Source organism: Dama dama, chromosome X (assembly GCF_033118175.1).
Source record: "Dama dama isolate Ldn47 chromosome X, ASM3311817v1, whole genome shotgun sequence".
Lineage (NCBI taxonomy): Eukaryota > Metazoa > Chordata > Mammalia > Artiodactyla > Cervidae > Dama > Dama dama.
The window spans coordinates 70,765,132-70,909,310 of NC_083714.1; the positions used below are offsets into that span (position 1 = coordinate 70,765,132).

The 144,179-nt window shown below is 36.8% G+C and overlaps 1 pseudogene; it reads left to right on the top strand.

The window, feature by feature from the left end:
* Positions 1–6,508: 6,508 nt before the first annotated feature.
* Positions 6,509–91,334, top strand: LOC133052710 (rho GTPase-activating protein 17-like; annotated as a pseudogene).
* Positions 91,335–144,179: the final 52,845 nt, after the last annotated feature.

Genomic DNA, 144,179 nt, shown 5'->3' on the forward strand with positions numbered 1-144,179 from the left:
CTCAACATAGTTTTGGGCCTCTTAGTGACAGTAATCAAAGAAGAAAAAGAAATAAAAGGAATCCAGATTGGAAAAGAAGAAGTAAAACTCACTGTTTCAGGTGACATGATTCTCTGCATAGAAAACCCTGAAGACACCATCAGAAAATTACTAGAACTAATTAATGAATACAGTCAAGTTTCTGGATACAAAATTAATACACAGAAATCCCTTGCATTCCTATATGCTAACAATGAGAAAACAGATATATTAAGGAAAGAATCCCATTCACCACTGTGATGAAAAGAAAAAAAAATACTTAGGAATAAATTTACCTAAAGAAACAAAAGACCTATATATAGATAGCTATAAAAAACTGATGAAAGAAATCAAAGATGACACAAATAGATGGAGAAATGTACCATTTTTATTGATTGGAAGAATCAATATAGTGAAAATGAGTATACTATCCAAAGCAATCTATAGATTCACTGCAATCCCTATCAAGCTGCCAATGGCATTTTTCACAGAACTAGAACAAATAATTTCACAATTTGTATGGAAACACACACACACACACAAACTCGAATAGCCACAGCAATGTTGAGAAAGAATGAAACTGGAGGAATCGACCTGCCTGACTTCAGATTATACTACAAAGCTACAGTCATCAAGAGAGTATAGTACTGGCACAAAGACAGAAATACAGATCACTGGAACAAAATAGAAAGCCCAGAGATGAATCCACGCACCTGTGGACACCTTATCTTGGACAAAGGAGGCAAAAATATACAATGGAGAAAAGACAATCTCTTTAACAAGTGGTGCTGGGAAAACTGGTCACCCACCTGTAAAAGAATGAAACTAGAACCCTTTCTAACACCATACACAAAAGTAAACTCAAAATGGATTAAAGATCTAAATGTAATACCAGAAACTTTAAAACTTTCAGAGGAAATCATAAACAGAACGGTCTCTAACATAAATTGCAGCAAGATCCTGTATGACCCACCTCCCAGAGTAATGGAAATAAAAATAAAAGTAAACAAATGGGATTTATGAATAACCCAATGAAAAAGTGGACCAAAGAACTAAACAGACATTTATCCAAAGAAGACATACAGACAGCTAACATGAAAAATGCTCAACACCACTCATTATCAGAGAAATGCAAATCAAAACCACAATGAGATATCATCTCACACTGGTCAGAATAGCCAGAATCAAAATGCCTACAAACAATAAATGTTGGAGAGAGTGTAGAGAAAAGGATACCCTCTTACACTGTTGGTGAGAATGCAAACTGGTACAGCCACTATGAAGAACAGTGTATAGAGTCCTTAAAAACCTGGAAATAGAACTACCACATGACCCAGCAATCCGACTGCTGGGCATATACACCTAATAAACTAGAATTGGAAGAAACACTTGCACCCAAATATTCACTGCAGAACTGTTTGCAACAGCTAGAATATAAAAGCAACCTAGATGTCCATCTGCAGACGAATGGATAAAGAAGTTGTGGTATTTAGTCATATGGAATATTACTCAGCTATTAAAAAGAATGTATTTGAGTACCTTCTAACGAGGTGGATGAAGCTGGAGCCTATTATACAGAGTGATGTAAATCAGAAAGAGAAACACCTATACAGTATATTAATGTGTATATATATATATATATATATATATATATATATATATATGGAATTTAGAAAGATGGTAATGACAATCCTATATGCAAGGCAGTAAAATAGACACAGATGTAAAGAACAGACTTTTTGACGCAGTGGGAAAAGGCGAGGGTGAAATTATATGAAAGAATAATATTGAAACATGTATATTACTATATGTAAAATAGATGAACAGCGCAAGTTCGATTATGATGCAGGTCTCTCAAAGCTGAAGCTCCCAGAAGGATGGGATGGGGAAGGAGGTAGGAGAGTGGTTCAGGATGGGGGGACACATGTGCACCAGTGGCTGATTTATGTCTATGTATAGCAAAAGCCACCAGAATGTTGTAAAGTAATTGTCCTCCCATTTTAATTAATTAATTGACTAAAAAATAAGTGATCTGTAAACTTTTTCTTGTCTAAGATTCAATAAAATGTACCATATTTATTCTCCCAAATGAAGGAACAACATCAACAATAACAACAAAATTCACCAAAAATATATTTTTAGTGCTTGCTTCCATCTGTCAGATTGAAAATACAGGGAAAATATTTGCAGGGAATTAGGTAGGCTCTTGTCTCAGTACTGGGAGTCAAGTAACTTGAGGCTAAGCACTGTTCTGGTCCTGCCTGGATACTAACAGGGAATAAGTCCAGGAAAATACTCAATACAACTGATCATCAGCAGAAGGCAAATTAAAGCCTTATGACTCAGAAATTCTTCTAGGTGTTTATCCAAGAAAACTGAAAATAAAAAATATATGCACATAAAATTATTTGTACAAGAATTTTTATAGCAGTATTAATTATAAGAGCTCCAAATAAAAAATAAAACAAATATCCATCAGCAGAGGAACAAATTGAAGAATTGTTGCTCATACATACAAAAAAATGCTCCTCAGCAATGAAAAGGAATACACATGCAAAACACAGGTGATTGAAGAGGCAGGCTGAATTAAAAAAAAAAAAAAACTGTACAAGGAAAAGTGTATACTATATGATTTCATTTATCTAAACCTTTAGAGCAGGAAAAAGTTATCTCTGGTCAAAAAAAAAAAATCAGAATGGTAGTTTTCTAGGAGTAGGACGGAAATTGAATGAGAAGGGGTAAAATGGGTCTTTATGATGGAAAATATTTGATAACTTGATTAGCATAATTATGAAATTATAAAATTCATCATACTTTGCCTGTAACATCTATCTTTTTCTCACATATATAAATTATTTATCAATTAAAAAAATACTTTAAAAATAATGACTTTAATGGTAGTCCAATGGTGAAGATTCCACACTTCCACTGCAGATGTCATGAGTTCAGTCCCTGGTCAGGAAACTAAGATCCCACTTATGCCATGGGCCTTGTCCAAAAATGCATCAATTCAGTTCAGTTGCCCAGTCGTGTCTGACTCTTTGTGACCCCATGGACTGTAGAACACCAGACTTCCCTGATCATCACCAACTGTTGGAGCTTACTCAAATTCATGTCCATCAAGTCAGTGATGCCATCCAACCATCTCATCCTCTGCCTTCCCCTTCTCCTCCCACCTTCAATCTTTCCCAACATCAGGATCTTTTCCAGTGAGTCAGTTCTTTGCACGAGGTGGCCAAAGTATTAGAGATTCAGCTTCAGCATCAGTCCTTCCAATGAACACCCAGGACTGATCTCCTTTAGGATGGACTGGGTGGATCTCCTTGCAGTCCAAGGGACTCTCAAGAGTCTTCTCCAACACCACAGTTCAAAAGCATCAATTGTGTAGTGCTCAACCTTTTTTATAGTCCAACTGTCACATCCATACACAACTACTGGAAAAGCCATAGCTTTAATTAGGCAGACCTCTGTTGGCAAATAATGTCTCTGCTTTTTAGTATGCTGTCTAGGTTGATCATAGTTTTTCTTCCAAGGGGTGAGTGTCTTTTAATTTCATGGCTGCAGTCACCATCTGCAGTGATTTTGGAGCCCCCCAAAATAAACTCTCTCACTGTTTCCACTATTTCCCCATCTATTTGCCATGAAAAGATGGGGACTGGATGCCATGATCTTAGTTTTCTGAATGTTGAGTTTTAAGCCAACCTTTTCACTCTCCTCTTTCGTTTTCATCAAGAGGCTTTTTAATTCTTCTTTACTTTCTGTCATAAGTGTGATGTCATTTGCATATCTGAGGTTATTAATACTTCTCCTGGCAAACTTGATTCCAGCTTGTGCTTCATCCAGCCATTTTGCATGATGTACTCTGCACATAAGTAAAATAAACAAGGTGACAATATACAACCTTGATGTACTTCCCCAGTGTGGAACCAGTCTGTTGTTCCATGATCAGTTCTAACTGTTGTTTCTTGACCTGCATACAGATTTCTCAGGAGGCAGGTCAGGTGGTCTGGTATTCCTATCTCTTTAAGAATTTCCCATATATTATATATACACTTTTTTTTCTAAAAATAATTGGTAAAATATCTTTCAGAAAAGTGATATTTGAAAAAAACGTCAGTGTGTCACAGAAATAGTCAGGAGTGAGAAATACAAGGTTGGGGTAGAGTATCAAATATCCCATCATCTTCAACACTGAATGCAACCTTTAGAATGTTAGCTCCACAAGGGCAGAATTTTTATCCTGTTTTTAAACCTTGGTTCCAGTCTTGATCTATGCTCACTGCTCAGTAAATATGTTGACTGAATGTCATAAACATTGAAGCAGATAAGACATGAGGAAAGATCACTGGATTTCTAAGAATGGTAACCAATGGATTTTTAAAGAACTTAAATAGAATAAAAGGACTTGAAATAATCTATTCCTTATTCAAAAGTATTCTATATTTAATCTACATGGAGAGGAAACATGCATAACAGGGGTTTCAAGTAACATTGTGAGAAATGTGACATATTTTACTAAGATGTTTAGTTGGAAAAACATATTAAACTCAAATGGTGTGTAAGAGAAGAATGAGTTTTGCCTCACATATGAAGGAGGCAAAATGAATGAAGAAAAGTATATGTTCATACATATAATCTCTATTGTAGGTAGTAGCTGCAGCTTGGAAAGCAATTATGACTGCTTTAAAACTATGGTTACAAAACTGGTCCCACTTCTGGGGATCTCAGTAGAGATTCTTTTGTTTAATGCTAAACTTATTCTGAAACAAGACTGCATGGTACCAAAGTTAGGGCCAGTCCTATTTGAATGCAGAGGCAGTTGTGAGTTATCCTGACTTTATAAACACAGAGAAAAAGTTATTTAAACAAAACTGTGTACCTGTTGGGCTTCCCAGGTGACTCAGTGGGTAAAGAATCTGCTTGGGATGTAGGAGACATAAGAGACACTGGTTTGATCCCTGGGTCAGAAAGATCTCCTGTGGGAGGGCATAGCAACCCAGTCCAATATTCTTGCCTGGAGAATACAATGGACAGAGGAGCCTGGTGGGCTACAGTCCACAGGGTTGCACAGAGTTGGACAAGACTGGGTGACTGAGCACAAATGCACACGTGTACTTTTTAAGATTTTACAATTCCAACTGTCTACTTATATGTAAAGTTTTTTTTTTTGTTTTTTTTTAAAGATGAAATATAAAAAAAAGGAGACGGTTAAACTGCTTCATGGTTGAGGATCTAAAAAAGTTTATTGGGAGAGATGGTTATTAATGAGTTATTAATAAATGTTTCTTTAAGAATGAATGAGTCAATCTCTGTACTCTATCACGGGGAGGTAGAAACAGAATTGGCTGTTGTTAAATGGGAAGAAATGTTCTTGTCACCATTGTTTTCCAGTATTCTCCACCCAATAAAAACAACAAAAAATGATAGCTTTGGGAAGTTATCTATGGTTTAAACTCTGCAGTATCTGTAAAGCTGATCATAAACTGTCAAACAGCACTCATTTGTCAAAATCTAAATTGCACTAAGAATGATGAAAGGGATGGTAAGGTGGTAAGGATTGAGCATGTTTTTTCTCAAGACAATTCCATTTTGTGGGCCTGAATGAAGAAATGATGAAAAAATAAATATTTGCATATTACCAGAAAGAAAAGGAGAATACAAATAGTATTATTATGAGTCTAGCACAGTACAATTTATTCACATTTTAAAGTGATATTGACAATGTTATTAAGATTAAATATATTAATTTCCTTTAGGAATAAGAATATGAATACAGTCTCCAAATTTTTTTTTAATATAAGAAAAAGGGTAAACTCTCTGCAAAAGACCTTTTTCTTGGTTAGAAAAATAATTTGCTTATTATCATTTGCATTTATTGAACCTTAGGCATAATAAGTAAGATAAGTGCTCTGTGTATACAGAAAGTTCTTGATATACCATTATTGTATGCTAGGACAGCGTTCATTCACACACACTAGAGATCCACTATAAAGGTTATTTCTGATGGGATAGGATGAAACTTGAAATAATTGCTTTCATTTCTTTCACAAATTGCTGGAAAATTCCAGGTTCATCTCACCATTTACTGTTTTGAAGAAGCGACAAGAAAAATGGTATGTTCTTGGAAAGAAATATGTCATCAGTGATAAACAATCCCAAACTCAGTCAAGCAAGTAATTCATTGCAGGTCAAAAACTACACCCCTGACAATACTGCACGTGCAGGTAATACATCACATGTCATATCTGAAGGGGAGAATGCTTTTTCTACTACTACATCTTCAAAAATTATTGGTACTTGCTGACATAGAGATGTGAAGGATTTGCAGAGATAAAAGAATGCATTTAAAAGGAATATGCAATATAGCACAACAAAGAAGGAATGCAATTAGAATTCCAAACTCATGAGGAATATTAGCCAAACAAAAATTCATGGTGGAATTTCATTATGAATATTAGTAAATGTTGACCATAAGTAAAGATTAGGTCCAATGAGCAGAAAAGACTCCAAATTTAATGTCAATAAAATTGCACTTGATATTCGTGAAAGGGTAAGGAGAAGAGATTCATCATTCTTGATTTAATCTCATTCTATTTCTCCTCTATCTACTCAACTATAGATGAATTAATCATGAATATAATAATATACTCCTACGCTCACTCCACTCAACTAATATAGCTGCAAAAACAGTGGGGAGGGTATTACCTTCAGTGTTTAATTAAGTATTTAAACAAATAGAGTCAAAATACTGAATAAAAATCTAGATATAAAGATTATCTATATCTATTCTCTTTCCAAGCAAAACTCATGGTATTTCACTGGCTAGATTGGTGAACAAGATGACTCTCTTACTATTATTATTATTATTTGTTTTTCCATACAAGAGCCAGGATTCAGCCATATGGAATAAATTCACAGATTTGGGGCATACCAGATATTTCTGCTAGTCTGTTCTGGCAGAAATGCCTTGTAAATCATTAGTCATATTTCTGCATTTTCAGAAGGCATATGATTGATATGTTTTGTCATCCAAAGTGAAAGTCACTCAGTCATGCTCGACTCTTTGTGATCCCATGGACTACACAGTCCATGGAATTCTTTAGGCCAGAATACTGGAGTGTGTAGCCTTTCCCTTCTCCAGGGGATCTTCCAAACTCAGGGATCGGATCCAGCTTTCCCACATTGCAGGCAAATTCTTTATCAGCTGAGCCCCAAGGGAAGCACAAAACCAAATATTAAATGAAAAGGATGCCTTGTGAAGAATTTATGGACTTTTCCTGCAGGAAATCCCTAAACCACTTGCAGGACAGAGAGCAGCTTTGAACTAAGAGTTAAATTATGCTTGCCTTTTATTGCTCAAAAAAGCAAAATGTAGATACAACAGGAAACCAGAACTTTTATAACTAACTCATACACAGATTTTGCTCTAAACCTAGTTTTAAATATGCAACATAACTATTAATAATTCCATCTTAAAATGGGGTTATGAAATAAATATGACTACCTCTAAGTTACAAATGAGGGATCTTGAGGATAAAGAAGTTAAATATCTTGTTCAAGGCCAAAAGTTCAGTTAATGACAAAGTTATTATTAGAAGACCAGAAAACCTGGTTCCAGCATCAGCATTCTTAACCATTATACTATAGTATTAGAAGTTAAAATACAGACAAATGACAGGAGAGAGCAACAGAAAAGGATTCAGGTGGCGCTAGTGGGAAAGAGCCTGCCTGCCGAGGTCGGAGACTTTAGAGACACAAATTCGAACCCTGGGTCAGGAAGATCCCCTGGAGGAGGGCATGGCAACCCACTCCAGTATTCTTGCCTGGAAAATACCATGGACAGAGAAGCCTGTGGGCTACAGTCCGTAGGGTCACATAAGCAACTTAGCACAGCACGGCACAACCACAGAAAATATCAGCAGAGACTGATTCATCAGTCTAAGAACAGTTAAATTTACATGCTATAAAAGTCACTGAAGGTTTCACTGCTATCTCTTGAAATAATGAGACAACAATGACAGTGGTTGGGCACTAGCTAAACTACAGAAGCTTTCATGATGCCATTCATTTCATGCTATCCTTACAACCCCACAAATGGGTTAAGATGTTGCTAATAAATGAAAGATATTAATTTAAATCTAGGATTGCCTGACATCAAAGGACACTATGACTTCTAACAGATAATGCTGACCAGTGAAATAAATACTTTTCACTGCTTTCACTGTCAGTGGATGGTCATGGGTGTTCAAAAGAAAATGAACTTGTTTACTGCATTAATGAAGACAGGATATGCATAAATACAGTTTATATACTGTTCTTCCTAAAACATTTAAAACCTGATTTAACCTAATTAAATTCAACAAACATCTGCTGATGTTCCATTTAATTAATGTACCAGATTAAATTATTCAGGGGAAACAAAAATGAGATAGCCTCTCCACAAAGCTTACAGTTTACTGAAGGAGTTTAGACAATTGTGCAAAAAAAATAATGTCTCATAAAAGAAAAGCAGAGACTTTTTTTTTTTTTTCTCAAAGAAGTACTAAACGTTATGTGGATACACCTGGATTTAAGATGACAGAAGGAACAGATTTCTACTTCTTAATTTTCTGATAATCACTCCAAAATAAGAAAAATAAGTGAGGGAATGAAAACATAAGCTCCATATTTGATGAAATCAAGATGTTGCTGTAACATCAAAACTTAGTATATGATGGTGGAAAGTAGATGAGGGATTATAATTGACACAGCTGTGCTAATAAAACTCCATATTCTTGTCTTCTGGGTGAAAAACAGATCCAGAGATGGGAAGAGAAAGGGAGAAGACTAGGAACTTTAGTTTGTACTTTTGCCTCTGGCCTTCAAATCCTAAAGGTGAAACTGGACTGAAGTGTGTAGAATATTACTGTATTTAGGCCATGTTAAAATGTATAGAAAGACAATAATATATACAAAGAAAACTAATCAAATGAATACTATAATATAGTATTTGAAGTAGTAAACATTTAGTCATAAAAACGTAAATGAGAGTTTTGTATTAGACTCAATTCATATATTTTGTGTTTTACTTCTGTGACTGGGCAGTAAAAGAAAAAAAAAAAAAAAAAGAAATTAACCAGAATGTACTTTAAAATATTATAAGTGAGCATATTTCACTATTTCACTACTGTACCCAATTTCTTTTTTTATAATCACTTTTTATGTATTTATGTGAGAGGAGCAACCCCACATCCAAGGAGCAGCAGCTGCACTGGCACAGGAGGGCCGAGAGGAGCTACTCCATGTTCAAGGTCAGGAGGGGCAGCCATGAGGAGATAACCCTCGACCAAGGTAAGGAGCAGCTGCTACCCTTTGCTGGAGCAGCCTTGAAGAGATACCCCACGTCCAAGGTAAGAGAAACCCAAGAAAGATGGTAGGTGTTACAAGAAGGCATCAGAGGGCAGACACACTAAAACCATAATCACAGAAAACTAGCCAATCTGATCACAGGACCACAGTCATGGCTAACTCAGTGAAACTAAGCCATACCATGTAGGGCCAACCAAGACAGTCGGCTCATGGTGGAGAGGTCTGACAGAATGTGGTGCACTGGAGAAGGGAATGGCAAACCAATTCAGTATTCTTGCCTTGAGAACCCCATGAACAGTATGAAAAGCAAAATGATAGGATACTGAAAGAGTAACTCCCCAGGTCGGTAGGTGCCCAATATGCTACTGGAGATCAGTGGAGAAATAACTCCAGAAAAAATGAAGGGATGGAGCCAAAGAAAAAAGAATACCCAGTTGTGGATGTGACTGATGATAGAAGCAAGGTCTGATGCTGTAAGAGCAATATTGCATAGGAACCTGGAATGTTAGGTCCATGAATCAAAGCAAATTGGAAGTGGTCAAACAGGAGATGGCAAGAGTGAACGTCAACATTCTAGGAATCAACAAACTAAAATGGACTGGAATGGGGGAATTTAACTCAGATGACCATTATGTCTACTACTGTGGGCAGGAATCCCTTAGAAGAAATGGAGTAGCCATCATGGTCAACAAGAGAGTCTGAAATGCAGTACTTGGGTGCAATCTCAAAAATGACAAATGATCTCTGTTCACTTCCAAGGCAAACCATTCAGTATCACGGCAATCCAAGCCTGTGCCCCACCAGTAACACTGAAGAAGCTGAAGATGAACGGTTCTAGGAAGACATACAAGACATTTTAAAGCACCCAAAAAAGATGTCCTTTTCATTATAGGGGACTGGAATGCAAAAGTAGGAAGTCAAGAAACACCTGGAGTAACAGGCGAATTTGGCCTTGGAGTCAAGAATGAAGCAAGGCAAAGGGTAATAGAGTTTTGCCAAGAGAACACACTGGTCATAGCAAACACCCTCTTCCAACAACACAAGAGAAGACTCTACACATGGACATCACCAGATGGTCAACACTGAAATCAGATTGATTATATTCTTTGCAGCCAAGGATGGAGAAGTTCTATACAGTCAGCAAAAACAAGACTGGGAGCTGACTGTGGCTCAGATCATGAACTCCTTATTGCCAAATTAAGACTTAAATTGAAGAAAGTGGTGAAAATCACTAGACCATTTAGGTATGACCTAAATCAAATGCCTTATGACTATACAGTGCAAGTCTGAAATAGATTTAAGAGACTAGATCTGATAGACACAGTGCCTGATGAACTATGGAGAGAGGATCGTGACATTGAACAGGAGACAGGGATCAAGGTCATACCCATGGAAAAGAAATGCAAAAAGGCAAAATGACTGTCTGAGGAGGCCTTATAAAATAGCTGTGAAAAGAAGAGAAGTGAAAAGCAAAGGACAAAAGGAAAGATATTCCCATTTGAATGCAGAGTTCCAAAGAATAGCAAGGAGAGATAAGAAAGCCTTCCTCAGCGATCAATGCAAAGAAATAGAGGAAAACAACAGAATGGGAAAGACTAGAGATCTCTTCGAGAAAATTAGAGATATCAAGGGAACATTTCATGCAAAGATGGGTTTGATAAAGGACAGAAATGGTATGGACCTAAGAGAAGCAGAAGATATTAAGAAGAGGTGGCAAGCATACACAGAAGAACTATACAAAAAAGATCTTCACGACCCAGATAATCATGATGGCATGATCACTCACCTAGAGCCAGACATCCTGGAATGTGAAGTCAGGTGGGCCTTAGAAAGCATCACTATGAAGAAAGCTAATGGATGTGATGGAATTCTAGTTGAGCTATTTAAAATCCTGAAAATGATACTGCAAAAGTCCTATACTCAATATGTCAGAAAATTTGGAAAACCCAGAAGTGGCCACAGGACTGGAAAATGTCAGTTTTCATTCCAATCCCAAAGAAAGACAATGCCAAAGAAAGCTCAAACTACCTCACAATTGCACTCATCTCACATGCTAGTAAAGTAATGCTCAAAATTCTCCAAGTCAGGCTCCAGTAATACATGAACCATAAACTTACAGATGTTCAAGCTGGTTTTAGAAAAGGCAGGGGAACCAGAGATCAAATTGCCAACATCCGCTGGGTCATCAAAAACCAAGAAAGTTCCAGAAATACATCTATTTCTGTTTTATTGACTATGCCAAAGCCATTGACTGTGTGGATCACAATAAACTGTGGAAAATTCTTCAAGAGATGGGAATACCAAACCACCTGACCTGCCTCTTGAGAAACCTATATACGGGTCAGGAAACAACAGTTAGAACTGTATGTGAAAGAATAGACTGGTTCCAAATAGGAAAAGGAGTACATCAAGGCTGCATATTGTCACCCTGTTTATTTAACTTATATGCAGAGTACATCAAGAGAAACGCTGGGCTGGAAGAAGCACAAGCTGGAATCAAGATTGCTGGGAGAGTATCAATAACCTCAGATATGCAGATGACACCACCCTTATGACAGAAAGTGAAGAGGAACTAAAAGGCCTCTTGATGAAAGTGAATGAGGAGAGTGAAAATGTTGGCTGAAAGCTCAACATTCGGAAAACTAAGATCATGGCATCTGGTCCCATCACTTCATGGCAAATAGATGGGGAAACAGTGGAAACAGTGTCAGACTTTATTTTTTGGACTCCAAAATCACTGCAGATTGTGACTCCAGCCATGGAATTAAAAGATGCTTACTTCTTGGAAGGAAAGTTATGACCAACCTAGATAGCATATTAAAAAGCAGAGACATTATTTTGCCAACAAAGGTCCATCTAGTCAAGGCTATGATTTTTCCAGTAGTCATGTATGGATGTGAGAGTTGGACTCTGAAAAAACCTGAGCACTGAAGAATTGATGCATTTGAACTATGGTGTCAGAGAAGACTCAAGAGAGTCCCTTGGACTGCAAGGAGTTCCACCCAGTCCATCCTAAAGGAGATCAGTCCTGGGTGTTCATTGGAAGGACTAATGCTGAAGCTGAAACTCCAATACTTTGGCCACCTCATGCGAAGAGTTGACACACTGGAAAAGACCCTGATGCTGGGAAAGACTGAGGGCAGGAGGAGAAGGGGAAAACAGAGGATGAGGTGGCTGGATGGCATCACTGACTCGATGGACATGAGTTTGAGTAAACTCCGGGAGTTTGTGATGGACAGGGAGGCCTGGCGTGCTGTGATTCATGGAGTCACAGAGTCGGACATGACTGAGCAACTGAACTGAACTGATGCATTTATGTGGAATATATAAACAACATAAATGACTTATTATCATACTCATTGTTTCTTAACAGATATTGAATATTTTCTCATATAATTAAATATCATTCTTATCTATTAAAGTGCAATTTTTATTAAAAAATGCATAACTGACATCTACATATTTCGGTGTAAATACCAACAACAACTGCTAGAGTACAGGTCCATGGACCCAGAAAGTTCCCTCCTGTCTCTTTGTATGTCACTTCATCTTCAACTGAGGAACCAATTTCGAATTTTTGTGACCATAGGTCAGTTATTCCTGTTCTTGCATTTCGTATAAATTGAATTGTACAAAGTTTACTCCTGTTTTTGGCATCCTTTATTCAGCATCATGTTTACAAGACTCACCTATATTGCTGTGTGTATCTGTAGTTTTTTTCCTTTTTGGTACTGAGTATTAGTCTTTTGTATGAATATACTCTGCTTGTTCAACCATATTTTTTTTTTTTTCATTTATTTTTATTAGTTGGAGGCTAATTACTTTACAATATTGTGGTGGGTATTGTCATACATTGACATGAATCAGCCATGGATTTACATGCATTCCCCATCCCTATCCCCCCTCCCATCTCCCTCTCTACCCAATCCCTCTGGGTCTTCCCAGTGCACCAGGCCTAAGCACTTGTCTCATGCATCCAACCTGGGTTGGGAATCTGTTTCACCATAGATAATATACATGTTTCGATGCTGTTCTCTCGAAACATCCCACCCTCGCCTTCTCTCACAGAGTCCAAAAGTCTGTTCTGTACATCTGTGTCTCTTTTTCTGTTTTGCATATAGGGTTATCATTACCACATTTCTAAATTCCACATATATGTGTTACTTTGCTGTAATGCTCTTTATCTTTCTGGCTTACTTCACTCTGTATAATGGGCTCCAGTTTCATCCATCTCATTAGAACTGATTCAAATGAATTCTTTTTAATGGCTGAGTAATATTCCATGGTGTATATGTACCACAGCTTCCTTATCCATTCTTCTGCTGTTGGGCATCTACGTTGCTTCCTTGTTTTGGCTATTATAAACAGTGCTGTGATGAACATTGGGGTGGATGTGTCTCTTTCAGATCTGGTTTCCTCGGTGTGTTTGCCCAGAAATGGCCTTGCTGAGTCATATGGCAGTTCTATTTCCAGTTTTTTAAAAAATATCCACACTGTTCTCCATAGCGGCTCTACTAGTTGGCATTCCACCAACAGTGTAAGAGGGTTCCCTTTTCTCCACACCCTCTCCAGCATTTATTGCTTGTAGACTTTTGGATAGCAGCCATCCTGACTGGCGTGTAATGGTACCTCATTGTGGTTTTGATTTGCATTTCTCTGATAATGAGTGATGTTGAGCATCTTTTCATGTGTTTGTTAGCCATCTGTATGTCTTCTTTGGAGAACTGTCCGTTTAGTTCTTTGGCCCATTTTTTGATTGGGTCATTTAATTTTTCTGGAATTGAGCTGCAGGAGTTGCTTGTATATTTTTGAGATTAATCCTTTGTCTGTTGCTTCATTTGCTATTATTTTCTCCCAATCTGAGGGCTGTCTTTTCACCTTTCTTATAGTTTCCTTTGTTGTGAAAAAGCTTTTAAGTTTCATTAGGTCCAATTTGTTTATTTTTGCTTTTATTTCCAATATTCTGGGAGGTGGGTCATAGAGGATCCTGCTGTGATTTATGTCAGAGGGTGTTTTGCCTATGTTCTCCTCTAGGAGTTTTATAGTTTCTGGTCTTACATTTAGATCTTTAATCCATTTTTAGTTTACTTTTGTGCATGGTGTTAGAAAGTGTTCTAGTTTCATTCTTTTACAAGTGGTTGACCAGTTTTCCCAGCACCACTTGTTAAAGAGGTTGTCTTTTTTCCATTTTATATCCTTGCCTCCTTTGTCGAAGATAAGGTGTCCATAGGTGTAAGGATTTATCTCTGGGCTTTCTATTCTGTTCCATTGATCTATATTTCTGTCTTTGTGCCAGTACCATACTGTCTTGATGACTGTGGCTTTGTAGTATAGCCTGAAGTCAGGCAGGTTGATTCCTCCAGTTCCATTCTTCTTTCTCAAGATTACTTTGGCTATTTGAGGTCTTTTGTATTTCCTTACAAATTGTGAAACTATTTGTTCTAGTTCTGTGAAAAATACCGTTGTTAGCTTGATAGGGATTGCATTGAATCTGTAGATTGGTTTGGGTAGTATAGCCATTTTGACAATATTGATTATTCCAATCCATGAACACGGTACGTTTCTCCATCTGTTTGTGTCCTCTTTGATTTCTTTTTTTCTGTGTTTTATAGGTTTCTATGTATATGTCTTTTGTTTCTTTATGTAGATATACTCTTAAGTATTCTATTATTTTTGTTACAATGGTGAATGGTATTGTTTCCTTAATTTCTCTTTCTGTTTTCTCATTGTTAGTGTATAGGAGTGCACGGGATTTCTGTGTGTTAATTTTATATCTTGCAACTTTACTATATTCGTTGAATAGCTCTAGTAATTTTCTGGTAGAGTTTTTAGGGTTTTCTATGTAGAGGATCATGTCACCTGCAAACAGCGAGCGTTTCACTTCTTCTTTTCCTATCTGGATTCCTTTCACTTCTTTTTCTGCTCTGATTGCTGTGGCCAAAACTTCCAAAACTATGTTGTTCAAACATATTTTTTGATATATACACACAATTATATTTTATACCTTATTTTTTTACCCTTCAAGGGCACAAAGAGTCAGCATTATTGTGTATCCTAGCACCTAAAACCTCATGGCTATGTTTTTCTTTTTCCTGAGTATGAAAATATTACTAATTAGGAAGTCTCTAAATTTGTTGCTAAAATGATGAAAATACAATCTGTGTTATTAATTCAGTCAAATCAACAAATAACACTTAGCTTCTGCTAGGAATAACTGTAAACCCAAATGTTCCATTATAGTCTTCTTTATTAAAGTGAATTGTGCTTGTTTGGAAACTAGACTAAAAGCTATACATGAAAATAATTGTGTGTGTGTATATATATATAAGAATATAGAAAAATATATATGTATTTTACTGTTTAAAGATATTTAAAGTTATCATATGTTGAAATTTGTCTGTTTTTTCTGCTTTAGTAAAGATTTCTATGAATTATGGTGATGTTGACTTCCTAGGTGGCTCAGTGGTAAATAATCTGCTTGACAGTGCATAAGACACAGGAGACCTGGGTTTGATCCCTGGGTCAGGAAGATCCTCTGGAGCAGGAAGTGACAACCCACTCCAATATTCTTGCCTGGAGAATCCCATGGACAGAGTCTGGCGGGTACAGTACATAGGTTCACAAGAGTCCGACATGACTGAGACTGAGCATCCATGCATGCATATGTTTATGAAACTGGCACCATGGTGAGAATATAGAACAATTCTTTCATCCTCAAAACCTGCCTCAAATAGCCCTACTCTTCCCCCACCTCTACCCATGAAAAGCAATAATCTGTTCATCTCTCTAATTTCATCACTTCACATATGTTATATATGTAGAATCATACAGTTTATAACCTTGGAAAAATGGCTTCTTACATTCAGTATAATGCTGTGGAGATTCATCCAAGTTTTTCTGTGTATTATTGATTTGTTTATTTGTATCAATGAGTTGTATTCCTGTGTATGAATATAACAAAGTTTACCCATTCATTGGTTGAAGGACTTTGGGGTCATTCATGTTTTTTGGCTATTTGAATAAAACTGATCAACATTATCCTCAATGGTGAAAAATTGAAAGCTTTTCCCCTAAAGTCAGGAACAAGACAAGATTGCTCACTATCACCACTATTATTCAACCTAGTTTTTGGAATTTTAGCCACAACAATCAGAGAAGAAAAAGAAATAAAAGGAATTGAGATTGGAAAAGAAGTAAAAACAGTGAAACTCTCACTGTTTGCAGATGGAAAGATCCTCTACATTGAAAACCCTAAAGATACCACCAGAAAATTACTAGAGCTAGTAAAGTTGCAGGATATAAAATTAATACACAGAAATCCCTTGCATTCCTATACACTAACAATGAGAAAACAGAAAGAGAAATTAAGGAAACAATCTCATTCACCATTGCAATGAAAAGAAAATACTTAGTAATAAATCTACCTAAAGAAACAAAATACTATATATTGAAAACTATAATACACTGACGAAAGAAATCAAAGATGACACAAATAGATGGAGAGATATACCATAGTCATGGATCAGAAGAATCAATAGAGTGAAAATGAGTATGCTACCCAAAGCAATTTATAGGTTCAACACAATGCCTATCAAGCTACCAATGGTATTTTTCACGGAACTAAAACAAATAATTTAACAATTTGTATGGAAATGCAAAAAGCTCAAATAGTCAAATCAATCTTGAGAAAGAAGAATGGAACTGGAGGAATCAACCTGTCAGACTTCAGACTATACTACAAATCTACAGTCATCAAGACAGTATGGTACTGGCACAAAGACAGATATATAGATCAATGGAACAAAATAGAAAGCCCAGAGATAAATCCTTGCACCTATGAACACCTCATCTTTGACAAAGGAGGTAAGAATATACAATGGAGAAAAGACAATCTCTTTAACAAGTGGTGCTCGGAAAACTGGTCAACCACCTAAAAAAGAAAGAAACTAGAACCCTTTCTAAGACCACAGACAAAAATAAACTCAAAATGGATTAAAGATTTAAATGTAAGACCAGAAACTATAAAACTCCTAGAGGAAAACATAGGCAAAACACATTCTGACATAAATCACAGCTAGATCCTCTGTGACCCACCTCCCAGAGTAATAGAAATAAAAGAAAAAGAAAAAAGAAAAAAAAAAAAAAGGACATGATTAAACTTAAAAGCGTTTGCACAATGAAGGAAATTATAAGCAAGGTGAAAAGACAGCCTTCACAATAGGAGAAAACAGTAACAAATGAAACAACCAACAAATAATTAATCTCCAAACTATACAAGCAGCTCATGCAGCTCAATACCAGAAAAATAAATGGACCAATCAAAAAATAGCCCAAAGACCTAAACAGACATTTCTCCAAATAAGACATACAGGTGGCTAACAAACACATGAAAAGATGCTCAAAGTCACTCATTATCAGAGTAATGCAAATCAAAACCACAATGAGGTACCATTTCACACAAGTCACAATAACCACCATCAAAAAGTTGATAAACAATAAATCCTGGAGACGGAGTGGAGAAAAGTGAACCCTCTTACATTGTTGGTGGGATTGCAAACTAGTACACTAGTTTGTTACTAGTGTACAAGTACACTAGTACACAAACTAGCCACTATGGAGAACAGTGTGAACATTCCTTTAAAAAAATGAAAATAGAACTGCCATGCAGTCCAGCAATCCCACTGCTGGGCATACACACCGAGGAAACCAGGAATGAAAGAGACTCGTGTATCCCAAGGTTCATTGCAGCACTGTTTACAATAGCTAGGACATGGAAGCAACCTAGATGTCCCTAGGCAGACGAATGGGTAAGAAAGCCATGGTACATATATATAACAGAATATTTCTCAGCTATTAAAAAGAACACATTTGAAGCAGTTCTAATGAGGTGGATGAAACTGGAACCTATTATACAGAGTGAAGTAAACCAGAAAGAAAAACGCCAATTTAATGCATGTATATGGAATTTAGAAAGATGGTAATGATAACCCTATATTTGAGACAGCAAAAGAGACACGGATATAATGAACAGACTGTTGGACTCTGTGGGAGAAGGAGAGGGTGGGATGATTTGAGAGAATAGCATTGAAACATGTATACTACCTTATTTGAAATAGATGACCAGTCCAAGTTTGATGCATGAAACAGGGCACTCAAAGCCGGTGCACTGGGAAAACCCAGAGGGATGGAATGGGGAGGGAGGTGGGAGGGGGATTTGGGATGGGGGACACATGTAAACCCATGGCTGATTAATGTCAATATATGGCAAAAACCACCACAATAGTGTAAAGTAATTAGCCTCTAATTAAAATAATTTTTAAAAATATGCTATGAACTTGAGACCTGTTCTTTATCTTGTATGAATCTGTTTCCTCATCTATAAAATTGAGATAATACTGGTAATCTCACAAGACTACTGAAAGAATAAAATTAGAATGTATATGAAACATATTATGGATTTAAAATAAATAATTATTAATATAATAAAAATATATAACAATGCAAAACTGAACTACATTCAGGTGCCCCCGTATCTTACTTTTGCAGCTGATTTTTTTAAATGATTATTGCAAAGCATTGCATGTATCCTTACTTATGTCATTTCATTAGTTTCTGCCTATTAGTAGAGAAATATCAGTTTTCTTATCCTGCAACACTAGTTAGTTATTCATAAGTTGAGAAATCTAAAAATTTTATAAAAATGTACATGAAATACTACATTCCAGAACCTGACTATTTTAAGGATACTTTTACATTATACAATTAAACTTTGGAATCTACATAAATATCAAATTGTCTTTATTTTACATTGAGGTGTTAAGGTGGTTATGGTCACATTCTATAATCACTATTACAAATGCTATTATTAATCTCATTAGAAACAACTTGTTTTCTACTTTTATCATTTGTATTGGGTTGTGCCAGTAATGTTCACTGTTGTTATTTCCAGATTCTGGATCAGTTTAAATATTCATCTACACTATAATATCAATCTATTATTCTGTGACACTTTTCCTTCCACCTGTTTTCCTTTCTGTCATCCATTGAGCAAATACTTATTAATTGCCTATTGTTATTATTTAGTCGCTAAGTCATGTCTGATCTTTTGTGACCCCATGGACTGTAGCCCGCCAGGCTCTTCTGTCCATGGAATTCTCCAGACAAGAATACTGGAGTGGGTTGCCATTCCTTTCTACAGGGGATCTTCCCAACCCAGGGATCGAATCTGCATTTCTTGCCTTGGCAAGTGAATTCTTTGCCAACCGAGCCACTAGGGAAGTATAGCAAACCCCATGCTAAATGAACACAACATGATTCTGCCTTCACTTATCTTAACATATAAGGAGATATAATGAATACACAGGTGGATATCACAAAATGTGATATTTGCAAGGTAGAAATAAACTCTGGATGGTTTGGGAACATAAGGAAGAAGCACTGAGATCAGCCTGGAAGGAGAGGTAGAGAATGCCACACTTCTGTGAACATCACCACCCTCAACAATGAGGGCAATTGCTCAAAAGCTAGTAGAATCAGTGTTTTCCCCATAGAATTTTCTGCAATCAGATCCATTTCCTTCCATAGCCCTCAACTCAATGCTTTCCCCAGTTTGCCTACTCTATTTAAAGCACCACTTAAATATGCTGCCCTTAAAGGACTGAGATCAGGAAACTGACAACTCACAAAGCAGTCTTCTGGCACCAAAGCTCAAAAGACTATCTAAAAGCAGAGGCTCCACTCCTTAGCCTAAACACAAGTTGCTATAATCCTTTTTGCCTTCTGTGCTTATGTAATACAAGCCTTCTATTACAAGGCACTTTAAGATCTCATCTTTTCCCATTACTTGTCTTGTACATAAAATGTACACAGATGTGAGTCTATTAGAATGTGTGAGAACTGCAGTTGATAATTTATAAACCAATACTTCCTAAGGTTTGAAATTTGTTAGGAGTCAGTGGCACTGAAAGAGAACCTGTTACTGTGAGATCGCTTCCTACTGACCACAAGGGTTTTATTAAAATCATACATCCTATTGAAATTCAGATATGGTATCATCAACTCATAATCCCCATTACGGCTCTTATTTGAGTTAAACTTTCTTGTACCACTCTTTCTTCCTCTCTTCATGAAGCAACAGAAACTTATTAACTGAGGAGTTTAGTTCAGGTGTTCACATTCACAATTCCTGTGGTTACCTTTTCCAGTCATAATATGAGCTTTGCCTAATCGTCAAACAACTGTAGAGAGGGAAAGGTATTTGGAGTCTTCATTCTGGATCATTACCCAGTAATCTAGTCTATATGAATTATTCTTAGAACACCTAAGTTTAAAGTAGATTAAATAAATGCTGTTTTAAATAGAACAGCGTTTTAAGATGCCCCCACTCAAAAGTTTCATGCTTATTCATTTGATAAAAATAGTTATATATTTTTCTATGCAATATTGACTTCCTATATTTACCTAAATAGGCAGTTAATTGAAAATAACCCGAGTCGAATATTTATCTTGACTGTAAAACAGTGTATACAAGGCAGTCAAAATAGAATACTATTTTATTTTTAATGTCTTAAGAATGTTGAATTAATTAAAAAAAAGGAAAACCTTATCAACATGATCATTGATTATTTGAAGCAGCTTTGCATCCATTTCACTTTATTTAGTGTTGATTAAGAGACTCACTGGGAAATTGAAAGAAGTTGGTGAGGAAGTAAGCTTTGGGAGATGAAGTGATTTTTCTAATAGATATCAATCTGATGGGATTTCCCAGGTGGCGCTAGTGGTAAAAGAACCTGGCTGCCAACGCAAGAGATGAGACTCAGGTTCTAATCCTGGGTGGGAGGAATACCCTGGAGGGAGAGCACAGAAAGCCACACCAGTATTCTTGCCTGGAGAATCCCATGGACAGAGGAGCCTGGTGGGCTACAGTCCACAGGGTCACAAAGAGTTGGACACGACTAAAGTGACTTGGCACAACACAGCACATAGAACTGAGGACAGGTTTCTTTGTTTTTCCTTTTTTTTTTTTTTTTTTTTAATTCAGGCTGAAACACTCACTGTACATAGGATTATATACTTTGTGCAAATTACCAAATGTTGTTTGCTATATTGTGTTTCATTAATTTTATATAGTATTTACATTAATCTGGTATGGCATTTTCAACTCAAACGCAAATATAGTTGTCTGATTTTTTATGTCAAGAGTGACACTATGAACAGAAAGTAGGTAGACAAAATGTTTTTCATTAAAAAATTCAACTGGATACCCATTTTGAATATAACAGTGTGTACATGTTGATCCCAACCAACAAAGACCTACTCTGTGCACATGGACTTACTCTGCTAAACGTTATGTGGCAGCCTGTATGGGAAGGGAGTTTGGGGGAGAATGGATATGTGTATGTATGTGTGTTTATGTATATGTATATGTATGGCTGAGTTCCTTCACTGCTCACCTGAAACTATCACAAAATTATTAATCAGCTATGTCCCAATACAAATAGAAAGTTTTAAAAAATAAAAAATAAATAAATTTTTGATAAATATACTTTTAGTACTTCCAATAATATGCTACACAAGGCACAAAATAACAGTACAGTATAAATGAATGAATAATGAGAGAAATTACAAATAATTAAAAAGACTCAAAAAGTGTTTGCATGTAAAGAGTAACAATCAAAAAGGAATAAAACGAGTCTTTGAGTCCAACCAACTGAAAACATGATTGTATCATTCATAGATACAGGATGGTAAGAAGTTAGAGGGGGGTAATTCACTTTTAGACATTAAATTCTAAGTGGTAAAATAAATTTGAAATCATATTTCTAAATATATCAACTAGAAAAATAGAATTTAGAGACAAATGAAAGATAAAAGTACATATTAGTGCTTAATCATATAAGGAAAAAAATGTCCTGGAGAGTGACATCAGCATCCTGGCAGCATAAGATGTCCTTCACCTTTATCACCCTTTAAAGAGATAAAATTTGGCATCATCCACAAACAAATGTGCCTCTTTGGGAGGTGGCACTAGTAGTAAAGAACCTGGCTGCTAATGCAGAAGACATAAGAGACGTGGGTTTGATCCCTGGGTTTTGAAGATACCCTGGAGGAGATAATGGCAACCACTTCAGTATTCTTGCCTGGAGAATCCCCATGAACAGAGGAGCCAGGTGGACTACAGTCCATAGGATTGCAAAGAGTCAGACATGACTGAAGTGACTGAGAACTTAGCACAAACAAAAGTGTGAGTTGTGGGATCCAGGACCATACTCCAAGAGACCCAGGAGGAGTCTCAACCACTTGTGTATCAGGTAACAGGCAGGTAACTTGTGTATCAAGTTCTGATACAGACTGTAGAACCAGCAGTGACCTGGGAGCAGATAAAGAATACTGATTTGGGCAGACACACATAAATGAGACTCTTTACAGTAGTACAATTTTTATGGAAGAGAAGTTCCACAACTCTATTGGAGTCAAAAAAGAAAAATACAAGTTTGTGTTCATTGGCGTGGGTAAGAAGAACTTTATCAGTATCATTCCTTCTCCCAAGGCAGCATAACTAAGAGCTATAAGAGGTCAGGGATCTTTCCCATGGGGGAATGGAAGATTAGTCAGTGTCCAGATTTCCCAGCAATTTGAGAAGCTGCTAAAGAAACGCATCTCTTTCTCAAAGTATTAAAGTAAAAGCTCCATGATTAGCAATGCAGGAAGAGATCAGGAAAGAGGCAGAAAAAATATCAGAAAGAATTTAAAGAATGGGGTTCCTACTGACTGCATCTGTATTTCAACAGGGAGTCTGCCTATGAGCCACTGGAAATATCTCACCTGAGGATCCCCTTTTTGGCCTAAAGTTACACCTGATACCCCAGTAACAAATAACACCTCCTGCAACTCTGTGGCTGGCTCCTTGTGCATCTCATGAGAGTGGTGGCAAGAGTGAGTTTGAGTAAACAGGGAATGTACACAGAAAACAGTCCAGAGTCTGTGGGCAAGGAAGAAATTTCAATCTTGAGCTGTAGCTTTACCTTTGAGAAGACAAAAGAGAGGTTCCAATAGTTGGCTGGGTGCACTGTAAGACCAGGAGAAAACATAAATATTATGCTTAAGGATTATGCTACAAGAAGAAACAAGAAGCATGGAGTAAGTGTACCCATATAAGGTCAAAGAAAGTTTACAATATAAGCATGAACAACAAAATTTATCTCCTACCTGAAAGCACCTAGCAAATATCAGAGGTTATTGCTACATCAAATGCAAAAACAGCAATGTAAAACTCCAAGTAACATGAGGAATCAAGGAGCCATGGCATCACCAAAAGATTACAATCATCTTCCAATAACCAAACCCAATGATACAGAGATCTGTTATTTACCCAATAAAAATTCAAAATAGGGGGAGGAGCCAAGATGGCGGAGGAGTAGGACGGGGAGACCACTTTCTCTCCTACAAATTCATCAAAAGAATAACTGAACACAGAGCAAACTTCGCAAAACAACTTCTGATCGCTAGCTGAGGTCATCAGGCGCCCAGAAAAGCAGCCCATTGTCTTCGAAAGGAGGTAGGACAAAATATAAAAGATAAAAAGTGAGACAAAAGAGCTAAGGACGGAGATCCGTCCCGGGAGCTCTTAGGCGGCATTGCTTGGGGTAGGGTCCGGGCCTGAGTGCCCTGAGGACAATCGGAGGGAGCTTCTGTGAGTTGCCAACATGAACTGTGGGAGACCAGAGGAGAGAGTAAATTAACCAGCCCGAACACACTGCCGGCCGTTCGCAGAACAAAGAGACCGAGAGGGTCCAGAGAGGAGCTCGCAAGCTGCGGACCGGCCCAGCCCCGCCGGAGGCAGGAGGCAGGGGGGAGGGGAAGGTCGCGGCGAGACACAGGGCGCAGGCACCCGACCGGCGCGGGCGGGGACTGGGGCTGGGGACGCGGAGGGCAGAAGGCGCGCGCACCCGACTGGCGCCAGCGGAAACTGAAACTGGGTCCACGGAGGGGAGTGGGCGCGCCACACCTGGGGAGAGTGCGCCCACCAAGCCCCTGGCTGCCTGGACCGCTCTGACGGGGAAGGCACTGAGAGTGGGCGCAGCTTTTCCTTCTGTGCTTATGTGGAACACCCGAGGGCTGGAACCTCGCGCAGAGCGGGGCGCGCTCCATATAGAACAGCCGGGAGCCTGAGCAGCGCAGAAGGAGAGAGCAGTGTCAGCCCCTCCTGGCAGCCCCAGCCCATCCCCGCGGCGCAAGCCCCTCCCCGCGGAGCGACGGAACTAGCTACCTGAATAAGAGTCCACCTCCGCCCGCCTGTGTCAGGGCGGAAATGAGGCTCTGAAGAGACCGGCAAACAGAAGCCAAATAAACAAAGGGAACCGCTTCAGAAGGGACTGGTGCAACAGATTAAAATCCCTCTAGGAAACATTGTCTACACCGGAGGAGCCTGTAGATATCGAGAAGCGTAAGCTGGAACGAGGAGCTATCTGAAACTGAGCCGAACCCACACTGACCGCAACAGCTCCAGAGAAACTCCTAGATATAATTTTACTTTTTTCTCTTTTTTTTATTTTTTTAACTTTTTTTTCCTTTTTTTCTTTTTTCTTTTTTATTTTTTCTCTTTTATTTTCCTTTAAAATCCCCTATTACTCCCCCATTACTCCTTAACTTTCATTTCCATAGACTTTTACGATTTTTTAATTAGGGGGAAAAAAAAAAATTTTTTTTTTTCCTTTTTTTTTTTTCTCCTTTTTTTTTTCTTTTTCTTTCTTTTTTTTCTTTCCTTTTTCTCTTCTATTTTCTATTTTTCTTTTTCTCTTATTTCTTTTAAAGTCCTCTAGTACTCCTCTACTACTCCTTAATTTTCATTTTCAATACACTATAACCTTACAAAAAAAAAAAAAAAAGAAGAGAAGCCCTATTTTTAAACCGAAGATTATTCTCTCCCAATCTTGACTCTCTGTTTTCTACCTCAGAACACCTCTATTTCCTCCTTTCCCCTTCTCTTCCCAATCCAATTCTGTGAATCTTTGTAGGTGACTGGGCTACGGAGAACACTCTGGGAACAGACAGCTGCGTAGATCTGTCTCTCTCCTCTTGAGTCCCCCTTTTTCTCCTCCTGTTCATCTCTATCTCCCTCCTTCCTCTCCTCTTCTTCATGTGACTCTGTGAACCTCTCTGGGTGTCCCTAACGGGGGAGAATCTTTTAGCCATTAACCTAGAAGTTTTCTTATCAGGGCTGCATAGTTGGAGAAGTCCTGAGACTACAGGAAGAATAAAACTGAAATCCAGAGGCAGGAGACTTAAGCCCAAAACCTGAGAACACCAGAAAACTCCTGACTACAAGGAACTTTAAGTAATAAGTGACTGTCCAAAAGCCTCCATACCTACACTGAAACCAACCACCACACAAGAGCCAATAAGTTTTAGAGCAAGACATACCACGCAAATTCTCCAGCAACGCAGGAACATAGCCCTGAACATCAACATACAGGCTGCCCAAGGTCACACCTAACACATAGACCCATCTCAAAACTCATTACTGGGCACTCCATTGCTCTCCAAAGAGTAGAAATCAAGTTCCACGCACCAGAACACTGACGCAAGCTTCCCTAACCAGGAAACCTTGACAAGCCAATCGTCTAACCCTACCCACTGGGTTAATCCTCCACAACAAAAAGGAACCACAGACCTCCAGAATACAGAAAGCCCACTCCAGATACAGCAATCTAAACAAGATGAAAAGGCAAAGAAATACCCAACAGGTAAAGGAACATGAAAAATGCCCACCAAGTCAAACAAAAGAGGAGGAGATAGGGAATCTATCTGAAAAAGAATTTAGAATAATGATAATAAAAATGATCCAAAATCTTGAGAACAAAATGGAGTTACAGATAAATAGCCTGGAAACAAAGATTGAAAAGATTCAAGAACTGTTTAATAAAGACCTAGAAGAAATAAAAAAGAGTCAATTACAAATGAATAATGCAATGAATGAGATCAAAAACACTTTGGAGGGAACCAAGACTAGAATAACGGAGGCAGAAGATAGGATAAGTGAGGTAGAAGATAAAATGGTGGAAATAAATGAAGCAGAGAGGAAAAAAGAAAAAAGGATCAAAAGAAATGAGGACAACCTCAGGGACCTCTGGGACACTGTGAAACGCCCCAACATTCGAATCATAGGAGTTCCAGAAGAAGAAGACAAAAAGAAAGGCCATGAGAAAATACTCGAGGAGATAATAGCTGAAAACTTCCCTAAAATGGGGAAGGAAATAGCCACCCAAGTCCAAGAAACCCAGAGAGTCCCAAACAGGATAAACCCAAGGCGAAACACCCCAAGACACATATTAATCAAATTAACAAAGATCAAACACAAAGAACAAATATTAAAAGCAGCAAGGGAAAAACAACAAATAACACACAAAGGGATTCCCATAAGGATAACAGCTGATCTATCAATAGAAACCCTCCAGGCCAGAAGGGAATGGCAGGACGTACTGAAAGTAATGAAAGAGAATAACCTACAACCTAGATTACTGTATCCAGCAAGGATCTCATTCAGATATGAAGGAGAATTTAAAAGCTTTACAGATAAGCAAAAGCTGAGAGAATTCAGCACCACCAAACCAGCTCTTCAACAAATGCTAAAGGATCTTCTCTAGACAGGAAATGCAGAAAGGTTTATAAATGTGAACCCAAAACAACAAAGTAAATGGCAACGGGACCACACCTATCAATAATTACCCTAAATGTAAATGGGTTGAATGCCCCAACCAAAAGACAAAGATTGGCTGAATGGATACAAAAACAAGACCCCTATATATGCTGTCTACAAGAGACCCACCTCAAAACAAGAGACACATACAGACTAAAAGTGAAGGGCTGGAAAAAAGTATTTCATGCAAACGGAGACCAAAAGAAAGCAGGAGTCGCAATACTCATATCAGATAAAATAGACTTTCAAATAAAGGAAGTGAAAAGAGACAAAGAAGGACACTACATAATGATCAAAGGATCAATCAAAGAAGAAGATATAACAATTATAAATATATATGCACCCAACATAGGAGCACCGCAATATGTACGGCAAACGCTAACAAGTATGAAAGAGGAAATTAATAGTAACACAATAATAGTGGGAGACTTTAATACCCCACTCACAACTATGGATAGATCAACTAAACAGAAAATTAACAAGGAAACACAAACCTTAAATGACACAATGGACCAGCTAGACCTAATTGATATCTATAGGACATTTCACCCCAAAACAATCAACTTCACCTTTTTCTCAAGTGCACACGGAACATTCTCCAGAATAGATCACATCCTGGGCCATAAATCTGGTCTTGGAAAATTCAAAAAAATTGAAATCATTCCAGTCATCTTTTCTGACCACAGTGCAGTAAGATTAGATCTCAATTACAGGGAAAAAATTGTTAAAACTTCAAACATATGGAGGCTAAATAACACGCTTCTGAATAACCAACAAATCATAGAAGAAATCAAAAAAGAAATCAAAATATGTATAGAAATGAATGAAAATGAAAACACAACAACCCAAAACCTATGGGACACTGTAAAAGCAGTGCTAAGGGGAAGGTTCATAGCATTACAGGCTTACATCAAGAAACAGGAAAAAAACCAATTAAATAACCTAACTCTACACCTAAAGCAATTAGAGAAGGAAGAAATGAAGAACCCCAGAGTTAGCAGAAGGAAAGAAATCTTAAAAATCAGGGCAGAAATAAATGCAAAAGAAACTAAAGAGAACATAGCAAAAATCAACAAAGCTAAAAGCTGGTTTTTTGAAAAAATAAACAAAATTGACAAACCATTAGCAAGACTCATTAAGAAACAAAGAGAGAAAAACCAAATTGACAAAATTAGAAATGAAAATGGAGAGATCACAACAGACAACACTGAAATACAAAGGATCATAAGAGACTACTACCAGCAGCTCTATGCCAATAAAATGGACAACTTGGATGAAATGGACAAATTCTTAGAAAAGTATAACTTTCCAAAACTGAACCAGGAAGAAATAGAAGATCTTAACAGACCCATCACAAGCAAGGAAATCGAAACTGTCATCAAAAATCTTCCAGCAAACAAAAGCCCAGGACCAGATGGCTTCACAGCTGAATTCTACCAAAAATTTAGAGAAGAGCTAACACCTATCTTACTCAAACTCTTCCAGAAAATTGCAGAAGAAGGTAAGCTTCCAAACTCATTCTATGAGGCCACCATCACCCTAATTCCAAAACCAGACAAAGATGCCACAAAAAAAGAAAACTACAGGCCAATATCACTGATGAACATAGATGCAAAAATCCTTAACAAAATTCTAGCAAACAGAATCCAACAACATATTAAAAAAATCATACACCATGACCAAGTGGGCTTTATCCCAGGAATGCAAGGATTCTTTAATATCCGCAAATCAATCAATGTAATACACCACATTAACAAATTGAAAGATAAAAACCATATGATTATCTCAATAGATGCAGAGAAAGCCTTTGACAAAATTCAACACTCATTTATGATTAAAACTCTCCAAAAAGCAGGAATAGAAGGAACATACCTCAACATAATAAAAGCTATATATGACAAACCCACAGCAAGCATCACCCTCAATGGTGAAAAATTGAAGGCATTTCCCCTGAAATCAGGAACAAGACAAGGGTGCCCACTCTCACCACTACTATTCAACATAGTGTTGGAAGTGCTGGCCACAGCAATCAGAGCAGAAAAAGAAGTAAAAGGAATCCAGATAGGAAAAGAAGAAGTAAAACTCTCACTGTTTGCAGATGACATGATCCTCTACATAGAAAACCCTAAAGACTCTACCAGAAAATTACTAGAGCTAATCAATGAATACAGTAAAGTTGCAGGATATAAAATTAACACACAGAAATCCCTTGCATTCCTATATACTAACAATGAAAAAACAGAAAGAGAAATTAAGGAAACAATACCATTCACCATTGCAACAAAAAGAATAAAATACTTAGGAGTATATCTACCTAAAGAAACAAAGGACCTATACATAGAAAACTATAAAACACTGATGAAAGAAATCAAAGAGGACACAAACAGATGGAGAAACATACCGTGTTCATGGATTGGAAGAATTAATATTGTCAAAATGGCTATTCTACCCAAAGCAGTCTATAGATTCAATGCAATCCCTATCAAGCTACCAACGGTATTTTTCACAGAACTAGACCAAAGAATTTCACAATTTGTATGGAAATACAAAAAACCTCGAATAGCCAAAGTAATCTTGAGAAAGAAGAATGGAACTGGAGGAATCAACCTGCCTGACTTCAGACTCTACTACAAAGCCACAGTCATCAAGACAGTATGGTACTGGCACAAAGACAGAAATATAGATCAATGGAACAGAATAGAAAGCCCAGAGATAAATCCACGAACCTATGGACACCTTATTTTTGACAAAGGAGGCAAGGATATACAATGGAAAAAAGACAACCTCTTTAACAAGTGGTGCTGGGAAAACTGGTCAACCACTTGTAAAAGAATGAAACTAGAACACTTTCTAACACCATACACAAAAATAAACTCAAAATGGATTAAAGATCTAAATGTAAGACCAGAAACTATAAAACTCCTAGAGGAGAACATAGGCAAAACACTCTCCGACATAAATCAAAGCAAGATCCTCTATGACCCACCTCCCAGAATATTGGAAATAAAAGCAAAACTAAACAAATGGGACCTAATGAAACTTAAAAGCTTTTGCACAACAAAGGAAACTATAAGTAAGGTGAAAAGACAGCCCTCAGATTGGGAGAAAATAATAGCAAATGAAGCAACAGACAAAGGATTAATCTCAAAAATATACAAGCAACTCCTGCAGCTCAATTCCAGAAAAATAAATGACCCAATCAAAAAATGGGCCAAAGAACTAAACAGACATTTCTCCAAAGAAGACATACAGATGGCTAACAAACACATGAAAAGATGCTCAACATCACTCATTATTAGAGAAATGCAAATCAAAACCACAATGAGGTACCATTACACGCCAGTCAGGATGGCTGCTATCCAAAAGTCTACAAGCAACAAATGCTGGAGAGGGTGTGGAGAAAAGGGAACCCTCTTACACTGTTGGTGGGAATGCAAACTAGTACAGCCGCTATGGAAAACAGTGTGGAGATTTCTTAAAAAACTGGAAATAGAACTGCCATATGACCCAGCAATCCCACTTCTGGGCATACACACTGAGGAAACCAGATCTGAAAGAGACACGTGCACCCCAATGTTCATCGCAGCACTGTTTATAATAGCCAGGACATGGAAGCAACCTAGATGCCCATCAGCAGATGAATGGATAAGAAAGCTGTGGTACATATACACCATGGAATATTACTCAGCCATTAAAAAGAATTCATTTGAACCAGTCCTAATGAGATGGATGAAGCTGGAGCCCATTATACAGAGTGAAGTAAGCCAGAAAGATAAAGAACATTACAGCATACTGACACATGTATATGGAATTTAGAAAGGTGATAACGATAACCCTATATGCAGAACAGAAAAACAGACACAGAAACACAGAACAGACTTTTGAACTTTGTGGGAGAATGTGAGGGTGGGATATTTGAAAAGAACAGCATGTATACTATCTATGGTGAAACAGATCACCAGCCCAGGTGGGATGCACGAGACAAGTGCTCGGGCCTGGTGCACTGGGAAGACCCAGAGGAATCGGGTGGAGAGGGAGGTGGGAGGGGGGATCGGGATTGGGAATACATGTAAATCCATGGCTGATTCATATCAATGTATGACAAAACCCACTGGGAAAAAAAATAATAATAATAAAAATTAAAAAAGAAAAAAAAAAAAAAAAAAGCAAGACCTATAAAAAAAAAAAAAAAAAAAAATTCAAAATAGCTATCATAGTGAAGCTAAGTTACCTACAAGAAAACAGAGAAAGACAATTCAACAAAATCAGGAAAGCAATACACAAAAAATTAGAAATACAGCAAAGAAATAAGAATTATTGAAAAGAACCAGACAGAAATTTTGGAGCTGAAGAATTTAATGAATGAAATAAAAATGAAATGAAAACCATCATTACCAGATTTGACCAAATAAAAAAATAGAATCAGTGAACTAGAGAATAGAAACTTAGAAATAACCCAGTTAAAGAACAAAGTAGAAAGAAAAAAATGGGAAAAAAAAAGATAGCCCATATGATCTAGAGGACACCATCCAAAGAACAAATATCAGGATCACTAGAGGAACAGAAGAAAAAGTGAAGGAGCAGGGGGTAGAAATTTTATTTAAAGAAATGGTAACTAAGAACATGCCAAACCTGGGGAGACACAGACATACAGACATCCAAGATCATAAAGCTTATAAATCACCCTATGAAAATCAAAACTATCTTCTCCAAGATACATATAGTAAAACTGCCAAAAAATCAAAGACAAAGGGAAAATCCCAAAAGCATCAAAAAATAAAGACTGTGACTAACAAGGCAACCCAATAAGTCTAACAGTGGATTTCTCTGACATATTACAGCCCAGAGGAGAGTGGAATGATATATTCAAAATGCTGAAAGGAAAAAAAAAATGCCAGCAAGCATATTCTACCTGGCAAAGTTATTCTACAGAAATGAAGGCGAACTAAAGATATTCCCAAACAAAAGCTGAGAGAATTCAATACCACTAGACTTCCATACAAGAAAAGTTGAAAGACATTCTTTAAGCTGAAATGAAAAGGCAGTAGTTAGTAACTGAAAACTACAGTAATATACAGCACACTAATACAGATAATACACTGTCAGATTAAAAATCTCTAACATGATGTTGTGTCAACCACTCAACTATGCTATAAAGGTTAAAGGAAAATAATATTTAAAATAGCTATGGTTAAGAAGACATACACATGGCTAACAAACACATGAAAAGATGCTCAACATCACTCATTATCAGAGAAATGCAAATCAAAACCACAATGAGGTACCATTACACGCCAGTCAGGATGGCTGCTATCCAAAAGTCTACAAGCAATAAATGCTGGAGAGGGTGTGGAGAAAAGGGAACCCTCTTACACTGTTGGTGGGAATGCAAACTAGTACAGCCGCTATGGAAAACAGTGTGGAGATTTCTTAAAAAACTGGAAATAGAACTGCCATATGACCCAGCAATCCCACTTCTGGGCATACACACTGAGGAAACCAGATCTGAAAGAGACACATCCACCCCAATGTTCATCGCAGCACTGTTTATAATAGCCAGGACATGGAAGCAACCTAGATGCCCATCAGCAGATGAATGGATAAGGAAGCTGTGGTACATATACACCATGGAATATTACTCAGCCATTAAAAAGAATTCATTTGAATCAGTCCTAATGAGATGGATGAAGCTGGAGCCCATTATACAGAGTGAAGTAAGCCAGAAAGATAAAGAACATTACAGCATACTAACACATATATATGGAATTTAGAAAGGTGATAACGATAACCCTATATGCAGAACAGAAAAAGAGACACAGAAATACAGAACAGACTTTTGAACTTTGTGGGAGAATGTGAGGGTGGGATATTTCAAAAGAACAGCATGTATATTATCTATGGTGAAACAGATCACCAGCCCAGGTTGGATGCATGAGACAAGTGCTCGGGCCTGGTGCACTGGGAAGACCCAGAGGAATCCGGTGGAGAGGGAGGTGGGAGGGGGGATCGGGATTGGGAATACATGTAAATCCATGGCTGATTCATATCAATGTATGACAAAACCCACTGGAAAAAAATAATAATAATAATTAAAATAAATAAATAAATTAAAATAAAATAAAATTAAAAGAAAAAGAAAAAAAGTATAGTAAGAAGCTATGAAAATGGATAAAATTATTAAAATTCATAAAGACTGCAAAACAACTCCTTAATATAACAGTGTCACCATTTTTAAACCTAGTAAATATTCTTTGGAATACTTTTTTTTTTTTTTAATGTAACTGCTTTTCCGCTCTGTTAAGGCTTTTATTTATTTATTTTAATTGGAGGATAATTACTTTACAATATTGTGATGGTTTTTGCCTACATCAACATGAATCAGCCTCATTTTGATGAAAGAGGCCTTCGAGCATACTTCCAACCAAGCTGGGAGTTTTCACCAAGTCATTTAGAGCTATTCAAATATAAAGCATTATTATTATCTCAGTTTAAATTCTCTCTCCTCTGTATTTCCATAGCTATCTATAAATTCTCCATTATAGCCTTTATGACATTATGTGATTATTTAGGTTCACCTGTCTTTCTTTTCCTATATGATGGGCTCTTTGAGGACAAAATGATGTTTTATTCCTCTTAACCTGTCTAGCTCTTATCATAGAAACATACCTGTCATATAATAGACATTGAATGAATATGGACTGAAAAAAGGAATAAATGAATAATGATCCTAAAAAAAAATAGCTATGGTTAATATTATTTATTAATGAACACAATATAAAAAGTGGTAAATTATCACATCAAAAATATCAACAGGCAGAATAAAAAGGTAAAGTTTTTGTATGTAATTGAAGCTAAGTTGCTATCAGCATAAAATGGACTATATTATTCATAAAATGTTTTATGCAAACCACATGGTAACCATAAAGTAAAAACGTATAACAGAATCACAAAATATAAAGAAGGAAATCAGAACTGACCACCACAGAAAACCACTAATTCCAGAAGGTAATCAGCAAGAAAGAGAGAGGAAATTTAAAAAGCCAAAAGCAATGGATAAGATGACATTCAGTCAGTCAGTTCAGTCACTCAGTCGTGTCCAACTCTTTGCAACCCCATGGACTGCAGCATGCCAGGCCTCACTGTCCATCACCAACTCCCAACTCAAACTCATGTCAACTGAGTCGGTGATGGCATCCAACCATCTCATCCTCTGTCATCCCCTTCTTCCCCTGCCTTCAATCTTTCCCAGCATCAGGGTCTATCCAATGAGTCAGTTCTTCATATCAGGTGGCCAAAGTATTGGAGTTTCAGCTTCAACATCAGTCCTTCCAATGGATATTCAGGACTGATTTCCTTTAGGATGACATTAGTAAGTTCTTAGGTATCAGTAATTATTCTAACTATAAGTTAATTTAATCCATCAATCAAAAGGAAGAATGGCTAAATGGATTAAAAAAATAAAAGATCCAACTACTTGCTGCCTACAAAAGACTCACTTCAGCTTTACATACACACATAAGCTCAAAGTGAGAGATGGAAAAATGATATCTTATGCAAGTGGAAAACAAAAGGAAGTGATGATGGTAGTTATATCAGACAAAATAGATTATAATTCAAGAATGGTAAGAAGAGACAAAGCAGGTCATTATATAATAATAAAGACATCAGCTCATTAAGAAGCTATAATAATCATGAATATATATGCACCTAGCATCAGAATACCTAAATATATTAAACAAATACTAACAAAACTGAAGGGAGAGAGAGGCAATAATACAATAATCACAGGGGACTTTAATACCCATTTTCAGTAATAGATAAGTCATCCAGACAGAAAATCAGTGTGGAAACATTAAACTTTAACCATACTTTTAGGCAAAATGGACCTAACAGCTATATACAGAACTTCCCATTCAAAAGCAGCAGAAAATACATTCTTCTTAATTTCACTGTTAGAGAGAATGTAAATTGGTGCAGTCACTGTGGTAAAGAGTATGGGAATTTTTCAAAAAGTTAAAAATAGAAATACCATATGATCTGGCAATCCCACTTCTGAGTATATATCCAAATAAATTAAAACAGGATATCAAAAATATATCTACACTCCTGTGTTTACTGCAGCATTATTCACACTACTCAAAATATGGAGACAACTGAAGTGTCCATCAATATATGAATGCATAAAGAAGATGTGATGTATATAGATAGATAGATATCATTCAGTCATAAAAAAAAAAAAAAGATAGCCTGCCTCTTGCAAGAACATAATAGACAATGAGGATACTAGGCTGAGACAAGTCAAAGATAAATATTGTATGATCTCACTTATATTTGGGATCTAAGCAAGCTGAATTCATATAAACAGAAGGTAGGATTGGGGAGATGTGGGTCAAAAGGCACAAACTTGCAGTTAGAAGACAAATTCTGAAGAGCTAATGTACAGCATTGTGATTATAATTAACAATACTGCAGTATATGCTACTAAGTTGTTAAGAGATTAGATTTTAGATGGGGTCTTCCCTGGTGGCTCAGACAGTAAAGAATCTGCCTGCAATGCTGGAGACCCGGGTTTGATCCCTGAGTCAGGAAGATCCTCTGGAGAAGGGAATGGCAACCCACTCCAGTATTCTTGCCTAGAGAATTCCATGGACAGAGGGGCCTTGCGGGCTACAGTCCATGAGGTTCCAAAGAGTCAGACTTGATTTTAAATGCTCTTGCCATAAAAAATAAGTGATAATTGTGTGCCATGATAGATGTTTAACTCAAATGGGTCCCCTATCAAATGAGTAGCTGGTGAGTCCATGTGACAATCTATAGATAAAGGATCTCAGGATTGTATGCACTCTCCATCTTGCCTCTAGCCCTTGTTGAATGGGGGCAAGATCAAAATTTATAAATATATGAAGAGACATAATTAAAGGACCTCACATATTTGGGCTTCCCAGGTGGTGCTAGTGGTGGGGAACCTGCCTGCCAATTCAGGAGACATAAGAGATGCCGGTTTGATCCCTGGGTCGGGAAGATCCTCTGCAGAAGGAAATGACAAGCCACTCCAGTAGTCTTGCCTGAAAAATCCTGTGGACAGAGGAGCCTCATGGGCTACAGTCCAAAGGGTCACAAAGAATCAGATATTACTGAAGCAACTTAGCATATGATGGTAATCATATTGCAATATATAAGTGTACCAAATCAACTCATTGTACACCTTAATCTTACACAATGTTACATAACAACTTTCTCTTAATTAAAAAAAAAGAAAAAAAAACAGGATCGAGTTACCAGATTTAGCAAATAAAATTCATGATGATCAATTAAATTAGAGAATCAAACAATGAAAATTTCTTCCAGTATGGGACATACATTTACTTATATTGTATGAGATATATTTATACTAAAAGTAATTCATTGCTTAAAAACTTCAAACATAACTTGGCAACTTGTATTTTAATCTGGAAACCCCTGAGTATTAAATTTATTGAGGTCTGAGTGTTTCCAGAAGATTAAGCAGTATCAGTGACAAGTCTAAGATGAATAAAAACGAGAAGAGAAACAGAGCAGAATAAAGGGTAAAGAATGAACAATGGATTTGAAATAAATAAATAAAGGAAAAACAGAGGATGAGGTAAATAAAATTATATATATATGATGGATATAAAGCATCATTAATCTGAGAGAGGCCATTATGGTATTCATTCAGCAAATGTTGTTTAGCAGCTTTAGGAGGGCTAATTTTTTTTGGATGGCTAGTTTTTGACTGGTTTTCTGGTATACTTCATGAGACTGAGATATTTGTTATGGAGAATTTTCAAGTTAGAGACTGAAGATACCAAATTAAATAAATATATACTGTATTTGCCTCTGTTTACCAACGGAGTAAATATATTGAATGATCAATATTAGAGATGAAGAAACTGAATAGCTGAGACATGTCCAAGCTCATATAGTGTTTTAGAAAGCTAACTAGAGCCTGAGTTTTCTCATTGTCACTTTTTAAACCCAGACTTGGAGAAGGAAATGGCAACCCACTCCGGTATTCTTGCCTGGAGAATCCCATGGATGGAGGAGCCTGGTGGGCTACAGTCCATGGGGTCACAAAGAGTTGGATACGACTGAGAGACTTCAATTTCACTTTGACAATGTATGGAGGGGAACAAAACAAAATAAAACAAAGAACAGAAGGGCAGAATTTATCTCCATTGTGTAGATGAGGTATAACATGATCCTCAGAGTTTAATTTTCAGTGGCAGGATATAAACAGCCTGAGAAAAACCACTGAGCCAGGATAATGACTAATTGATAAGCTTTGCCAAAATAGAAATCATGTTTCTATTCAACTGTTTTATCTCCAGAACTGAGTACATAACCTTGAATATACTAGGTGTTCAATACATAGCCACAAAAGAAAAACAAGATATTCCTTATTTATGTAGATGTTAAAGTTCCCATCAAATTAATTTGAAGTTTTGTAATGCTAACAACTAACTCAATAAAGACCACATAAAAGTTCTGAAAGATAAATTAAGATTAAAAATACATGCATATGCATGCGGTATGAAAGATTCAAGGTCCTCAGAACATGAGGCAGACTTTGCCAATTAAATAGGACTTCTGGAGCTATTTTAAGTAAATGTGTTATTTTGGAAATAAACCTGCTTAAAACATTCTTTAAAAATTTCAAATGCAAAAGAAGGTGCACAGGTTTCTGAGGCATCAGCACATACATTCTTTCTCAATCATTATCTCTTATTTCAGCCATGTGATACATAAGATTTATCAAAAAAACTTACGAGATATATAAATTTATCCAAAATTAGAGAGATAAAGAATGCTTTGCCCAAGGGTGACAGGCACATTTACAATAATGAACTGCTATTTGAAAATTTAAGTATGTCCTTATTATGTCTGAAGCCAAAGAAACACCTGGAGGCATTCTGAAACCTCATTTGTCATACTCTGGAGGTAATTCTATTAATGACTTCAAGTCAAGCTTTATGCAGCATGCTTCAAGTATATTTTAAGGATCAGTTTGTCAGATAATTTTCTAAGGACAGTGGAGGAAAAAATGGCTAAGTGCAACTGAAAATATTATTAATAATAAAATTCAGTTATCCTCAACTCTCTTTCACAGTGAATTTGGCAGTATCTTTTCCTGGTGGATTATTTTTTTATTTTTTTTGTGAGCATGGGCTGATCAAAGGCTATCTCAAGAAGCACTAGTCTTGCTTGGTTAGCACTGAATCATAGCCTACAAACAGATAGAAAAGCTAGTAGTAACAATTGGAAGATTTCTTGCTTACTGTTTTCATAATACAGCATTTGCTTTACTTCAGCTTCTAACCTGGAAAGGTTTCATTATGCAGGAAGTGCCAAGAAAACTTGGAAAATTTCTTACAGGCCAATAGCTATGGCAAAATCCTTGAAGAATCTTAAGCAAGAATACAGCAGATGTTGCTTTTGCAAAGATCCATAATATCCCATTTATATGAAAAACATGGTTCCAAAGATCAAATACTGCCTGTTTTACTTTACAGATGTATTATGTATATGGCATTGAAGACACAGTTGCATCTAGTTAATAAACTCTTTCCCATATTGCACATTGGAGAAAGAAATATGCATCTTTGGGAATACTCTTTGTTGCTAATGTTAATATGGGACAAGCTAGTCAAGAAATGACCATCAAGAAACTCCACTCCTAACAGACTACTGTGATAATTAATAGAGTGATGCTTCAGTACTGGGCAATGCCATTTTTTTAGAAACAGCTTATCAATATGGCATTTCTTGACAATACTACACTATGGACAGGCAATTTCACCAATTAGGGCTTCTTCACTGCCACACAAGAAAAATGAGGAGATTTAGAATGTAGCGTTTAAATGCATGTATCTGAGGACCGTCAGATTTCAAATCTCAGCCTTAATACTTAACAGCTACATAGTAATAAGTTTGGGCCTCTCATTGTCTCAATTCCTCCATTATAACTTGAAATAATACTAGAATCAATTTCACGGCTCCATAGTAAGATCTAAGTGAGATAATGCATGTGAAGTTCTCTGCACTGTGAGGTTCAATTCATGTAAACTTTAGTATTATTAGCAGTAGTAGTGATATTAAACACCTATGTGCTAAACATCATGCTAGTCATTTTACATTTCTCATTTTTATATTATATTGCCAGTACAATATTATTCATTGATTTGCCAAATAGTTGGTTCCTTTGCTGGCAACCTAAAAAAACAATTAACTTTGGTTAACACACACACCTGAATAAAGGATAGGAACCGGGATGATTCCAGTGATCATCATAGTAGTTATACCATACTGCTTCTGCTGGGGCAAATCACACTAAATCTTTTTTTTTTTTTTTTTTTCACTTTTTTATCTTTTTGACCAAGAGAGACTCCAAGTAGTTACTTTTGGATTTTTAACCATAATTTGCCTAAGGAAGGAGTGGACACCCATATCAATGTTCTCATGAAGACTAATCACAATGGGGAACAGGTAATCCTATAAAAGGAAGTCAACATTCTGTTACTTGAAGGAAACAAAGGATGATGGATAGCCAAAGACAGAAAATTTCTAGGAATTGTATCCTATAGTTAAAGGAGTTCTTCTTCTTCTTCTTCTTCTTTTTTTTTTTTTTTTTTTTTTTCACTTTTGTTTCTGTTCAGTTGCTAAGTCCTGTCCAGCTCTTTGCAACCCCATGGACTGTAGCACACTATAGGCTCCTCTGTCTTCCCCTGTCTCCCGAAGTTTGCTCAAATTCATGTCCATTGAGTCAGTGATGCTATCTAGCCATCTCATCTTCTGCTCCACCCTTCTCTTTTTCCTTCAAACTTTCCCAGCATCAGGGTCTTTTCGAATGAGTCAGCTCTTTGTATCAGGTGGCCAAAGTATTGGAGCTGCAGCATTTGTCCTTCCAATGAATATTCACTGTTGATTTCCTTTAGTATTGACTGGTTCGATCTCCTTGCAGTCTGAGGGACTCTCAAGAGTCTTCTCCAGCACCACAATTAGAAAGCATACATTTTTTAGCACTCAGCCTTCTTTATGGTTCAAATCTCACATCCCTACACGACTACTGGAAAAATCCTAGCTTCGACTATATGGACCATTCTCGGCAAAGTGATATCTCTGTTTTCTAAAACACTGGCTGGTTTTGTCATAGCTTTCCTTTCAAGGAGCAAGTGTCTTTTAATTTTGTTGTTACCCTCACTGTCCACAGGGATTTTGCAGCCCCCCAAAATAAAACTGTTTCCACTTTTTCCCCTTCTATTTGCCATGAAGTGATAGAATGATAGGCTATGATCTTAGTTTTTTGAATGTTGAGTTTCAAGTCAACTTTTCCATTCTTCTCCTTCACTCTCATCAAGAAGTTCTTTAAGCCACCATAATATTGTAAAGTAATTAGCCTCCAATTAAAATAAATACTTCAAAAACTAAAAAAAAAAAAAAGAAGAAGAAGAAGAAGCTCTTTAGTTCCTCTTCATTTTCTGCCGTTAGAGTGGTATCATCTGCATATCTAAGGTTGTTGATATGTCTCCCAGCAGTCTTGATTCCAGCTTGTAATTTATCCAGTTCAGCATTTCACATTATGTACTCTACATAGAAGTTAAATAAGCAAGGCGATAATATACAGGCTTGTCATACTCCTTTCCCAATTTGGAACCAGTCCATTGTTCCATGTCCAATTCTAACTGTTGCTTCCTGACCTGCATACAGATTTCTCAGGAGATAGGTAGGGTGATCTGATATTCTAATATTTGAAGAATTTTCCACAGTTTGTTGTGATCCACATGGTCAAAGACTTCAGCATAGTCAACAAACAGAAATAAATGTTGTTGTTGTTGTTGTTTTTTCCGGAATTCCTTTGCTTTCTCCATGATCCAGTGAATGCTGGCAATTTATTCTCTGGTTCCTACTCTGCCTTTTCTAAATCCAGCTTGTATGTTTGGAAGTTCTCAGTTCACTTACTGCTGAAACCTAGCTCAAAGGATTTTGAGCGTATCCTTGCTAGTATACGAAATGAGTCCAATTGTATGGTAGTTTGAGCATTCTTTGGCATAGCCTTTCTTTGGGATTGGAATGAAAACTGACCATTTCTAGTCCTGTGGCCACTGCTGAGTTTTCCAAATTTGCTGACATATTAAGTGCAGCACTTTAATGGCCTCATCTTCTTAGGATTTTAAATAACTCAGCTGGAATTCAACCAGCTCCACTAGCTTTGCTTGTAGCAATGCTTCCTAAGGCCCACTTGACTTCACACTCCAAGATGTCTGGTTCCAGGTGAGTGATCACACCATCATGGTTATTATCTGGATCATTAAGCCCTTTTTAGTATAGTTCCTCTGTGTACTCTTGCCACCTCTTCTTAATCTCTATTGCATGTGTTAGGTCCTTACTCTTTCTGTCCTTTATTGTGCCCATCCTTGCATGAATTGTTCCCTTGATATCTCCAATTTTCTTGAAGAGATATCTCACCTTTAAGAAGTGGGAAATGGTGTTGAATAAAGGAAGATGACCCAATAGATGGTGTGGTAGTCCAGGCTAGGCATAATGCTGGTGATGGGTGAGACTTCGTTCTGACAGTTTTTCTTGGAAATTTAGTTTCTGAAATCTTAATAAATTTATTTAATATTTGTTCTCAAGAATGAATGTGCTCACAAAGATTTTATATATTTGCCTTTAGGTTACATAAATAGAGGTGCATTGTTATAAGCTCCTCACAATATCTTAGAGCCTATGCAAACAAAAATACTGATAGGACCAATTTTTTATGGAGATTCTAGATAAGATTTCTTAACTTTTAAAACATTAATTTCCCTATCCTTCTCAAATGTAATTTAGTTTTTCCTGTAATTAATCATGAACCTAACAAAAAAGCTATCAAACTGTCATCAATTTCCCGAAATACCTTCCAAAACCAGTGGAAGATTTATAGTTGAAGTGATAGTAATAGAAATTGTCCAAATATACCAATACCTAATAAAAGTTTCTAAACCTCACTGAAGGTGTGATTAGTTGTTAAGTTGCGTCTGACTCTTTGTGAACTCACGGACTGTAGTCCACCAGGCTTCTCCGTCCATGGGATTCTCAAGGCAAGATTACTGGAGGACATTGTCATTTCCTCTTCCAGGGGATCTTCCCAACCCAAGAGTTGAACCTGGGTGTCCTGCATTGCAGACAGATTTTTTACCATCTGAGCCACCAGGGAAGCGCTTATGAAGGTATCCATTGGCAAATATCAAAATATTACATGGAAAATTATTTATGTGGGGAAGTGGAATGTAAAATACCTTTGGGGAAATTTTTTTCAGTTATTGTTTTGTTTTGTAGCAAGTAGAGATCAACTTATTGATCAATTATTGTCAGATTTAGTCAATTTGCTTGAAATACTGCCCACTCACTTTGAGAGCAGAAAGAGACTAGGCAACTGAACTATAAAACTTTCGTATATTAACCACAGCTTCAGAAGAACCTGGCTTTGAATCTTTTTTTTTTTCTTTTTTTCCCTATTGCTTTTTTTTTTCCTTCTTTTTCTGGGAAGATAAACTGAAGCAAATGTTCTTCCAAAACTATATTCTTTGGCTGTTGAAATATTCTGAAGTATCATTTTGATTTTTGATTTTGCTTCTTGCTTGGCATTTCATTCCTGCTTTTTAGAATGTGTTGTAGCACCCATTTTAACTTTATGGCACATCTAGCATTATTATGAAATCTTATGACAAAAATTACTTCCCTCAAACTTGAAGACTGCTGTAACTGTATCTTTTGCACCTGCTTGGAAGAAACGGAAGGTGTCTTTATTCAGCTCTGAGGAAGGGAGAAGTTCCTCTAAAGGAGAGTTTCATCTATTTCAATAGTACTTACTGTAAATAGTCATAAAGGAGAAATAATTTTACAGTTACATAAAATAGTATCACTTTAAGCCAGACACAGATGTTTCAAATTAAAGCAGAGCATTTATAGAAGCACAAAAACAAAGAAAGCTTTTAAATGGAAGGGTGACAGACTGGCTACTTATCAATGAGCCAGCTTCAGAAGCCCTAGGTACTCTCCCATTATAAAAGACAAAGCCTTTTACAATGTATACACATCATAATATTTCTAAAAATGTGGGGTTCAAAACTGCTGCCACTTAAGAATACTTGCTTATAGAAATAAAGCTTTGGTTGTGCAGTAAACATCCTCTGAGCACTATATTTCAGCTCTGAATATATTTAGGATTTAAAACCATCAAAATATGGCAAAAATCATGAAGTACTATCATTACCAGTACACTAAAATTCTCCAGTAAGGAAAGGTCCATTTATACTTGTATTAAATAAGGAGGTCAGAAAACCTCCATAGCCAATAATATTTATCAAACTGGCCCTGCCAGAAATTCCCACCTTCCAATTATTTGTGTTAAAGCATTATTACCCCTCCTCTACAAATTTCCAAAGACTTCCCCCTTCTGGAGGTTGTCTTCCAATTTCTTGATAATGTCCTTTGGTGCACAAAATATTTTTAATTTTGATAAAGTTTTTGGTGTCATGTCTAACAATTTATTGCCAAATCCGAGGTCACAAAGAGCACAAAACCCTCAATTTTATTCTATAAGTATTAGAGTTTCAGCTCTTATATTTAGGTCTTTAATGAATTTTGAGTTAATTTTTGTTTATGATGAGGGATACCACTCCAGTGTTTCCTGGCAGCTCAGATGGTAAAGAATCTACCTGTAATGTGGGAGTCCCAGGTTCAATCCTTGGGTTGGGAAGATTCCCTTGAGAAGGAAATGGCAATGCACTCCAGTATTCTTGCTTGGAGAATTCCATGGACAGAGGAGCCTGGAGGGTTATAGTCCATGGGTTCACAAAGAGTCAGACACGACTGGGCAAATGACACTTTCACTTTCACACCACTCCAGCTTCATTCTTTTCCATGTGAATATCAAGTTGTCTGAGTACCATTTGTTGAAGAGACTATACTTTCTTCATTGAATGATCTTGGCATCCTTGTTGAAAATCAATTTACCAGGAATATATGTGATTATTTATGACTTCTAGACCCTATTCTATTGGTCTCTATGTCTATCTTTATGTCAGTATCACACTGCTTTTATTACTGTGGCTTTGTAGTAAGTTTTGAAATCAGGAAGTGTGGGTTCTCCAACTTTGTTCTTCTTTTTCATGACTTATTTATTTATTTATTCTATTTGAGATCTTTTACTTCCATATGAATTTGAGGATTGGCTTTTCCATTTCTGGTAAAAAGGGTTTTAGGACATTGATAGGGACTATATTGAATCTTCAGATCATCTTGGGTAGTATTGCCATCTAAACGTCATTAAATCTTATAACCTATAAACATGGGATGTTTTTTACACTTATTTTTGTCTTGTTTAATTTCTTAAAGCAATATTTTGGAATTTTCCATGCTTAAGTCTTTCAACTCATTAGTTGAATTTATTCTGAGGTATTTTAATTTTTTGGATAGTATTACAAATAAAATTATTTTCTTAATTTATTCGTCAGACTGTTCATTCCTTGTTGTTGTATAAAAGCACAAATGATTTTTCCATGCTGACCTTGTGTCCAGTAACTTTGCTGAATTCATTATTAGCTCTAGTATTTTTTTGTGTGTGAATCTAATAAGATTTTAATTATAGCATCACATTATCTGTAAATCTGTTAAGTTTTTATATTTAGAGGAGTCTGAAGAAGCAAAACAGGGAAAAAAAAAACACTCACAAAATCGGGGTAAAGAAAATGTTAGTCTTATGTAGGATGCTACAATTAGAGCAGAAGAAGGGGATAAAGAAAGCAAAAATAAAATATTAGTCTCCTTAAAAGTACACATGAAACAAGAACGTAAACAAAATGAACAATAGACTAAAGGAATTTGAAAGGTCAGGTTTTCATACTTCACAAATCATCCAGTATCCAGCTTTAATCACAGCAGAAGGGAAATATCTTGTTTAATCAAAATCATTATAGTAAGGATAATACCTAGAGACATGTTCTTATTGTAACAAAGATTTGAATTTCTGGAGATCGACTAGGTCAAATTCTTATATTTGGTCTGTATATATATTTTATAGTCTTAGACATACAGATTAATATGCCTTATTTTGATTGTTACTGTCATTCTGTCTTTCCAAGTTGCCTCATGGAAAGCAATACAGAGTTTGAAGGGACTTGCTAAAATATGTCTGCATTTTGAAGAATTTTGTAGTAGATAGTATTTTAAAATCTTCCTACCTACTTCAATACAATTTCAACAGTTTCAACAGTTTTATTTTGATATTTAAGGACAGAAATTCAAGGCTAGAATCCTGTTTCACAGGTGCCTTTATTTTTTAGTCATGTTTGAAAAATGATGAGCAGGAAATGATCCAAGTGCAGGTCATTCTAATCCACTACTCAATTTCAACCTCATCATAAAAGAATGTCAGTCAGTAAATGAAATAAATTGCCATTTTGATCATTTGATTTTTGCTTGCCAAATTGATTAAATTGGTATTCCTTTTTAACCCTATTTTTAAATGTGCTTATTTGGCACATCAAGTAACTGCTTGAACCAGAAACCTAGTCTTTCTGGACACCAGTCTCTCCTTAATCCACACCTATTCTATCAGCAAGTCCTGCAACTTCTATTGCTACTTCCAAAATATATCTCACATGTCAATTTCTCTCCCTCTCTACTGCCGCCAGCCTAGTACAGGCCATTCTTATCTCTTGGCTAGATTTTTAAGTAGCCTCAAATTTTGGTCCCCTGCATCCAAACTCCCTTCCCTCCTAATTCCATTCTCCACACAGCACATAATCTTTTAAAATGTAAATCAGGTGACTCCAGTCTCCTGTTTAATCCTCCAGTGCCTTTTCCCTTCACACTTAGAAATTTACATCCAAACTCCTTACTACAACCTAGAAGACTCTGCATGAACTGAACCTCTACTCATTCTCTCATGTTTTCTCTGACTACTTCCTCTCTCACACTAAATGCTCCAGCCCCACTGATTTCCTTTCTGATCCTCAACATCCCAAACTCATTCTCTTTTCAGAGCTTTTTCCCTTCTTATTTTTCTACTTGAGATGCTTTCCTGCTAGGTATATTCTGTTCAACCCATTCATTAAAGTCTTAGCTCTAAAGAAACTTCCTAAAGCAGAACTTCCTTGACAACCTGATCTAAACTGGTCTCCTTATCCATCTCTCCCCCATGTTATTCTTTTTTCAACAGCCTCCTGTTCTTTTCCATAGATGTCTTATGACAATATTCATTTATTTACTCATCTCCTACTAGATTGAATGCTCCTCAAGACAAACCCCTACATTTGTTAATCATTACTCTATATGTGCATAGGTATATTAAAAAAAAATCCACTGTTTAAATAGCTTTTATTTTGTTAATGAAAAGGGAAATGTCATCTTAACTTTATTTCCTCCCACTTATTTTATTACTTCCTTCCATAAATGCTATACTTTCTCTCGGTGTTTAATTATCTTATTTCCCCTCTGTCATGTACAGGCTCAGGTTCTGTTGAACAACACAAAATTTAAACCTTACCCCTTCTTGTCAAGAGATACTTTTGTTTCTCAGCTTCTGCTTTGCTTGCTGTTCCCAGATACATACTTCTGATTTGCAAGCTTGATATCAATGGCCTTAGCTCAGTTTCTGGTGATATGAATAGTAATAGTTAAGGGCTTCCCCGGTGGCTCAGTGATAAAGAATCTGCCTGAAATGAAGGATCCACAGGACAAAGGAATTCAATCCTTCATTTGGGAAGAACTTCTGGAGGAAGGAATGGCAACCCACTCCGGTATTCTTGCTTGGAGAATTTCATGGACAGAGGAGACTAGCAGGCTACAGTCCATAGGGCTGCAAAGAGATGAAGATGATGGAAACAACTTGGCACACACACTTGCATAGCTATGTATAAATGTGTTGCTTTCCCCCAATCCATGTTGTACTGCCAAACAACCTAAAATCTGGCTCACTGATGGATACCCACAGACTCATGGATTTCCCTGAAATCACAGTTATACTATCCATACCCAAGTTACTTCATTCAATAGAACTGTGTTTCCGTCTCGATCCATGTTTGTTAATTCTCACAGATGACTTTTTTTTTTTTTTCTTTCTTTCTTTCTTTTTCTTTTCTGTAAAATTCCTATTCGAGTACTGGGGTTCTGCCACATCTTAACTCACTGACTATTCTCCCTGCTGTTTCCACTTACTTGTACCCTACCTTTACTAGAACTAGAACCGTTTGCTCAGGGTGAGGCCCAGAGAATGAGAATTCTGTCCTTTTATTTTCATGGAAAATGTCCAGGATAAGGGCTGATCACTCCTTAAATGTCCTACAGTTGAGATATCTTTGTTTGAGTGATTTCCTCAGGAACAGTTGTTTCAAAAATCATTATTGAGATTTCAGTTGGTAGTACAATTAACTTCACCACCAGCTCACTAATCCTGTTCTCATAAAGTCCAGCCTGTCTCTAGCTTCTTGTTCACATAAATTTCTCTAAAATAGTATGCAACCATTCTCTCTATTTTGGCACCATCAGTCCACCCAAATTCTTTGTAATCTGTTTCCTTTCTTTACCTCAGTACTGAAACTATTCTCTGGAATGATCCCCAAATGATAAAACCAATACCTTAGCTCTCGTTAAAATTGATTTCCCTGCAGTAGTTCACTAACCAACCTGCTTTTTATTGAAATGCTCTTAATTTTATTTGTAACCATTCATTACTGTTTTTTCCTCTCACCTTTTCAACTGGGCTTTTTGTTGTTTTTCTAATAACAACTTTTTTCTCCTGCTCCTTAAATATAAGGTGGTATCCTTGTTTTTATTTCACTTGTTCCTTAGAGAATTAATTAATTTCAATATCTTATTTGTCACATCTAAGTGAAGTTTATGTACTTGGTTAAAAACCTCTTGGGGAGAACAAGATGGTGGAAGAGTAGGTGAACATGGAGTACATCTCTCTCCTTGGATATATCAGGAATACACCTTCAGAAACAGAAGGACATGCAGAACACCAGGTGAGAGGAGACAGGACTATCTGACAAGTGGAAAAGAATATATAGACCCACACAAAACTTGGTAGGACGAAGGAACTAGGGGAAAAAGACAGGAGCATTAGTAGGACTGGACCTGCCCTTGGTGGGTGGGGGAACTGAAGCAGGGGTCCGATCCCCATATCAAGGCAACTGTCTGAGTCAGAGGAGAAACATTTCAGGCTGAGAGGGAAACAGCTGATCTGTGGCAGCCTAAATGGAATGAGAATCAAACAGTCTTTGCTGCAGCCATACATAGCCCGGACAGGGAGGTAGACCCCTTGGAAGGTGCAGAGGCTGGGAGCTGGAGTGTAGTGGTTGTGGAGCAATCCCAGGGCGAAGGCTGCTGTTGACTGTGAAGAGACAGATTGAGGGGATGTGAGGGAGGAGATTGTGGTGGGAATTGCCTGTAGAGGAAAGCCGGGCAGCCATGGAAGCAAGGCAATTCTGCTGAGTCACACGTAGGGGGAGGAGGCATCACCATAGCCTCTCTCCCCTGACATGCCAGCATTGGAAGTTGAACAATAGAGAAGCTGGCCCATCAAGCACCTGATGCACTGAACTACAGAGTAGGACCCCACCCAGGGTGCCCCTTTAAGTGTCTAACATGCCGATCTACAGAGTAGGACCCCAGCCAGGGGGACCCCTCTATGTAAATGACATGCTGAACAACAGAGAAAGACCCCAGGGAAGAGAGTCCTCTAAGTGCCTGAACTGGCAGAGCTATGGAAAAAGACTGGTCAAAGATTGCCAGCTACGAGAGACTCGAAAAAAGACACTGATAAGGCCATAACTCCTGCAGCAGAGGCAGTCCGTGTTCCTGCACACTTGGCACCACCAGGGTCCCCACAAGCCAAGCAGCTGCATCACCTGCATACTCAACTCTCACTGGGGCAGAGCTGCCACAGTCTTGTATCTATGTGCGCAGGACCACTTAGGTAGTGTCCGACTCTTTGCAACCTTGTAAACTGGCCTGCCAGACTTCTCCGTCGGGGTTGGGGGAGGTTCTCCAGGCAAGAATACTGGAGAGTATTGGCCAATACTGGTTGCCATACCCTTCTAGAACACTGTAGTCCTGCTGCCCTAGCCACCAACTCCCCTGAGTACATGGTGCCACCAGAACCCCTGCAACACTAGCAGCTGCACCACCTCCACACCTGACCCTCACAGGGGCAAACCCAAGTCCCCCAGGGCAGCCTCAGGAGCAAACCCCAGTGGACGGCTCACATGCAGAGATGAAGATAAAGCCACAATTGAAACCCAGGGGCAGTGTGACTAAGGAAGAAGACCCAAAACCTTCCCACCAGCTGTACAAGCTGCAGATTAAATCCGTATGATCAACTAGGAAGACTTTGTGTCTATGAACTATATAAAAGGTCATAGTCAGAACTCCTACAAAAGAAAGCACACTAGTTCTGATAGCTGTGGACATTGGAGGCTAGAGTACAGAAGAGTAGGACAAGATTAGAATCTGAGCTGCCCCCACAACAGGTCCAGAGATCTGCACAGTGTTGTAAGGCATCCTAGAGAGGTGAGGTGGACAATGACTCCCAGTGATGGAAAGGACTCTGACAGCAGTGACTCAGGGAAAACATTTATTATTCTTATGTTTTGAGTTATTCTGTAGATTCTTTTGGATTTTCTTTTTTCTTTTTCCTCCCCCCAACCCCCGCCCTGTTGTAGTTCTTGTATTGGCATTATAAAATTTAACTATGAGACTGAACATTTCTCCAAAGAAGACATACAGATGGCTAACAAACACATGAAAAGATGCTCAACATCACTCATTATCAGAGAAATGCAAATCAAAACCACAATGAGGTACCATTACACGCCAGTCAGGATGGCTGCTATCCAAAAGTCTACAAGCAATAAATGCTGGAGAGGGTGTGGAGAAAAGGGAACCCTCTTACACTGTTGGTGCGAATGCAAACTAGTGCAGCCGCTATGGAAAACAATGGGGAGATTGCTTTAAAAACTGGAAATAGAACTGCCATATGACCCAGCAATCCCACTTCTGGGCATACACACAGAGAAAATCAGATCTGAAAGAGACACGTGCACCCCAATGTTCATCGCAGCACTGTTTATAATAGCCAGGACATACACACAGAGAAAATCAGATCTGAAAGAGACACGTGCACCCCAATGTTCATCGAAGCACTGTTTATAATAGCCAGGACATGGAAGCAACCTAGATGCCCATCAGCAGAAGAATGGATAAGGAAGCTGTGGTACATATACATCATGGAATATTACACAGCCATTAAAAATAATTCATTTGAATCAGTTCTAATGAGATGGATGAAACTGGAGCCCATTATACAGAGTGAAGTAAGCCAGAAAGATAAAGACCATTACAGTATACTAACACATATATATGGAATTTAGAAAGATGGTAATGATAACCCTATATGCAAAACAGAAAAAGAGACACAGATGTACAGAACAGACTTTTGGACTCTGTGGGAGAAGGAGAGGGTGGGATGTTTTGAGAGAACAGCATCGAAACATGTCTATTATCTAGGGTGAAACAGATCACCAGCCCAGGTGGGATGCATGAGACAAGTGATCAGGCCTGGTGCACTGGGAAGACCCAGGGGGAGCGGGTGGAGAGGGAGGTGGGAGGGGGGATCGGGATGGGGAATACCTGTAAATCCATGGCTGATTCATGTCAATGTGTGACAAAAACCACTACAATATTGTAAAGTAATTAGCCTCCAACTAATAAAAAAAAATAAATGAAAAAAAAAATCTAAACTCTTGAGCTTTTTTTTTTTTTTTTCCCTCAGTTATATTTGTTTTATTGTTGTTAAAACCTCTGCCTCTATGTTTGGCTTTTGTAATTCCGGGGAGTTTTCCTTTTCTCTCTCTCTCTCTTTTTTTTTTCTTTTATTTTTAGTTTTTTAATCTGATTATTATTTTTTTCTACATTTATTCCTTTGTTTGCTTTTCCTTCTGTTCTTTTCCCCTTGCAGTTAATCTTTAATGTATATAAACCTTCTTTATCTACCTCTATTTAGCTTTGCACTTCTATTCTTTCTTTTCTCTCAACATATTTGTTAGTTTCATTTACATTGTTTTATTCTCCAATTGGCACCTTGTTTTAATTTTGTTTTCCTGCTTGTGCTTTAGTTAGTTTTGTTCTGGTAGACATAATTTTTTATTTCCTTTGTTCTCTGAGTCAGTCTATTGTACTTTATTTTTGTTGAACTGTTTTGATTTTCCTTATGGGTGTATATGTATATGTGTATATTAAGTCACACTTTTTATTGTTATAAACCTCTGTTTCTATGTTGGGCTTTTGCAGTTCTGTGGAGTGTTCCTTTTTTATTTGTTTTTTCTTTTTTGTTTCTTTTTCTCTTTTTTTATAATTTTAACTTTTATATATTTTTTAAACCTATTATGTTTTTTGTACACTTATTCCTTCATTTGCCTTTCCTACTTTTCTTTTTCCCTTGCGGCTAATCTCAAATGTATATAAATCTTCTTTATCTCCCTCTATTTAACTTTGCATAACTATACTTTCTTTTCCTATCAACATATTTGTTAGTTTTTTTTTTTTTTATTGCTTTATTCCCTACCTAACATTTTGCTTTAGGCTTGTTTTCCACTTTTTGCTTTAGTTAGTTTTGTTCTTAATGATAAATACAATTTTTGATTTACTTTGTTCTCCAAGTCAATCTACTGTACTTTATTTTTGTTGCATTGTATTGAATTTGTTCATGGGTGTATAGGTAGTTGTGTATATTCCAATATTTTAATTACTATTTGCTTGGTTTTCTAACTGCCATTTGTCTGGAGTTCATCTTTGGTTTCTCGTTTTTGGATATTTGTTTTAATCTCACGTAATGCCATAACAAACCACTTGTGGAATCTTTGTTCCTAACCATAGATCAAGCCCTGAGCCTTTGGAGTGGGAGCACTGACTCCAAGACTGTAGACTACCAAGAGATAACCCTAGGGAGTATCAAATAGTGAGAATGCACACAAAGGAAACAACTTCAGTACAAGACCCGGCATCAACCAAACACCAGTAGCACTCTGTGCAGGATGCCTCATCTAAAAAACAAACAAACCAAGAATACAAACCAAATCATCAGCAACAAGATTACCACCTCACTCAGCCTTGCCCATCAGAGGAAAAACAAACAAAAACTCAGCAAACATCTCACCCTATATGAAACTTACACAAACCACTGGACCAAACTTAAGAGGGCAGAAATCAAAAGGAAGAAAGAATTAAACCTTGATGCCTGGGAAAAGGAGACATCAAACACACTAAATTAAAGAAAAAAACAGTAATGAAAAGGGAGAGAAATGCTACACAAATGAAGGAACAAACTAGAAACACAGAACTCTAAATAAATGAAGAGGAAATAGACAAACTTCCTGAAAAAGAATTCAGAATAGTGATAGTAAGTATGATAAAAATCCTTGAAAACAAAATGGAGAAAATGTAAGAATCCATTAACAAAGACCTAGAAGAATTAAAGAATAAACATACAGAGACAAACAACACAATTACTGAAATTAAAAATACTCTAGAAGGAATCAATAGCAAAATATCTGAGGCAGAAGAATGGATAAGTGAGCTGGAAGATAAAATGGTGGAAATAACTGCTAAAGAGCAGAATAAAATAAAAAGAATGAAAAGAATGGAGGATGGTGTCAGAGACCTCTGGGGAAATATTAAACTCACCAACATTTGAATTATAGGGGTCCCAGATGAAGAGGAGGAAAAGAAGGGGTATGAGAAAATTTTTGAAGAGATTATGATTAAACATTTCTCCAACATGCAAAAGGAAATAACCAATCAAATCCAAGAGGATTTTGAATCCAAAGAGTCCCATACAGGATAAACCCAAGGAGAAACACACCAAGACACATACTAATCGAAACTAACAAAGACTAAACACAAAGAATATTAAAAGCAATAAGTATTATACAAGGGAAACCTGATACACTTAACAGCTGATCTTTCAGCAGAAACTCTGCAGGAGAGAGGGAATGGCAGGATATATTTAAAGTACTGAAAGGGAAAAATCTACAACTAAGATATTGTACCTGGCAAAGATCTCATTCAAAATTGATGGAGAAATCAAAAGCTTTTCAGACAAGCAGAAGTTAAGAGAATTCAGTATCACCAAACCAGCATTACAACAAATGTTAACGGGACTTATATAGTCAAGAAATACAAGAGAAGAAAAAGGATCTACAAAATAAATTCCAAACAATTAAAAAAATGACAATAGGAACATATATGTCAATAATTAATTTAAATGCAAATGGATTAAATGCTCCAACCAAAAAACACAGACTGGGTGAATGAATACAAAAACAAGACCCATATATATGCTGTCTACAAGAAACCTACTTCAGACCTAAAGACACGTATAAACCGAAAGTGAATGGATAGAAAAATATATTCAATGCAAATGGGAAACAAAAGAAAGCTGGAATCTAGAAATCTGCATATCAAACAAAATAGACCTTAAAATAAAGATTACAAGAGATAAGGAAGGATAAGACATAATGATCAAAGATCAGTCCAAGAGGAAGACATAACAATTTTAGATACTTATACACCCAACATAAGAGCACCTCAGTACATAAGCCAAACACTAAAAGACATAAAATGAGAAACTGACAGTAACACAATAATAGTAGGAGATTTTTAACACCCCACTCACACCAAAGGACAGATCATCAAAACAGAAAATTAATGAGGAACATAAGGCTTAAATGATATATTAGATGAGACGGATCTCATTGACATCTTCAGGACACTCCATCCAAATGCAGAAGAATACACCTTCTCAAGTGCACATGGAACATTCTCCAGGATAGACCATATCTCGGGTCATAAATTAAAACTCAGTAAATTTAAGAAAATTGAAATCATATCAAGCATCTTCTCTGATGGCAACACTATGAGACTAGATACCAGTTAAAAGAAAAAAAAATAAACTGTAAGAAACAGAAACACATGGAGATTAAACAACACATTATTAAATAACCAACAGGTTACTAAATAAATCAAAAGGTCAAACAAAAAATTTCTAGAAACAAATGACAATGAAAACACGACCACTCAAATCCTATGTGGTGCAGCAAAAGCAGTTCTAAGAGGGAATTTTATAGCAATACAATCCTACACCTGTGGCAGATTCATGTCAATGTATGGCAAAACCACTACAATATTGTAAAGCAATTAGCCTCCAATTAAAACAAATAAATTTATATTAAATAAAAAAGAAATGAGAAAAAATCGAATAGACAACCTAACTTTACATCTAAAACAAGTGGAAAAAGAAAAACAACATCAAAAAACAAAAACAAAAACAAGATTAGTAGAAGGAAAAAAATCATAAAGATGTGAGCAGAAATAAATGAAAAAGAAATGAAAGACAGAATAGTAAAGATTAATAAAACTAAAAGCTGGTTCTTTGAGAAAATAAGCAAAATTGACAGACCTTAGCCTGACATATCAAGAAAAAAAAGAGAGAAGAGTCAATCAACAAAATTAGAAAGGAAAAAGGGGAGGTTACAACAGACAATGCAGAAATACAAAGGATTATAAGAGACTATTATGAATAATTCTATGGCAATAAAATGGATAACCTGGAGGAAATGGACAGCTTCTTAGGAAATCTCAATCTTCCAAGAGTGAACCAGAAGAAATAGAAATTAGGAACAACCGAATTACAAGCACTGAAAATGAAGCTGTGATAAAAAAAATCTCCCAAAAAACAAAAGCCCAGGACCAGATGGCTTCACAGGATAATTTTATCAAACATTTAGAGAAGAGCTAATGCCTATCCTTCTAAAATTTTTTTGAACACTTCCAAACTCATTCTACAAGGCCACCATTACCCTGACACCAAAACAGACAAAGACAACACACACACACAAAGAAAACTACATGCCAATATCACTGATGAGAATAGATGCAAAAATCCTCAACAGAATTTTAGCTACAGAATTCAGCAACGCATCAAAAAGCTCATGCACCATGATCAAGTTGGGTTTATTCCAGGAATGCAAGGATTCTTCAATATACACAAATCAATCAATGTGATACACCATTATTAACAAATTGAAAGGTAAAAATCATGTGATAATCTCAATAGATGCAGAAAAAGCCTCTAACAAAATTCAACACTCATTTATGATTAATACTCTCCAAAAAAATGGACATAGAACTGACCTACCTCAACATAGTAAAGGCTATATGCGATAAGCCTACAGCAAACATTATTCTTAATGGTGAAAAACTGAAAGCATTCCCCCTAAGATCAGGCACAAGACAAGAGTGTCCACTTTCACCACTATTATTGAACACATTTCCGGAAGTTGTAACTTCAGCAATCAGAGAAGAAAAAGAAATAAAAGGAAGCCAGAATCAAAACCAAGAAGTAAAGCTCTCACTGTGTGCACATATGATACTATAAATAGGCATCCCTACAAAAAGTATCAAAAAATTACTAGAGCAAATCAGTGAATTTAGCAAAGTTGCAGGATAAAATATCAATACACAAAAATCACTTGCATTTCTATATACTAACAATGAAAAATCAGAAAGAGAAATTAAAGAATCCATCCTATTCACCATTGCAACAAAAAGAATTAAATATCTAGGAATAAACTTACCTAAGGAGACAAAAGAACTGTACACAGAAAATTATGAGACACTAATGAAAGAAATCAAAGATGACATATAAACAGATGGAGAGATATTCCATGTTCTTGGGTAGGAAGAATAAATATTGTGAAAGGGACTAAACTACCAAATGCAATCTACAGGTTGAATGTGAACACTATCAAATTATCAATTAAAATACCAATGACATTTTTCACAAAACTAGAAGAATAAAAATTACAATTTATATGGAAAAACAAAAGACCCTGAATAGCCAAAGCAGTCTTGAGAAAGAAGAATGGAGCTGGAGGAATCAACCTTCCCGACTTCATATTATACTACAAAGCTACAATCATCAAGACAGTATGGTAGTGGCACAAAAACAGAAATATAGACCAATGGAACAAGATAGAAAGCCCAGAAATAAACCCATGCACCTATGGGTACCTTATTTTTGACAAAGGAGGCAAGAATATACAATGGGGCAAAGACAGACTCTTCAATAAATGATGCTGGGAAAACTGGACAGCTACTTGTAAAAGAATGAAATTAGAACACCACCTCACCTAACACCACACACAAAGATAAACTCAAAATGGATTAAAGACTTAAATGTAAGACCAGAAACTATAAAAACATAGGCAGAACATTTGATGACATAAATCAAAGCAAGATCCTCTATGACTCACCTCTTAGATAACAGAAGTAAAAACAAAAGTAAGCAAGTGGGGCCTGATTAAACTTAAAAGCTTTGCACAGCAAAGTAAAATATAAGCAAGATGAAAAGACAACCCTCAGCATGGAAGAAAATAATAGCAAATGAAACAACTGACAAAAGATTCATTTCCAAAATATACAAGCAGCTCATGCAACTCAATGCCAGAAAAGGAAACAGTCCAATCAAAAAGTGGGAAAAAGTCCTAAACAAACATTTCTCCAAAGAAGACATACAGATGGCTAGCGAACACATGAAAAGATGCTCAACATTGCTCATTATTAGAGAAATGCAAATCAAAACCACAATGAGATAACACCTCACACCTGTCAGAATGGCTATCATCAAAATGTCTACAAACAATAAATGTTGGAGAGGGTGTGGAGAATAGGGAATGCTCTTGCACTGTTGGTTGGAATGTAAATTGATACAGCCAATATGGAAGATGATATGGAGATTCCTTTAAATACTAGGAATAAAACCATCATATGACCCAGCAATCACACTCCTAGGCATATACTCAGAAGAAACCAAAATTGAAAAAGACACATGTATCCCATTGTTCATTGTAGCACTATTTACAATAGTTAGAACATGGAAGCAACCTAAATATCCATGAACAGATGAATGATAAAGAAGTGTGGTACATATACACAATGGAATATTACTCAGTCATAAAAAAGAACACATTTGTGTTAGTTCTGAAGAGGTGGATGAACCTAGACCCTATTATACAGAGTGAAGTGAATGAGAAAGAGAAAAATAAATATCATATTTTAATGCATGTGTATGGAATCTAGGGAAATGGTATTGAAGAATTTATTTACAGGGCAGCAACATGAACTGAACTGAACTGAATGGAGAAACAGACATAGAGAATAGACTTATGGACACAGGGATAGGAGAGGAAAGGGTGAGATAAATGGAAACAGTAACGTGGAAACTTACATTACTGTATGTAAAATAGATAGCCAAGGCAAATTTTCTATATGGCTCAGTAAACTCAAAGGGGTTCTGTATCAACCTAGAGGGGTGGGATGGGGAGGGAGAAAGGAGGGAGGTTCAAAAGGTAAGGGATATATGTATACCTGTGGCTGATTTCATGTTGAGGTTTGACAGAAAACAGCAAAATTCTGTAAAGCAATTATCCTTCAATAAAAAAAAAAAAAAACTAAAAAAAAAAAAAACATAAAGGGAAAAATATACTCTCTGGGATATTCTTCTCATATTTCTTTTTGATAGCTGACTGTTCATATTTTGATGCTCCACCAAATCCTCATTCTCAAAATGTCAAAAATCCAAGACCATAATCAAAGCCACAAACCTGATTTCTTTTGATATTGGGTTGACCAAAATGGTCATTTGGATTTTATGAACTTTTGACCAGCCCAGTAATTACTGTTCTTATTTTCAGTGTTGAAACTTCAGAATTATTTTTATGTCTTTCTACATCACTCCCTACATTGAATGATTCAATAAGTATTATCAATTTTTCCATTAAAATGTTTCTCACATAGGACTCTATATCCAGAATACATTCCAGAAACCTAGTTCAATCTTTCATGACACATTCATGAACTATAAAAGTATCTCCTTAATTGTTTCCTTCATTTCAAGTAATACTTATTCTATGCTAGTCATTTCTATATAGAAACAAAATAACTCTAAAGTACTCAAAGTACTCAAAATGGTCCTCTAGATTTCAAGATAGAAACTCATAGATTTGTTTTACATTGATTTGATGTCTTAAAAATCAGAAAGAAGCTTGTTTTTCACCAATATTTAACATACATGTTGATGCTGGCCTACAACTCAATTTATAAGTATATGTTTATTTGACAATAGTGTGATGTCACGGTCTTTGTAGACTGGGACCTGGGGACTGGAGTCGATGAAAAGAAGGACACAGGGGACCCAAGACTCGAGTGAAACAAGGGTACTTTATTTGCAGAAATGCATACTTATATATCTTCAATAAAATGATTACTCAGCCATTAAAAAGAATGAAATTCCACCAGTTGCAACAAAATGAATAGTCCATTAAGTAAAAGGTCACTGAAGAGAGTCACTGAAGGAAGTCACTGAAGGGAATCCAAGCAGGTGCTCTTTCCCATGATCTCAGTCCTGAGAACTGCGTGCAGCTCTGCTCGTTCCTGTTTTACAGGAACTGATAAGGAACAGAGAGTCCTTGAGAAATGGCACACAAGGGAGGAAAACAACATATTGGATCCCTTAAAGTTGAATGTACCCTGACAGTGGGAGACATGTTATCTTGAAGAAAGAGAGGGGGGCCATAATATGGAGGATTTCGAGCCTTCACTCTTCATTTTTCTTCAGCTTGCATTAGATATTGTGGTTTATTCATTCCAGTTCAGTGAATTTAAAGACTATATTTTCTGTTTTTAAGGAAATGAATGATCAGCATTGACCAAAGTCCCTAAAATATGTTAGATGTTGAGTTAAAAATATTCACAGTCTAAAAGTTTAGAGTTGTGTTTTATTCAGTAAGAAATTTTAGGACTTCAAGTCCGGGAGACAGCACCTCAAGTAACCCTGAAAGAATTGCTCTGAGGAGGCAGGGGGAAGAGGCAGGTTATATAGAAATTTTTCATCAAAGAGTAGCTAGTCTGAATGTCAAAATTTTTCTGTAAACTAAAGAAAACCAGATATCCCAAGTTAATCTATGTATGGGGACATGTAAGAATCTGGGCTTACTTAAATCATTCTCTTAATATGCACCTCAGCTATCCTGGGCCAGTATCCTCTTCATATCCTGAGTTCCTCAGAACTTAGAGTAGGGAGTGATTGTAGTCTGATTACTGCTAGATAGAAGATATTCTCCTTCTTGAGTTCACTTAGGGCTCACCTGGTCATATTGGAGGGCTGCAATTGCTGATGACTGTGACATCCTTGTTTACTGATATGGCAGGAAATATTCCATTTCTCATGGGGATGAAATTAAAGATGGAAAATTTCATTAATATTGTAAATACAAATGGATTTTATGAAAATTCAACACACACTCCTCAAAGTAGCACTTCTTCACTCATTACAAGATAAAAACAACATTAGATCAGATATAAGAAATTTTCCAAATGTTGCTAATATTAGCAAAAATATTTGAATACATATTTGTATCCACTACTATTAATGATGATGTATATGTGCTTTGAGATAGTGGCTAGTGCTAATGCAAAGTATCACAATAAGAAATACATTGTAAAATAATATTTATATCATTTAAATTTTGTCCTTCTTAAATTTTTATTTTTGAATATACTTTATAATATGCATATATAGCACAACAGGAAATGTATATACTTTCAACCAAGTAATTATCTGTATATTAGAAAGTATGTAATTAAATAGTTTTTATTTATGAGTGTATGATCAAAAAGAGACCATTGTTCTAGTACATCTTTTGTATCACATTGATTATTCTTTATGAAATACTATATGTCTTGCCACTTCCATGTTAAAAGTCTCCATAACTTTCCCATTGTTACTGAATAAAGTATAACACTTTAGCAAGGCTTCTAGTGTGTAGTTGCAGCGAATATTTCCACATTATTTTTTTTTTTTTTGGCCATTTTCCATCAATTGGTTGCATGTTGGAAATCACCAATTATTAAGCTAGTTCTGCCTGCAAAGACTTTGATAATGTGATAATGATAATGTGCAAGCTATTAACTGCAAAGGATTATTTAAAATTATTTATCCCATTTCCAAAAAGTCATATTTCTCAGAAACATCTGAATTTTTGGTTTGTTTTAAATATCAAAAGATGTGCAAACACTGGGCTTTTACTTTTGAATGGCAACAGGAAGATAGAGCTGAATAACAGATATTCCTTCTGAACTAAATGTGTATTCTCCAGGTCATCAAATTTTCAACCTCTCTCTTTTGTCTCTGTAATTCTAAGGCCAAGTGTTAATTGATATTTCTCACCAGTTTTGGCCGTGGTAAAACAAAATGCACAAGGATTGTAATGTGTTTTAAGAGAAATGGAAAAGCATGCATATGTATATGGAAGAGAAGCATTTCCTTTCATCTAGGCTTTTGTATCTCTTAACACCTACTTCAGGAGAACTTGCATAACTTAGAATTACATGAAGCACATTTAGACTTATTCTTGTGGTTTTATTCACGATGTTTTCTCTACTTGAGAAACTTCTTCTTTATCCTTAATAACTAAAAAAGTCATGTAACACCTCTATTTTTTATTATAGATACTTAGATTCTTCAAGTAACCATTCAGTCCTATAACAACTAAAATTTTAAAAGATATTAGTTATGAGACATTGAAGGTCTCACAAAAGGTACAGAAAGGTCTGAAGTAGTCTTCACCTTTAAAAAAAATGGAAAAAGGAGATCAGTTAAGAAAGAAACAATAAAAACTGTGGTCCAGATAAATACAAAACCAAAAAAGAATGTGGACGGGTCATACATGCCAGAGGTAGAGTTACTATCTGAAAATTGATCTCTAGGCTGCATGGTAAAGGTAAATTTGGCCTTAAGCTCTGAAGTGAGACTCTATAGGGAATGCTTACTGATTCTAGCTCAATGGTCTAGATAACTGCTAAAAAAATGGAAGAAGTAAATCATTTTTGCAAGAATTGTTTCCCATCTATTTAAAACTCCAAACAATTAACAGGTAGTAAAGTTCTATTCAACAAAGTTCATAAAATTAAAAAAAAAATCTGTTATTATAGAAAGTAATAGTTTTGGCAATTTGAACCAGAGATCAAATTGTTTGCATCTGTTGGATGATTGAAAAAGGAATAGAGTTCCAGAAAAGCATCTAGTTCTGTTTTATTGATTACGCTGAAGACTTTGACTGTGGGCATCACAAAAACTGTGGAAAATTCTTCAAGAGATGGGAATAACAGACCACCTGACCTGCCTCCTGAGAAATCTGTATGCAGGTCAAGAAGCATCAGTTAGTACTGGACATGGAACAATAGGCTGGTTCCAAATCATGAAAGGAGTACATCAAGGCTACATACTGTCACCCTGCTTATTTAACTTATGTGTAGAGTACATCATGAGAAATACTGTGCTGGATGAAGCACAAGCTAGAATCAAGAATACTGGGAGAAATATCAATAACCTCAGATATGCAGATGACACCACCCTTATGGCAGAAAGCAAAGAAGAACTAAAGAGACTCTTGATGAAAGTGAAAGAGGAGAGTGGAAAAGTTAGCTTAAATCTCAGCATTCAGAAAACTAAGATCATGGCATCTGGTCCCATCAGTTCATGGCAAATAGATGGGGAAAGAAAGGAAACAGTGAGAGACTTTTTTGGGGGTTTCCAAAATCACTGCACATGGTGAATGCAGCCATGAAATTAAAAGACACTTGCTCCTTGGAAGAAAAGCTGTGACCAACCTAGTTCAGTTCAGTTCAGTCGCTCAGTCATGTCCGACTCTTTGAGACCCCATGAACTGCAGCACGCCAGGCCTCCCTATCCATCACCAACTCCCGGAGTCCACCCAAACCCATGTCCATTGTGTTGGTGATGCCATCCAACCATCTCATCCTTTGTCAAGCCCTTCTCCTCCTGCCCTCAATCTTTCCCAGCATCAGGGTCTTTTCAAACGAGTCAGCTCTCTGCATTAGGTGACTGCAGCCGTGAAATTAAAAGATACTTGCTCCTTGGAAGAAAAGCTATGACCAACCTAGACAGCATATTAAAGCAGAGACATTACTTTGCCAACAAAATTTTGTCTAGTCAAACTATGGTTTTTCAGTAGTCATGTATGGACATGAGAGTTGGACTATAAAGAAGGCTGAGCACTAAAGAATTGATGCTTTTGAACCTTGGTGTTGGAGAAGACTCTTGAGAGTCCTTTGGATTGCTATGAGCTATAACAAGTTAATCCTAAAGGAAATTAGCCCTGAATATTCATTAGAAGGGCTGATTCTTAGGCTGAAGCTCCAATACTTTGGCCACCTGATGTGAAGAATTGACTCATTCTTCACATCCGATGTGAAGAAAAGACCATGATGGTGGGAAAAATTGGAGGCGGGAGGAGAAGCGGGTGACAGAGGGTGAGATGGTTGGATGGCATCACTGACTGGATGGACATGAGTTTGAGTAAGCTGTAGGAGTTGGTGATGGACAGGGAAGCCTGGCATGCTGCAGTCCATTGGGGTTGCAAAGAATCAGACATGACTGAATGACTGAACTGAACTGAACTGAACTAAACTGAATTGCAGAAAGGAAGTAGAGGGGGACAAAAGATAATAGAATTAGAGCTCTGAGGGCTTCAGTTATTGTATTACTCAGATATAGAATATAGAGCAGCTATGCATATAATGGTTAAAAAATAAAGGAAATCATCACAAAAGTCATCCATCAAGTCTAGCATATTGGAAATTGACATACAACTTCAAAACACAAGTGGAACTTCTAAATATGAAAAATAATACAATTACTCAAACACATGCATACACACACACACACACACATATAAGAGGAAAAATAGCAGGATAGATAACTAAAAGTCGAATTAATGAAGTGGAAGATACACCAGTAGAAATTACTAAAATAGAAGCTCAGAAATGTAAAGATATGGAAATTAAAATAATAATAATAATTTGAAAATATATGGAGATTTGAATTTAAATGTCTTGCTTAAGTCTAAGAAAAATCACAAAAGAAAATAAAGGTAATTTAAGGAGAGGCCATTTTCAAGGAGATAATGACTGAAATTTTTTCCAGAACTCTTAAAAATAAGAATGTACAGGTGAATAAACCATATCCAAGCATCCAGAAAGAAGGCCAAATCATGTTAAAAGAAACAATAATTATAATTACAGCACAGTGTATAATTACAGTGAAACCATGTCTTCAAAGTTCTGAGACAAAATAATCTAGATTACCATATGATGTTAGATTTTCAGTAACTGTTCTAAATAAGTTTTTTTTTTCTTTTTTTAACCATGTTCTTATATAGTCCTCTCCCACATTACAAATGTTCTTGTGCTTTGATTAATATGATATTATCAAATTTGAAGCTTAAAAGCCCTTGGGAGTTAAAGCATAGCTTCCTGCTTCTGGGAACTCAACCTCTATAATATGAGGAAGTCTAGGATAGCTCACTGAAAGGTGGAAGCATGTGAACTCATTCCAAGTGAGATCCTCCCAGATCAACTGTGGCAAAATAGTACCCTTACAACCCTACAAAAGATGTCCACATCCTAATCTATGGAATATGTGGGTATATTACCTTACTAAGCAAAAGCGACTTTGCATTCAGATGTGATTAAATTAAAGGCCTTGAAACGAAGATGTTATCCTGGATTATTTGAGTAACCCTAATGTCATCACAGGATCTTTAAAAGAGTCAAAGCAAGTCTAGTTCATTTCAGTCGCTCAGTAGTGTATGACTCTTTGCGACTCCATGGACTGCAGCATGATAGGCCTCCCTGTCCATTGCCAATTCCCAAAGTTTACTCAAACTCATATCCATTGAGTCAATGATGCCATCCAACCATCACATCCTGTGTCATCCCCTTCTCCCCCTGTCTTCAATCTTTCCCACCATTAGGGTCTTTTCCAATGAGTCAGTTCTTCACATCAGGTGGCCAAATATTGGAGCTTCAGCTTCAGCATCAGTCCTTCCAATGAATATTCAGGACTGAGTTCCTTTAGGATGGACTGATTGGATCTGCTTGCAGTCCAAGGGACTCTCAGGAGTCTTCTCCAACACCACAGTTCAAAAGCATCAATTCTTCAGCACTCAGCTTTCTTTATAGTCCAACTCTCACACCTACATATGACTACTGAAAAACCACAGCTTTGACTAGACAGAATTTTGTTGGCAAAATAACATCTCTGCTTTTAATATGCTGTCTAGGTTGCTCATAGCTTTTCTTCCAAGGAGCAAGCATCTTTTAATTTCATGGCTGCAGTCACCATCTGCAGTGATTTTGGAGCCCCAAAAAGTAAAGTCTGTCACTGTTTCAACTGTTTCCCCATCTATTTGCCATGAAGTGATGGGACCAGATGCCATGATCTTAGTTTTCTGAATGTTGAGTTTTAACCCAATTTTTTCACTCTCCTCTTTCACTTTCATCAAGAAGCTCTTTAGTTCTTCTTTGCTTTCTGCCATAAGGGTGGTGTCATCTGCATATCTGAGGTTATTGATATTTCTCCCAGCAATCTTGATTCCAGCTTGTGCTTCATCCAGCCCAGTGCTTCTCATGATGTACTCAGCATATAGGTTAAATAAACAGGGTGACAATATACAGCCTTGACATACTCCTTTCCCTATTTGGAACCAGTCTATTGTCCCATGATCAGTTCTAACTGTTGCTTCTTGACCTGCATACAGATTTCTCAGGAGGCAGGTCAGATGGTCTGGTATTCCCATATCTTTAAAAATTCTTCACAGTGTGTTGTGATCCACACAGTCAAAGGCTTTGTCATAGCCGATAAATCAGAAATTGAGATGTTATCTGGATTATCTGAGTGAGCCTAATGTCATCACAGGATCTTTGAAAGAGTCAAAGCAAGAGATGACAACAAAAGCAGAAACGAGAGAGAGAGACACAAACGGGGTGAGGAGAAGAGAGATTTGAAGATACTACACTGCCATATTGCTGGCTTTGAAGAGAGGAAAGAACCACAAGCCAAGGAATGCATTCAACATCTAGAAGCTGGAAAATGTAAAGAAATAGATTCTTCCCTAGAGCCTCCAGAAGGATTTCATCTCTACTAACACATTGATTTTGTGTAATACATTCACTTTGGAGTTATTATGAGATAACAAATTGGAGTTATTTACAATTACTGCTTGTATTGTTTTTTTCAGCTACAATGGAAAACTAATACATAAGTGTTTCTCAACCAGAGAGAGACAATTTTGCTTCCCAGGGGATATCTATCTGGAGATATTTTTGCTTGTCACAGTTTTGGGTGTTCTGATGTCATTGAAAAGATAGAAACAATGGATACTGCAAAATATCTTATAACACATAGAAAAGCCCCATGAAACATAATATTGTTGAGGTTTATTAACCCTAACCTAGACCAACAAGCTCATGTTGATCCACAAATTGAATGAACCCCAAATAAGACCAGCAGAAGTGCCATCCAACTGAACACAGACTGAATTGAAGACTCAAAATCAACACCTAATGAAATAAATTGCATTTTGCGATATAGCAATAGACAACTGATACACACAGCCAGAAAAATCAATGTATGAAAAATTAGACTGGAAAAAAGACACTTTCAGATGAATCAGTTAGTTCAGTTCAGTCTCTCAGTTGCGTCTGACTCTTTGTGATGCTATCTGATCCTCAAAGGTCTGCATTCTGATTCACATGCTACCTTTGTTTATGATTTTATTTCTGTGTTCTATCTCCACACATTATATGTTATTTTTATTCATTTATAAAGAAATCTATAGAAATATATACCTCTTTAAATTTTAATATTTTGCTTACTATTATGTATCTCAGACTCTTCTTTTGACATCATGAGTTCATTATTAAGAAGTTAATTTGGCATAGGTCTCATTGGTAATCTCACTTTTTATTCATCTGAAATTAAAAGACACTTGCTCCTTGAAAGAAAAGCTATGACAAACCTACACAGTGTATTGAAAAGCAGAGACATTATTTTGCCAACAAAAGTCTATCTAGTCAAAGCTATGTTTTTTCTAGTAGTCATGTATGGATGGATGTGAGTGTAGGATCATAAAGAAAGCTGAGCACCGAAGAAATTATGCTTTTGAACTATGATGTTGGAGAAGGTTCTTGAGGGTCCCTTGGACTGCAAGGAAATCAAACCAGTCAGTCCTAAAAGAAATCAATCCTGAATATTCATTAGAAGGATTGATGTTGAAGCTGAAGCTGCAATACTTTGGTCACCTGATGCGAAGAACTGGCTCATTGGAAGAGACCCTGATGATGATGGGAAAGATTAAAGACAGGAGGAGAAGAGGATGACAGAGGATGTGATGGTTGGATGGCATCACTGACTCAATGTATATGAGTGTGAGTAAGCTCCGGGAGATGGTAAATGAGAGAAAAGCTTGGTGTGCTGCAGTTCATGGAGTCACAAAGAATCGGACATGACTGAGCAACTGAACAGCAATACAAAAATAATGATTAAATATTTTATATATTATATTCAATTTAAAGTTATTAAAAAACAAGGGCTCTACTTCCCTGTATTGTATGATATATTCTTGTTGCTTATCTATTTTATGCACGGTAGTTCGTATCTCTTAATCCCTCTATTCTATCTTGCCTCTCTCCCCTTCTCTCTCCCCACTGGTAACCACTAGTTTGTTCTCTATATACGTGAGTCTGTGTATGTTTTGTTACATACATTTATTTGATTTATTTTTTTACATCCCACATGTAAGTGATAACAGAGTATTTGTCTCTCTCCATCTTGTTTATTTCTGTAATCATAATACTCTTGGGGTGGTCATGTTGTTGCAAAAGGCATAATTTCATTCTGTTAAATGACTGAGTGTATATATATCACATTTTTTTTATCCATCCATATGTTGATGGACACTTAAGTTGCTTACATATATTGGCTATTGTAAATAATGCTGTTATGAACATTGGAGTGTGTGTACCTTTTCAAATTCTGTTTTCATTTTCTTTGAATATTTACCCAAGAATGGAATTGCAGGATATTATGTAGTTCTATTTTTAGTTTTAAAAAGATCTTCCATACTGTTTTCCATAGTTGCTGTACTAATTTACATTCCCTTCAAAAGTGTACAAAGGTCCCCTTTTCTTCATATCCTCACCAATGTTTGTTATTTATAGACTTCTGATGAAAGTCATTCTGATAGTTGTGAGTTGATATCTCATTGTGGTTTTGAGTTGAATTTGTCTAATGGTTAGAGGTGCTGAGTGTCTCTTCATGTTCCTGTTATCCATCTGTTTACCTTCTTTGGGAAAATATCTATCAGGTCTTCTGCCCATTTTCAAATTGGATTGTTTGCTTTTGTATGTTGAGTTGAATGACCTGTTCATATATTTTTAGATATTAAGTCCTTATCAGTCAAATCATTTGCAAATATTTTCTTCCATTTTGTAGGTTTTTCCTTTAATTTCGTCAATGATTTCCTTTGCTATGCAAAAGTTTTTGTGTTTAATTAAGTCCCATTTGTCTATTTCTGCATTAATTTCTTTTGTTTAGGAGACATACCCAAAATATTACTATGAATTGTAACAAAGAGTGCTCTGTCTAAGTTCTTTTCTAGGAATTTTATGGTGTCAGGTTTTACATTTAAGTCTTCAATCCATTTTGATTTTATTTTTGTATGACTTGAGGAAATGTTCCAGTCTCATGTTTAACTTGTAACTGTCTTGTTTTCTCACCATCAATTATTGAAAGACTGTTTTTTCTCCATTGTATATTCTTGCCTTCTTTTGTCAAAGTTTAATTGACCATGGGTGGCTGGGTTTATCTCTAGGATCTCTATTTTTTGCCATTGATCTAAGATTTGTGCCACCTTCTGTTTCCAATATTGTTTGATAATTTTCTGCTAGTATCTAGTGCTCTTTTGTTGTTGTGTGTCTCTGACCATGTTCTACTGGGTCAGAAAACTGCTCCTTGAATTGGATCTTGCTACCTAAAAGTCCTGGCACACACCAGTCCATAATTTACCAGTTGTTTCATGTTGTTCTGAAGAATGGATCCAGTAAGGCCAATGTGAACATTACATTTTAAAAATTTTATAAATTTTATTACTCTGTCGTTTGGATTCTTCATTCCATGAGCTTTACCTACAGTGAAAACTGACTATTCCAAACTGCTATGTTCATCCAGACACAAGCACAGTGTTTCATAAGTTGTTACATCAATTTCCTTATTAAGTCTTTATTAAGGATTCCCCTAGTGGCTCAGATGGTAAAGAATTTGCCTGCAATGCAGGAGAACCAGGTTCGATCCCTGGGTCAGAAAGATCTCATGGAGAAGGGAATGGCAAATTCTTGCCTGGAGAATTCCATGGACAGAGGAGCCTGGCAAGCTAATGCCCATGGAATCGCAAAGAGTCAGATACGACTGAGAGACTAACACACACATGCATCAGTTTCACATTTCCTTTGCTACACATGAATCAATTCATTTATTGCCATGTAAAATAGTGGCTCTGAAATATCTCATGTCCAATTCATTCTTCCAGTTTTAGAGGACAGAAAGAGGAGTAACTATTAAGATTTTTTTTTTTTTTTTGCTATAGAGGAAAGGGGGGTTATTTTTCATACTTCAAAGTAAAACCTCTGACATTTTATTCTCAATACCTTCATACCTTCGTGAATTCTTTTTCTTTTTTTTCCCATTTATTTTTATTAGTTGGAGGCTAATTATTTACAATATTATATGCCCATCAACAGACGAATGGATAAGGAAGCTGTGGGACATATACACCATGAAATATTACTCAGCTATTAAAAAGAATTCATTTGAATCAGTTCTAATGAGATGGATGGAACTGGAGCCCATTATATAGAGTGAAGTAAGCCAGAAAGATAAACACCAATACAGTATACTAACACATATATATGGAATTTAAAAAGATGGTAACGAATTCTCTTTTTCTGTGAAACAACTTTCAAAAATGAAAAAGCCTGCACTCTTTTTCCAAAATCTACATCATCTAAAATAATACTCTCTCTTCCTTGAATGAAGTGTCCATAGATAAGCTGAGCTGAGCCACCAGGGAAGCCCTCTTTCCCTTTGGTAATCTGTCAAATACCGAAATCAGATTGATTATATTCTTTGCAGCCATAGATGGAGAAGCTACATACAGTCAATGAAAACAAGATGTGGAACTGACTGTGGCTCAGATCATCAGCTCCTTATTGCAAAATTGAGGCTTAAATTGAGGAAAGTAAGGAAAATCAATGGACCATTCAAGTTTGACCTAAACTGCATCCCTTATGGCTATTAAGTGGAGGTGATGAATAGATTCAAGGGGTGCAATCTGGTAGACAGAGTGCCTGAAGAATTATAAACAAAAGTTGGTAATGTTGTACAGGAGGCAGTGACTAAAACCATCCCCGAGGTTGGGGGCGGGGGGTGGGGGGGCGGTGGGAATGCAAGAAAGCAAAATGGTTGTCTGAAAAGACCTTACAAATTGCTGAGAAAAGAAGATAAGTGATAGGCAAAGGAGAAAGGAAAAGATATACCCAACTGAATGCAGATTTCCAAATAATAGCAAGTAGAGATAAGAAAGCCTTCTTAACTAAACAATGCAAAGACCTAGAGGAAAACGATAGAATGGGAACGACTAGCGATCTCCTCAAAACAATTAGAGATAGTAAGGGAACATTACATGTAAAGATGGGCACAATAAAGGACAGAAACTCTAAGGACCTAACAGAAGAGGTTGCAAGAATATACAGGACTGCACAAAAGAGGTCTTAATGACCTGGATAACCGCAATGGTGTAATCACTCACCTTGAGCCAGACATACTAGAGGGTGAAGTCAAGTAGGTCTTAGGAAGTATTGCTGTATCCATAGGTTCGTGGATTTATCTCTGGGCTTTCTATTCTGTTCCATTGATCTATATTTCTGTCTTTGTGCCAGTACCATACTGTCTTGATGACTGTGGCTTTGTAGTAGAGTCTGAAGTCAGGCAGGTTGATTCCTCCAGTTCCATTCTTCTTTCTCAAGATTACTTTGGCTATTCGAGGTTTTTTGTATTTCCATACAAATTGTGAAATTCTTTGGTCTAGTTCTGTGAAAAATACCGTTGGTAGCATGATAGGGATTGCATTGAATCTATAGATTGCTTTGGGTAGAATAGCCATTTTGACAATATTGATTCTTCCAATCCATGAACACGGTATGTTTCTCCATCTGTTTGTGTCCTCTTTGATTTCTTTCATCAGTGTTTTATAGTTTTCTATGTATAGGTCTTTTGTTTCTTTAGGTAGATATACTCCTAAGTATTTTATTCTTTTTGTTGCAATGGTGAATGGTATTGTATCCTTAATTTCTGTTTCTGTTTTTTCATTGTTAGTATATAGGAATGCAAGGGATTTCTGTGTGTTAATTTTATATCCTGCAACTTTACTATATTCAGTGATTAGCTCTAGTAATTTTCTGGTAGAGTCTTTAGGGTTTTCTATGTAGAGGATCATGTCATCTGCAAACAGTGAGAGTTTCACTTCTTCTTTTCCTATCTGGATTCCTTTTACTTCTTTTTCTGCTCTGATTGCTGTGGCCAAAACTTCCAACACTATGTTGAATAGTAGTGGTGAGAGTGGACACCCTTGTCTTGTTCCTGATTTCAGGGGCAATGCTTTCAATTTTTCACCATTGAGGGTGATGCTTGCTGTGGGTTTGTCATATATAGCTTTTATTATGTTGAGGTATGTTCCTTCTATTCCTGCTTTTTGGAGAGTTTTAATCATAAATGAGTGTTGAATTTTGTCAAAGGCTTTCTCTGCATCTATTGAGATAATCATATGGTTTTTATCTTTCAGTTTGTTAATGTGGTGTATTATATTGATTGATTTGTGGATATTAAAGAATCCTTGCATTCCTGGGATAAAGCCCAGGAGGCAAGGATATACAATGGAAAAAAGACAACGTCTTTAACAAGTGGTGCTGGGAAAACTGGTCAACCACTTGTAAAAGAATGAAACTAGAACACTTTCTAACACCATACACAAAAATAAACTCAAAATGGATTAAAGATCTAAATGTAAGACCAGAAACTATAAAACTCCTAGAGGAGAACATAGGCAAAACACTCTCCGACAAAAATCACAGCAAGATCCTCTATGACCCACCTCCTAGAATATTGGAAATAAAAGCAAAACTAAACAAATGGGACCTAATGAAACTTAAAAGCTTTTGCACTACAAAGGAAACTATAAGTAAGGTGAAAAGACAGCCCTCAGATTGGGAGAAACTAATAGCAAATGAAGAAACAGACAAAGGATTAATCTCAAAAATATACAAGCAACTCCTGCAGCTCAATTCCAGAAAAATAAATGACCCAATAAAAAAATGGGCCAAAGAACTAAACAGACATTTCTCCAGAGAAGACATACAGATGGCTAACAAACACATGAAAAGATGCTCAACATCACTCATTATCAGAGAAATGCAAATCAAAACCACAATGAGGTACCATTACACGCCAGTCAGGATGGCTGCTATCCAAAAGTCTACAAGCAATAAATGCTGGAGAGGGTGTGGAGAAAAGGGAACCCTCTTACACTGTTGGTGGGAATGCAAACTAGTACAGCCGCTATGGAAAACAGTGTGGAGATTTCTTTAAAAAACTGGAAATAGAACTGCCATATGACCCAGCAATCCCACTTCTGGGCATACACACTGAGGAAACCAGATCTGAAAGAGACACGTGCACCCCAATGTTCATCGCAGCACAGTTTATAATAGCCAGGACATGGAAGCAACCTAGATGCCCAACAGCAGATGAATGGATAAGGATGCTGTGGTACATATACACCATGGAATATTACTCAGCCGTTAAAAAGAATTCATTTGAATCAGTCCTAATGAGATGGATGAAACTGGAGCCCATTATACAGAGTGAAGTAAGCCAGAACGATAAAGAACATTACAGCATACTAACACATATATATGGAATTTAGAAAGATGGTAACGATAACCCTATATGCAAAACAGAAAAAGAGACACAGAAATACAGAACAGACTTTTGAACTATGTGGGAGAAGGTGAGGGTGGGATGTTGCGAAAGAACAGCATGTATATTATCTATGGTGAAACAGATCACCAGCCCAGGTGGGATGCATGAGACAAGTGCTCGGGCCTGGTGCACTGGGAAGACCCAGAGGAATCGGGTGGAGAGGGAGGTGGGAGGGGGGATCGGGATGGGGAATACGTGTAAATCTATGGCTGATTCATATCATTGTATGACAAAACCCACTGGAAAAAAAAAAAAAAAAAAGGAAGTATTGCTGTAAACAAAACCAGCGGAGGTGATGGGATTTCAGCTGAGCTATTTCAAATCCTAAAAGATGATGCTTTAAAGTGCTACACTCAATAGGTCAATGAATCTGGAAAACTCAGCAGTGGCCACAGGACTGGAGAAAGTCAGTTTTAATTCCAATCCCAAAGAAAGGTACTGCCAAAGAATGTGCAAACTACCATACAATTGCACTCACTTCACATGCTAGCAAGGTTATAATCAAAATCCTTCAAGCTAGGTTTCAACAGTACATGAATTGAGAACTTCCAGATATACAGGCTGGATTTAGAAATGGTAGAGGAACCAGAGATCAAATTGCCAACATACACTGGATCATAGAAAAAGCAAGGAAATTCCAGAATATATATATATATATAAATCTATTTTGCTTCATTGACTATGCTAAAGCCTTTGGCTGTGTGGATCACAACAAACTATGGGAAACTCTTAAAGAGATGGGAATACCAGATGACCTCACTTGTTTTCTGAGAAACCTGTATGTAGGTAAAGAAGCAACAGTTAGGTCTGAACATGGAACAATGGATTGGTTCAAAATTGTGACAGGAGTATGTCAAAGCTCTATATTGTCACCCTGCTTATTTAACTTATGTGCAGAATATATCATGTGAAATGCTAAGCTGGATGAATCCCAAGCTGGAATCAAGATTTCTGGGATAAATATCAATAATCTCAGAAATGCAGATGATATCATTAATGGAATAAAGCAAAGAAGAACCAAAGAATCTGTTAATGAGGGTGAAAAATTTGAAACTCAACATTCAGAAAACTAAGATTGTGATATCAAGCCCCATCACTTCATGGCGAATAGAATGGGAAAAAGTGGAAGCAGTGACAGATTTCATGTTCTTGGGCTCCAAAATCACTGCAGATCGTGACTGCAGCCATGAAATTAAAAGATGTTTGCACCTTGGAAGGAAAATTATGACAAACCTAGACAGCATATTAAAAATCAGAGACATCATTCTGCCAACAAAGGTCTGTACAGTCAATGCTATGTTTTTTTTTTTTTTCAGTAGTCATGTATGGATGTGAGAATTGGATCATAAAGAAGGCTGAGCACCAAAGAACTGATACTTTGAAGTTGTGGTGCTGGATAAAACTCTGGAGAGTCCTTTAGAGAGCAAAGAGATCAAATCAGTCAATTTTAAAGAAAATCATCCCTTAATAATAATTGGAAGCCCTGAGTTTGGACCTGAAGCTCCAATACTTTGGCTACCTGATGCGAAGAACTGAATCATCATAAAAGTCCCTGATGCTGGGAAAGATTGAGGGCAGGAGGAGAAGAGGGTGACAGAGGAAGAGATGGTTGGATGACATCACCTGGTCAATGGATATGAGTTTGATCAAATTACAAGAGATAGTGAAAGACAGGGAAGTCTGGCATGCTGCAGTCCACGGGTTCATAAAGAGTCAGACACAATGTAGTGCCCAAATAACAAGAACAAATACCTATTAATAGTATAAGAAATTGAGTCTCAATCTTCAGATAAGTGAAAAGCAACAACAGGTGATGGAAATTTTCAGTCTAGGATAAGATTTCTCCAAATTTTTATCATCAAATATAATATTCCTGAAGCAATCTTTAACAGGTTTTGCTTCTTGAAGTCTTAAAATGTACTTTCTTGAAAATTTGAATACAAGACAATGCAAGTAATTTCCCATTTTCATCCACAGTAATAGTTTTTATGATTGTTTCAGCAAAGCTTCTCATTATCTGGAGAAGAGGTAAGATATATTTCTCCTGGATGTCTTGTGTTTTCCAGTGGTTTCCACACCTGGTTTCTGGGTAGAAGGATCCATCTGGCCAAGTGGAGGGGTCTGGCATCTTGGTTGACTTTACCACCAGATAGGGCCAAGAGATGACAAGGAGTAGGCTGAGGGGAGGATGGCAGCCAACATCATTTCTTGCTGCCTTCCATACATCACTCCACATCCCTGTCAGTCAGTCACCACATGACACAGGGGGCAAAGAGGGGGCCCAAAGACATGCAGGGAGAAGGGATGGTGACTTCTGAGACAGTCATAGAGCCAGAGGATGCTGTGGAAACTTGCCAGGCAGTGCTCACCTAGTCCTCTTTAGCACAAGTCAACCCCCTAGTCTCCCTTTCAGTGTTGGGCCTCCTTCTACAACACACAGCAATTTCCAATTCTAAATGTTAGAATTCACCAGTGAAGGCGTTGACCCTGGCCTTTTTCTAGAAGGCTTTTAATTACTGATTCAATTTATTTACTGGTAATTTGTCTGTTCATATTTTCTATTTCTTCATGTTTCAATCTTTTTATGTTTTATGTTTCTAAGAATTTATTCATTTCTTTCAGATTGTATAATTTGTTGGCAGATAATTATTCAAAGAGGGCTGTTACAATCCTTTGTATTTATGCAATATCAGCTGTAATGTCTCCTCTTTCATTTATAATTTTTATTTATTTGAGCCTTCTCTTTTTTCTTGGCAATATAGCTAACAGTTTGTCTATTTGTTTTCAAAAATTAACTTTTAGTATCATTGATCTTTTCTATTCTCCTTTTAGTCTCTAATTTATTTCCATTCTGATATTTATTTTCTTCCTTCTGTTAATTTTAGCCTTAGTTTGTTCTTTATCTGGTTCCCTGATGTGTAAAATTAGATTTATTTGAACTCTTTTTTTAATGCAGGCCTTTATCACAATGAGCTTCCCTCATAACTTCTCTCACAGCACCCCATAAATTTTGGTATATGGTTATTCATTTTCATTTGTCTCAAGATATTTTATTTATTATTTTTATTATTTTATTATTATTATTTCATTTATTTTTATTAGTTGGAAGCTAATTACTTTACAATATTGTAGTGGTTTTTGCCATACGTTGACATGAATCAGCCATGGATTTACATGTATTCCCCATCCTGAACCCCCCCTCCCACTTCCCTCCCCATCACATCCCTCTGGGTTATCCCAGTGCACCAGCCCTGAGCACTTGTCTCATGCATCCAACCTGGACTGGCATATTTTAGATTTAAATTTTGATTTGTTATTTGACACATTTGTTGTTTAAGAGCATGTTGTTTAATATACACCTGTCTGTGAATTCTCCAGTTTTTCCTATATATCTGGCTGTCTGTTTCTGACCCCAAGTTTGGAAGTTTTAGCTATTATTTCTTTGACTGAGCTTTCTGCCCCTTTATCTCTCTCTTCTCTTTTTGTGACTCCTACACTGCATATATTGGCTGCTTTCATGAAACCTATAATTCCCTTAAGCTAAATTCACTATTTTTATCTGTTTCTTTACTTCATTTTTTTCCCTCTTATTTCTTCCCCTATTCAAATGGATTCCACTGCCTGTCTTCAGTTTCACTGATTTTCCTCTGCTTGATCTAGTCTGATGTTTAACCTCTCCATTGAATTTTTCAATTCAGTGATTTCTGTTTGGTACTTTTTAACATTTTCTACCTCTTTGTTGAAAATATCATTCTGTTCATGAATCATTCTCTTGATCTTGGTTAACAACTTTATGACCTTTATTTTGAACTTTCTATCAAGTAAATCAATTATCATTTTCACTGAGGTCTTTTTCTGGAGTTTTATCTTTTCTTTTATTTGGAACATATTATTTTATTTCTTCATTTTATTTTTACTATGTTGGTTTTTGTGCATTAGATAAAAACAATCACCTCACTCAATCTTGACTGGTCTCCTGTAGGAGATTGACTCCATCAGTCAGCCTACCAAGCTCCTGATTGTCTCTCAAACCTTTGATTTTTCAAGCCAGTTTATTTTTAATGGCCACCAGTAGTTGAGAGTGTGCCAAGGCCTGCTAGTGCTCCAAAGAGGAGGGTCACAGTTTACACCTAGATACACACTCATAGGAGGTTGTATCATCATGCAATAGATAGGAAAGGATGTGGCTAAGCTCCTTCCAGGAAGAAACTGAGAAACTGTGAGATGGGCGTCTTTGCTTATTCTTTGTATGCTGGTCTTGGAAATAAAGCCATGGGGCAGGTGCTTCTGCACCCATTAAGAGATGCTTCCTTTTTGCTACAGTCCTATGGGGATCAGGAGTCCAAGCTCCATTGTCTATTAGAGCCAAGTGATTCAGAGGCCAGTCCCTCATGCAGCAGCCACAAAAATTGGGCGACCATGTGTATAAGTTCCTGCCAGGGAGATACTAGCAATTCAGGGGGGGCTGGAGGGAGATGGTGAAAGAAATGTCCACCAGCTTCTGCCTCTGGGGAGGATCAATACCAGCCTCTAGATGTGTGCTAAATTAGAAGCTTGAACCTCAGGCAACAGTTTTTAGAGTATGTATGTATGCCCCTTTTAGGAAAAGACTTGGGAGATGGTCATTTTTGCCTGCTCCCTCGGTGCTGACCTCAGAGGAGATAGCTGGTTAAGAGTTCCTTTGTTTGCTATATTCTTGTGGGACTCATAAATGGAAGCCTTGTTGGCTAACAGAGCCAGCCAATCAAAGGATTTGTCCTAAGGCAGCAGAACAAAAGCAGGGTACAGACATGCATACAAGTTCCTTTCAGGAAGATACTGATGACATGGAGTCAGCTATGTAAGAGATGGCATGGTGACTGCCAATTTCCCTGGTCTTTGGGGAGGACTGCAATTAGTCCTTAGATGTGTGCTAAATTAGGAATCTGACTTTCAGGCAGCAATTTTCAAAGTAAGCAGATGGACACTTTTTAAGGAAAGATTGGCAGGAGGAACTTTCTAGTTGCTCCTTCTGCACTAAGCCCTGGGGATACAGCCATGGTGAGTGCTTGTCACCCAGTAACACCCCTCCTTTGTTTCCTGCATACAAGCATCACTGGCTTTCAGAGCTAGGTGTTTTGGGGGATCCATTCTTCGTGTGGGAGTCTTACAAGTTGGGACACTAGATATGGGGTACAAACCCTCTGCTCCTCAAGAAAAATCTAGGAGTTAGAGTTCCCTCTGGATTGTATGGCATCATGCTAAGAGTGGTATTTATGGTGAGAGTGTTTCAGCTTTTCTTACCCATTTTGATGAGGGTTTTTCTGATTTGTTTATTGTGTAGTAGTTGCTCAGCTCACTTCAGGATACCTTTCAAAGATAATCGTCTTGTGTGTAGCTGTATATTCACTGAGGCAATGGGAGGAGGGGAGTTCAGGAGCCTCCTATGTTGCCATCTTGGTCTATTCCCATCCTGTAGCCTTTTAATTTAAATTCCATTTTGTTTAATATTTGTTTAGCCCTCCATTCTCCTTTTCTTACTATTTGCATGGAATATCTTTTTCCCATAATTTCACTTTCAATCTATTTGTGTCTTTGGAGCTAGAGCCGTTTGTAGATGACATAGAGTTGGTTCACTTTTTTTTTTTTTAATCCATTTTGTCAATCTCCATCTTTTGACTGGAAAGTTTAGTCTGTTTACCTACAAAGTATTTACCAATATGGAGCAACTTCTGTAATTTTGTTGTTTCTTTTGTATGTACCTTTTAACTTTTTTGGTCCCTCATTTTCTGCATCATTGCCTTTTGTTGTTAGTTGATTTTTTTTTTTTTTTTGTAGCAAAACATATAAATTTCCTTCCCAATTCATTTTGTGTATTCTATAGCTGTTTTTTTTTACTGATGACCACGGGGATAACATCATGTAACATCTTTTTTTTTTTTTTCATTTATTTTTATTAGTTGGAGGCTAATTACTTTACAATATTGTAGTGGTTTTTGCCATACATTGACATGAATCAGCCATGGATTTACATGTATTCCTCATCACGATCCCCCCTCCCACCTCCCTTTCCACCCAACCCCTCTGGGTCTTCCCAGTGCACCAGCTCTGGGCACTTGTCTCATGCATCCAACCTGGGCTGGTGATCTGTTTCACCCTTGATAATATACATGTTTCGATGCTGTTCTCTCTAAACATCCCACCCTCACCTTCTCCCACAGAGTCCAAAAGTCTGTTCTGTACATCTGTGTCTCTTTTTCTGTTTTGCATATAGGGATATAGTTACCATCTTTCTAAATTCCATATATATGTGTTAGTATAATTTTAGTAATAAAACTGAACTTAATTTTTTAGCAGCCTAACTTTAGTAACATACAAAAACACTGTCCCTGACTATATATCTTCATTTCTACTTCCTTTCAGGTACTAATGACACAAAATTATGGCTTCATATATTGTCCAAGATGTAGACTAGTAATTATTTTTATTTGTTAATCTCTTAAATCAAGTAAAAAGCAAAAAGCAGAAGTTTCAAATCAAAGTACAATTATAGCTTTTATAATTTTCTATGTATTTACCTTTACCACATTTCTTAATATCTTCATGAGGCAGAAATTGCTAGACAGTATGGGACTTTGAGACTTCGATTCATTTTTTTTTAATTCAATTTTTTTTTTTTCCTCAAGTAAGTATATTACCCTTTGTTCCAATTTCCAAGCATTCATAGGAGTGCCTCCCTGGTCTGGTAAGTCATAAAACAGGCAGACCCAGGACAAGACAATCATTAACTGCTGTCCAGTTTATCAAGAAAAATCGAAAAAAAAATCCAGGTACACAGTTAGCTCCTAAACATATATCTAGCTCCTGAATAATGGTCTGCAGTCTTGAGAAAGTGTCAAGGGATGTCTTTGCAACGTCTGAAAAAACTGAGAGATCAAAGAAAGTCATAAAAATGACAAACTGGACATTGAAACGTTTAAATTAATTGGTCAAAAATGGCATATATTAAAGTCACAAGCTAACAAAAAATATACAGATCAATACAAGTAAAGATATAAAACTGCTGTAATCCACACCTTTTGGGGACTCTTCATGCCCTCTCATTGTCTATGCTGAGGACTTTGTATGTCTGTCTTTTAAAATAAACTTTGCCTGTGTGAGTGGTTGTGAGTTTGTGGAGTTCCTTGGCTCCTGGAACAGAACAGAACTTGGTTTCCTGTTTCATTTATATGTGTGTCTCCTGTTATTTCAACCTGAAGAACATTCTTTAGCATTTCTTGCAAGGTAGGTCCAGTGATAATAAACTCCCTCAGCTTTTGTTTATCTGAATTGTTGCCTTGTTTTCCAAGGACAATAAAAGACTCTTGGTTGACAACTTTATCTCTTCAGTTATTATATGTTTGAGTTCTAAAATTATTATTTGGTTCTTCTTTTTAACTCCACTTCTCTCCTGAGACTTTCAGCTTTTATTTGAACATATTTGTAATTGCTTGTTGATGCATTTTTTTTGATAGCTGTTTTAAAATATTTGTCAGATAATTCTAACTTGTGTTTCATTTCAGTGCCCATATGTTTTGTTTCCTTTTCCTTTTAAGGTGAGGTTTTTTTGGTTCGTGTTATACTGTGTGATTTTCAAATTAAGTCTGAATATTTGGGGTAATATGTTATGAGATTTGGGATCTTATTTTAACTGTTTTCACTAGGATTTCATGCACTGCTCCAACTGAAGAATAACAGAGGAGCTAGCTCTTGAAAATAGAAGTCCAGTTTCCTTATTTGATCTCCACTGACAGCCAAGAGGGGAAGAGTCTCCCTGTTATAGTTGGGCAGGGGTTGATATTCTGGTTACTCAGATAGGCTCCACTAATATATCTCCCCATGTGAAAGGCAGAAGAGCTTTTTTACTGCTTCCCACATGGAGCAGTAATTTCTATTGATACTATAGGTGAGGGGACGGACTTGTTAACTTTGAGCCAATGCCAATGCAATGTCTTGACTCTCTAATAAGAGTGCCTTTTTTTCCCCCTGCATCCACTGACATTTCTGAGTTCCACACTTCTTAAACTCCAAATCTTGAATATAAGAGGCAAAAATACATCCAAGGACTGACCACCATGTCTTTTTTAGGGTTTTAAGATCTCCAGCTGGTCTTTCTTCTTTTCTCTATTAAAAAAAAAAATTCCTTATATTATATTGTATATAATATCTGTGATATATTTGCACTTACTGAAAGGGGCTAAGGAAAAGTATGTCTAGTCTATCTTTCTAGAAGGATTTTTTTTAAAATCTATTGATATTTTTATATGTTATTTGTCCTTTAATTCTATTAATCTGGTAAAGGACCTTCATTGGTTATTTTAAATGTTAAGCTAGCTGGCATTATGAATAAACTCTATGTGGCTTTATATTAGTATCATTTTAATATATTTTGTATTCAATATCCTAACATTTTATTATAGATGTTTTAATCACTCTTCTTAGCAGAGATTGGCATAAACTTCTTGTTTTTTGAAATTTTCTTTTTTTTTTTTTCATTTATTTTTATTAGTTGGAGGCTAATTAGCTTACAATATTGTAGTGGTTTTTGTAGTGGTTTTTGACATACATTGACATGAATCAGCCATGGATTTACAAGTATTCCCCATCCTGGTCCTCCCTCCCACCTCGCTCTCTACCCAATCCTTCTGGGTCTTCCCAATGCACCAGGCCCAAGCACTTGTCTCATGCATCCAACCTGGGCTGGTGATCTGTTTCACCATAGATAATATACATGTTTCGATGCTGTTCTCTCGAAACATCCCACCCTCGCCTTCTCTCACAGAGTCCAAAAGTCTGTTCTGTACATCTGTGTCTCTTTTTCTGTTTTGCATATAGGGTTATCATTACCGTCTTTCTAAATTCCATATATATGTGTTAGTAGGCTGTAATGTTCTTTATCTTTCTGGCTTAATTCACTCTGTATAATGGGCTCCAGTTTCATCCATCTCATTAGAACTGGTTCAAATGAATTCTTTTTAATGGCTGAGTAATATTCCATGATGTATATGTACCACAGCTTCCTTATCCATTCTTCTGCTGATGGGCATCTAGGTTGCTTCCATGTCCTGGCTATTATAAACAGTGCTGTGATGAACATTGGGGTGCATGTGTCTCTTTCAGATCTGGTTTCCTCGGTGTGTATGCCCAGAAGTGGGATTGCTGGGTCATATGGCAGTTCTATTTCCAGTTTTTTAAGAAATCTCCACACTGTTTTCCATAGCGGCTGTACTAGTTTGCATTCCCACCAACAGTGTAAGAGGGTTCCCTTTTCTCCACACCCTCTCCAGCATTTATTGCTTGTAGACTTTTGGATAGCAGCCATCCTGACTGGTGTGCAATGGTACCTCATTGTGGTTCTGATTTGCATTTCTCTGATGATGAGTGACGTTGAGCATCTTTTCATGTATTTGTTAGCCATCTGTATGTCTTCTTTGGAGACAGAAATATAGATCAATGGAACAGACTAGAAAGCCCAGAAATAAATCCACTAACCTATGGACACCTTATCTTAGACAAAGGAGGCAAGGATATACAATGGAAAAAAGACAACCTCTTTAACAAGTGGTGCTGGGAAAACTGGTCAACCACTTGTAAAAGAATGAAACTAGAACACTTTCTAACACCATACACAAAAATAAACTCAAAATGGATTAAAGATCTAAATGTAAGACCAGAAACTATAAAACTCCTAGAGGAGAACATAGGCAAAACACTCTCCGACATAAATCACAGTAGGATCCTCTATGACCCACCTCCCAGAATATTGGAAATAAAAGCAAAAATACACAAATGGGACCTAATGAAACTTAAAAGCTTTTGCACAACAAAGGAAACTGTAAGCAAGGTGAAAAGACAGCCCTCAGATTGGGAGAAAATAATAACAAATGAAGCAACAGACAAAGGATTAATCTCAAAAATATACAAGCAACTCCTGCAGCTCAATTCCAGAAAAATAAATGACCCAATCAAAAAATGGGCCAAAAAACTAAACAAATATTTCTCCAAAGAAAATCTTCTTGATATGTTTTGATATATGGGTTATTTTGACTTCTTAAAAATTGGTAAAAGAATGCTGCCTCATTTTTACCATTTCATGGAATAATTTATGTCTATACTGTAACTTTGCTCTTAAAAATTGATAACACTTTTACAAAAAAAAATGATAACACTTTTACAATGTAATTTATAGCAGAGCTTGAAAGTAAAAGTCACTAATCATAACTGACTCTTTGAGACCCCATGAACTATACAGTCCATGGAATTCTTCAGGCCATATTACTGGAGTGGGTAGCCATTCCCTTCTCCAGGGTATCTTCCCAACCCAGGAACTGAACCCAGGTCTCCCACATTGTGGGCAGATTCTTTACCAACTGAGCCACAATGCAAAGATCCGACTCATTTGAAAAGACCCTGATGCTGGGAAAGATTGAGGGCAGGAGGAGAAGGGGATGACAGAGGATGAGATGGTTGGATGGCATCACCAACTCAATGGACATGAGTTTGGGTAGGCTCTGGGAGTTGGTGTTGGACAGGGAGGCCTGGCGTGCTGCGGTTCATGGGGTCGCAAAGAGTCGGACACGAATAAGCGTCTAAACTGAACTTACAATTTAATGATCTGGACCTGAAATTTACTGTGCAAGAAAGTTTTAATATTGGAAATAATTACTTTTAGTAAATATGGGGCTTCTGAGATTTTCTATATGTTTATCAGTTTCAGCAAGTTTTGTTTTATAAAACTGTTCACATCTTATTGAATTTGTAGGATCTGTAGTTATGCCTCACTTCATTTATTATATTTTCAGTTTTTAACTGTTTTAAGGAATATTTATGACTATCAATTTTACAAGCATTGTTTATTGTTGTTTTGCTGTCTGTTAGGTACTGAATGCTTGAATCCCTGCCGTACATGCATATGTTGAAGTATTATTCAACAATGTTTCTGTATCTGGAGACAGGGCTTCTAAGGAAATATTTAAGATTAAATGAAGTCATAAAAATGTGGCACAAGTACAATAGAATTGTTGTTGTTGTCATTTAGTCACTAAGTCATGTCGAAATCTTAGCAGCCTCGTGGACTGCAAAACACCAGGCTTTCCTGTCTTTCACTATCTCTCAGAGTTTGATCAAACTCATGTCCATTGAGAAGGTGATGCCATCTAACCATCTCATACTCTGTCACCTCAATCTTTCCCAGCATCAGGGTATTTTCCAATAAGTCAGTTCATGTAGCTTTAGTTTCAACATCAGCCTCCCAATGAATATTCAGGGTTGATTTCCTTTTGGATTGACTGGTTTGATCTCCTTACAGTCCAAGGGACTCTCAAGAGTGTTCTCCAGCACCACAATTTGAAGTCATCAATGCTTTGGCACTCAGCCTTCTTTATGGTCCAATTCTCACATCCATACATGACTATGGGAAAAAACATAGCTTTGACTATGCAGACTTTGTCAGTAAAGTGATGTTTCTGCTTTAATGTGCCATCTAAGTTTGTCATAACTTTCCTTCCAAAAGCAAGTATCTTTTAATCCCATGGCTGCAGTCACTGTCTGTGGTGATTTTAAAGCCCAAGAAAACAAAATCTATCACTGCTTCCACTTTTTCCCCATCTATTGCCATGAAGTGATGGGACCAGATGCCATTATCTTAGTTTTTTTAATGTTGAGTTTTAAGCAAGCTTTTTCACTCTCCTCTTTCAACCTCATCAAGAAGCTCTTTAATTCCTGTTTGCTTTCTGCCATTAGAGTGGTATCATCTGCATATCTGAAGTTGATATTTCTTGTGGCAATTGTGATTCCACATTGTGATTCATCCAGGCTGGCATTTCACATGATGTACTTAGCATATAAGTTAAATAGGTAGGGTGACAATATACAACCTTGACATACTTCTTTCCCAGTTTTGAACCAGTTTGTTGTTCCATGTCCAGTTCTAACTATTGCTTCTTTTCCTGCATACAGGTTTCTCAGGGGACAAGTAAAGTAGCCTGATATTCTCATCTTAGAAGAATTTTCCACAGTTTATTGTGCTCCATACTGTCTAAGGCTTTAGCATAGTCAATGAAGCAGAAGCAGATGTTTTTGTGGAATTGCTTTGCTTTCTTTATGATCCAATGGATGTTGGCAATTTGATCTCTGGTTCCTCTGCCTTTTCTAAACACAACTTGTACATCTGCAAATTCTTGGTTCATGTACTGCTGAAATCTAGCTTGAAGAACTTTTTATCATAACCTTGCTAGCATGTGAAATAAGTGCAATTGTATGGTAGCTTCAACATTCTTTGGCATTGTCTTTCTTTGGGATTGGGATGAAAACTGACATTTTCCAGTCCTGTGGCCACTGCCAAGACTTCCAAGTTTGCTGACATATTTTGTGTAGCACTTTAACAGCATCATCTTTTAGGGTTTTAAATAGCTCAGCTGGAATTTTGTCACCTCCTCTAGCTTTGTTCATAGTAATGTTTCCTACGGATCTTTTGAGTTCACACTCCAGGATGTCTGGCTCTAGGTGAGTGACCACACCATCATTGTTATCCAGATCATCGAGCCTTTTTTTTTTTTTTTGTACAGTTCTGTGTATTTCTGCCACCTCTTCTTAATCTCTTCTGCTTATTTTAAGTCCTTACTGTTTCTGTCGTTTATTGCACACATCCTTGAATGAAAAGTTTTCCTGATATTTCCATTTTTCTTGAAGAGATCTCTAGTATTTCCTATTCTATTTTTTTCCTCTAGTTCTTTGATTGTTCACTTAGGAAGGCTTTCTTACCTCCCCCTGCTATTCTCTGGAAACTTGCATTCATTGGTTATCAGTTCAGTTCAGTCACTCAGTCGTGTCCGACTCTTTGCAACCCCATGAATCGCAGCACGCTAGGCCTCCCTGTCCATCACCAACTCCCGGAGTTTACGCAAATTCATGTCCATCGAGTCGGTGATGCCATCCAGCCATCTTATCCTCTGTCGTCCCCTTTCTCCTCCTGCCCCCAGTCCTTTCCAGAATTCTTCCCTTTTTCATTTGCCTTTGGCTCCTCTTCTTTTCTCAGCTATTTGTAAAACTTCCACAGACAGCCACTTTGCCTTCTTGCATTTATTTTTCTTTGAGATGGTTTTGGTCACTGTCTCCTGTATAATGTTACAAATCTCTGTCCATAGTTCTTCAGGCACTGTGCCTACTAGATCTAATTCCTTGAATTTATTCATCACTTCCACAATGATTTTGGTAATAACTGAATGGTCTAGTGTTTCTCCCTACTTTCTTTTTAAACTTGGATTTTGCAATAAGGAGTTGATGATCCTAGCCAGTCAGCTCCAGATGTTGTTTTTGCTGCCTGTATGGAGCCTCTTCATCTTTGGATGCAAAGAATAAGTCTATCTGATTTTGGTATTGACCATCTGGTGATGTCCATGTGTAGAGCTGTCTCTTGTGTTGTTGTAATAAGATTAGTGACTTTGTAAATAGAGGCACCAGAGAGCTTTCTTTCTTTCTCACAAGCACAAAGAAGTCATATGAACACAGTGAGAAGGCAGCTTAGAAGACAGAAAGAGCCCTCACAAGAAACTAAACAGTACTGGACCTTGACCTTGGACTTTCTAGCCTTCAGAACTGTGAGAAAATTAATTTCTGCTGTTTAAGCCATGAAGACTGTGATTTTTTTTTTTTTAATAACAGCCTCGATAGGCTAAGAAACTGCCACAAAATTACTACAAACATAGCACCTTAAAAACACAGAAATTTATTTCCGATCATTTTAGATCACAATTCTGTGTGGCTTTTATTTATTTATTTATTTATTTTTGCTGTTATTTTTGGTGGTGGTGGTGGTTTTTTTGTTTTGTTTTGTTTTGTTTTTCATGGTCTTATGGCTAAAATCAGAGATAGAGGATCCCTGGTTTATACCAGTAGTAATAAGAAACAAATACATATCTTGGTATCAAAAGGGCATTATATTATAAAAAAATAAATATGTGAGATCAGCTTTGTAATTAGGATTTGAGCAGAGGCTAGATGATTTTTAAGACTATATTAGAAAATGTCTAAATTTCTTTGAGCAAATCGCCTTTGAGACTGTTTTCCAAGTTGATTCTACTATTATACATTCCTACTAGAAATATATGAGAATTTTAATTGGCCCCCTATGGTGTTCATGATGTATTTAAAATATGGGTCTGTAATTTCTAACTTCTGCTGAATCTCACTGGCTCTTTCACTTTGAGGCTTTGCGTTACAAGGGAGTGGCAAGTATTCTTGCCTGAAAAATTCCATGGACAGTGGAGCCTGGCAGGCTACAGTCCATAGGGTCACAAAGAGTTGGGCACAACTGAGCGCACATTCACAACATAGCTTACAAGGGAGATTTTGTTGGTTAGTTTTGATAGTTCATGGAGGATATGACCCTCCTGCACCATCTTCTAACTGTAGTCTCTTTGCAGTCGCTTCTAAATTCCCTATGTAATTAAGTTTCTATGCATGTGAAAAAGTAAAGCAAGCAAACAAACAAACAAAAATCACCAAAAATTTAAAAACAAACATTAAAAAAAACAAACTTGCAGATACTAATCAGTTATTGATACTATATAAGGGAACTAAGTTATGTTTCTGATATGTAATGAGTGAGTGAGTGACAGTTGCTCAGTCATGTCCAACTCTTTGTGACTCCATGAACTGTAGCCTGCCAGGCTCCTCTGTCCATGGAATTCTCCAGGTAAGAATACTGGAGTGGGTTGCCATTTCCTTCTCTAGGCTAAATATAAAGACAGGTCAATTTAAAAAGTATCAGCATATACATGCTTGATTTTATCTTATAATCTATAGATAATGCATTAGAAATTGCAATGAATCTATACACTTTTTACAAAGGAATACCCAAGACAGAAGAAACAATAAAATTTTAAATGACAATCACCAATCAGATGAAATAATTTAGATGAAGCTTATCTCTCTTGAAGAGATGGGGACTGGGCAAGTGGCCAGATATGTAATAATTGGGCATTACAGAAAGACCAAAGAGTGCACCACCAGGGGCCTGGTTCTCCTAGCCAGTCCCAACCTGCCAACCCCAAGGGCAGAGCTGCTGGAACTAAAACAGCTAGGGTGGGGCCATGGCCTAGAAAGCAGTGAGGAGGGATGTAGGCATGACCATGAAGAAGCAGTTGAAATGTGTTCCTCTTTATGGCTGAGTACTATTTCATTGTATATTTGTACTGCAGCTTCTTTATCCATTTATCTGTCCATTGACATCTAGGTTGCTTCCATGCCCTAACTATTGTAAATGAGTGAACTGCATTGAACTGCAATGAACATTGGGGTACATGTTTCTTTTTCAATTTGGGTTTCCTCAGGGTCTATGCCTAGGAGTGGGTTTGCTGGGTCATATGGTGGTTTTATTCCTAGTTTTTTTTAAAGGAATCTCCATACTGTCTTCCATAGTGGCTGTGTCAATTTACATTCCCACCAGCAATGCAAGAGGGTTCCCTTTTCTCCACCCCCTCTCCAGCATTTATTGTTTGTAAACTTTTTGCTGATGGCCATTCTGACTGGTGTGAAGTGGTATCCCATTGTAGTTTTCATTTGCATTTCTCTAATAATGAGTGACATTGAACACCTTTTCATGGGTTTGTTAGCCATCTGTATGTCTTCTTTGGAGAAATGTCTGTTTAGGTCTTTTTCCCACTTTTTGATTGGGTTTTTCTGGTATTCAGTTGTATGAGCTGCTTGCATGTTTCATTTACTATTTTTTTTTTTTCCATTCTGAGGGTTGTCTTTTCACCTTTTTTGTAGTTTTCTTTGCTGTGCAAAAACTCTGAAGTTTAATTAGGTCCCACTTATTTTTATTTCCATTACTCTAGGAGGTGGTTAATAGAAGATCTTGCTTTATGTCTTTGAGTGTTCTGCCTATGTTTTCCTCTAGGGGTTTTATAGTTTCTGGTCTTACATTTAGGTCTTTAATCCACTTTGACTTTATCTGTGTGTATGGCGTTAGGAAGTGTTCTAATTTCATTCTTTTGCATGTAGCTGTGGACGAACCTAGAGCCTATTATAACTGCGTGAAGTAAGTCAGAAAGAGAAATATAATTATTGTATACTGACACGTATATATGAAATCTAGAAAGATGATACTGATTAATTTATTTTCAGGGAAGCAAGGGATAAACAGACACAGAGAACAGACCTGTGGCCATGGGGGGAGGGGAGGAGAGAGAAGGTGAGATACATGGATAGAGTAACATGGAAATTTATAATACCATATATTAAATAGATAGCCAATGGGAATTTTCTGTATGACTCAGGGAACTCCATCAGGGGCTCTTTGACAATCTAGAGGGGTGGGATGGGGAGGGAAATGGGAGGGAGGTTCAGGAGGGAGGGGACATGGCATGGGTCTACCTATGGCTGATTCTGGTTGATGTATGACAGAAAACCACAAATATCTGTAAAGCAATTATCCTTCAATTAACAAAATAAAGTAGCAAAAAAAGAAGAAGAAAAAGAAGCAATTCAACCATGTGAAGCAGCTGGTCAACCAGACTGTGGGCAGAGAAGAGAAAACAGAAGACCTCAGTAAAGATCTGTTACAGATCTAGTGATGCCTAGATATGGTGCACTCCATGTGTCACCATTTCCAGAAGTACCTCATGGCCTGCTTCCAGCCAAGAAGAGAAGCAAAAAACTCCCTCTGAGAACTCTAACTCAGAATATGCAGGAAGCATCAACTCAGCTAGAAGACTCTCTCCTGGGGAAGATTCTGGAGAGGTGTGGATATGCTGAGAATCAGCTGGCTCTAGAACTTTCTCAGCATGAAGTCTTTGTCAAGAAGGAGATTGTGGACCCCCTGCACAGCATAGCAGAGATGGAGATTCCCGAAATCCAGAAACAGAGGAAGCAGCTAGCCAAACAGGTGTTAGACTGGGACTTGGTCAGAACCAGGTAGCACCAGGCTCACAAATTTTCAGGAACCAACTTGCAGGGGCTTCCACCAAAAATAGATGACCTAAAGGAAGAAATGAATGAAGTTGGAAATAAAGTAGAAGAGTACAAGGATCAGCTTGCAGTGGACATGTACAACTTTATAGTCAAAGAAGGGGAGTACAGCAAATTCTTTGTTACCTTATTAGAAGCTCAAGCAGATTACCATAGAAAAGCATTAGCAGTCTTAGAAAAGGTCCTTCACGAGTTGCAAGCCCATCAAGATAAGTGGGTGGAGAAGTCCACCTTTGGGACGTCTTTCAAGAACACCTGAAGCAGGGCAGTGGTGAGATGCACTGCACCTTGAGGGTTGCCTGATGCTATTGCTGCAGACAGGAGAGAAAGAGGAGGAAACTTTCCTGAACTGGGGTTGGGGCCTCAAAGTTAAGGAAACTGAAAGCTGCTCTAGACTGTTCTACTTCTCACCTGGATGAATTCGACTCCGCAACCCCCCCCCCCCCCGTCCCCCGCAACACTGCAGCAGGTATTTTAAAGTTCTACTTACAGGAACTGCCTGAACCTTTGATGACTTTTAATCTGTATGAAGAATGGACGCAAATTGCAAGTGTACAGGATCAAGACAAAAACTTCAGGATTTGTGGAGAACATGTCAGAAGTTGCCACCACAAAATTTTGTTAACTTTAGGTATTTAAACAAGTTCCTTGCAAAACTTGTTCAGACCAGTGACATTAATAAAATGACTCTCAGCAGCCTTGCAATCGAGTTAGGCACTAACTTCTTATGGGCCAAAAATGAAGGAACGCTTGCCGAGATGGCAGCAGCCACATCCATCCATGTGGTTGTGGTCATCAGACCCAACATTCAATGTGTCACCTGGTTATTCCCCAAAGAGGTGGAATTTAACGTGTCAGAAGCGTTTGTACCTCTCACCACCCCAAATTCCAGTCACTCATCCCACACTGGAAATAACCCTGTCGACTCAGGGACCCTGGAAAGGAAGCGGCCTGCCAGCATGGTGGTGATGGAGGGGGACCTGGTGAAGAAGGAGAGCTTTGGTGTGAAGCTTATGGACTTCCAGGCCCACTGGCGGGGTGGAACTCTAAATAGAAAGTGTTCATTCCCTTCTTTTCAGCTGCTACTCTGGACTACAGATGGCAGCACTTTGGCTCCAGTGGGCCCAAAGCCTCCTCCCCAGGGCTCTAGGGCCTAAAGCAGCACAGGGGGTGGGACTGGCCCCTCCTCTGAGGGCATACTGGGGCAGGGGCCCAGCCCGGGCGACAGCAGTCCTGCAAAGCCCAAGGACTCTGCCGATACACCTGCACCAGGGAGAAACAGCAGTCAGACTCCATTCACCCCCAACCCCCACCCCGGGCCCAGTCAGTTGCCGGCTCCCATCAGCTCTCTGTGCCTCCTCTCCCCCCGCACACAAATTCCACCAGCCTGAGCCCACACAGTGTGAGCCACACTGTTATTAAAAACAAACAAACAACAACAACAACAAACACCTGCTCCTGAAACCAGGAAACCGGCCTCCCAGCCATCCTGGGGGCTAGAGTTTTCCAGAAACATCTCAGCATCCACCCAGCCAGTCACCAAAGCAGTCTACCTGAAGCCCTTCTCCCCCTACTCAGCCCCCAGGCCAGGCCCAAGGCCAGATCTGTGCCACCTCGCAGCTCTTTGCACCTCCGAGGTACTTCAGCAGCCTGTCTCTGATCCAAGCCCCCAACCACCCGCCACCACACCGCCGGCCGCGCTCACCAAACTCCGCAGCAGCAGGGCCCACCCACCCCCAGGGCGCCCAGTGAACCTGACTCCAGCAGTTGTCCTACACCCCTTCCCAGACACCGACACCCCCCAGCACCCCGCCCCTCGGAAAACAGAATCTGAGCCAGGCCGTGAGTAACTCCGAGACCGCACAGCAACACGCTGGAACCTTACCGTGACCTAAACCGGTTCCAAAGCCAGGGAACTGGCCCAACGTCCCCAGCCCCGCCCCCTAATCCTCCTGCCGCCCATCCCATCGGGGATGGCAACCTCATCATCGCAGTTCTCACCACCTCCAAAAATAATCACAGATGTATGACCTGCCATATTCAGTAAGAACTGAAATTAGAATATTTAATGATGCCAATTCTAGGTTTTCAGAACCGTTTCGCAGTGTCTTTCCTGAAATGTATTCAGACTCAGCCAGCAGAGACCTGCTGGGCCGCATTCTGTGGGATATGGACAATGATACAGAAAGCACAGCTCTGTGAAGAAAGCCACGCCCCACCCTTGACACCTTCCACCCTGGCGAGTGTAGCAGGGACAGGCAGACGTTAATCTTTCCAGACCAAACAGTGAGAAGCTTTCAGTGAAGGGGAAAAAAAGGCCTCATAAGGCGAGACTTGGCTTTTCACAGCTCTAGGAGAGAGCAGAGGCTGACGCTTAAAGCTGGGTGATCTGTCTTGAAGAAGCTGGCTTTCTTTACATGGGAAAGAATCATGTCCCCTCCCCCCTCCCCATTTTTTTAAGAGGTACTTACAGCAGAAAGAGTATCATTGCCAAGATGTGCTTTTGTCACTGCTGTTCATGCAGGTGGCACCACTGGCAACTTGGAATGAAGGAAGAGCAGTGAAGAAGAAAGAAGACTATTTAACAAAGTACATCCATTACACTCTACTTCCTGCTACCTGGACTTTCATTCTCCTGTATCACAAGGGAGTTTTGTCTCCTTCAGACATTTTGTATGAAGCATGGTCTGTGTCTCCCCAACCCCTCAGAACCACAAACATTGGGGGTGAACACTGGATCCATCACCTCAGCAAACTGGATTGCCTTATGCTTTGCTGGATTGCCAGAATGTAGACAGAAATGTACTGTTCTTTAAAAAAAAATGTAATTGCTAATTGACAAGGACTGAACGTTATTCTAGTTTCATGTTTAATTTGAATTAAATATATTCTGTGGTTTATATGAAAACAAAAAATGACCAAAGAAACATACATTAAACTATACATTGGAAAAAAAAATGTTTTATTATCTTTGTGACAGTAAACAGGCAACTTTATGCTACTTTTTTAAAAATAGGAAAATCCTTTATTCATTACATTTTAATAAAGTATAAGTCACCTTGTTAAATCATCATGTGAACATGAGATGACGTTTTTCAAGGCTTTGTCTTTTGATATAGAACAATACATTTGCTTAAGCATCTTTGGAACAATCTTTATTTGATATTAACTAACCCTATAACAAAATTAAAATTTGTGATATAGACACTTTAAAGTAACACACAAAAGAGAAAAAGAGAATATTCACCAAGATTTCAGAACACTTACCTTCAATTTGTTAAAATATTAATAAATGTGTAACGAGCTCTATAACAGTGAGGTAGAGAATGCGTCTTTTTCCATTTGGAAACTTTTATTTAGAAGGATTTAGAGGCATACAATGTTAGTTTGGTTGTAGAAGCAGTTAAGAATTTTATCATAGACATGACTTTCTATCATCAGCTACATACATATTCCAAATAATCAGGATCTAACTTTTCCATAAGATCACTCAAAATTAGAAGACAGTTCTTCTTTAATCTTATAAATAATAATTGTTATAGGTTATCCCAGACCCATTATTTAAACATACAACAATATGTGGCTATCATTAAAATTATTCAGCAGAAAATGAATGTTATCAGCCACTTTTGATTCCTGGAAATAAGGAAAACACTACTGGTTGGATTTTTTTTATTTTCCAAAACTTTTGATGTGTTCCAAAACTCTGTAAGTCCAGGAGCAGAGAATAGTATAGAATGTGGTGATTCTTTTCAATGTAAATCAATTATTTTATTACATTGGAGAATGGTGTTTCAAAATTGGGACACTGTCTGAAATTAATACCTAACATTTGCTGTATCATATGTATCATATTTCTCTCCCAAAATTAAAACGAGAGCAAGAACCATGTTTTTTTACTTGCCTTCCCTAATTATCACTGGGAAAAACATGAAGTTTATTAGTTTCCCCCCAAAACTAAAAGCATTGCAATTGTTATATACTAAAGGAAAGGAAATCACTTTGTGATCCATAAAAAGCATACTCTGACATGCAAGCATAATCACATGTGTCTAAAAGATGCAGTAAAACTGTTGAAATGATTAAAAACTGTCTCCATATTATATAGGTATGATGATAATTTAAATCTGAGAATTAAATCTAAAAAGATATACCTCTTGTATGCCAATAATAGTGATGAATTAACATTTACTACTGCCAGACAAAATGATAAGCATTTTCAGATATTCACTGTTGTTGTTTAGTTGCTAAGTCATGCCTGACTCTTTTGCGACCCCATGGACTGTAGGCCACAGGCTCTTCTGTCCATGGGATTTCCCAGGTAACTGGAGTGGGTTGCTGTTTCCTTCTCCAGGGGATCTTCCCAACCCAGGGATGGAACCCACATCTCCTACATTGACAGCCAGATTCTTTACACTGAGCCACCAGGGAAGTCCCATATTTTGTTTAACCCCCCCCTTGAATATTTATGAGGCAAATATAATTATCCTTATTTTACAAATTAAAAAAAAAATTGAGGCATAGAGGTTATGTAACTTTTACATATCTTTCAGTTAGAAAGTAGTAGAAATAGACTTCAAAGTGTATGCTTTTAATCTCTATACTGCATTGCCTTTTTATCTGTGTAATACACTGGATGAGAAGAACTTAGGTCATACTATTGGACTGATTATAAAGAACTGATGTTTTGCACAATAGCACAATAACCTGATTCCTCAAGCACCAAATCTACTCAATATTTTGTCACAATATAGCAGAAGAATCTTATTATATAGTTCTCTATCAAATAGTGACAGTAATTTCTTATGGTACTAAAATAACACTAACATTAGAGTCTTACTAAAATAGTATCTTTTTCAATAGAAAAAAGGAATGCAGTTTTTCAAAACTCTATGGTCCAAGGATCAACTTTAAACTTAAGAAAACATATCTCAATAATATCCTTTGCTAGTTTCAGTTGTCTGTGTGCAACTTTGCCACATTCATTTCATTCTTACTTGAGAGTTCATCTGTAGAAACCTGACTTCTGTTTCCCTGTTGCCACAAAGTAAATGTATCCACGTGTTCATATAAGCAGTTTGCAGCAGGGAATAAATGATCATAGTGAGCACAAGCTACAATTGAAGCAGTGACATCTGTAAGAATATGTGATACAAAAATTAACTCTCTGATTTCCTAGTAGAATTTGACAATTTTATTGCTATCATTTATTTTCAAATATTTCATATAGATTAACTTTAAATATAATCTTGACAAATCATTGCTGATACTGACAAATAAGCTCCAAAGAACATGAGAATGATTTAAAATTTAATGCATTAAAACATAGTTTTCACAGTAAATTGAGGACTAAGTAAATGTCAATAAAATGCACTGTTCAAAGAGCTAGCTAGGCTTGTCCTTTGGTTTAAGTCATATATCAACTGCATGCTTATCTTATATCTATATTTATTCCACAGACTATTTCATTTGATGAAAGCAGGAAGTGTAGGATTCACAAATGGCACCAATACCAGTAGTAGACTCTTAAAATTCAGCTAACAAAATAAAAAAATGGAAAATAAAGATATGAAACTTAAAAGGGACAATCTGAATTCTCTTAAATATGTTTAGGAATTATCTTAAATATGTCTAGGTAGATTCCATATGACATGTATTACTGTGAAGTAAAACTATTCACCAGAAGATTCAGGATTAAGTAAGCACTGAAGGACATTGGGAGAAAAAGCCTGTTAGGGAGGGGATCAAGGTGACAGTGGTGTATAAACCAGAGAAAACATCAGGAATTTTGATATCACCTTTGAGGGTTGCTATTTAGAACCATTATAAGAATAAGTATTATATAAGTCCACTGATATATAGAACAGTTTAGACAAGACTTGAAAGAAATCACATTCTGGGACAGATTTCTTAAATATCATGACATCCAACAATAGTGCTACTCTTCTTTAAACTATGATTCTACACTGACAGATATGCCATTACTATAACATTGACTAGAAAGTTAGGAAAAGTTTATTAAAATTATAAAAGCTGGTTGATACTTCCTCAAATGTTGTTATTGGTTAGGCACAAATGCTGGAGAAGGCAACAGCACCCCACTCCAGTACTCTTGCCTGGAAAATCCCATAGACGGAGGAGCCTGATAGGCTGCAGTCCATGGAATCGCTACGAGTGGGACACGACTGAGCGACTTCACTTTCACTTTTCACGTTCATGCATCGAAGAAAATGGCAACCTACTCCAGCGTTCTTGCCTGGAGAATCCCAGGGACGGGGGAGCCTGGTGGGCTGCCGTCTGTGGGGTCGCACAGAGTCGGACACAACTGAAGCGACTTTGCAGCAGCAACAGCAGCAGCAGCAGGCACAAATGCAAGGATACTTTATTGGACAGATGGAATAACAAAAATTTGAGGTTGCTTAGCCCGCAAAGTCTTACAAATCATATTAAGTATGATAATCTAAAATGTTTTAATTATATGAACAATCCCACAGTCATGGAGTCATCAGATTCTTCAACTATATTAGAATATTCACAGTGACGGGTGAGCAGAGAGGAATCTTCTGTGGGCACTGAAAGCTGGGTGGTGCTGAGGCTGAATGATATAGAGCAGGAGAAGAAAGTGAATGGGGAGAAGATATGACAAGAAGAAAATCATGAATGATAGGGATGATAAGAGATATGGGGATATCATCATGATAGTAAAATTTTGAATAGAATAAACAGTATAGAGAGGAAAATCTGTGGCATGAGGTGTAAAACTCCTATAAGAACTCTTAGAGTAAGATCATATTTTCCAAGGTTGTTGGACAGAGGCATTTATAAGTTTTTATATAAAGTAGAAGAAGCTTGAAAGAGTTGACCCATTGGAAAAGACCCTAATGCTGGGAAAAGTTTGAAGGCAAAAGGAGAAAGGGACAACAGAGAATGAGATGGTTGGATGGTACACTGACTCAGTGGACATGTGTTTGAGCAAACTCTGGGAGATGGTGAGGGACAGGGAAGCCTGGTGTGCTGCAGTCCATGGGGCCACACAGAATCAGACATGACTTTGTGATTGAATAACAACAGGAAACTTGGAAGTAGGGTCAAGTGGATGAATAGAGCCTGTTGTATTGGTCAGTGGCAGAGAGCACACACTTAAAAAAAAAAATACCCCTCCTTGACTACTTCCACATTTACATCATGTCTTGCAATGGTGTTTTACCTAATGGTTTTTCAGCAAAATCTTAGGAACCACTTAACATATCTTAAGATTGTTAAAATTTCTAGATAATTTACCCAGTGGGAGGAAATATATCGCTCTTCCTCCTAGCTTATACATATGCTGCCACTGTTCTACAAGTTCTAGCTATCCACAGCCCAGAATTGTCCTCTTAGACAATTAAACCATGCAAAAATGAACAGTTGGGACTGTCACCTGGATGGACTTGAACCTTAAAGCTGGAACTCCAGAACTCTGTATTATTTGAACAATGTACACAAGTAATTTGCAGTGATGTGATCCTAAAATCTTAGGTGACTAAATATTTTGAGTTTCGTATAACATCACTGTAGAAAGTTTTTGCTAAATTATTACATCTCTATCCTCAAACCCCCCCCCCCCAACACACACACACATACATACTGGGTAATCAGATAAGAGATTTTGTACGTGCTTAACCTCTATGCTGAGAGTGACAAAAATCAAATGCAGAATTACATTCTTTGAATGTCTGAATTACAACACAAGTTGAACTCCCAGCCTCACAGAGTATCTGCTGTTAAAGGGAAGGAATAGGATCCTAAAAGTTGGAAGGGGATGTGCGTAAAGGTCTTGATGAAACTGGAGACATTGGGCCCCTAAATTCTGATGAGTCTTTGCCAATTGAATCACCCTCTGAACCCCTAATGAAAGAGGCCTCTCTACCCATAGTGTAAGCACTTTTTCCACCTCCAGTGGAAACAGCTTTCCCAAAATTGTCTAAGGGAATTGACCACGCATTTCCTGAGGAAGCTATAATAGTCTCACCTGCAGCAGCTGCCATGCAAAACATTGCTGATTCTCCTTAGAATCCACCATCACTGCCACCACCACCACCATTCTGCTTCGAGATTCAAACTCCAGCAGACCCATAAATGTGAGGTACAAAGTGTGACCCATGAAGAATACTCCAAAGTAACTACTTGAGTTTTATAATTTATACAGACATAAAACCTGGGAGGTTATATGGAAATAGATATTAAGAGTATGACATAATTGTGAAAGGAACACAATGTTATATCAGACTAAATTTATGGATATGGATTCGCTAGGCAGAGATACAACATTTAATATTGTAGTTTGGGGAGTTAGAATGGGCTCTAATAGTTTGGTTGTTTGGCTAAAACATGGACCAAAAACCGGCACACAGTGAGTTGGAAATGCTGCTGCTGCTGCTGCTGCTAAGTTGCTTCAGTCATGTCCAACTCTATGCGACCCCATAGACGGCAGCCCACCAGGCTCCCCTGTCCCTGGGATTCTCCAGGCAAGAACACTGGAGTGGGTTACCATTTCCTTCTCCAATGCATGAATGTGAAAAGTGAAAGTGAAGTCACTCAGTCGTGTCCGACTCGTAGTGACCCCATGGACTGCAGCCTACCTTGTTCCTCTGTCCATGGGATTTTCCAGGCGAGAGTACTGGAGTGGGGTGCCATCGCCTTCTCCTGAGTTGGAAATGTTACTTCCCTTAATTTAATGTAGAGGGAGGAGTTCAGATACTTAGGGAGATTGGAATGTTAGAGTGGATTTCTCATTTTAAATCTATTCACCCCTCTGGGAAAGTCCAGAAGACATATAATTCATGACCACCACTGTGAAAAATAAAATTGTGTCAGGAGCTCTGGAACCCTTGATGAGCTTCACAATCATTCTTCTCTGAAGGTCAGAACTTACAGAGAGAATTATGGTCACTTAATTGAGAAAACTAAATGCAATGGGAGTAATAAAATTTTGGGTTGGCAGAGGCTAAGTGGAAGCACTCAACTGCTAAAGTCAAGGTGGACATGGTTACCATAGTGGACAGCAGAGTCAAAGCAGCAACTGGAATAGTCCTATTCATGTAGACATGGTGTTGGCTAATTGGTAATGGTGTCTTGGAAGTTAAATAGATAGGAAGCCTGGTAAACTCTTACTTGACCTGTATAAACAGAAAAATTCTAGATCAAGTGAACAAAAGACTAACAAATCACAGAAAGAGAGTCATGGCTCATCAGTTAATTCTCAGGCTTGAGTTACTTTACACACTTATAACCCCTTGAATGAAGTGGAGATCAGGTCCCATTGGGGAAGGACCTAGGTACATTGTCAACAGTGTTAATCTTTCTCTCAGCCTTTCCTCAGGGTACTGCATGTTGGGGAAAAATAATCAGACCTTTCAGAGCCTACTAAAGGCTGACTCTGAACCGACACTAATTCTAGGAAGTCAACATCATTGTGGTTCACCAGTTAGGGTAGGGGTTTATGGAGATAATAAATGTAGTCTTAGCTCAGGCCCATCCCACTGTGGGCCCAATGGACCCCTGCATCAGTCTTGTGATTATTTCGTCAGTTCCAGAATCCATAATTGGAATGGACTTGACAATTTGCAGAATCCCCACAATGGCTCCCTGACCTGTGAAATGAAGACTACTATGTTGTGAAAGATCAACTGGAAGCCACTAGCATAGCTTCTACCTAGAAAATTAGTAAACCAAAACCAAAATTGCATTTTTGGAAGGATTGCAAATATTAGTGTCACTTTTAAGAACTTGAATGATACAAAGTTGGTGATTTCCACCATATCCCCATTCAACTCACCTATTTGTCCTGTAGAGAAGACAGATGGTTCTTGGAAAATGAGAGTGAATGATCATAAATTTAACCAGGTAGTATTTCACATTACAGGTGCTGTACCAGATGTGGTTTCACTAATTGAACACATTCCCTCATACCTGATATGCAGCTATTGATCTGTCAAAGATTTTTTCCCCATATCTCTTAATAAAGATGCTCAGAAGCAGTTTGCTTTCAGGTGGCAAGATGAACAATATTAATTTAATATCAATATATCTGCCCTATTTCAGAGATATATCAACTCTCTGGCCCTATGCTCTTATTTAGTTCATATGAATCTTAGTTGCTTTTTCCCTTTGCAAGTTATGACACTGTTCTATTACATCAATAAAATTATGCTAATTGAACTTAGTAAACAAGAAGTAACAGGCTACTTATTGGCAAGACATTTGATTATCAATGGAAGTGAAATAAATCTAACAAATATTTAGAGGCTGTCTACTTCAGTGAATATTCCTCATTTGAGGGAGTTACTTTCACCCATGTACTAGGTGACCCAAAAAGCTTCTAGTTTTTAGTGGGACCCAGAACAAAAGGAAAGTTCTGCAGCAGGTCCAGGTTGCTGTACAAACAACTACACCACTTGGGCTATATGATCCAGCAGACCCAATGGTACTTCAAATGTTAGTGGCAGATAGGGATGCCATTTGGAGCCTTTGGAAGGCCCCTACAGGCCAATCTTAGGCCCTTAGGATTCTGCAACAAAACTGTGCCATCCTCTTTTGATAACTTGTCTCCTTTTGAGAAACTTTTTTCCTGCTACTGGGCCTTAATAGAGATAATGCAACCCTGAGCCACCAAGTTACTGTCTCATATGAGCTTTCCATCATGACCTGAGTGTTGCCTGATCATACCACATACACCACTGTGCATACATAGCAGGACTCCATCATCAAATGAAAGTGGTTTATAAATAACTGGATCAGAGTAGGCCTTGAAGGTATAAGTTACATGAAGATGTAGGCCAAATGCCTCTGGCCCCACTCTGGCCACACTACTGTCTCTCTCCCAGCCTACATCTATTGCCTCATTGTGAGTTCCCTATCATCACTTGACAGAGGAAGAGAAGACTCAGGTCTGGTTTTGTGTGAAATTCAGATACCTTCCACAAGTGAATAGCTCCTTTCTGGGACATCCACAAAGGAGAGTGATGAAATGAAATCATCCCAGTGGACAGACCTTTGAGTAATGCACATAATTGTCTATTTTTCTTGAAAGGAGAAATGATTAGGCATGTAATTATATAATTATTCATGCTCTGTGGCCAATGGTTCGGCTCAGTCATCAGGGATTTGGAAGAGACGTGATCAGAAAATTGGTGACAAAGAAATTTGAAAAAGAGGTAAGTGGATAGATGTTTCTGAGTGAGTAAACCATGTGAAGATAATTGTGTCCCTTATGAATGGTCATCAAAAGGTGACCTCAGTAGAGAAGAATTTTAATAATCAAGTGGATAGAATGACCTGTTCTGTGGGTAACAGCCAGCCTCTTTAGTCACTCTTGTCATCTCCCAATGGGCTCTTGAACAAAGTGGTGGCAGAAATGGAGGTTATTCATGGGCTCAGTAACATGAACTTCAACTCAGTGAGGCTGACTGGGCTACAGCCACTGCTGAATGCCTAATCTGCCAGTTCAACAATGAGTCTCCTGTATGACACCAATCCCTGAGTAATCAGCCAGCCAGCTACTTGGGTCAGCTTGATTTCATTGGACCACTTCTACCATGAAAAGGACAGTGTTTTGTTCTTACTGGAATCAGTTCAGTTCAGTTCAGTTGCTCAGTCGTGTCCGACTCTGTGACCCCATGGACTGCAGCATGCCACACTTCCCTGTCCATCACCAAATCCCGGAGTTTACTCAAACTCATATCCATCGATCAGTGATTCCGTTCAACCATCTCATCCTCTGTCGTCCCCTTCTCCTCCTGCCTTCAATTTTTCCCAGCATCAGGGTCTTTTCCAATGAGTTGGGTCTTCACATCAGGTAGCCAAAGTACTGGAGTTTCAACTTCAGCATCAACCCTTCCAATGACTATTCAGGACTAATTTCCTTTAGGATGGACTGGTTTGATACCTTTGCTGTCAAAGGGACTCTCAAGAGTCTTCTCCAACTCCACTGTTCCAAAGCATCAATTCTTCGGCACTCAGCTTTCTTTATAGTCCAACTCTCACATCTGTACGTGACTACTGGAAAAACCAAAGCTTTGACTAGATGGACCTTTGTCTGCAAAGTAATGTCTCTGCTTTTTAATATGCTGTCTAGTTTGGTCATTTCATGGCTGCAATCACCATCTGCAGTGATTTTGGAGCCCAAAAAAATAAAGTCAGCCACTGTTTCCACTGTTTCCCCATCTATTTGCCATGAAGTGATGGGACTGTATGCCATGATCTTAGTTTTCTGAATGTTGAGCTTTAAGCCAACTTTTCCACTCTCCTCTTTCACTTACTGGAATAGATATTCTGAATATGGATTGGTCTTCATTGCACACAACATTTTTGCCAAAACTTCCATCTGTGGACTCTCAGAATACCTTGTCCTCAGAGCATTCTACACAGCATTGCTTCTGATCAAGGAACTCATTTTACAGCAAATAGTGTGTGATGATGAGCCCATGAGCATGAACTGACTGGTGTTACCATATTCTTCACTTTTCTGAAGGAGGTAACTGGATAGAGTAGTGGAGTGACCTTTTGAAAACTAAGTTACAGTGTCAGCCAAGTGGAAATACCTTGCAGGGCTGGGCAAGGTCCTCTAGAAGGCTCATAGATTGCATGCAATATATAGCACTGTTTCTTTTACAACCAAGAGTCATGATTCCAGGAATAAAGAGATGAAAATAATCGCACTCACTGTTACCACTAATGACTTACTAACAATTTTTTTTTTTGTTCCTATGCCTATGACCTTATGTTTTTTTAGGTCTAGTGATTTTAAAGAGAGACATGCTTCCATCATGAAATGTATCAATTATTCCATTTAACTAGAAGTTAGAAACAGCATCGAGCCACTTTGGGCTCCTTATTCCTCTGAATCAACAGATAAAGTAGGAAGGTGCATTGTTGGCTTCAGTGACTGATTCTGATTACTACTCAACATGGAGGCAGGGAGAATGCATTTCCAATACAGGAGACCTCTTAACACATCTCTTAGTACTACTATGCCCTTTGATTAAGACCAATTCAAAACCATACCATAGCATTTCAATCTAGGTCCAGACCCCAGGGACTTGTTTGCCTCCATAATTGCATAGGACAATTCCTTTAAAATATAATATTAATATATAAAGTAGAAATATATATATATATTTCTATAGAAATACATATAATAATATAATACATATTATATATATATATATAGGTTGTCTTGTTACTTAGGAAAAATCTAATTGAGGGGCTATTTTGCTTTGTAACTATCCATGGTCTATTTTATCCTGTTTTAGTAATGGGATTTAAAATTGTCTTTCAATGATCTCCCTTCTTTTTTCATTTAAAAGGTGTGATCAAGACAACAACTTTTCCCGCTGGCTTCAGCAAATCAGACACTTACAGTAATTCATTCAGGAATGAGAACATTACCCAGTTTGAACTGGGTATAATCATGCCTGAAACTATTTTTAGAAAGAGTGAAAAAAGCAGTGACTCTCTTTCCACTGAAGTGCTAATTTCTAGCTGCTGTTGTTACCTTGCAGCTATAAGAGAAAAGTCTTTCTGAGAATGATACAAACAAAGAACCAAAATATGTAGATAATGAAATTCTTAATGAACAATTTTTAGTTTCTCAATCTAGCTATATTTTAAATCTTGTCTCTGTATTTTTTCATTTATATAAACTATCCTGGATGGGTTTCTGTCACTTATAACCAAGAAAGTCCCGTTTAATATAACACATACAGCTGAAAATACTACATTTTTATCTTCCCATATAAATGCTATCTTTCTTGAGCATAAGTTTCTTCCCTTACAATCATTTTCTTTCTATTCTTTAGATATTCTCCCACATTACAACTTATACAGATGAGAAATTCAATCACAGTATGATTCTCTTTCATAGTTATTGTGTTTTTTCCCTTTATTTTTTTCCATTTATTTTTATTAGTTGGAGGCTAATTACTTTACAATATTGTAGTGGGTTTTGTCATACATTGACATGAATCAGCCATGGATTTACAAGTATTTCCCATCCTGATCCCCCCTTCCCACTTCCCTCTCCACCTGATTCCTCTGGGTCTTCCCAGTGCACCAGGCCGGAGCACTTGTCTCATACATCCAACCTGGGCTGGTGATCTGTTTCACCCTAGACAATATACACGTTTTGATGCCGTTCTCGCGAAACATCCCACCCTCGCCTTCTCCCACAGAGTCCAAAAGTCTGTTCTGTTCATCTGTGTCTCTTTTTCTATTTTGCATATAGGGTTATCATTACCATCTTTCTAAATTCCATATATATGTGTTAGTATACTGTATTGGTCTTTATCTTTCTGGCTTACTTCACTCTGTATAATGGGCTCCAGTTTCATCCAACTCATTAGAACTGATTCAAATGAATTCTTTTTAATGGCTGAGTAATATTCCATGGAGTATATGTACCACAGCTTCCTTATCCGTTCGTCTGCTGATGGGCATCTAGGTTGCTTCCATGTCCTGGCTATTATAAACAGTGCTGCGATGAACATTGGGGTGCACGTGTCTCTTTCAGATCTGGTTTTTTCAGTGTGTATGCCCAGAAGTGGGATTGCTGGGTCATATGGCAGTTCTAATTCCAGTTTTTTAAGAAATCTCCACACTGTTCTCTATAGTGGCTGTACTAGTTTGCATTCCCACCAACAGTGTAAGAGGGTTCCCTTTCCTCCACACCCTCTCCAGCATTTATTTCTTGTAGACTTTTGGATAGCAGCCATCCTGACTGGCATGTAATGGTACCTCATTGTGGTTTTGATTTGCATTAACAGAGTTTCCTTTTTTCCCTGTAGCTTAAAATTTTTGCCATCGCATGTCTAGGTGTGGTTCTTCTTGAATACACTTCCTGAAATCTTGTATGTGTTTTTGGTATAAAAATTCAATTTTTAAATTATTTTGGTTCAAAATTCAGTGAAGTTTTCTTTTTAATTACTGGTTCTTTGAGTTTAGATTTACTTCTATCTCTCCTTTCTTTCCTTTCTTCCATCTTCCCTTTTTTCTCTCTCCCTCTCTCTCCCTAAATCCATGTCCTATTTTAGTTCCTATTTTGTCTTATTAGTACTGTTAATAGACATGATAAAATATCTTAGCCTTTATTCATTGTAATGCAACCATGATATTAAATTTTTTTTCATAGTGACTTCTTTTTTTTTTCATTTATTTTTATTAGTTGGAGGCTAATTACTTTATAATATTGTAGTGGTTTTTGTCATACATTGACATGATATTAATTTTATTAGAAGACTACATTTCTTAATTAGAGATGTGATTCTATGTTATATTCAAAGGACATCCTACATTATAGATGAAATTTTGAAATTGCATACTGTGACTAATGAGAAATTATGTTAATATAATTTCATCTTGTATATCAGTCCCAGATTACTAAATCACAAATGTTGCTTAGTATGTTTCTGAGACAAGAAGGAAGCTTAACATTATATTGTCATAAACATTCGGTAAATATTTGAAAAGAGTTGGACACTGCTTAGTGACTGAACAGCAGCAAATATTCAGTTTATTTAGAAATAAACCATATCATAAATAATAGAATTGCATCTTAAATGTTGAATTGAGACTTATTGTAGGGCTAATTTATGAAAATTTAGGGGAAAGATGACACCACAGCATAGTAAAATTTTATTTCATTTTATTTTTTTCACTGTTTTATAAAGAAATTTATTTATTTTATTTTTTTTCAATTATTTTTATTAGTTGGAAAAATTTTAAATATTAAGAAGTTAATTTTAAACATCATGTAATTTTCAATTTCAGAGACATTATTTATTTGTCATACATACATATAGATTTGAAGATGTTTAAATTCAGGAAACTATTACTACTGAAAATTTATTTTATTAATTCAAATTATTAACTTAAGTTACACATTGAAGTTGTTTCACCATAATATATCTGAAATATATTTCCAAACAATTAAATAATTTACTGCATGTTTTTATAATTCTGTTATTTGAAATTATGTATAGTCATAGTATTGCAGCAATGAAATTAAAAGACGCTAACTCCTTGGAAGGAAAGTTATGACCAAACTAGACAGCATATTAAAAAGCAGAGACATTACTTTGCCAACAAAGGTCTGTCTAGTCAAGGGTATGGTTTTGCAAGTGGTCATGTGTGGATGTGAGAGTTGGATTATAAAGAAAGCTGAGCACTGAAGAACTTATACTTTTGAACTGTGGTATTGGAGAAGACTCTTGAGAGTCCCTTGAACTGCAAGGAGATCCAAATAGTCCATCCTAAAGGAAATCAGTCCTGGGTATTCATTGGAAGGACTGATGTTGAAGCTGAAACTCCAGTACTTTGGCCACCTGATGCAAAGAGCTGACTCATTGGAAAAGACCCTGATGCTGGGAAAGATTGAGGGCAGGAGAACGGGATGATAGAGGATGAGATGGCTGGATGGCATCACTGACTCAATGGACATGAGTTTGAGTAAGCTCTGGGAGTTGGTGATGGACAGGGACCCCTGGTGTGCTGCAGTCCATGGGTTTGCAAAGAGTTGGACATGAATGAGTAACTGAACTGAACTGAACAGAAAAGATATATATATATATATATATATATATATTAGAATATTATAATAACATATAGAATAATATAATAATAATATAATAATATTATAATATATTATAATAATATATAATAGAATATACATTATATAATATAATATATATATATAACAATAATATAATAACAATATAATATAACAACAGTGTATATATATATATATATATATATATATATAAGTTAAACTTCCTTCTTGTCTCAGAAACATACTAAGCAACATTTGTGATTTAGTAATCTGGGACTGATATACAACATGAAATTATATTAACATAATTTCTCATTAGCCACAGTATGCAATTTCAAAATTTCATCTATAATGTAGGATGTCCTTTGAATATATATATATATATTCATAAACAATACATAATATATTCATAAACAGAAAAGGTCCACAATGTAAAGACTGAGGCAGTTTGTTAGTAATAACAATTACAGGGCTTCCCTGGTGGCTCAGACAGCAAAGAATCCACCTGCAATGCAGGAGACCTGGGTCTGATCCCTGTGTTGGGAAAATCCCCTGGAGGAGGGCATGGCAACCCACTCCAGTATTCTCTCTTGGAAAACCCCCATGGACAGAGGAACCTGGAAGGCTAGAGTTCATGGGGTCGCAAAGAGTTGGACATGACTGCACAACTAAGCACAGCAAGTACAGGAGAAATAAAGACAAGAAGCATTGGAGCTGCTGTTGCAATGGAGAAGGCTTAGTGAATCCATCATGTTAACAGACTATGATCATCTGGACCCCAGAGAACTGGGCACTCTCAATTTGTAAACTGCATGGCATTTCCAATTGTAGAGTTATACAATAGTTTCCGCAATCCTGTAAAACTGCTGTTTCTTTTACTTCCACATATGGCATTCATTATTTATCCTTAGAGGTGATCTGAGTGACAAACTTTTTGACTAAAACAAACTAAATATCACAGGTCTACACTTTCTTTCTCACACCCTTGTAAATTACTTTCAAATATATATAGTTTGATAATATTTTCTGGGAAAATTACAAGAAATCAGGTAATCATAAGCATTTCACCCAGCCAACTGTTAAACCATTAAATATACTAGAACAAAAAAATTAGCATGGTAAAAAAAAAATGGGTTACTTCCTTTTAAGATATTATTTTCCTTCTACAAGCCACAAATACTGATTTCAAGTTTTCTATTTTGTTTCTACTTCTTAATCCATTATTTCAAGTTGTACACTCTATTGGATGATTGAATGAGTTACTATCCACCTTGGCAAAATATATGAGAGAGAATATATACCCATGAGACTCCATTGTCATTTGTTTTTAATATAAACTTTAATTAAATTTTTGGTAGAGTAAATATGATATAACTAATGGGATAAGTATGCACACATGCATATATATGTATATATTCATATACATGCATGTATTGTAAGTATGTATATAAGATCTCGACAAAAATAAGTCTAAATGAAAACATTAACTTGTAGTTTAGAGTAAAAGGAAACTAAGAAAGGTGATTACTAATAAAGAAAAAATATGCATTACTATGAGTAGTTGTTTTACTTACAATATATGCTAAATTTTGCTTATTAAAAAATCAGGATAAAATGCTCTTCTTACTTTGATAGAATAACCTTTCAAGAAAGGTTAAAAGTTCTTCACAGAAAGAAAAATGTGCTAGGTCTTAGTTGCGGGAAGTAGGATGTTTGATCTTCCTTACGGCATGTGGGATCTTTACTTGTGGCATGCAAATTCTTAGTTGCAGCATGTGGGATCTACTTCCTTGACCAGGACTGAACCTGAGCCCCCTGCAATAAGAGTGCAGAGTCTTAGCCTGTGGACCACCAGGGAATTCCCTTTTCATACCCTTAATTGATCCAACAGTTCAGAATAAAAACTGCAACAAACTATTAAGTGACTGTAGCTTATGGAAGAAAAAATGAATTGCTGTGGGCAAGAATCTCGTAGAAGAAATGGAATAGCCCTCATAATCAACAAAAGAGTCCAAAATGCAGTACTTGGGTGTAACCTCAAAAATGACAGAACGATCTTGGTTCATTTCCAGAGCAAGTCATTGAACATCACGTAATTCAAGCTTATGACACTACCACCAATGCTGAAGAAACTGAAGTTGATCAATTCTATGAAGATGTTCTATTCATTATTGGGGCTTGGAATGCAAAAGTAGGAAGTCAACAAATGCCTGGAGTGACAGTCAAATTTGGCCTTGGAGTATAAAATGAAGCAGGGCAAAGGCTAACTGAATTCTGCCAAGAGACTGCACTGGTCATAGAAAATACCCTTTTAGAACAACACAAGAGACGACTTTACACATGGACATCACCAAATGGTCAATAGCGAAATCAGATTGATTATATTCTTTGTAACCGAAGATGAAGAAGCTGTATACAGTCAGCAAAAACAAGGCCTGGAGCTGACTGTGGCTCATATCATGAGGTTCTCATAGCAAAATTCAGGCTTAAACCAAAGAAAGTGGGGAAAATCATGAGGCCAACTATGTATGACTTACATCAAATCCCATATGAATTTGCAGTGGAGGAGACAAATAGATTCAAGGGATTAGATCTAGTAAACAGTATGTCTGAAAAACTATGGAGTGAGGTCTGTAATACTGTACAGGAGGCAGTGAACAAAAATATCCCAAAGGGGAAGAAAAAAAAAAAAGGAAGAAGTCAAAGTGGTTATCTGAGGAGGCTTTACAAATAGCTAAATAAAGAAGAGAAGCAAAAAGCAAGGGAGAAAGGGAAAGGTACACCCAACTAAATGCAGAGTTCCAAAGAAGAGGAGGAGAGACAAGAAGCCCTTCTTCAATGAACAATGCATAAAAAATAGAGGAAAATAACAGAAGGGGAAGACTAGAAATCTATTCAAGAATATTGTAAATATCAAGGAAACATTTCATCCAAAGATGGTCACAATAAAGGACAGAAATGGTAAAGACCTAGTAGAAGCAGAAGAGAGGAAGAAGACATAGAAAGAATACACAGAAGAACTGTACAAAAAATATTTTAGTGAACTGGAAAACCATGATAATGTGGTCAGTCACTCAGAGCCAAGCTTTCTAGTGTGTCAAATCAAGTGGGCCTTAGGAAGTACTTCTGTAAATAAAGCTAGTTGATGTGATGCAATTCCAGTAGAGTTACTCAAAACCTTAAAAGACAATACTATCAAAGTGTTGCACTCTATATGTCAGCAAATCTGGAAGACCAGCAGTGGCCACAGGACTGGAAAAGGTCAACCCTTATCCCAATTCTCAAGAAGGGCAGTACTAAAGAATGTTCAAACCATTGGACAATTGCACTCATCTCCCATGCTAGTAAGATCATGCTTAAAACCTTGGATACTAGGCTACAGCATTACATGAACCAAGAACTTCCAGACACCCAATCTGGCTTTTAAAAAGGCAGAGGAAAAAGAGATCAAGTTGCCAGCATTTGCTGGCTCATAGAGAAAGCAAGGGAATTCCAGAAAAACATCTAACTCTGTTTCACCGACTACATTAAAGCCTTTGACTATGTGGATCAAAACAAGCTGTGGAAAGCTCTTGAAGAGATGAGAATAGCAGACCATCTTACCTGTCTCCTGAGAAACCTGTGTGCGGGTCAAGATGCAACAGTTAGAACTCTGTATGGAACAACTGATTGGTTCAGGATTGAGAAAGGAGTACAACAGAGCTGTCTGTTGTCACCCTGTTTATTTAACTTATATGCTGAGCTCATCATGAGAAATGCCAGGCTAGATGAGTTACAATCTGGTATCAAGATAAGTGGGAAAAACATCAACAACCTCAGATATGTGGATGACACCACTCTGATGGCAAAAAGCAAAGAGGAATTAACTAACCTCTTAATGAGGATGAATGAGGAGAGTGAAAAAGGTAGCTTAACTAAACATTAAAAAAAACAAAAAACAAAAAAACTAAGATCACCGCATCCAGCCCCATTGCTTCATGACAAGTAGAAGGGGAAAATGTGGAAGCAGTGATAGATTTCCTCTTCTTGGGCTGCAGCCATGAAATCAGAAGATTATTACTTCTCATCAGGAAAGTTATGACAATCCTAGACAATGTGTTGAAAAGCAGAGGCCTTTTTCTGCTGACAAAAGTCCGTATAGTCAAGGCTATGGTCTTCCCAGTGGTCATGCACTGTTATGAGAGTTGGATGGTAAAGAAGGCACCGTGCCAAATAATTGTTGCCTTCAAACTGTGGTGCTGGAGAAGACTCCTGAGAGTCCCTTGGGCAAAAAGGAGATCAGTAAATCTTAAAGGAAATCAACCCTGAATACTCACTGGAAGGACAAACACGGAAGCTGAAGCTCCAGTGTTGGTCACCTGATGAGAAGAGCAGACTCATTGGAAAAACCCGATGCTGGGGAAAATTGAGGTCAGAAAGAGAAGAAGTAATCAGAGGATGAGATGGGTGGATGGCATCACTGATGAAATGGACATGAACTTGGGCAAACTTTGGGAGATGGTGAGGTACAGGGAGGCCTGGTGTTCTACAGTCCATAGGGCTGCAAACAGTCAGACATGACTGGGCAACTGAGCAACAACAGTAGTAAAAGATAAGGGGCTTCCCAGGTGGTGTTAGTGGCAAAGTACCCACCTATCAATGTAGAAGACATAAGAGACTCTGTTTTTATCACTGAGTCAAGAAGATCCCTTGGAGAAGGTAATGACTACCCACTGCATCATTTTTGCCTGGGAAATCCCATGGACAAAGGAGTCTGTTGGGCTATAGTCCATAGGTTCATGATGAGTTGTACAAGATGGAAGTAACTTAGCATACAGGCAATAAGAGATAAGAGGGAAGAATTGAGAATAATTTGTTGTAAAGGACCTGAATTGCTCATGTTATTTGAAAGTGAATTTAGATTATTTATATAGTGCAAACTCTAGGGCAACAACTAAAAATTCCTTTAAAAGAATTATAATTGATATGCTATCAAAAAGAGGAAAGAGAATCACCTAAAATAATCAGTAAAAAGAGAAAAGAGAAAAAAAAATTGGAAGAACAACAAAAGGAAAAGCACAATTAATGAAAAAGATTTATAAATATTGTATATATTAATTAAATTATATCAACAATCACCTTAGGTATGAATAGTCTAAATGCAACAATTAAAATACAGAGATTGTCAGAGTGGATTTAAAAAGAAAAAAGAACTCAGCTATATGTTGCCTACAAGAACCTCATCAAATATGAAGACGCAGGTACATTAAAATTAAAGTGATGAAGAAAGATTCATTATCCACATTAATCAAAAGAAATCTGCAGTAACTACATTAATTTCAGACAAAGTAGATTTCAAAACAAGGGATACAATCAGAGATTAAAAGTGGCATTATATTACAATAAACAAGTCAATTTTCCAAGAAGATATAGCAATTCTTACTATGTATGTGCTTAACAAAGAGCATGGCATATTTGAGGTAAGAACTAACAGAACTGCAAAGAGAAATTTAAAAATCCACTACTATAGCTGGAGATTTCAACACATCCCACTGTCAGATTTAATTGATGTTTATGGACTACTTCATCCAACAATAGCAGAATTAATAATTTCTCAAATTTGTATAGGATATTCACCAAGATACACAATATTCTGAGTCATAAAACACAACTTTGTTAAATCTAAAAGAACAGAATACATATAAAATATGCTTCCAAGTCACATAACAACTAAAATAGTAATCAATAAGCAAAAGACAGATAAAAGACTTCAAAATATTTGGAGACTAAACAACACACTCTGAAATAATATTTGGATTGAAGAAGAGAGCTGAAGAAACATTTTAAAACTATTTTGAAAGAAATGAATATGAAAACACAGCTAATAAAAAATTGCAGGATGCAGCAAAACAGTGCTTAGATAGAAATTGATAGTATTAAAGGTGTATATTAGAAAAATAAAAATAAAAAATAATCAAACTTTCAAATTAGGAAACTAGAAAAAAGGGTAAATTTAGTCCAAAGTAAGCAGAAGAAAAGAAATAATAAAAATCAGACAGAAATCAGTAAAACTGAAACTGGGGATCAAGAAAGAAAATCACTGAAACTAAAAATTAGTTTTTTGAAAAGATCAATAAAATTGATAAAAGCCATGCTTGTTTACAGATAACATGAGAGTCCTTGTAGAAAATCTTAAAGAATCAACATGAAAGTTCTGGAACTAATACTCAATTATAGCAAGTTTATATGATAGAAGACTAATATAAAATAGTCAATTGCTTTCCTAAAATAACAGCAATAAATATTAGAATTTAACTTTAAAACCATAGCACCATGCACTTTAGCAGCAAAAGGAAATACTTAGGTATACATTATCAATGGTAAAATAAATTGTTTCCTTAATTTCTCTTTCTGCTTTTAGTTATTATTGTATAGGAATGCAAGAGATTTCTGTCCATTAATTTTGTATTCTGCAACTTAATCAAATTCATTTATTATCTCCAGTAGTTTTCTGCTGGCATCTTTGAAATTTTCTGTGTATAGAAATTTTAAATTTCTGTACAAATTTTCTATATATAGAAATCTTTAAAATTTTCTATATATAGCTGTTCTTATGAGAACAACTGACTCATTGGAAAAGTTCCTGATGTTAGGAAAGATTTAGGGTAGAAGGGGAAGAGGGCGTCAGAGGATTAGATTGATAGATGGCATCACCTATGCAACAGACATTACCTTAGGAAAACTTTGGGAGATGGCGAGGGACAGAGAGGTCTGGCATGCTGTAGTCCATGGGGTCGCAAAAAGATACGATTGGGCGTCTGAACAACCACAACATAATATCATGTCATCTGCAAACAGTGATATTTCACTTTTTTTTTCCGGTTTGGATTAGTTTTATTTGTATTTCTTCTCTCATTGCCATAGCTAGGACTTCAGAAACTATGTTAACTAAGAGTGGCAAGAGTGGACATCCATGTCTTGTTCCTGATCTCAGGGGAAATGCTTTTAGTTTTTCACCATTGATAATGATATCGGCTGTGAATCTGTCATATATGGTGTTTATTATGTAGAGGTAGGTTCCCTCTATGCCCATTTCCTGGTGAGTTTTTTTAATCATAAATGGATGTTGAACTTTGTCAAAAACTTTTTCTGCATCAATTGAAGTAATCATATGGCTTTTATTCTTTAATTTGTTAATATAGTACATCACATTGATTGATTTGCACATATTGTAGAATCCTTGCATTCCTAGGATAAATCCCACTTGATCATCTTGTATGACACCTGTATGTTGGATTTTGTTTGGTAGTATTTTGTTGAAGATTTTTGCATCTATAGTTATCAATGATATTAGCCTGTAATTTTATATTTTTTTTTTTGACATTTTTGTCTGTTTTTGATATCAGGATGATGTCCTTATAGAATGAATTTGGACTAGTTCTTCCCTCTGCAATATTTTGGAACAGTTTGAGAAAGACAGGTATTAGCTCTTCTCTAAATGTTTGATAGCATTTGCCTGTGAAGCTATCTGGTTCTGGACTTTTGTTGCTGGAAGATTTTTAATTACAGTTTCAATTTCAGTGCTTGTGATTGGTCTTTTCATGTTTTATAATTCTTCATGTTTTAGTCTTGGACAGTTGTACTTTTCCAAACTTTGTACATTTTTTCCAAGTCGTCTATTTTATTGTCATATAGTTGATTGTGATCAACTTATTATCCTTCATGTTTCTGCATTGTCAGTTGTAATTTCTGCTTTTTCTAATTTTACTGAGTCTTCTCCCTTTTTCTCTTGAGGAATCTGGCTAATGGTGTATCAATTAAAGAGCCAACCTTTAATTTTATTGATCTTTGTTATTGCTTTCTTTGCTTTTATTTCATTTATTTCTTCTCTAATCTTTATTACTGCTTTCCTTCTACTAACTTCGATTTTTGTTGTTGTTGTTGTTGGTCTTCTTTCTCTAGTTGCTTTATGTGTAAGATTAAGTTGGTTATTTGAGATTTTTCTTGTTCCTTGAGGTGAGATTGAATTGTTATAAACTTCCCTCTTAGAAATGCTTCCCATAGGTTTGGGGTCATCATGTTTTCATCATCATTTGTTTTTAGGTATTTTTTAAAATGTCCTCTTTGATTTCCTTGGTGATCTCTTGGATATGTAGCATCACAATTTAGTCTCCTTTTGTTTGTGTTTTTGTTTGTGTGTGTGTGTGTGTTTCTCCCTTGGAATTGATTTCTAATCTCATAGTGTTCAGAAAAGATGCTTCATATAATTTCAATTTTCTTAAATTTTCCATGGCTTGATTTGTGACCCAAGATGTGGTCTGTCCTGGAGAATGTTCCATGTGTGCTTGAGAGGAAACTGTATTCTGATGGCAAAGAATCTGCCTGCAATGCAGGAAACCTGGGTTCAATCCCTGGGTTGGGAAGATCCCCTGGAGAAGGGAATGGTTACCCACTCCAGTATTCTTGCCTGGATAATTCCATGGACAGAGGAGCCTGGCAGGGTACAGTCCATGGGATCACAAAGAGTCAGACATGATTGAGCAGAATAGCAATAGGGAAACTCCAATACTTTGGCCACCTCATGGGAAGAGTTGACTCATTGGAAAAGACCCTGATGCTGGGAGGGATTGGGCGCAGGAGGAGAAGGGGACGACAGAGGATGAGGTGGCTGGATGGCATCACTGAATCAATGGGCATGAGTTTGCGTAAACTCCGGGAGTTGGTGATGGACAGGGAGGCCTGGCGTGCTGCAATTCATGGGGTCGCAAAGAGTCGGACACGACTGAGAGACTGAACTGAACTGACTGATTAAAGTCCTTCACTAGTACTGTGTTACTGTTATGGTGCTACTATTTTGGGTACACAAATATTTATAATTGTTATATCTTCTTCTTGGATTGATCCTTTGATCATTATGTAGTGTCTTTCCTTATCTCTTGTAACCATCTTTATTTTAAAGTTTATTTTGTTTGATATGAGTATTGCTACTCTAGCTTTATTTTGATTTCTGTTTGCATGGAATATCTTTTTCCATTCCCTCACTTTCAATGTGTATGTGTCTTTGGGTCTGAAGTGGGTCTTCCTTCTGTATCCATTCAGTCAGTCTGTTTTTTTGTTGGGGCATTTAATCTATTTACATTTAAGGTAATGATCAATAAGTAAATTTCTATGATCATTTTTTAGATTGTTTTAGGTTTATGTTTTTGAGTTTTCTTTTGTGTTTCTTGCCTAGAGAAGTTCCTTTAGCATTTGTTGTAGGGCTGTTTAAGTGGTTCTCTTAGTTTTTGCTTGTTGGTAAAGCTTTTGATTTATCTGTCTAATCTGAATGAGCTCTTTTCTGAGTAGTGTAATCTTGATTGCAGTTTTTTCCCTCTTATCATATATCCTGCCACTCCCTTCTGGCCTGAAGTGTTTCTGCTGAAAATTAAGCCTTATGGGGATTCTCTTTTATGTTATTTTTTGCTTTTTCCTTGTTGCTTTTCATATTTTTCCTCTGTATTTAATTTTTTTTTTTTAGTTTGATTAATATATGTTTTGGTGTCTTTCTCCTAGGGTTTATCCTGTATGGGACTCTCTGCACTTCCTGGACTTGGGTGGCTATTTCCTTCCCCATATTAGGGAAGTTTTTGACTATAATCTCTTCAAATATGTTCTCAGATATTTTCCTTTTATAATCTTCTTATGGGTCCCTTTTATTCAAAGGTTAGTGTGTTTACTGTCCCAGAAATCTTTGAGACTGTCTTTATTTTTCTTCATTCTTTTTTTCTTCATTCTGCTTCTTTGCAATTATTTCTAGCATTCTCTCTTTCAGCTCACTTATCCATTCTTCTGCCTTGGTTATTCTGCTATTGATCCCTTCCAATGTATTTTTGATTTCAGTTACTGTGTTGTTCATCTCTCTTGTTCTTCAGTTCTTCTAGGCTTTTGTTGAATATTTCTTGCATTTTCTCTATCTGTGCTTCCATTCTAGTTCAGAAATTTTTGGATCATCTTTATTATCATTACTCAAAATTCCTTTTCAGTTTGCCTATTTCCTCTTCATTTATTTGGTATTGTAGATTTTTACCTTGCTACTTGGTCTGTAACATACTTTTTCTCCTTTTTTTTTTTTTTTTTTTTTTTTTTTTGTTGATGGGTGGAACTGTGTTCCTGTCTTACTGGTTGTTTGGGCTGAGGTATCCAACACGGGAGTTTGCAGTCAGTTGGGGAAAGCCAGGTGTTGGTGTTGAGATGTAAACCCCCAGGAGACCTCACTCCAATGAATATTCCCTAGGTCCTGAGGTTCTCTGTTAGTCCAGTGGTTCAGACTCAGCACTCCCATCATAGGAGCTTATGCTTGATCTCTGGACCATGAACTAGGGTCCTACAAGGCATTGTTGTTTTTCAGTTGCTCAGTCATGTCCAACTCTTTGTGACCTGATGGACTTCAGCACACCAGGCTCCCCTGTCCATTACCAATTCCCAGAGTTTGCTCAAACTCATGCCCATCGAGTTGATGATGCCATCCAACCATCTCATCCTCTGTCATCCCCTTCTCCTCCTGCCTTCAGTCTTTCCCATAATCAGGGTCTTTTCCCATGAGTCAGTTCTTTACATCAGATGGGCAAGTATTGGAGCTTCAGCTTCAGCATCGGTCCTTCCAATGAATATTCAGGACTGATGTCCTTTAGGATTGACAGGGTGGATCTCTTTGCAGTTCAAGGAGCTCTCAAGAGTCTTCTCCAACACCACAGTTCAAAAGCATCAATTCTTTGGTGCTCTGCTTTCTTTATAGTCCAACTCTCACATCTGTACATTACTACTGGAAAAACCACAGCTTTGACTAGATGGACTTTTGTCAGCAAAGTAATGTCTCTGCTTTTGAATATGCTGTTTAGGTTGGTCATAGTGTTTCTTCCAAGGAGCAGTGTCTTTTAATTTCATGGCTGCAGTCACCATCTGCAGTGAATTTGGAGTCCCCAAAAATTAAGTCTGTCACAGTTTCCATTGTTTCCCCATCTATTTGCTATGAAATAATGGGACTGGATGCCACCATCTTATCTTTTTTGTTTGTTTATTTTTTTTTTTCATTTATTTTTATTAGTTGGAGGCTAATTACTTTACAATATTGTAGTGGGTTTTGTCATACATTGACATGAATCAGCCATGGTTTTACATGTATTCTCCATCCCGATCCCCCCTCCCACCTCCCTCTCTACCCGATCCCTCTGGGTCTTCCCAGTGCACCAGGCCCGAGCACTTGTCTCATGCATCCAACCTGGGCTGGTGATCTGTTTCACCGTAGATAATATGCATGCTTCAATGCTGTTCTCTCGAAACATCCCACCCTCGCCTTCTCCCACAGAGTCCAAAAGTCTGTTCTGTACATCTGTGTCTCTTTTTCTGTTTTGCATATAGGGTTATCATTACCATCTTTCTAAATTCCATATATATGTGTTAGTATGCTGTAATGTTCTTTATCTTTCTGGCTTACTTCACTCTGTATAATGGGCTCCAGTTTCATCCATCTCATTAGAACTGATTCAAATGAATTCTTTTTAGTGGCTGAGTAATATTCCATGGTGTATATGTACCACAGCTTCCTTATCCATTCGTCTGCTGATGGGCATCTAGGTTGCTTCCATGTCCTGGCTATTATAAACAGTGCTGCGATGAACATTGGGGTGCACGTGTCTCTTTCAGATCTGATTTTCTCTGTGTGTATGCCCATAAATCGGATTGCTGGGTCATATGGCAGTTCTATTTCCAGTTTTTTAAAGAAATGTCCACACTGTTCTCCATAGTGGCTGTACTAGTTTGCATTCCCACCAACAGTGTAAGAGGGTTCCCTTTTCTCCACACCCTCTCCAGCATTTATTTCTTGTAGACTTTTGGATAGCAGCCATCCTGACTGGCGTGTAATGGTACCTCATTGTGGTTTTGATTTGCATTTATCTGATAATGAATGATGTTGAGCATCTTTCATATGTTTGTTAGCCATCTGTATGTCTTCTATGGAGAAATGTCTGTTTAGTTCTTTGGCCCATTTTTTTATTGGGTCATTTATTTTTCTGGAATTTGATCTTATCTTTTTGAATGTTCTGTTTTAAGCCAACTTAAAGGCACCTTACAGCCAACTAAAGTTTAAGCCAACTTTAAGCCAACTTTTTCACTCTCCTCTTTCACTTTCATCAAGAGGCTCTTTAGTTCTTTGCTTTCTTCCATAAGGGTGGTATCATCTGTGTATCTGAGATTATTGATATTTCTGCCTGTAATTTTGATTCCAGCTTGTCCTTCATCCAGTTTGGCATCTCACATGATGTACCCTGCATATAAGTTTAATAAGCAAGGTGACAATATACAACCTTGATACACTCCATTCTCGATTTTTAACCAGTTCATTGTTTCATGTCCAATTCTACCTGTTGCTTCTTGACCTGCATACAGATTTCCCGGAGGCAGGTCAGGTGGTCTGGTATTCTTGTCTCTTTAAGATTTTTCCACAGCTTGCTGTGAACCACACAGTCAAAGGATTTAGCATAGTCAATGAAGCAGATGTTTTCCTGGAATTCTCTTGATTTTTCTATGATCCAACGGATATTGGCAATTTGATCTCTGGTTCCTTTTCTAAATCCAAATTGAACATCTGGAGGTTCTTGATTCATGCACTATTGAAGCCTGTTTAAACCCTGAGATTTCATGTAAATCCAACCTAAAATGGTTGAAAATATGGAATTTCTTAAAAACTATATGTGAATGTTTCTACGAATATGGAAGCAATATTTGCCTTAAAATAGATTATAAATTTAGCAAATAAGCACTGTAAGTTCCCTAAGAAGGGCTGTGACTGTCTTGTTCCATACTGTATTCTCAAATGTTTTACACAATATATGTTCATTAAATATTTGTTGACTGGAGAATGATTTATTAGTGCAGGGATATTCAGGTTTTTTTCAAAAGCAATACATGGCTCCAGGCTATAAGTCTTGGGAATGCAAATTTATATTAACATATTTGATAAATTGGATTAGATGAAAGGGGAGATTACTTAAATCTTAGAAATATTGTGAACTATCTCATTTATTAGTTCCTTTACCAAATGGCAATATGTAATAGAATCAAGAGAAATTAAATTTAAAAAGTCAACACTTAAATCATTAGAAATCCTTGGGAACACAGATGATGACTTGATACAATGGAAGGGGGATAGATTTCAGACAGCTTTCAGTTGCATTTTTTTTCATCATAGCATTTCCCTGAAATGATTCTCACAAACTTGACAACACAGAGCAGGAAAATATCAGCTTGGCCAATCAAAAGACTATTAAGATTCCAGCCTGGGTGAGGAACAAATAACGACCAACTGAATTGGACCAGCATTCACCCAAAAACTTTATCTTCCTGACCACTCATTTCCCTCCAAACACACTCTGTTTAAGGAATGCTAATGTGTTGTGCTTGGTCACTCAATTGTATTTGACCCTTTGCGATTCCATGGACAATATAGCCCGCCAGGCTCCTCTGTCCATGGGGATTCTCCAGGCAAGAATACTGGAATGGCTTGGCATGCCCTCCTTTAGGGGATCTTCCCTACCCTGGGATCAAATGCAGGTCTCCCGCATTGCAGGCGGGTTCTTTAACATCTGAGTCACCAGGGAACCCCATGATTACTGTAGTTGGTAGCCTACCCCTTCTCCAGGGAATCTTTCCAACCCAGGAATTGAACCAGGGTCTCCTGCTTTGCAAGTGGACTCTACCAGCTGAGCTACCAGGGAAGCCCCGCATTAAGGAACAGAGTACTGTAACCCAACAAGACAGTTTTTTTACAAGAGAGTTCACCTAGTTTGTAGTGGGAGATTCTTTGAGGATTAATCAACAAATGAAGTATTCAGTAATCAAGCCCAGATTTTAGTAAGAGGTGTCTCATCATGACTCTCATCCTGACTTGCGTTGACCTACACACACACACACACTTACACATACACTAAAAACGTCACCATTTATAGCTTCTGCTTTCATATCTCTCCCTGGGTAAAGATATATGATAACGTTAAACATCTGAGGAATTAAAGTTCTGTAAAAAATGTAAAAGTTCAACAACCCACAACCAAACAACAGAATTAATAGACCAGTCCAAGCAATAATTTAAGCTAGCCATTGTAAATATCCTTAAAGGAATAAAGGATGATAATGGCAACTTTAAGCTGGAATAAGCCTCAATAAAGAAGAACCAAGAAGAAAAGCTGGATATGAAAATATAATAGTTAAAAAAACAGAACTCAGTGTGTGAGTTGAAGAGCAGAATAGATTCAGACAGAATACAAAGTAGTGAGCTGGATCAGGTTGAAATATTTACCCAGAAAGCATCATGAGAAATTTCTAGAGGGAAAAAAAAAAAAGAAAATATCTTACAAAAGACATAAAGCCAGGTAGACATGACTTCTAAAGATAAATACTGCATGCAAGAAGACAATGCATAAAATTTTGTTTTTAAATTTCAGAAAACTGAAACAATGCAAATTCAACAACAGAATTCCTTTAAAATTACCATTAAAATGAGAAAGTGAAATAAATATATGTTTGCTTTTTTGGATGAATATCTCAGCTACTGTAAATAATGCTGCAATGAATATGGGGGTGCATAGAACTTTTCAAGTTGGTGCTTTCCTTTTCTTCAGATAAAAATCCAGAAGTGAAATTACTGGATCACATGGGAACTCTATTTTTATTTTTTTGAACAACTTCTGTACTGATTTTCACAGTGGCTGCACCAAATTATGCAGATGGCAATCATCCCTGTATGCACAGGCTATTGAGTAAATAGCTTGCTTTCACTTCCTTTACGTCTTGGCTGGCCCTGTGATTGCTTTAACCAATAAAATACAGCAGAAAGGATATGCTGAAACAACTGAGCCTATACTTAAATAGAATTGGCAGTTCCTATTTCTTTCCTTTGGCAAGTCTTGTCTTGGAGTTCCTCTTAGACTCCAACCACCCTGCTATAATAAGTCCAAACTTAATGGAGAGACCACACCAAGTAGAGCAAAGGTGATCACCAGCCACAACATAGATCAGTCAGCAGCTACCCCCAACTACCAATCATACAAGTGAACAATCTTTAATTTTCAAGCACAGAAGAGCCCCCAAATATCTGCAACCCCATTCAATATCTGAGGGAATAGAGGAAACCCAAGCTGAGCATGGGTAAATAGTAAAATCATGAGATATAATAAAATGTTGCTTTAAGTCAGTAGGACATGGGGTAATGTATTACCCGACCATAGATAAATAAAACAGCTGGAAAGTTGGGGATTGGAATAATCTGGTGGTTCATTCACTCACATATCTGGAAGTCCATGCTATCTCACAGCTGAGGCCTTAGTTGAGGTTGTTGTACAGAAGTACCACATATAACTTTCCCATGTGGTGACTGGGTTCAAAAAGCAAGTGTCCTGGCAGAAAAAGATAGAAATGGAATCAAGTGAAAGCTTTAACTTTTCTGTGACCTGGTACAGAAGTCAAGTAACATCACTTCTGCTATACTCTATTGGTTGGGGCAGTCACAAGCTCTCTAGGTTCCCAGTGGATAGGAGAATAAATCCACCACTTTGTTGGGATTGGCAAAATTCTGGAAAATCATGTAAGTCAGAAAATACTCATGTGACTATTTCTATAAAATAAAATCTACCACAAATATTTCTTAAAAGGAAATGTGTGGTCACAAATTTAGTGAAACATATCATTTTTTTTCATCTTGATTCTCTATTAAAAAAAAAAAAAACTAAAATACCATGCTTTAAATTGCAGATTAACATTCTGAATATAAGGAGTATAGCACAAATTTACTAAGAAAAGATTCCATGTAAAAGAAATATTTTCAATGCTTAGGTACCAGCAATATAGAAACTCATAGAAATGTTTGGCTTCAAAAACATGCATTTTATATTTTCTCTTTTAAAATTATTATTTCATTTAGAAATAAACTTATACCATGAGTAAAATGAGTTACAATTAATGGAATATCTTTTAAACAGCCTTCTGTTGACTCTTGATGTATTGCTTTACAATAATTGACTAAAATGAATCAGTAAATGTCATTTCAGAATTATTTTGGAATAGTAATATGCTTCAGGATAATATTATAAAACCTATTTTAAAAGTTCAACAATGAATTTGATTAGCTTTAAAATATAATTTTTATAAGTTTCCAAAATATATTTACCTTAATCTCTACCATTCTGTGAGATAGAGCAGGACCATTTTGTGCTTAGAATCTTTGTTTGAAATCCATTGTTTAAGACAAGACACTAATGTTTTGTGAAAATGCATTTTTTACTCCATAATCTTATGATATTTACTGTGTAATCTTCTCAAGACTCCAGATGGCACTATCTTATCTCTTTATTTTGATGATAGAAAAGATGAAACATTTCTGATACTATATTCTGTCTTATGTCAGATTACTTTCAAAGTCGTTGGAAGAGCAAAAATACCTCAGTGACCCTGAGCTTAAAAATGAGTTTTTATTTTATTATTTATTTATTTATTTGCCTGTTGGAGTTTTCATCTACTTGTTTATTTTTATTTTTTATTTATTTTTTTTTCATTTATTTTTATTAGTTGGAGGCCAATTACTTTACAATATTGTAGTGGGTTTTGTCATACATTGACATGAATCAGCCATGGATTTACATGTATTCCCCATCCCAATCCCCCCTGTCACCTCCCTCTCCACTCGATTCCTCTGGGTCTTCCCAGTGCACCAGGCCCAAGCACTTGTCTCATGCATCCAGCCTGGACTGGTGATCTGTTTCACCCTAGATAACATACATGTTTCAATGCTGTTCTCTCGAAACATCCCACCCTCGCCTTCTCCCACAGAGTCCAAAAGTCTGAGATGGATGAAACTGGAGCCCATTATACAGAGTGAAGTAAGCCAGAAAGATAAAGACCAATACAGTATACTAACGCATATATATGGAATTTAGAAAGATGGTAACGATAACCCTATATGCAAAACAGAAAAAGAGACACAGATGTACAGAAATTAGTTTTTAGAAGAAACACCAAAGGCACGGTCCTTGAAAGAAATAATTGATAAGAAAGACTTTATTAAAAATACAATTTTTTGCTCTGCAAGTGACACTGTCAAGGAAATAAAATAAGTTACAGATGGAGAAAATATTTGCAAAAGACATATGCAATAAAGGACTCTGTGATAAAGAAATATCCAAAATATTCAAATAATAGTCAAAATTCAACAATAAGAAAGCAAGCAACTACATTATGAAATGAGCTAAATATCTTAATAGAAACCTCACAAAGAGGACATTCAGATGACAAATAAACATTACAAAATGCTCCACATCATATGTAGTCAAAGAAATGCAAATTAAAACAGTTATATACTATTACACATTTACTAGAATAGTCAAAATCCAGACCACTGACACCACCAAATGAAGATGACTGGTGGAAATGCAAAATGATAAGCAACTTTGGAAGAAAATTTGACAGGTTCTTACAAAAACAAATATACTCTTACCATTTATTAACCACACTCCTTGGTATCTAACAAAGAAAATGAAAACGTATTATTCAAAATCATGCATAGCACTGGGAAGACTCAGAGGGATGGGATGGAGAGGGAGGTGGGAGGGGGGATCGGGATGGGGAACACATGTAAATCCATGGTTGATTCATGTCAATGTATGGCAAAAACCACTAAAATATTGTAAAGTAATTAGCCTCCAACTAATAAAAATAAATGGAAAAAAAAAACAATCATGCACACAGATATTTATAGTAGTTTCATTTATCATTGCCAAAACTTGGAGGCAATCAAGATGTACTTCAGTAAATAGATGTATAAATAATCTGTGGTTCATATGCCACACTGATTTATGAAAGAAACATTATCATTTTATATTTGGCAAAATTTGCCCGCCTGCCAACTTTGTTTTGTTTTGTTTTGTTTTTCTCTTTTCTATTCTTCTAGGTATTCTAACTTGCTGGTTTTACCAAATGAACGCTAAACTCTAGGGTCAGAAAAATACCTAATAATGGTTTTATTGAGGCACTTTAATGAAAATAACTCAGGGAAAATTTACATTTATGATACAGATACTTCCTATTTAAGAACAGAAGACCCTACCAATTAAAAAAAAGGTATAATACTAAAGTTATCAGAAATTAACACTAAGAATATCTTTTTGTTTTTTTATTTAAAATGTAACTTTGGAGCATCTATATCAGAAAGCCTGGAAACAACACATTTCCCAGCACTCACTTCACATAGAACCAAGAAGAAAATTGAAAATTGAGAGTATTCCAGAGTTTAGGGCCAGTACTATGGCGAATGATAAACAAAAGAGTAGAAGATGAGCTTAACCAAGGAGGATTTTCCCACCCCAAGTCAGCTCTATCCCACTTCAGAATGTCTATGTATCAATGACTGTTGTATTTCATTAATTTCATTCTTATTCCTTGGAAATACTTATTGCTATTAAAGTGTGCAGCAGTGTGCATTATGTCGAAAAAGCAATCAGTTCAGTCCAGTTGCTCAGTCATGTCCGACTCTTTGTCACTTCATGGACTTCAGCACTGCAGGCTTCCCTGTCCATCATCAACTCCTGGAGCTTGCTCAAAGTCATGTCCATCAAGTCAGTGATGCCATCCAACAATCTCATCCTGTCATCCCCTTCTCCTCCTGCCTTCAATATTTCCCATCACCAGGGTCTTTTCCAATGAGTTAGTTCTTCGCATCAGGTGGCCAAAGTATTGGAGTTTCAGCTTCAGCATCAGTCCTTTCAATGAATACTCAGGACTGACTGAGTTCTTTTAGGATTGACTGGTTTGATCTCCTTGCAATTAAAACAATATACACATCTTAATAAAAAATTGTTTATTGTTAAAAATGTTAACCATCATTTGAGCCTTCAGCAAGTATAACAATAATAAAAAAATTTGAAATCTTTTGATAATTATAAAAATGTGACACAGAGATACAAAGAGAGCAAATGAGAGAGCAGCATTGAAACATATGCATTACCATGTGTAAAATTATATGGCCAGTGGAAATTTTCTGTATGATGCAGGGAGCTCAGATCTGATGCTCTGTGACCATCTAGAAGGGTGGGATGAGGTGGGAGATAAGAGGAAAGTTCGAGAAGGAGAGGACGTGTGTATACCTATACCTGATTCACGTTGATGTAGGGCAGAAACCACCATAATATTGCAAAGCAATTAGCCCCAATTAAAAATAAATAATAAAAAATTTAAAAAAGAAACATCAAGATCATTTATAATGACAAATATAATAATAATGGAAAACTGAAACATTATGAGAATGATCATTGGAAGGATTGATGCTGAAACTGATGCTCCAATACTTAGGCCACTCAATTTGAAGAGTCAACTCATTGGAAAAAACTTTTTATGCTGGGAAAGATTGAGGGCAGGTGGAGAAGAGGGTGACAGAGGATGAGATGGTTGGATGGCATCACCAACTCAATGCACATCAGTATGAGCAAACTCCAGGAGATAGTGAAGGTAAGGGAAGACTGCAGTGCTGCAGTCCATGGGTTCAGAGTCAGATACAACTGAGCAACTGAGCAACTTCTAAGTTACCTAGCTTCAGAGATCATCTGAAAAAATTTACATCTGAAAAACAGTTTGAGACAACTGAATTGGGGTATTACATTATAGCAAAGCTTTTCTAGGAGCTCCCCCCCCCCACCAAGAGCAGTACAGAAATTGAAGTTGACAGCATGATTAAAAAGGTGTACATAATATTTATGCTAAGAAAATCACACACCAGACTGATTGCCTACAGTAATGGGGTCCAGGGAGAGCACAAAATTAAACTCCACAGATAATCATTTTAACCATGAGTTTCAGTCATCTAAACTATTGGTAAATAGCCTATTTTTATTTCACTATTACTCTGGCTATCCTCCCCAGGATCACTAAAAGAGATAGTCAATGTTATGTAACAAGGGTGAGCTATTAACAACTCAATATTCCAAAACCTAAATTGATTTCCTGTACAATGTAGAATTTATCATGCCTCTCAATTGAGAAACATGATTTATATATAGATCAAAAGAGATAAAAAAATATTGAGAAGTCTTTGAAGGACAGAGAAGAACCCAAGCAGAACTGGTTAGTCAGTGGGCACATAGCTAAACACTTCTATGATTTTTACACCAATGGAAGGATTCAAATCTTTTATGAACACACTTGATGTATCCTTGATGTTTCTTTAGTCTAGAAACATTATTTGAAATTATCATTGATCTCTGAGGGTTTGGAAATGAATAGATCACAAATTATGAATGGAAAGACAATTTAAACATTTTTTATTGTTGCAAAATGTATACTACTACCTTGGAAATCAGTTACTACTTCTCATACATTATTTTACACTTACGTAAACTTCATATTTATTATTTTCCTGACAATTAGTTCACTCCCCAAATGATTTTAACTTATCAGTAGCCTACTTTTACTTATTTATTCAAGGTAGTATGACAAAGGTAACTTAAAATCTTACCCTCATTATGAGAAGTGCAAGTAATTGTAAAGATTATGGTAAACTAAAGAGCACATTTCACCTTGACAATACAACATGCCAATTATCCCCATTCAAAAACTTAAGGCCAAGTTTGTCAGATCTCCCACTATTTCAAGAGAGGTCACTAACAGCATAATTATCAAGTTACACAGATTGATATTTTCATCAGTTTTGTGTTCTTTATACCTCAGGATCAAAGTGGCATAGTATAAGGTTTCTGTCCCTTAAATTCTTAAGCAGATTTTGCATGTAGCCACATCATTTTTTAATATTATTTTATCATATTTTATTAATTAACTGTATATTTTAGTTGCTCTTTACTATTGTTAATATCATATCCTGACCACACAGACAATACTTGGCTACTAAGAAGATTTTTTTAAGCACAATAATACTTTTTATCTTGCTCTGATATACAATTTCATGTTGCTCTGCTATACTCTCATTTTTCCTTGGTACTCAGAAAACAAGAAACATTTAACAAAATGTGTTTCCAGTTTTAAAAGGAAAATAATTAACTCATGCTGATATGAATCAAGGCATATAAATTCTATGAAACAACCTTAACAAGCCACATCATGCTAAGCAGAGTAAATAATCATAAGATTAGTATGATCTTCCAAAAATATATTGATTCCCTCATAGTTTAGTGAGCACATATGATGACAGTGATAGCTACATGAAAAGTAGGAGTGAGTTATTTGAATTGAATTATTTGAGAATATCAATGATCCTTGCAGCCCTGGAATAAATTCAACTTGATCATGATGCATGATCCTTCTTATGTGTTACTGGATTTGGTTTGCTACCATTTTGTTGAGAATTTTTGCATCTATATTCAGCAATATAATGTTTCTCTTTTTTGTAGTATCTTTGTTGAGTTTTGATATCAAAGTAGTGGTGTTCTTGTAGAACGAGTTTCAGAGAACTCCTCCTCTTCATCTTTTTGGAGTAATTTGAAAAAGATATTTACTAGATGGTTTTTTTTCCCCCTGTGCTTGGCATAATTCCTCTGTGAGGCACTGTCTTGTCCAGGACTTTTGTTTGCTAGAAGTTTTTAAATTAAAATTTCAATTTCGCTACTAATAATTTGTTTTATCAAATTGCCTGTTTCTTCTTGATTCAATCTTAGAACATTATTGTATTTTTCAAGAAATATGTTCATCTCTTCCAGGTTGTCCAATTTGTTGACATTCAGCTGTTTGTAATATTCAGATGGGTCATAGTGGAGAATTATGACAAAACATTATCCACTAGAAGAGGGAATGGCAAGGCACCCCAGTATACTTGCTGTGAGAACCTCATGAACTATATAAAAAGACACAAAGATATGACACTGAAAGATGAGTCCTCCAGGTCAGAAGGGGTCCAGTAATCCTACTGGGGAAGAGTGGAGGACAGCTAATAATAGTCCCAGAAAGAATGAAACTAGCTGGGCCAAAGCAGAAATGACAATCAACTGTGGGTGTGTCTGGTGATGAAAGTAAAATCCAAAGCTGCAGAGAAAAGTATTACATTGCATAGGGACCTGGAATGCTTGGTACTCATTGGAAATGTCCCTGATGCTGGGAAAGATTGAGGGCAGAAGGAGAAGAGGGAATCAGGGGATGAGATAGCTGGGTGGCATCATTGATGCAATTGACATGAACTTGGGCAAGCTCTGAGAGATGGTGAGGGACAAGAGGCCTGGCGTGCTGCAGTCCATGAAGTCGCAAAGAGTCAGACATGACTGGGTGACTTAACAACAATACTCTTCTTTGATTTTTTTGTATCTCTGTGATATCAGATGTTATTTCTCTTCTTTTATTTCTTATTTTGTTTATTTGAGATTTCTCTCTTCTTGATGAATCAGGCTAAAGGTTTATCAACTTAGTTTCTCTTTTCAAAGAATTAGCGCTTGGTTTATTGATATTTTCTATTGTCTTTTTTATCTCTATTCATTTCCTCACTGATATTTATTATTTCCTTCTCCTGTTTATTTTGGGCTTTATTTTTCTGAACTGGGCCAAGAAGTGCCTAAATTAAACATTATTTATGGGTGTGATTGTGAGGGCTCTTCCACATGAGATCAGCATTTGAATGGCAGCCTGGATGAAATAGAATGCCCTTCCGCAATGTGGGTGGGCAACATTCAATTCATTGAGAACCTGAATAAAATAGAAAGGTGAAAGAATAATTCATTTCATGTTCTTTCTGCCTGACTCCTCTAGCTGGAATACTGATTTTCTCATGTTCTTGGACTGGGATTTATACCATCAGCTCCCCTGATTCTCAGAGCTTCAAACTCAAACTGGTATTACACCACTGGCCTTCCTGTGTCTCCAACTTGCAGACACCAGAGAGTGGGTCTTTTTATCTTTTATAATCATGTGACACAATTCTTAATATATATTATTGGTTCTGTTGGGTAACCCTAACATAGGTGTCTATATGTTAAGGGTTGTTATGTCTTCTTGGAAAATCCACCCTTTAATTATTATTTAATGCACTTTTTCTCTGATAACTTTCCTTGCTGTGAAATATTCTCTGTATGAAATTAATTTAGCTATTCCATTTTATTTTGATAAGGTTTAATATCATATTTTTCTCCATCCATTTGTTAATACTTCTAAATTGTACATTTCCTTATATTTAAAGTGGATTTCTTTTATATACATGCTTACTGTTAGTCTGAACTTTCTTTGTGGTTATAAGTTGGGAAAGCTTTAATATAAATATTAGAATTTATGTAGGTTTCTGCCAGTAGTCAGTGGAAACCCTTTATCCTATGATATCTCAATTACCTATAGTGGTTTTAGCTGAATGGAGAAATCCCAAACCAATAATTTGTCAGCCTGAGTGTACCATTTTATTTCCTTAAGTTCTCAAGTGCAGTCGGAAATAGACATCCAACCCACAAACATTGTGTTCCTCATTCCAATAGTGTATCATAAAACCTTGTGTTCTTCATTACAGTCACCAGTGAAAATTTAAGTAATTATTTGCCACTGCTTGCTATGAACTAACAGTGATACATTCTCCAATAGTAACAAGATTTGTACTAATTTCATACACAATCAAGTCAGATAACCAATCCCAGATTCCCAATCTTGAAGTTTTATTGCCTGAATTTCTTCTAGCTTCACTTTGTCAGGGCTTGATTTAGGAAATAGAAATTATTCCAAATATTTTAAGTAGAAAGGGACTTAATATAGTAAATTCAGTATTTAAAAGGTTATTTTAAGAGTTGTAGGATGAAGCTCAAGACTTTACTAGACCTCTAATACTGGCACTCAGTACTCCTCAGAACAGATATATTAAAAGTGCTAATATTTTCCATTATAATTAGGAAGGTGGGGAATCAGAAGGTCACCCTATAAGTTATGACCTTTAATATAAAATCATTGTAGCCATGATCCATGGTTTAGGAAGACTGTTCATTAAGAATGACTACTATTACAAACATTGTGTTCTTGGATGATGAATTATGGAATCTAGAGACTAGCCATCATTTTTCTCAATGCCAATAATGCTAGTAAATGGATTCAGAAATGTTGAGTCTGGCCACTATTATTGCTGCAGTTGTCACTTTCATGAAACTGGAAATTGAGCAATGACATCTCTACAGTCAATTTTTGAGAAGGAAACAGCAACCCACTCTAGTATCCTTGCCTGGAAAATCTCATGGACAGTGGAGGCTGGTGCGCTGCAGTCCATGGGGTCGCAAAGAGTTGGGCACGGCTGAGCGACTAATACTTACTTACTTACTTATGCCTGACTTCTGCCTTCTAAGTCTTATGCAAGTACAACTCATTAGCAAAACTTATTTTTACTATGTAGGTGTTTTCTATTGCTACATAACAAGTTATCACAAACTTAGTAGTTCAACATTCTCTTTATCTAGTTATCTATTTATTAAGTTTAACATGATCCCACTGGGTTCTCTGCTCAGTATATCACAAGGCTGGAAGCAAAGTATCAGCCATGCTGAATTATAGTCTAGAAGGTCTAGGAAAATATCTGCTTCTAGTTCATTAAGGTTGTTGGCAAAATTTAGCTACATGGGGGTGTAGGACTGCGGTTCCCATTTCCTTAAAGGCTGTTAGCCAGGAGTCACTCTTTATTCCTAGAAACCACTCTCTCTTCCTTTCACATGGTTCCTTTCATCCTCTAAGCCAGCAACAGCAGACCCATTAAATCCTTCTTCTGCTTGAAAACTCAATGACATCTCTTTCTGCCATCAGCCTCAGAAAATTTTCTGCCTTTAAAGGACTCAATTGAGTCAGGTCCACCCAGATAACTTCTGTTTATTAATATTAACTGACTTGGGACTTCAATTACACCCATAACATTCCTTCACAGAATGATATTTAATTGAATAACCAGAAAATGGTAATATTAGGGCTAAAGGGCTGAGTTAGAATCTTGTTTATCAGTCTCCATAACTCCAGTCACAAGAAATTTCTGCATATTTATTTTTTTATTAAACATCATTCTAGGAAGAACTTAGAATTGTATCATTTAAGCACATCAAGCCCAGGATATTGGTAATAAATGGGAAGTTTTAAAAAGTAACATATATAGGAAACTGCAAGAAATTAAGTGTGGTTAAATTATAGAGTAGGTACATGATGAAAGAGGCAAGAAATGAGCCTCTCAATGTGGACTGGGGAAAATTGTGAAGAATCAAGTATAAATATATAAGGACTTTAAACTTATTTCTGCATGTAATGAGAATTTGTATGAAATGAAGTTTAAGTCATAAATATTGAAATGATATTGAGATTAATAATTACTTATATATATCCTGGTTTCACCATTAATGAATTTTATTTTCTTGGACAAATTACTTGACATTTCTGAGCATCAATGTCTTTTCATATAGATATGACAATATAGTAGCATATTATTCTAAAAGGATAAAAAAAGACTATAAATGTTAAGTGAATAAGATATAAACAGTACTTTAAAAATGCTAGTTTTCATTGTCATTAAATGCATTGCATAGGATAGCAAAATGATTTAATATCTGTTTTAGAAAGAAAACCTCCAAGTAAATGTAAAACACAGTTTAAAATGGAGAAGAGACCAGAGGCAATTAAACAATTTAACAAAGATCAAGATAAGAAATGCTAAGATGGTGTAAACTAAGACACTGTTAATCAGAATAAAATGGAAAAGAAGAACTGAGAATAATCTCAGAAATAGGTTTGGATTATCTATGTTAGTTTTTTTAATTCACAGGTATCCTTAACTGGTCAACCACAATACCTAATAGATCAAACCCATTTCCCTGCTAGGGGAAGTGACCTCTGGTTGTGTTTTACTTATGTTCTGCTCATGTGATGTCCCACTTTATATTTCTATACAATCAAGACTTAGCTATAGGGTATTAGACTATAAATAGTCACTTGTTTGTGACAAGTCATTTTCTAAACTTACCAGAAGGGCATGAAGTGGCAAAATTGATAATTTTGGACAAATAAGTATAAACTGGATGAATAATATTCTCTTTTTAAGAAATATAAAGTGAGAATCCCAAGAGAATGATGTAGTCAATAGGGATAGCTGAGTCTAAAAGCATGTATAGAAGAATGAAAAGGCAAGAAACATCATGAGAAAAATGAACTGAAGTTCATGGGTTGGTCAAAATTATAAGCAAACAGAAAATCTGTGTTATTTGGAGATTGTTCTATAGGATATCAGTTACACATACATTTAATTTTTTTATAAAATCAATTTAGAATATTGAAATGTGATGAGTTATGCATAGTAAATCTGGTTAACATCAGGGAAGAGAGAAAATATACTGAACAAAGGTTAAATTAGTCAATGCAGAGGAGGAGAAATAACATCAAAAACCAAAAGAGTAACTATGTCATATTAATGGTAGAACTCTAAAGTGAAAATCCAAGAACAACTGCTATGTGGATTCCTAAAGTCTTGACATAGTCTAGCATAGTCTCAGAACTATGCTATAGTTCAATCTGAAATCTGACTACTGTTCTGCTAATGTTTTGGTATTTCCATAGAAGCCCTATCACAAGTTTTTTTTTTTTTTTTCATATTTCTCCTCATATCAATGCCCATAACTTGAACTCTTCCAATAAAGACCACGATCCTTGCGTCTAGAGAAGAGAGACATTAAATAAGGCAGCTCTTACCTGTTTGTTCTTTGTATGATGCTCCATTTGTTAATTTATCTACTACTTGAATTCTTAATATCTTCTAATATTGGGTTTTCCTCCTGTGTTTACAAACATGGCTCAGCCCTCAAATAAAAAATTTTATTTACTGCTTCCTGTCACCTCTTTAAGGTACTGCCTTGTCTATTTTTCTTATTCTCATGTTTCCTTCAGAGACTTCACAATTGTCTTCACTTCTTTGCCACCCATTCACAGTTTTAGTTCTTAAAATTAGTCTCTTAACACCACCGTTCTACTGAAACTGCTTTACCAGATATTAAAAATGACTTTCTGGTTTCCAAATCCATTCACCTACATAAAAATTCATTTTTCTTGGCATTTCTTCAGTATTTGACTCCATAGTTCTAAGAATTCCTCCTTTTTTGGCTTCTGTAAAACTATACTCTCCTCATTTCTACCTGACTACTTCTGTATCCTTTGTCAGAGCCTGGCGTGCTGCAGTCCCTGGGGTCAAAAAGAATCGGACATGACTGAGCGACTGAGCTGAACTGAACTTATTCTTCCAGTCTGCAAAACACATACAATCCAAATTTTACTATCTTATTATCCTAATGCTGATGTATTTTACATCAATCCCTCTACAGTGCATGCCCTTATCATTTCTCACTTTTTGGGGGAAAATGTTTAAGTGTTCCACTCTCAATGTATCAGCATTGTGCTATCCTTTGCTATGGTAAGCCTTGTCGTCCAGCTAGGTATAGTTTTCTAATTTGATTGCTACTGCTCTGCCTAGGACAAAAGGCATTGATACAATGTTTTAGTCAATCTGTTGCCATTAATCTGTTCCTACATTTGTGAATACTGTAGTTTTCTACTTGATTTGCTCACCACAACATTTATCTCTTCCTGTTGTCAAAGCTGACAGGGTTTGCATGACAGTGTAATGGAGTGTAACTCCCTCTCCTTTATTTTCCAATTTGTTAAAAGAATCCAAAAGGAGTACTCTTACCTCCGTACCTTAAAGAATGTTTAATGAAATATCTTTCCATATGTTTCTGACAATCTAATTGAGGTTGAGTCAAGAAACTAAAATAATGATTAATATTTGTTGAACACATACTAAGTCTCAAGAACTATTCTATACCCAGATTGTATTTTAACTTATTTTACCATTACAATAGATTTATGGGGTAGTATTATTTTCTCAGTAATGCATTTTAAGATATTGAGGCACAGAGAAATTTAGACACTTGTCCAAAACCACACAGCTAGTAAGTGGAAGGGCAAGAACTCAAACACACACAATTTGGCTCTAGAGACTCTGTTCTTAACCTCTAGGCTCTAGCGTCTTTCAAATTCATGCTGTGGACACAATGTTTTTCTTAGATTATTCTTTCTTAAACCAAAAAAAAAAAAATCCCATTATTGTGTCAAGCCAGGATTTTAAACCTTCCTATCTGGAGACTTTTGTTGGAAGAGAGAACTAGTTTGCTGGACTTGCCTACCTGAATTATTTTAAAAAATCCTCACATAATTTGCATTGTGGGCCCATCACAGGACTCTTACAGCTATTTTCAGATCTTCCTTAATCATTTTAATCCTTAAGTTGCATCTTCCTACTTGTATATAGTGCTTACATAGATTCAATTTTCAATTCTATGTAAACAACAATTACACCCAAATCTTTAGTCCTAATATCTCTCTAGAACAGAAGACCTGCAGCCCTAATTGCTTCACTGATATTTTGGGCTCACTGGTACCAGAAATTCAAAATTTTCAGAATTGAACTTCTCGTTTCTTGCTCAAGACAATTTATTTTCCTGAGATTTAATTTATTCCAACAGTTCTACTCAGGCTTGAAATCACTGAATAGTTATTTTAATGTCTTCCTTTCTTCTATTTCCTGTGGACAATCAGTGGCTGAATTGTATTAATTTTAGCTTCCATGGTATACTTATTATCCATTCTTTCCTGTTTCCTCTGGCGCTGCATAAGTCAGGCTTGATTGACTCAGCTTCTTCACTTCTAATTTACCTTACTCTCCTATCAGAAAAATATTCTTTCAGTAAAGCTTTATATATTTTAGTTTCTCACTTAAGAATATTCATTGCTCCTACCTAGTTAACTATCAAATTAACTTGAAACTACATTATTTTGCATCCAAGACTCATTATTTTATTTCAAATTACCTTTTCAGGCTTTTATCTGTTTAACCTGCTAGATAATCTACATATTATCATGCCACAGACATACAGTGATGCTTCTTAACTCATGCTTTGCTTCTTCTATGTTTATTTTAATCCACCTTTTTTGAATGTCTTCTATACACATCCTGGCCTGGAGTATATATTTTAAAATTCTGCAATTTTATCTCACCATCTCTTTAGTAAAACATCTTTTGATCTCTCTAATTAGATGTGATCATTCGTTCATTTCCCCCCACACCATTTTGTATATTTTAGTGTACATCCTGATTAATTTAGCTATTTCTTACATATCTCCACCTTATGACCTCACTCCCAACTTCATCTTAACTGGTGTCTAAGCAATTTAAGAGAATGGGAACTATTATTATTATTTTTTTCATATCTGTTTTCCCTGTGGTGATTAACAGATTGCTTACACATAGAAAGTACTCAGTAAAAATCAATTAGTTGAATTGAATTTCAAAAAGGTCAGAATTCCTAATGTATGCAGTTGGAATATAAAACATCTGTCAGTGCTCATAGAAAGAGAAGGAAGTTTGCTAATTTCTTGAGAAAGGCCAGGGTGATAACAAATACAGCTAAACCAGAGACTTACCCCTAATAATTTCAAAGTGTCCCCCAAAAATTCATTAGAGATCCTGATTACACATAAGTCACCAGCTGTGAAATAATGAACAATCAAAAATCTAGAACAGTTTGTGAAGTCCCTGAGGGCAGCAAATGTCTTTACTTTCCTTACCATTCTATTCTCCTTGAATAGTAGACTATTTGATGGATAACACACCTCACATATTTATAGAATGAATATATAAAGGAAATAAAAAATTGAATGATGAAAGTGGGAAAATATCATGAGGGGGTTGTTTTCTTGTCAGTGTTTAAATGTTCTTAACTTAGCTGAGAGGTTAAACTAGGGTAGGGACATCTGAATAGAGACAGTAATAAAAGAAGCCATAAGGTAACTTTAAACTCACTGATTATGAGAACTTTAAACTTTACTGATATGCTATGCTTGGTAATCCCTATTCAAATAAACTCTCTACCTAAATATAAAATTGTCCTAATGTCTATTACAAATTCATAAATGTGCATAATTGAAACTTTTCATTTTATCAAATGCAGTAAAATGGAGAAAGAGAACAGACCTGCTAGTTTTTAGTCCAGAATGGAAGGAGCTTAGAAATTATCACTCTGTCTTAAGTACAAGGAAAAAGCTGAAAAAACTGAAAAGTCAACAGCTTTACTTAGATCATAAGAGAAGTGATGTCACAGGGCAAGCCACTGTCCTCAAAATTGGAGAGAAAGACAGGTAAATACAGAGAATCACAACTTATCAGACCAGAAACCCATGAAAAGAAACCTCCTGTGCTGGGGTAGGAAAGCCTGAACTGTAACTGCTGAATTGCTGGAGGCTTAGTGTGGACAAATCTGAGAGTAAATAACTCCAGGGGGACCCAGTCACTGGGAAGTGAGTTTTACCTCTAGTAGCTCACAGAATATCACAGTGAATATTTAATAGGAAAAATTGTTTCATGCAGAAGGAGGGGAAAAGTAGCCATTTTGAAATACACCAGAGCAATCAACTCTTCTTAAGAAGGCCTGCACTTAGGAAAAACTCTTTCAGTTCAGTTCAGTTCAGTTGCTCAGTTGTGTCCGACTCTTTGCGACCCCATGAATCACAGCACGCCAGGCCTCCCTGTCCATCACAAACTCCCGGAATTTACTCAAACTCATGTCCATCGAGTTGGTGATGCCATCCAGCCATCTCATCCTCTGTTGTCCCCTTCTCCTCCTGCCCCCAATCGCTCCCAGCATCAGGGTCTTTTCCAGTGAGTCAGCTCTTCACATGAGGTGGCAAAAGTATTGGAGTTTCAGCTTCAGCATCAGTCCTTCCAATGAACATCCAGGACTGATCCCCTTTAGGATGGACTGGTTGGATCTCCTTGCGGTCCAAGGGACTCTCAAAAGTCTTCTCCAACACCACAGTTCAAAAGCATCAATTATTCGGTACTCAGCTTTCTTTATAGTCCAACTCTCACATCCATACAGGACCACTGGAAAAACCATAGCCTTGACTAGACAGACCTTGGTTGACAAAATAATGTCTCTGCTTTTCAATACGCTGTCTAGGTTGGTCATAACTTTCCTTCCAAGGAGTAAGCATCTTTTAATTTCTTTAGCCAGTGCCTAACTTACTGGGGTTTTATCAGAATCTAACTGACTTGAGGAAAAGGAAATATTCAACTCCAGTCCTCTCTATCTTTTCATGCAAAGAAAGACAACTATTCAATTCAAGCCCACTCTAACCATTCTGTTACACCTAAAGGAGGGAGCATTGAAAAGCACTTGTGAAATTCACAGTCCAGAGTCAAACACTCACTAAAAGACAGAGACCTAATCATAGGACTATAAAATGATTCCTCTCGCCACACACCATAACATTATAGTGTTAGAGAACTATTAATAGTAGTGTTTTTTTTTGTTTGTTTTTGTTTTGTTTGTTTGTTTGTTTATTTGTTTTCCCCAGTACTGCTGCTACAGCTGCTAAGTCACTTCAGTCGTGTCTGACTCTGGGACCCCATAGACAGCAGTCCACCAGGCTACCCGTCCCTGGGATTCTCCAGGCAAGAATACTGGAGTGGGTTGCCATTTCCTTCCCCAAGGCATGAAAGTGAAAAGTGAAAGTGAAGTCCCTCAGTCGTGTCTGACTCTTAGCGGACCCCATGGACTGTAGGCTACCAGGCTCCTCTGTCCATGGGATTTTCCAGGCAAGAGTACTGGAGGAGGTTGCCATTGCCTTCTCCCATTACCCAGTACATCATGTCCAGATATCAAGAAAAAATTTAGAAGGCATAATAAAAAGCAAAAAAAAAAAAAAAAAAAAAAACAAGACACAGTTCGAAGAGACAGAACTAGGATCAGATCCAGACTCAGCTATGACAGAAAATCATCAGACTACCAATTTAAAACAACTATAATTAGTAAGCTAAAACTTCTAATAAAGTAGACAGCATACAAGAACAGATGAGCAATATAAGCAAAGAGATGAAAATTTTAAGAAAGAATCAAAAATAAATGTCAGTGTTCATAAAAACTGTAACAGAAATTCCAAATACCCTGATCTATTTATTAGCAGACTGGACACAGCTGAGGAAAAAAAAAATCTGCATTTGAGTACACCTCAATCAAAGCATTCAAAACTAAAAAGCTCAGAGGAAAAGACTGGGGGGAAAAAGGAAACAGAACAGAATAACGAAGGTCTGTTGAGCAACTACAAATGATGTAACAAAAGCATAATGGACAAACCAAAGGGGAAAAGGAACAGAAAAAGAAAAAAATAACAGAAAAAAAAAAAAAAAAAGAAGAAGAAGAACAATGATGACTGAAAAATTCCCCAAATTAATGTCAGACACCAAATCACAGATCCAGGAAAATCAGAGAACACCAAACAAGATAAATGCCAAACAAAAAAAAAAAAAAAAAAAGAAAAAAAAAACTATACTGAGGCATGTAATATTCTAATTTCAGAAAGTCAAAGATAAAGAAAAACCAGAGAGTAAAAATGGTACACCTATAGAGGAGTAAAGATAAGAGTTACATCCTCAGAAATTATGTAAGCAAGAAGATATAGACTAAAATATTTTAAAATGTTGAGAGGAAAAACTCACCAACCTAAAATTCTGTACCCTGCAAAATTATTCTTCAAAAGTGGAGAATAAAGATTTTCTCAGGCAAAGAAACATTATTTTGAAAAATTATAGGCAATAATTTCAGTTCACTAGGAATAGAGGGGAATTCCTCAATATGATATAAAATATTCACAAATCCTACAGAAAACATAGCATTTAATGGTGAGAAAATTGACAATTATGCTAAGAATAGAAGTAAGGCAAACATTTTCCCTCTAAACACTGCTTTTCAATATCATACCAGAAGTTATAGCAATGTAATAAGACAAGAAAATAAAACAAAAGATACAGTGATATGGAAGGAAGAAAAAAAATGTATTTTTTTTCAGAACACATGACTCTCTATGCAGAAAATCCCAAAGAATTGAGAAAAGAACTCCTAGAATTAATAGTAATTATAGCAAGTTTTTAGAAATAATGTAAAAACACAAAAATCAACTGCTTCCCTATACACAAGCAAAGAATTATTAAAATGTAAAAAAAAAAATTCCATTTTTATTATCATCCAAGAAAAGATAACTATTTAGTGTTATCAGCTGAATTTATATCTGTGTAAAATTCATATCTTGAAGCCTTTAACCCCTGATAATAGTATTTGCAGATAGTTAAGGTTGCCTGATAGTTCAGGTGGTAAAGAATCTGCCTGCCATGTGGGAGACCTGGGTTCGATCCCTGAGTTGGGAAGATCCCCAGGAGAAGTGAAAGGTTACCCACTCCAGTATTCTGGTCTGGAGAATTCCATGGACTGTATAGTCCACGGGGTCACAAAAAGTCAGACTCGACTGAGCAACTTTCACTTTCTTTCACTTTCAAGGTTATATGAGGTCTTGAGAATATCGTCCTCATTATGGGATTAGTGCTCTTAAGAGGAAACTAAAGAACTTTCTCTCTCTCTCTCTTTCTTTCATCCATGTGAAACACAGACAGAAGATGGCTATCTGCAAGTCAGACAGAAGGCCAGAGACCAAGTCTGTGACTATTGATATTGCTGTGAAATTAAAAGACACTTACTCCTTGGAAGGAAAGTTATGACCAACCTAGACAGCATATTGAAAAGCAGAGACATTACTTTGTCAACCAAGGTCTGTCTAGTCAAGGCTATGGTTTTTCCAGTGGTCATATATGGATGTGAGAGTTGGACTATAAAGAAAGCTGAGCACTGAAGAATTAATGCTTTTGAACTGTGGTGTTGGAGAAGACTCTTGAGAGTCCCTTGGACTGCAAGGAGATCCAACCAGTCCATCCTAAAGGAGATCAGTCCTGGATGTTCATTGGATGGATTGATACTGAAGCTGAAACTCCAATACTTTGGCCACCTCATGCAACGAGTTGACTCATTGGAAAAGACCCTGATGCTGGGAGGGATTGGAGGCAGGAGGAGAAGGGGATGACAGAGGATGAGATGGCTGGATGGCATCACCGACTCGATGGACATGAGTTTGAGTAAACTCCGGGAGTTTGTGATGGACAGGGAGGCCTGGCGTGCTGCGATTCACGGGGTCTCAAAGAGTCAGACACGACTGAGCAACTGAACTGAACCAAACTGAACTGAAAGACAGATGAAAAAATACATGTAGATATAGAAATAAATACCTAAGTTCAACTCTCTAAGCTTTTGTTACCTACAAAGTCAGAAGTATGTTTAAATGGTTCAAAAGATTTATTTGTTTAGCATTTGTTATTGTCTGTTATTGTCTACTAAACAATCTTGAAAATAATGGAAGTAGTGGATGGTGAATACTTGCTTGCCCCTTAAGCCATAGTGAATAAAATACACCAGGAAAAAAAAAATTTGTAAAAGTAACTCCAGGGTCCTCTATCTTGTTAGCTCCTGATTTCTTGTCCTTCCTTTATGCTTTAGGACAAATGGTGCTGCCGAGAAATGACACTGTAAATGCTTGAGATGATTTTAAAACAATAGCTTATAAGCTATTTCTAACCTGTTTTAGTATGTGGGTATCGCCCCATTTCTAAAGAATTGATCAGCTGGAAAGAAGGGGATATCTATTTTCAAAGTTTGATTGTAAACAATTTTTGCCTCCAGATAAAAACAATCTCTGAAAAGTCTTAAGCTTGCTTAAAATAAATCTTCAGGAGCTGGATGGGGAAAATGGAGAATTTTGTTGCTCATTTGGTATAAAGTTACAGTTATACAAGATGAATGTTCTAAAGATCTGCTGTACAGTATAGTGTCTATAGTTAAGAATATATAATTGTACATTTAAAATTTTGTTAAGACAGTAGATCTCATATTGTGTTATTTTTTTTTTTTTAATTGTCATTTTTTTTTTTTATTTTAGGCTCTGGCCTGGTGCACTGGGAAGACTCATATTGTGTTATTACTGCAATAAAAAAATATACAAAATAAAAGTTCTACAAAAACTCATAACGTCTTTCCTAGATGTGTAATGAGTATATGGCAATGCAAAAATTGATTCTACACTATAAAGCTATGATAAAGTTGTATGTTTTCATTGATGAATTTTCATGATCCTTTCAATTCTAATATTTGTATAATAGCTTTAGTTTTTTCAGCAAAAAGGATTAAATATGTTCACTTTAATTATTTTTTCACATTTTTAGGAAAAAAAATCAACAAAGGCAACTTATGTAGCAGCCAGAATAAATAAATGAAAGATAGAAGTCTAGGGTATGAAATCCAAATATGGCAATATCTAACAAAATGTGTAGAGCTACTTAAGAAACAATTTTGCTTTGGACAAAATTCATCTCGGTCAATAGTTTTATTTTGTCATATAAGCAAAAAATTTTATTTTCCTTTTCCTTTTCAAATCTAGTCCTATAAAAAATGAGGCAGAATATAGAAGGAATATATTCCTTCTTATATATTAATTTCTTCTTCCAATGCATCAATTCACAAAGCAAATAAATATTCATTAATTGGCTAAAATTAAGCTTTATACATAACTTGCTTAAAAGTGTATTATTTCAACTATCACTACATAACAGCTTAATGATACAAAACATTAATATATTATTATTGTTGCTATTATTATCATCTCATGGTCCAGAGGGATGTTTTTGATCAGGTAGACAATTCTTTTTATGGGTCTCCAAGTTTACAATCAGTTGATGACTGGGGCTGGAATCATTTTGAAGTCTCCCTCATTCACACAAATGGCAGTTGATGCTGACTGCTGCCTGGGACCTAAATGATGACTGTCAGCTTAAGTATTATGAGAAGACTTCTCAATGTATCTTGGGCTTCCTTACAGAGTGATAGCTGACTTCCAGTAGTAGCTACTGTCCCATGAGGAAGACAAGTAGAAACTTTATTTTGTTGTCAAACATATGAACTCTTATCAAGAATATAACATATTCTTGAACCTTATATAACATCACTTACACTATATGTAACATCACTTCATCAGGCCAGTAACAAAGACCCACCCAAGTTTGAGAGGAGGGAATATAGGTTCTGTTTCTTGATAGGGTTGTTGTGAGAATCTGAAAGAGTGTGTAGGACTGTAAATATTGTTGCAGTCATTGGAAAATACTATCTGCTATAGGAATCCAAGGAAAATAGCTTGAGAGAGTAGTTAAGTATAGTTCAATCTCTGACAATTACCACACATATTAGATTAGTAGGTAAATCATTCTACCTTTCTAAGGATGGTTTCCTCATGTACAAAGTGAGGATAACAACTTCTAATTTATAGGGCTAATGTAAGGGTTAAAGGGGAAAATGCATTTAAAGTGATTGGTACATTGTTAAGGCTTAATAAATATTAGTTATTAGTATTATTATTATTACTATTGTATGACATAGAGTCAGTCAGTCTGCCAATATAATTTTCTTCATTAATAGAAGTGTTCCATATTTTCATTGTTCACTTGGTAGCCTTTAGTCACATATGGCTATGGAATGTTTTAAAGGTGACTAGTGTAACTTATGAACTGAATTTTAACATTTTATTAAATTTAAAATAGCCTCTGTTGGGAGAAATATATAAGAAGGAATATATATATGATATATATATATGTTATGCCTATATATATAACTATATATAGTTTCTCTTCACTGTTATTCTTATTTTATTCTGGTATTGCTTTCCTGATTTTGTTTAGTTGTGTATCTGTGTTCTCTTATAACTCACTGAACTTTGACATGATTATCTTGAATTCTTTGTCAGATAATTCATAGATCTCCATTACTAGACATTTTTGTTTTTGTTGCTATTCCTTTATTGTATCATGTTTCCCTGATTCTTTGTGTTCCTTATAGCTTTATTTGATGTCTCTACATTTGAAGAAACATCTGCCTCTTTCAGTCAAGTCCAGACTGGCTTTGACAGGAAAAGACCTTCATCAATCAGCCTGGCTAGATGTTCTGGGAACCACTCAAATCTTTTTTGTTAATATGAATGTATATTCCCTGAACTTGTGCATGTAGTTTGTGACTTAGAGTGATTTACTGGTTTCTTTCTTTTTTAAAGAATCTGTAATCTCTTTTTTTTAATTGGACTTTTTATTTTGTATTGGAGCATAGCCGATTAACATTGCTGTGATCATTTCAAGTGAAAGGCAAAATAATTCAGCCATACATACATGTGTATTCATTCTCCCCCAAATTCCCCTTCTATCCAGGCTGCCACATAACACTGAGCAGAGCTTCACATGCTATACAGTAGGTCCTTGTTGGTTATCCATTTTAAGATTCAATACAGTATACTAATGCATATATATGGAATTTAGAAAGATGGTAATGATAACCCTATATGCAAAACAGAAAAAGAGACACAGATGTACAGAACAGAATTTTGGACTCTGTGGGAGAAGGCGAGGGTGGGATGTTTAGAGAGAACAGCATCGAAACATGTATATTATCTAGGGTGAAACAGATCACCAGCCCAGGCTGGATGCATGAGACAAGTGCTTGGGCCTGGTGCACTGGGAAGACCCAGAGGAATCGGCTGGAGAGGGAGGTGGGAGGGGGGATCGGGATGGGGAATACATGTAACTCCATGGCTGATTCATGTCAATGTATGACAAAAACCACTACAATATTGTAAAGTAATTAGCCTCCAACTAATAAAAATAAATGAAAAAAAAAAAGAATCTGTAATCTTTTACTCCTCTGTCATTCTGGTATCTGACTGCTATACTGTGGGTTAAGACATTAGAGGAATGCTCTCTACTCCTCTCCCTCCTTCCTTGCAGAGGAGTCTTAAGATCTGCCCTTTCTCCCAATTTTGCAGAGCAGTACTGGGAACAGTATGCTACTCTTCACTTTTCCTTCTTTTTAGTTTCCTCCATGAAAATAGGTTGATTCCATTAAAGTCTTGTGAGAGGTGACAGAAACCAATCTCTTGGGCAGCCTAGTGAAAGACCAGGATGTTGGAGGCATCCTCCATTCCCCTCCTTCCCTCCAAGGGGAGAATCTTCAGGTTCTGCACTTGATTGCAGAGCAATGACAACCACAGCAGCCTGTCTGGCCCATTTCTTTTTTTCTAAACTGCCCCATGTCATTTGAATTATGCCAGTTTTAGTAGCAGTATGTATGAGACAAGACAGAAACCAACTTCTCCAGCAATGCATGTAAATACTGAGATGTTTGAGGTATGTCCCATTCTATCTTTTCCCTGATTGGAGAAGTTGTAGGCCAACATTCTAAGTATTGAGCTGTGCCAACTTGAGGAAAGAACTGGCCTAGGATAAATAAAACTATTCTTATTTTTCATTTCAAAGTGACTGTCTTTGTTTTGTGCTCATCTGGAATACAGCTTCCTAACCAAATTTTAGACCTCTCATAAAGATATTTTGGTCCATATGTTATTGTTAAATTGGTATTTCTGTTGGGGAAGAAGGATTGGGTCTTCCTATTTTGCCATCTTGCTGACATCACTCCCTTGTTGTTTTAACTGATGACATATATTCCAATATTCCTCAA